The sequence below is a fragment of the Myripristis murdjan genome, chromosome 19 (genome assembly GCF_902150065.1).
Source record: "Myripristis murdjan chromosome 19, fMyrMur1.1, whole genome shotgun sequence".
Taxonomy (NCBI): Eukaryota; Metazoa; Chordata; class Actinopteri; order Holocentriformes; family Holocentridae; genus Myripristis; species Myripristis murdjan.
The window spans coordinates 7,521,355-7,665,533 of NC_043998.1; the positions used below are offsets into that span (position 1 = coordinate 7,521,355).

The 144,179-nt window shown below is 41.2% G+C and overlaps 5 protein-coding genes across 5 annotated transcripts; 4 read left to right on the forward strand and 1 right to left on the reverse strand.

The window, feature by feature from the left end:
- Positions 1-11,517: 11,517 nt before the first annotated feature.
- med1 (mediator complex subunit 1) lies at positions 11,518-27,186 on the forward strand. Its single transcript, XM_030077821.1, has 16 exons — positions 11,518-11,638; positions 13,081-13,187; positions 14,706-14,784; positions 15,234-15,288; positions 16,943-17,075; positions 17,627-17,655; positions 17,812-17,883; positions 18,293-18,367; positions 18,580-18,743; positions 18,918-19,029; positions 19,403-19,527; positions 20,787-20,914; positions 21,457-21,658; positions 21,884-21,979; positions 22,199-22,304; positions 22,433-27,186. The coding sequence occupies exons 1-16, from the start codon at positions 11,518-11,520 to the stop codon at positions 26,352-26,354; spliced, it is 5,526 nt and encodes a 1,841-aa protein (XP_029933681.1). The 3' UTR covers positions 26,355-27,186.
- Positions 27,187-49,482: 22,296 nt separating this feature from the next.
- On the forward strand, positions 49,483-78,048 carry LOC115377410 (SH3 and cysteine-rich domain-containing protein 2-like). Its single transcript, XM_030077114.1, has 11 exons — positions 49,483-49,953; positions 60,569-60,941; positions 62,181-62,275; positions 68,991-69,075; positions 69,278-69,390; positions 69,544-69,607; positions 72,316-72,371; positions 72,639-72,727; positions 74,101-74,152; positions 75,408-75,545; positions 75,815-78,048. The coding sequence occupies exons 1-11, from the start codon at positions 49,867-49,869 to the stop codon at positions 75,911-75,913; spliced, it is 1,251 nt and encodes a 416-aa protein (XP_029932974.1). The 5' UTR covers positions 49,483-49,866; the 3' UTR covers positions 75,914-78,048.
- A 25,766-nt stretch (positions 78,049-103,814) lies between these two features.
- Positions 103,815-107,262, reverse strand: LOC115378399 (60S ribosomal protein L19-like). Its single transcript, XM_030078651.1, has 6 exons — positions 107,116-107,262; positions 105,685-105,791; positions 105,461-105,583; positions 104,863-104,983; positions 104,618-104,728; positions 103,815-104,005 (listed from the first exon to the last, which is right to left on the reverse strand). Exons 1-6 carry the CDS (start codon positions 107,118-107,120, stop codon positions 103,879-103,881), a joined length of 594 nt encoding a protein of 197 aa, XP_029934511.1. The 5' UTR covers positions 107,121-107,262; the 3' UTR covers positions 103,815-103,878.
- A 1,114-nt stretch (positions 107,263-108,376) lies between these two features.
- gpam (glycerol-3-phosphate acyltransferase, mitochondrial) lies at positions 108,377-135,941 on the forward strand. The gene is made up of 21 exons (XM_030077799.1): positions 108,377-108,560; positions 113,419-113,546; positions 113,661-113,780; positions 114,309-114,382; positions 115,979-116,092; positions 116,397-116,546; positions 117,018-117,117; positions 117,768-117,904; positions 120,652-120,751; positions 122,765-122,977; positions 123,244-123,357; positions 123,594-123,679; positions 125,334-125,446; positions 127,066-127,136; positions 127,963-128,230; positions 128,470-128,627; positions 130,014-130,091; positions 130,360-130,497; positions 130,721-130,910; positions 131,434-131,492; positions 131,601-135,941. Exons 2-21 carry the CDS (start codon positions 113,463-113,465, stop codon positions 131,715-131,717), a joined length of 2,484 nt encoding a protein of 827 aa, XP_029933659.1. The 5' UTR covers positions 108,377-108,560; positions 113,419-113,462; the 3' UTR covers positions 131,718-135,941.
- A 287-nt stretch (positions 135,942-136,228) lies between these two features.
- LOC115378182 (FERM domain-containing protein 6-like) lies at positions 136,229-142,755 on the forward strand. The gene is made up of 12 exons (XM_030078366.1): positions 136,229-136,300; positions 136,990-137,080; positions 137,357-137,436; positions 137,843-137,901; positions 138,404-138,620; positions 139,069-139,224; positions 139,973-140,038; positions 140,202-140,270; positions 140,412-140,586; positions 141,640-141,807; positions 142,334-142,465; positions 142,682-142,755. Exons 1-12 carry the CDS (start codon positions 136,229-136,231, stop codon positions 142,753-142,755), a joined length of 1,359 nt encoding a protein of 452 aa, XP_029934226.1.
- The last annotated feature ends 1,424 nt before the right edge of the window (positions 142,756-144,179 follow it).

The window sequence follows — 144,179 nt, forward strand, 5'->3', positions numbered from 1 at the left end:
GTTTGAGTCTGGCTGTTTTCTTGGTCTTTCCAGTTGGCGGCGGCCAGACGCGGCAGAGTTGGCACAGCCAGAGTCGGAGTGCCAGGGGGAATGGAGCGCCACATGGCACGTTCATGGCAGGGCCAGCTGGGGGGGAGGGAGACGGCGAGGGCTTGGGTGAGGAGTGAGGGAGGGGGAGAGGGGGGAGGGCGGGGGGAGCTTTCGCATCTTAAATTCCACAACATCTGTTCAATAGGCAGCACCATATATACCACCGAAGCTGGTGTGTTTACAGGCAGGCACTTTAATTGGGGGGTTGGTGTGTGTATGTGTGTGCGCGTCTGTGTGTGCATAGGTATTGAAGAGGAGGAGTCGGGGGGTTGATGAGGAGGGGTGTAGCTGCAGGATATTGAGGGTAAGTTTCAATTTTGCTACCCTTGGCTCAGCAGCTTTCAGTGCATGAAATACAGCCTTGGTCAAAAAAGCACAAAATCAAACGAGTGCTATTAAATTCCCTCCACATATGGCCATTTTGCTCCAGGCTGATTTATGGCATCTGACATGAACATCACAATTGATAGTTCGACACAACAACTGGGTTATGAGTAATTTCAGTGTTATCTGCATATAGTCTTTATGGTTTTAAGCTAGCTGCATACTGGTGCATGCGGATCCATTACTCTTCTCTCCACTGTTGTTGAGGAAATGTTAGCAAGTCACAGACACAGAAACATGAAGCGCTGGAGCAAAGGATTCTCACCTCAGCCTGTGCAAAACTGAGGTCCGAGTACAGCTTTTCCATTACACATGCAAGTATACAATAAATACAGACACACACACATGCACACACACATGAAAACACACCTAGTCCCCCTCCTCGTCATGCCTGCTGGCGCTATGGGGAAAAGCACCCCCCCCCTCTCCCCCCATTTATCTGCTCCCACTCCACTCTCCCACCCCCCCAACTCCACCCTCCCACCCCACACCCCTCCATGGCAGCCGACGTCCCTCGCAGCGTGGCGTACCATCTGTTGCCCCCCCACACACCCCCACATCCTCCTCCCTCTCCCCCAAAACCTCCTCCGCCTTTCTGCACCATCCTACCCATAAGCCACCACTCTAGGCCGGCTCTGGGCGACACCAAACAGGAGGCTTTAGCGCAGATCACTTCACCACCAATACCCCCGCCAGCACAGGGACACACACATGCACACACAGGCACACACAGGCACACACACACACACACGCACGCACACACACAGCATTTATGAAATTATACACACTCAAAAGTAACACCTCAATGTGTTATCCTTCACAAACACATCACAATTCACTATTGTGCATGTGCATTTTAGATTCGTGTGAAAGTAAGATCAAGACAGTGACAGCATGAGAACATAATGCACACAAGCACACAAGCAGCCACACAACTGATATCTTGTGCTTTCACTTAGCCAGAGCCAAACCATTGCAGTGTTTGATATAAGCAAAGATCAATAAATTCAACCGCTCAATATATGACGGACAAAAATTAGACTGCGCCCCATAATATAAACCCTGGGAGAAGTCATACAGCAGGAGAGGATGCACAGGGTCTGCTGATCACTCTCATGAATGTTTAATCTGTGAGGCTCTAATAGGGATGAAGTCTGTAAAAGCCCCTCCAACACCTTGGGGCTAAAAGTGAAGCCATGCCAAAAGCCTAATTAAATGTTTTTTAAACCTTTCCCCTTGGAGAGGACACAGAGTGGTGCAGTCCAAAGTGTGCCTGAGCCTCTGTAAGGTGGGTTTATGTGTACCTGACCAACTCCATAAAGACACTATCATGTGCTCTGATGCCTGGAAAAAAGAGGATTCCACAACCCGTCTGTGATTTATTTAATGCAACCAAATGCGTTCTTCATCAGGAATATGCATCTTTTGCCATTGCATTTCATTTAGGCTAAAATTCCCCTTTCAAACCAGCAGAATAAAAATGGACATTGGTTGATTCTGCATGTGTTTTTTTTTTTTTCATTTCTTATATCACGTAATCCTTAACTGATAATAAAACTTGATAAAAAGAAACTTTGGTACAAAATAAAGAGCTTAATAAATAACTGGCATATGATTTGTAACACCTGAAACTCTCAAGAATAAAATAACATGGAATTTTAAATCAAGGAAAATGTTCAACTTTTACAGCATTTTAGCTATAAAGCCATCACAGTTGACTCTATATTAATATCTGACACTGTGTCGGGGTTTTATATAGTCAAGTCCTGAGATGCATGTGCCAGAAAACCTCAAGTACCCCGAAAGAAGGCTGGCAGACAGGATTGGGGTCATTCCAGCTGAACTCAGCTGATTACACTAACAAATTAAAATGTATACGCTGCATTGACCAAATTAAAAAAAATGGACTGACTCCTGACCTAACTCACACTTGTAAAATACATCGGGGGCAAAGGAGTGTTTGTCAGGGTTACACTGATATGTTGGATTGCCAGTATAACAGGGCAGTTTTAATCTTTTATTATTCATTGGTCGGTCAGTGTCTGATACAGCACCTCTGATTTAGTTTATTACCTGTCCACTGCTACATAAAAAGTCCATAATACCTGCAATGAAATTTTATTTTATTTCCCCCCCACTTAATTTATTTAAATCTTCAGTGTGTTTAATGTTTTTAACACTTCATTTCAAGGCCTAACATATCCTGGAATTTAACCTGCGATTGAATAGGTGCGGGATATCGCCCTGCCTTGAACGACTGCCAGCCCGTCTGAAAGAATTTCATTAGAATGGGTTTCACTGGAGAGTTTTAGTGTCCCCGTGTGTGTGTGTGAGTGTGTGTGAGTGTGTGTGGGTGTGGGTGTGTGTGGTGCAGGAAGCAGGGAGACAACTGGACAGTGTGCACCTAAACAGAGGAAGATGGATAGACAGGGAAAGGGCCACTGCTGTTTGTCCATTCATCTCAGGTGCACGTGGAAGAGCTCAACAATGACAGCTCATCCATCAGCCACAGGGGGTACTACTGAGCCTCCTGGAACGGGACCAAAAAACCAGCTCTATCCATCATTCATCACTCCTTCTCTTCTTTTCTCTTCTCTTCTCTTCTCTTCTCTTCTCTTCTCTTCTCTTCTCTTCTCTTCTCTTCTCTTCGTTGTCATTTCTATTTATTTGCACAGTGCTACTTTATAAGAATTTTTTTCGTTGGTCTTACTATATTTGGTGTGTGTGTGTGTGTGTGTGGTGCAATTAAGTGGCCAAAACTTAGGTCTGGCACATGAGAAAAAGTAAAACAGAGAAGTGAGGGAGACAGAGGGATAAAGAAATATGGCAAAAAATGGAGATAAGCAAATATACACAAAAATCAGCCGTACAAAGGCATGAGAACAGGAGTGTGACTAAAATGAAAACAGTTTGGTGGGTGGAGGACAGAATGAGAGAAAAAGGAGAATGACAATGAGAATGCGTGGAGAATATGTGTGTGCATGGGAGAGAGAGAGCAAGAGAGAGAGAGAGAAAGAGAGAGAGAGAGAGCAAGGTAAGTAGCGACACAGCAGCTGTCGACCTAATTCCTTCCTAACACAGTGCTTGTGCTCTGATTAAGAAAGCGATCTGGCCTTTAATTTCCTCCTGACACCGGCTAATGCTCTGTATCTCAATCGCCTTCCCTAGCTCTTCCTCTCAGCTCCGCCACATGACACTCTGCTCTCAGCCAATCAGCAAGGCCCAGGCTGACCTGCCCGGGGCCGAGCCTAGCGCTCCTGGGAAGAGTTAAAGAGACACATCACTCAGAAAAATAGAGGGATTTTATTACCTCAAACATATTTCCAAAGCCTTCTCTGGATAAAAAACAAATGAATAGAAATGTTGTTTGGTTACAGAGATATTGGCAGCTGCTCTGTATGAAATAATACTGTCAGCTGGACAATGCTGAACTGTTATGTTAATTCAAGTCTAGGGAAATAATGCAGATAATAGATAGGCATGGTCTTATGCCTTAGTGATGTTGGGAAGTCAGTGCAATTATAGGAGAATGAGTTACACTTCAAGAAAAAGACATTATACACAGTATATCCTGATGAAGCGCTTACAGGACCAAAAGTCTGGCAATTTATTTTTTCCTCCATAAAGTGTACATTATAACAAAATGATAAAGACCAAAAGAAAAAAAAATGGTTAACAACCAAGCAGGTAGAGTCACCACTTGCAGTGCATGATACCAACTGAAAAACTAGCAAAGCAGAAGCTGACTGCGCAGTTTGAGAGCAAAGAACCACAAAGAATATCATTAATAGGCCAAAATATTGACCCGCATACACAGAGGCACACTGAAAGAGAGGAAACAAAGGAAAGGAAGACAGTGCAAGAAATTCAAGAAATAAAACTGCCTTGCTAAAGCATGTATATCATGGAATAGGACCCACAGCACCATATATGATACACCAGAGGATTTGTCAAAGTGGCTGAACTCTTGTAGATCTGAGGATGGGAAGAAGTTAAGTCAAGTGCTCAGAAAATACCTTGAGCCAAAGCAACAGTTTGGCTCACCCAGTGCTGGCCCTGGATCAGTACTTCTTCAAGAAGCTGGATTTATGCTTATGCTTCTGTAGATTATGCTTCTAAATCTCTGAAAAAAACATTACAAAGCAACACAGTATGCTGGATACTAGCTCATATTCCAGTTAATGTCTTATCCAGGATAAAGAGCATGCATCTTTAATATCCTATTTGTGTATTTCCATGGGTCCTTCAAAAACATAATTTCATTGGCTAACAATTTATTTCAACCACAGCCTTACATAAACTGATATTGCAATTTCATTTCTGAATCAACCAAAATATTAACATTTGTCATCATGGAAACACCCTCTTCTGTTTCTTGGTGGGTCACTGGGGGTCAAGAGCTGTCATCAGTGAATTTATGGTCATTATGTAGCAGTAGCATCACACAACATCCAGGATCACACAACATCCAGGTGAAGAAATCTCAGTAGCTGACACACTGTACACAAAACTCACACCTTACCATGCCAACACTCATAGACCAAAGACCAAACATTATCAGTCTTTAATGTGTCCAAAAACATTTAGTGTGTGCAAAAGTGCATATCTGATTGCTAAAGAAGTTTGTCTCCTGTCAATGACAAATCTCAATGCTGATTTTGAGCACTGAAAACTTTGCGGTGCCCACTGATGGTTTTAGTAAATCTGGGCCTGAGAAAAACCAGGAAACCCAAGTAAACACTCCGATGAGCTTCCTCCCAGTAACTGACAGGAAACTCAAATAGATTTGAGAAGCCACAGCCAAAGACGAACATCTCCCTACATGAAGGCAAGTTGTGTTGTTCAATATTGGAACCACTCTGGCTCACAGAAATAGACTGTTTGAAGGTGAGAAAATCCTTGCACCACACAAGCTCAAAATGTTCAAAATGAGGCGAGATGCTTAAATGCATCTACCCAGGCAGCATGGGTATTGAAAAAAAGCAAACAGAGGGATGGAAATATACTATTTCGACCCAGTATGGGGAAACAGATTGAGACAATAGTAAACAAATGTGTCACAGCTCAAACACTAAAAAAATGAATGAGCTCACACCCTACTTTGGAGAGATTATGTAGTCATAAGTATGGACCTGTTTACATTTAATGGGGATCATTACACTGTAGCATAGGGACCATGACAATGCTGCACATGGGAGACCCGGTTTGCCTTTAGCTGTACAGCGGAGGTTTGAAACAGGCCACAGTAATCCAGGCAGCTGAGACAGAGAGGTCTTATGCATTTCAGACAGAGGAGGTATAATTCCAAAATAAAAGCATGCTCAGGGGAGCTCCTGGAAGGTGACTTGACTGACGTAAACAAATGGAAAGCCCCGAGATTAACTGCAAGAACACAGTGGTTTAAAGTGTATTATCGTCTATACAGTAGTACATCTGGGTGGAAAATTTGGGAACTGTATAATTCATGGCATCACCTAAAGTGCACAGCCCATCTGAAATTATAAAGACGATTTTTCTGCGCTTGCGGTCTTGAGGAGTTTGTTCTCTGTAAGGCCACTTGGGAAGAATGTTCTCCACAAGGACACGAGGATCAAGAAGGCATTCATAAATTTCATAATCAGTAAGAACCTGAATTAAATATACCTTACCATCAAGTGGGAATGTGCCTCACCTCACCTGCAGGTCAGGAATGAAGGTTAAAGCAAGGCAAGTCCTTTAACTGTGAGGCAACCATGTGCCACTGACAGAGGAGAGCATGTAGGTTTTCATTCCAATCAATCAATCAATCAATCAATCAATCAAACACCACACCAGAAGATTTCACACAGTAGTTTGTCTTCTTTTACTGATGATGTGCTAATTCTAGTGAAATGAACTGCCGTAGTTTTTTTTGTGGGAATGAAACTTATTATTTGCTTGTAGTATCAGAAGATAGCTATTATAAGCAACACTGAAGCATTTTACACAGAGCTGCTTTTGTGAAAATGCAAAGTAAAAGAAAGAACAAAAGAAATGATGGCAAATATGGAAACAATGGCAAAGAATATCTGACGATGAGTAATGTAAACTAAGAATATAAATGGCGTTGAAAATTTCATTCATTTGTAATCTGTTTGTAGTTCTGTGTTCTGAATAATTGCTAGCTCAGTCAACAAATGTTGACTACAAATGTCTGTGCTGTTACTATTACGCAGCATTTCAAAATTCAGAGAGGTAAAACATATGAGAAATGATGAGTCATCTAACAGTCTCAGTTTATTTAGGGAAAATAATAATGTGCCGTATTAGCTGGCATTTAATATCCAGGAATGTTAAAACTAAAAGTTGAATTATTGGATGGAGATTCAACCAAAGGGGAGACATTCCAAACTGGGAAGTCAATTAGATTTATGTAGTTAACATAATGAGGTCATTGAATCTGACATTTTTTCATTAGAGATTTGTCATGGCAGAGTAATAGATCAGCCAGTCTGATGTAAGTAACCCATTGTAATCCAAGAGAACAGTATATTGGACTTTGGACGCAGATAAAAGAGTAAGAGTGACAATAGTAAACATAACATGCATATGTCCATGCGTGTGTATCTGAAGGTGTGTGTGTGTGTATGTGTGTGCGTGCGTTCAGCTGAGGTGGTGGAGTGTGTGTGAAGAGAGGTGTCGTTGCTAGGAGCACCAGGTTGCGTGCAGACAGCAGTAACAGAGTAGAGGCGGCAGCAGCAGCCTGGCAATGGAGAAGAAAGGAGTGGAGCAATGCCAAGAAGATTCCCCTGAGAGATGGTAGGAAGGAGAAAAAGACAGACAGACAGTCAGACAGACAGTGAGAGGGAACACTGACATGATCAGGTGCTCTCCATTAATTTACCAATACACTGCATCCCATCTAACTGTCTCCTTTGCTTTACACCACATCGAGGAACCCTGACTTGGATTTAAGGCTCGGAAGATCCTTAAAAAGCAAAACTCCACACATTTGAACTCATTTGAGGAAAGAGAATATTATGGGATAGATGGACGGTAATGGTGATGATGACACAGCAGGAGGCAGAAGGTGCTTGTGAGGCTGAGAGAGAAAAAGAGAGAGAGAGCTGCTCGTGTCAGTCTGTTGGGGCTCATATGCCCCTACCCTCCTAACGTCCCATCATCCATCCCTCCGATAAGCTATTTCCAACTGGTTGGCGTCACTTCCTCACCTCCGCACCTTATCCCGCCATGCTTTTCTCCTGCTCTGCATTTGTTGTTTCTTTTATTTACTATTTCTCTCTCTTCCTTCCTCCTCCTGTGCTTTTTCTTTCCTTATTTTGTCTTTAAACGGGGAGCCGTGTGAACGGGGTATGCAAATGAGATGGTTATTACCCCACTGCTCATCAAGCCGCGCAGAGGAGACATTAATAGGCTGATGAATATGCATGCGAATTTGTTAATTAAGTTAATTATTCTGCTGAAAATGCATTCGTCTTCCAAGGACATCTTCCCCAGGATTTCAACCTGCTCCACTCATTAGTCATGCGATATTTCATACAGAGAGAGAGGGAGGGAGTAAGAGAGAGAGAAAGTGAGAGAGAGAGAGAGGCAGAGAAAGAGAGAGAGTGTGAGAGAGAGAGTGAGACAGAGAGAGAAAGAGAGAGAGAGTGAAGGCAGGTGGGAGAGGGAGACAGACAGTGGGAGGGAGACTGAAGGAGAGAAGAGACAATGCTGTTTTTTGGAGGGTGGTTGGGGGGGGTCATGAACAGTTGGGGCTGTAAAAGTATGGGGTAAAAATAATGTATTTTAATGTCATCAGTAGTCACAATGGGATGCACAGTAACTACTCATAACAGCAAACCACATCCTGGTTTCCAAATATGGCACATTATTTGCAAAAAGTCATAGCTGGAGCTCATACTTCCAGAGTTCTCGTGCATCTTTTTTGTGGTTGCTTCTACCTCGCTGGTTACTTCTCCCTAATTGCTTATTAAAACCCTTTTAAATGAACTTTTTGTGCCAACTTTCCAACACATTAATTAATTGTTGTAGCCAATTAAGTGCCGTTGTGCAAATGAGCCTCATCACAAATGGTCCTATAGGGCCGACCCCTCCTTTCTCTCTCCCTCTCCCTCTGTCTCTTGCTCTTCCCTCCCTCTGCCACCCTCCCAGCTAGTCTTCCCAGCTGCCCTTGCACTTCAAGGCACTTGGTGCCAGGGAAGCAGAAACTGTGTCCTGATAATGCTGCACTGTTTTCTGGACCGTTTCCAGCCTTCAGGCCCACTGATCTCAAACTTGTGTGATAGGTGAAAGCAAAGAGCTTCGTCCATCCTTTTGTTTGGAGCGCCTGCACGACAGCCGGCTTAATAAAAGTGCTTGTAAACCAACCATCAGACCATAGTAAATTAGTTGCTTTTCATTGTCTAGGTGTTATGTCTGAAAGCCATGAATTGTGAAAGAGGCATGCATGCATCAAATGTCTTTATTAACAGCTATCAGGTAAAATGAGAGTTTACCAGGAGAGATGATGAAAAAAATGAGGGTAGACTACTTCAAAGCACTCAATGAGGTTGCCAAGCTGTTCGCACATCCCTGTCTCCTGTGGTCAAACTGAAAATACAGAGGAAATCAGATACATCTGTTTATACAGCTACTACATAGTAATCTCCATCACTTCATCATAAAATTTGACAAATCTAATAAATATGTGCTACTTTACAATGCAACTTAAAACAGAGGCGAGACATTTAGTGCTTTATGCACAAAAATGTCACCTTGTTTGGCAGTGTTAGCCTACATATGTATTATAAGACAAAAATCAGTAACATAAAACAAAATATTTCAAAATGTACTGTGGCTTGTTAAGAATTTTGTATGAGAAATTCAATATTATACAAATTTTAACATGACAATCCCCCTCTAAGTCTTATGGACATTAAAAAGCCTTTAGATATCTAATGAAGGCAGTAGATTGTTGACAATGTTGAGTATTTTTATGGTTAGGTGTGACATTTTTCAGTCAATAACTGGTACAACAATAATGGCAGGCATATTTGTATCCATATAAATGAATAGTTCCTCTGTTAATGTTGCAGCTTCATGTTTTGCATAATTTTTTATCTTGTATCTGGCTGTTTCTATGTCTTTTATAGGATACAGTGTTTTTGCATGCATTAGATGCTTGTACCATAAGCAGAATTTCCCCATGGGGATAATTAAGTACATCAATCAATCATCAATGAATCAATCTTGATAATATCAAGTGGAGCAGAGCCTTAATTTTCTGGTTTTGGAAAAGAGCTACACGTTCACAAACACAGAATGAGCTCTCCAGGATGATGAGTGGATTCTGTTTTAGGTGGACTGCATGAAATCATAGTGGAAATATGAATAACATCTCATGCCATTTTTCATGAGTCTGTACCAAACGGACTAAACAGATGCTACGACACTCCTTTCAAAACAGTGGCTTAACGCCCTTTTCTTTACCTCACTCCTGGCCCTGCCCACTGTACAGTATGCCATTCGGACATGGCAATGATACACGCACTAGGAGGATTAGGGAAGGTTTAGCAACTGTGCCAGCCTTACTCCCTGTGCCACCCCTTCCCTCGGCACAGAGGGGGGTCCCGCTTGGCATGGCAAGGTGAACTAGCCCCTGATTGATGGGCATGGTTTCAGCCCACTACTGTGCTCCCCAAGGCCCGGGCCTCCCTTCCCTTTCTCCTACTGCTGTCTTGGCAGCGGTGCCCACCTCCTCTTCCATGCCAGGCAGCCAGCTAAAGCTCCTGGTGGGCACATCAATTACATAGCGGCACCTCCCCTCTTTTCTCATGTCTATCTGTGGGTCTGTCTACTGTCTCAGACGATGCCAATCTGGTCCCTCTCCATTTCCATTGCTGTCTAGCCATCTCCTGTGTGTGTGTGTGTGTGTGTGAATGTGTTTGTGTGAGTGTGTGTGCGCATTTGTGTATGTGTATGGTTGTATACTCGTGTTCACAAATATATTTTTGCATATGCACAGATGCACATGTATTCATGCACACACTTCTGCTCCCTCTCTTACGCAGGTCATAATGGTTGGTGGGAAAATCCTCCCCAGAGAGCACTCATCGCTGCAGGCTCAGCTGTCCAAAAGGCTCAGGTGTGTGTGTGTGTGTGTGTGTGTGTGTGTGTGTGTGTGTATGTGTGTGTGTGTGCTCGCGCGCACACACACATGGCTGTAGTATTTTCATACAGCCATTGTTTATTTATGTAATGATAACTATAATTGTTTTATCAGTAATGTACAAAATACAAATTGTAGGAAAAACCACCACCCTGTTAAGATGCATTGTTCAGCTTTTCAAATGCATTAACATTAGGTGAGGTGTATGAGCATGTAAATTATTTCAACCTTCCTTTGGATTTTGGCGCCCAGTTGCTCTTGGCAAAACATGAATCATTTACTTTTGCGGCGATCGCACGCCATCTGGAGTATTCATCTGTCCATTGTCTCTTTTTAATGGGCAAGAGATTCCAGAGAGTTTGATCTCGAAGAGATGTGGGAACGGACATGATACCCCTATTGCATTGCATTTTGGTATTGTGAGCAGTGTGGCAATTAAATAACACTTTATCCTTATTTATAATTGTCTTTGTAAATGAATGTCAGGCCAGATAAAGCCGTTACATGCAAGGGCTACAGTTACAAACGCAAAGTCAAACACGGAAATCTGACCCTGGGTGCGACATGACACTTTCTACTGTCACTCGGACTTTGGCGTCTAAAACGCAAGTAAAGCGAGAGGAGCGTCAGGCTCAAAACACGTCCGGTGCGCTATTTTTTTTTTCCTAGGATGGCGAAGTTATTTTGTTTTACAATTTGAGTGGTCATTTTTGCTTATTCTTTCATGTTATGGGTATGTGTGGATTAAGGTTAGGGTTGGGCATAACTCGATTATGACTAATAATTAGGGGACGGTTGAAGAGAATGAACGTAAGTCAATTCGATCATGATTTCGCCGTACTAGGGAAAAAATATTGTGTCCGGTGCACAGTGTACGGAAGCCCGGAGAGGAGGGGGTGGAGAGAGAAGCAAAAATGGCGGCGACGGCAGGGGTTTCTATGCAGAGCAGTAGTCCAGCCAGAGAACTTACTCTCTCAGTCCAGCAAGGAGGGAGCCAACCTCATGGAGATCGGACTAAAACCGAAGAGGTAACAGGTAAGAATGCCAACAGTGTGACTTTGTCTCTTTGTAGAGTTTTTTTTTGTACCGTAACGGCCAGGATTATCAAAGCAAGCTAGGCTAACCTAAGCTAACACTTAGCTACCCTGCTATGTAGCTCCGCTAACGCTCGTTAAGTCTCGCAAACCATTGTATAAGTAAATATATCTTCTAGATTGAAATTGTAAGAGAGCTGCCACTGTAAATACACATCTCGGTTAACACACCCAGCTTAACTTAATTTACTTTAGCTCGCACAACACAAGTTGTTGGCACTTGGCACTTTGTTGTTGTGGTTAGTTGGCTAGCTTCGGTGATCAAAGAGCGCAGCTAAAGCTTAGCTAGCCTTAGTTGTACTGCACAGTTAATTATGTCTGTCAACGCCTTTCCATGTTACTACACATTTTAAGTTTTGAACATAGCCTAAGATAGTGTTGTCCTAATAAACAACCTGCATAAGCTACTGTCCCTGCCTTCTCGAGCCTGTAGGGATAACCAATGTGTTGTGTGGGACTAACCTAGTGAATAACTCAGGCAAGAGAGTACTATTGACCTGCCAGATAGTTGTAATTACACAGATGCAGCCTTTAAAGTTAGTTTTGGGATATGGCAGTGCGTTTTTCTTCTTTTTATCTTCTTTCTTTCTTTTTTTTTTTTTTTTGACTCATGCAAATAATTGTCATTGCTATTCAGGGTGTAGACTGCTTATATTAAGAATTATCAAAGCAAGTTAAGTAAATGTCGCACGGCACGTCGTTAACATAGATTATAAAAAAAATCCTGAATTTATAAATGTAAATCTGTTCACCACAATAGTGTAGTGCCAAGATTGGCACTATTAACCAGTTGAATACCAGTGAACACACTGATCTTATGGTAGGTCAAGACAAGTAATTGATCCTAATGAAACCACCAAAAAAATCATAAGTAAACTGTCAACTTCTTTGAAACACTGTATTTACATTACGTACATTTTAGCCATTTGGCTAACACTTTTGTTCAGAGTGTTTTCTGTGTGCAGAAGGAGGATAACATGTAATTGTTAACACACCATCATTACATGTAACCAAAGATGTGGGCTGCAGCATTTGCAGGTCCCATTCAGCAGCTAAATACAAATTCAGTGCAACAAATCATGGTTGTTAATTTCAGTTAGGAGTACAGAAAAGCTCTTATTCAGGCTGCCTCTGAGTTGAATGTGCAAGGAAAAGTGAATGCTACACCACTCATCCAAGCTCATTCCACACTCCTGTAAATATATGGAATGAGCATTGTGACCCCCCACACTTCTATAAGAATTTTCAAGGGAACATTGGTGCTAAATTAGCTCACATAAATCTTGTTGTATATCTTCCTAAAATAAGACGTTCCCGAAAGCAAATGTATGGAAAGTGTATTGTATTTTTATTTTGTCTGATGTAAAGTGTCTATATTTTCAGAAGCAGAGAAACAGAGCCGCATGGCTGCTCTACTGGAGAGGCTCCACGCCAAGCATAATGCTTCACGGCCTTGGCAGGAGACCTGCAAGGTGGTGCGTCAGGCCATGGTAAGAGACCTGTTTTTCTCTGACAGAGAAAGTGTGTTTGAATCCACCAAGCAGAGCTGTATGCTTGTAGCACTGACTTGGGCCAGGTAATCTGGCCCACCCTCCTCTGTTGTAGTTTTTTTCATCCATCAGATTGGTTGCTCCTTCACAGTTGGTCAAAGAGTTGTGTTTCTATGTAATGTCGATCAACCTGGCAGATTTAAAAAACACTTAAATGTATCAAAAACACTAGGTCTGTCCCAGATTCCTTTTTTGGTCTTTGAAACTTCAGCAGCAATTATTCAATGTTATTCAAAGCTTTGCTACAAACAGGGGGTGGACATATTGAAGGGTAACTGTCATGGCATAAGGGAACTGCATCGCTGGCAATATCCAGCCTTCCTGTTACAGGGGGTGAGCGGTGACCACTGTCCTATCCTGGAAGGTAGTCACTACAGATGCGAGTTTATCAGGCTATTGTGGAATATATGAGGAATGGTCAGTGGGGCGTCTCTGAAGCAGGAGTCTCCAGCGGTCCCACATAAATTATCTGGAGCTCTTAGCAGTGTTTCTCGCCCTGATGCGCTTTCCTCCATTTCTCAGTGGGCATCACATTCAGGTGAAAATGGACAGTATGACAACAGTAGCTTCTAACTGCCAAAGGGGTGTGTGTTCCCATCAGTTACACACTCTGGCACACAGGTTGATATTATGGAGCAGCAAGTGTCTCCTGTCCTGTCTGTGAGGGTGAGACATTTCCCGGGGGTTCTGAATCTGGGGGTGTATCTGCTGTCACCGCTTTATGGAGAATGGACTGTGGTTCCAGCTTTTGTGAAGCATGTGTGGATGGACTGTGGCAGAGCTGTGGTGGGTCTGTTGCATCAAGAGAAAATGCACAGTGTCCCCTGTTAAAAAGAAAAAAAACAACAACTATTTGAATACTGATTTTTTTATTTTTATTTATTTTTTGGCCGTCAATTGCCATAGTAACGATCAAAGCTTCGAAGCATTCTGGTCAGCCCGAAGAAACACACTTGATGCTCATGATGAACCAGTAGCCATGAGCCTGCTTGGTGGCAAAGCCTGCTTGACACAGGTCCCAGTAATGTATTGTTAAGATGTATGCATTGAGAGACTTGCCAGCCTTAGGAATTTGCACTTGTTTCTCCTTTCACACTTGGTGACATTTACAGAAAAGCTTATGGATTCTACTGGCTCCATGAGCATAATAATTAGGGTTTTGTGATATGGGCAAAATCTTCTATCACAATATGGATCCTTTCATATGTTGACAATGATATGTATCACAGTACAGTATATTCACTATTAGAAATTTGAAACAGTACATTTCTTTAGGTATCAACGTGATTATTTTAATTATTGTCTGCTGGGATAGTCACAATATACAAGGGCCACTCAGACCTGATGGCCCAATGGAGCAAGTGGAATAAATTTTTAACATTGAACCCCGCTGTATATGCACTTTTATCTTTCCTTGACTCTCCTCTTACTTCTTACTTTTCTGACAATGTGTCCCAGGAGAAACGCGGTGTAATGAATGCAGCAGGCCACCAGCTCCTGCTCACCTGTCTGGAAACCCTGCAGAGAGCGCTGAAAGGTGAGACTGCCAACTCAAAAGACAGAGGCACAAGGGAGGGCATACTGCAGATGGAGTGTCCCACACTAACTGTATTAACGGGACACCATCATATTTTCCATCACTAGGCACTTCAGGGGAAAAGAAACTTTATTGCAACTTAAATTATCAGCTCAGCATTGTTCTTCGCAAATGATAACATCAAGGTATCCAAAAGGCCAGTGGTTCTGATAGTGTTTTTTTTTTTTCCCAACACATTTATTTTGACCAACTAAAGATCTCAGATTGACCGCAACACATATCACTTGAATTTTGCCTTTGATTTCAAATGGAAGGTACATTATTTTAATGGACTGTGGGAGCACTGGTCCACAGATTACTCACTGTTAAAGCCAACTACATTATCATTGTCATTATTGTTAGATATATGTTTTTTTAAGTACCCCCTCTTGTCTGCCTCCCCTCTTCAGTGTCATCTTTGCCCTCCATGACAGATCGGCTTGAATCCATCGCTCGCCAAAACATGTAAGTTCTCTCCCCTTTGCTCCCATTATACGTAACTGGGTTGAGAGAATGATTTGTCTGTCTGGTGGAAGATGAAACCTGTTCAGCTGGATGACAGATTTTCTCCAAATTCATGGAAGACTGGGGCCAAGTGGCTTGTTTTCTGGAGTGCTGAGCAAGCCAATGTAAAGCAGAATGCCCAGCTGTCCTGTTGGCCATTGTTTTCAAATTGAGGTTGAGGTCAAAAATTTGGCTGAGTGCAAGTCTAAGTGTAGTCTAATACCTTTGTCACACACATGGCCAAGGAATGTTCTGGTATACGGATAACAACATGAAAAGCAGATGTGTTTACAGTCTCGTTGAACATGATGCCAGTCACAGTATCATGCTGCTTTGCCAGTTTACCCGTGTTGACCCTATTACACAGAGGACCTCAACATCCAGACTCTTACTCTTGTTAATTATGTCTCTCAACGCCTTTCCATGCTACTACACATTTTAAGTTTTGAACATAGCCTAAGATAGTGTTGTCCTAATAAACAACCTGCATAAGCTACTGCCCCTGCCTTCTCGAGCCTGTAGGGATAACCAGTGTGTTGTGTGGGACTAACCTAGTGAATAACTCAGGCAAGAGAGTACTATTGACCTGCCAGATAGTTGTAATTACACAGATGCAGCCTGTAAAGTTAGTTTTGGGATGTTGACCCTATTACACGGAGGACCTCAACATCCAGACTCTTACTCTTGTTAAATAACACAAGATTAAATAGCATACCATTGTAATCAGTCCCATTACTAAAACCACTTTAATGCCAACACAGTCCTCCCAGTAAGTTGAAGAGCTGGTGCAAGGTTTTACAGGCTATGAATACTTAAGATTTCTACCCTTATACTCTTATTCTTATCAATAATAAGTATACTCTTATACTTATCAATAATAGCCTACTTGTTCAAAAATATATTTTAAACATTTTTAACTAGACATTGCAACCAAAGCCTGAAGCATGGGTTAATTATTGCAATTCAAAGTACATCCAGTGAGTGGAGACTTCACATCAATGATGTTAAATGTGCAGATGGCCCACATGAATGAATATGCTGCCACACTACTCATTTACCCTGTATATTAATGTTGATTGAAAGGCTGAAATGACAACACAGATCAGTTTTCAGACAATGTTTTATTGACCAAAGTGTGATTTCTTTCACTAGATGGACTTGTTGACAGTGTCTGGGCATGCACCTGTGATAACAGACACATTACTAGCCCATTATTTGTTGAAGTTTTTTAGTCTGATATTAGTTGTCTGGGCGTGCTGTGTACAGATTGTGTCAGATGATTGACCAAACTTGTCCTGTCCCCATGGTATACCAGTTTCTAGTTGCCAAACCAAACTCTAGCCTAACCCTAAGGAGGGGGACTCTAATTAACCACTTTAGGTTTGAATGTTAGCTTAAAGGACACATTTTCATAACTGAAAATAGTTGGGCCTGGCCCTAAAAACGTGGAAAGCTGTTTAGCATCTCGCCATCTTCAGCATACTGATGCATGTAGGAATATTTTGAATTCACTCTGCTGAAACAGGATATGTGCTGGAAGGATTATATTCACAGCATTTAACGAGTATTGGGGGAATAACTGATTTCTCTGTTTGTCTGTCTGTCTATGTGTCAGGCTGGGCTCCCACCTCAGCCCATCTGGGACAGAGTGCTACATCACATCAGACATGTTCTATGTGGAGGTGCAGCTGGACACCAGTGGACAGCTAGTAGACGTCAAGGTGGCTCATCACGGGGAAAACCCTGCGGTCAGTGTAACTTCTTTATGACTCCACCACTGTGGTACAGTCACCACAATTACAGGTGCTTACATGTGACTCAGGTAGGGTTCAGAAAAAAGATACCTGAACAAGGAAGAATTATTTTATTTACAATAATTGTGAAATGACACACATTTTCTTTTACTAACATTTAATAAAATGCTGGCATGAAGCTGATGCGGTTAGGAACAAAGTCATCAGTCCTAAGACCGACAAAACTGATGAAGTTGTAATGTGTTGGTTTTAAAGTTTATATTTAATAGTAATCCTTTAAATTGTCACCAAGAGTGGCTTCATTTTCTTCATTCTTTTGGACGTTTTTGATGCATGCACCTTTGTGCAGCTGCAAGGTTGTGACAGGTGTTTTACACACTGTTGATTTCCACTCCTGGGTCTGCTGAGACTTCTCTGTTGCACATTTGCATATTTTGTTAAACATGATGAAACCCTTTGTTGCCCTTGAATTTTGATGTTCATTTTACAGCCATGTTTGTTGCCACCTAAGTATTTTGTTTCATTCTATTCTTTGTTGTTTTCAGAGCTGTCCTGAGCTGATTCAACACCTAAGGTGAGAAAGATCTGCACGGACCATTCTACAGTCCCTTATAGTATATAAAAAATAGAGTGCTGGATATCTTGTTTTTGTTTTGTGGAGTGATTCATACACCTGTGGGAAATCAGTCTCTCAACCATCTAAACCGCCCCTCTTGCTGCCTCTCTGTAGGGAGAAGAACTTTGAAGAGTTTTCCAAACATCTGAAGGGCCTGGTCAATCTATACAAGCTCCCTGGAGACAAGTGAGTACCAGCTTAAAATTGGATGTCAGTGTAAGACTATTTCCTGCACAATAAATTATGTCAAAGATCCATGTGTCCAAAGTTAAAGCTAAAGCTTAGAGATTTCACACACAGGATGATGGTAGGTCTCTCTGAGTGGAGAAGAATGGATTATATCTTAATTATGTTTGTGTCACGATCCCAAATCAACTTATTTTATTGATGTAGACTCTGAATATAGTGTGTTTCTGAAAAAGTAACAGATCCAATTTTTACTTGGGTGTAAGGCTACTGATAAAGGTCAGTGTTTGAAATCTGAATTTGCAGTGAAACACTGATACATGTGCATCCCCAGAAGGCCTCTCAGTGTACTAATGTCTCGTTTTTGGCCAGTTGTAACTAATAATCTCACAACATTTCTGTCTTCCAGTAAGCTGAAAACCAAGATGTATCTGGCACTGCAGTCTCTGGAGCTTGATCTAACCAAGATGATGCACATGTTTAGGTCTGTTTGCATTTTTTTCAATATTCCTTTCCCTCAAGATTCAGCATAGCACAGTTTGTTGTTATATGCCAGCATATGGAATGGATGAGGCATATACTACCTCCACTACCTCCAACTTATCATATGCCAAATAGGCAAGTCATCCATTATTATTATTTTTTGGGGGATTGCTATATTTTTTTTTTTGTTTTTTGTTTTTTTGTTTTTTTTAGGTTAGCCACCAATGCTAATACAGTGGAGACGATACTTCATGGCAGTGTGGGCCTGCTGACAGCCAGAAGTGGTGGCCATCTTGTTTCTCTTCAGTGTTATGTGTCCCCATATGACATATTTGAGGAGGGAACGGGCACACAGCTCAACTTGACAGACACTAATGGTAAGTGCATCAAGGTAATGGAAATGGAATTATACTGTACCATAAGAAATATCAGAATGCAAACTGAAAACAGGCACCAACCACATTATTTTCTACAAAGTCTGATCACTGACAATGCCTGTATGTGCTCTCCTCTGTTTTTTCTCTCTGGATACGCTGGCACGGTCTTTGCAGTGCCTCGCTCACTGGGTGTCAGTGTGTCTGTGACAGTTGAGGGCACCTCTTCAGTCTACAAGCTCCCTATTGCTCCCCTCATCACTGGATCCCACCCAGTGGACAACAAGGGGTAAGATGGTCTGCCTCACACCATACCTGCTCAGAAAAGTGAAAATATATTTACATTTTCAGTGTTGAGCTGACAGTCTTAACAACAGTGACTAATTGTGATTGTAAAAGGAGATTATTCTTGAATTCACACAAAAATTACTAGCAATTATGGTAAGGAGTGCAAGGGTCAGAGATATCCTAACCATAATTCTGTGACTTCTATGATGTTGTAAGAGAGAAATTCCTGGGGAAGAATAAAATAACATAGAGGGATCTTTTCACAAAATCATACTGTTGCTGTGTAAAAAGATACTGATTATTTTATCAGGGTAATTTTCTGAAGTTTTACCTAAAGATGCGCAACTGATGTCTTTATGCTGTATGTGTTTCAGAACACCCTCCTTTTCTTCAGTGACCAACTCCAACTGTGTGGACCTACCGGCCTGTTTTTTCCTCAAGATGAATCGCCCCATGCCCTTCTCGCTGTCTTTTATTCAGAGGATGGGCAGTGCTACTGGTGGGTTTCAATGACTGATTGAATCAGTCAGACAAAGAGCCATAAGATTTATTTGTTTTTTTCCGATGGCTGATGCTTTATAATCTCACAAGAAGGCTGTATTTTATTTTACATTTTAAAGATAACACAGGCCATTTATTGTAACAATCACACTCATTGATATGGCTTTACTACGAACCTGCAAGTCCGGTGGCGGCTCAGGAAAGATCTCAAACTCAAGTTTGTTTGTATAGCCTAATTAGTCTATGAGGGCCTGTTCCCACCTCGTATTAACAACTGGCCTGAGAAATCTGTACACAAGTGGACAGCTGTCCGTCTATCCATACACACTTTGTATTAACATGCGTCTCCAAATATGTCTCTGTCCACTTGTATGCGGATCTCACATTCCCGTTTTATATGCAAATAAACATGTATCATTTCAGAGAGAGAGTGAAGGGTTGTCCTGATCACGTTCAGGCTGAGATTATTTAATTATTCCTGTGGGTCTGAGAGGGTTCTCTGTTTAGGTGGATAAATCAACCTGTAATATTTCTGTGGTATTCCTGTAGTACCTGCAACGCCACGTACACACGGCCACGGCTGCTATACTATTTTGTAGTATGTCTATAGTAACTCTATTGTGCCTAGGGTTAGAAAGAATGTGTTTAATTGCGCTGGTGCACAAAATTTAAGTGATGCCGCTGCCTCCAAATTTCATATGGAAGAAAAAACCTGCATGTTGTGAATACATGTTTTAAGGGGAGTTTTAATTCATAAACCAGCTGCTTTATAGCCAACTTGCACTTCAGTTTGCATTTGATCCATCAGCTGACAGTGCAGCTGCTGGGCAGAGTCAGGTAAGATATTTTCTCTGTTGGAAAAATGACGGTCTGGCTGGTGTCAGCTGTTTGGCAGGACAAGACAGAGGATGTCAGGTTAGTAGGCAGTCCTTTAGTGCGTCCTGGCACACATGTCTTTTTACACCTCTAATGTGATGCAGACACAAGCATCCCAGACCACCTCTGAATGTGTCCTGAGATCTGATCACTCAGGACGTATTGAGGACGTATTTCTGCTGTTTATACCTGTACTTAGAGCTTTCAGCTTGTATCTGGAATTCTCAGGATGGTTCTTAATACCAGGTACGAACAGGCCCTGATGGCTTCACAACACCCACACCATGGCAACAGCAAAATGAAATCATGTGTTTCCATGGTCTTTTTGAGTTTTTGTTGTATGTGTTACTTGGACTCCAACCTCTTTCCTTTTCCCCCCAGGGATTCCAGTGTTTGAAAACTCCCCTAGCCTTTCTCCTCTCTACCAGCTCATTGTCCAAAGCCAGCTCCAGCTCCTTGAAGAGGGGAACTCCCCTCCACCGCCTTCACACAACATGCACTTCTACTCTGTGAGTGGACATACATACATACATACTGTATAGGGGTGTAGCGATTCTCCAAATCCATGGTTTGGTTCAGACCTTGATTTTTGAGCCACACTTCAGTTCGTTCCTCTTATTCATTCATTCACTCATTTTATTTATTTATTTATTCCTTTTTTTGAGGGGGGCTGCCTCTCCCCCTTGCTCCATATTGCTGCCAAGGTTGCAAACTATGGCAACAAGATGTTTACGTCACAGCAATTATCACTCCATGTGCTCCACAGTTTGCTGTGGAGCTCTGTACAGCAGACTTCTAATCTTCTGTCTCAGGGTTCACAAGATGGAAAACAGAACTACGACTTGAGACTGTTACACTCAGAAATGTTACACCCCTAATATTGTAAAACAATTATGTGTATGCATAAATATATATTTAATTTAATAGATTATGTATTAATACTATGAATATACTTTAAATCCTTAAGATAGTATCGTTTTTAGCATGTATTAGATAATACATTTATACAGAAAACTTGACTGAACACACCCTCTCCTTGCTCCCCTCTCAGTTGTTGCCAGATCAGCAGCACTGTTACTTCCTGAACGGTGATGCCCCGGTACAGGATGGTCGCTCCCTCCAAGGGGCACTGGTATCAAAAATCCCATTCCGCCATCCAGCCCAGGTTCCAGCCTTGCTTGATATCATCCGGCACCAGGCAGCCTACAACACCCTGATTGCCAGCTGTGTGAAACGCACTTCCATCAAAGAGGGTGAGCAGCAGACAACTTATTAATAAATCAGTGATCTGAATGAGTCAGTTGTTATTGATCTATTTCCAGTCAAATAACATCTGTCTGTTGATTTTTGTTAATTCAGAACCTACTGAGAACCAAGGTGTCACAGATGGATGAACACTGAATTCAAATTTAGCTTAGACTGTTATTAAATATACAGTAAAAATGACCACTGTAATGTCTTTGCTTTTGTTGCTTCAGACAGTGCAGGCCTACTGCAGTTTGAGGTGTGCCCTCTTACTGACTCTAGCTTCAGTGTCTCCTTCCAACACCCTGTCAACGAGTCCTTAGTCTGTGGTGAGCACATACTTTTGCAAGCTCTCATTACTGCAGCTGTCATCCAGTACTTGATTTCAATTGCAAATACTGCTACGTTTTTACTTTTTGCTGATATTGCAAAGAGAAACACACAGAAGGTTTCATAGACACCATTTATATATATATATTTTTAAATCAGTTTTCATGTCAGTCTGACACTAACCTGAACCCTCTATCCTGTCTAACCTCCTCCTCCAGTGGTAATGGAGGTGATTGACTCTAGACAGGTGGCTTGCAAGCTATATAAGGGACTGTCAGATGCTCTGATCTGTACTGATGATTTCATCACCAAAGTGGTCCAGAGGTAAGTTCATTCATTTCCTCTTGAAAGGTAATTCTGGGGATATATTCCACATTGAGATTTCCTGTAGCTATCAGTGTTATATATTTTTTTTAATAACATTTCAGGGTATTATTTTCCTCTGTCCTCAGATGCATGTCCATCCCTGTGACCATGCGGGCCATCCGAAGGAAGGCCGAGACCATCCAGGCAGACACACCAGCCCTCTCGCTCATTGCAGAAACAGTGGAGATCATGGTAAAAAATAACCTGCCACCTTCCGGTAGTCCCAGCTACAACATGGCTACAGGTGATGGATCCAATCCTATGGGCCTGCCTGGGCTCACAGGGGGCAACACACCTACAGGGGGAGGGCCCCCTGGGGGACCAAATTTTACAGGTCCCATCACCTCTTTGTTTGGAATGAGCCGTGGGCAAGCCCAAGGAGGAGGAGAATGCCTAGGTCAAGGTGGGGTGACAGGGCAGCAACAGTTACAACAACAACATCAGCAGCAACAACAAGGTCAGGGCCACTCAGACGATTACAGCAAAGTCACCCAGAATCCCATCCTGACCAGTTTGTTACAGATAACTGGAAGTGTAGGTTCTAGTCCAAGCTCCCAGAACACACCCTCACAACCCCACCAGACCCCACCTCCAACTTCCTCCCCTGCCAGCAACACCAAGAATCACCCAATGTTGATGAACTTGTTGAAAGACAATCCCACTCAAGATTTTGCCACACTGTATGGTTCCAGTCCATTAGAGAGGCAGAATTCATCTGGCTCACCACGTACAGAGGGTATGAGTGGGGCCTGCCCTGGAAGTGGTACAAAAGGGAAGAAAAAACGCCCACGGGGGACAGAAAAGGGTGGTGTTATGCCTGGGGCTGGTGGTGGTGGTGGAGGAAGTGGGATGGGCATGAAAACACAGCAGACATCGTCAATGCAACAGCACCACCATCAGCACCAAGCCACTCACGAGGATGATTTCCACCGTGAACTCTTCTCTATGGATGTTGATGCCTCCCAGAATCCTATTTTTGATGTCAATCTGCCCGGAGATGGCTTAGACACTCCCCATAGCATCACCCCAGCCCCTAGCCAATGTGGGACTCCGCCCTCAGGCCCTGGTGGGCCCTATCATTCACAGTCTCATGTCCAGTCTCAGCAACAACAGCAGGCTCCTCTACCCCCTCGGATGGTACGCCTCTCTAGCTCTGATAGCATCGGAGCTGATATTACCGAAATCTTGTCAGACTTGCCTGAGCAGACAGGTAAAGGTAGTAGTGGGGGCCACGGTCAGCACCATATGGGCAGTGGTGGGGAGGATGGAGGCCCCCTAGGCACCCCTATTCGTGATTCGTCCAGCTCAGGCCAGGGCAGTGCGGTGTTTGACTCAGCGGACATTTTTAATACCAACAGCAACGAGAATCCTTTCACAGATGCTGCTGACCTGATTGCTGAGGCTGCTGCTACTGCCGCGACACCCACCAGCGATTCTTCTTCCACCAACTTTTTTCCTGATGCTGCTGACTTCAACCCTGACCTGCTGACTTCAGGCCATGGCTTCCCCCAGGGCTACTTTGATGACAGCTCACCGAGTGCTGATGGAGACATGGACCTGGTCAAGGGTTTTGGTGGGAGCAGCCAGCAGAATACCCCATCAGGAACACCTCAGAATCCCACACCACATGGGCAGAGCACCCCTGAACCCTCACTGAAAGACCCTTTTGATATAGGGATGGTTTTTGGAGGCAACAGTGGTGGGGGTAAACCACTTTTAGGGCAAGCTCCAGATTTAGGGGATTCACACTCATCCCATGGAGGAGGTGGACAGAGCCCCCTCATGATGGGCCTGGGAGGGACGAGCAGTGATTTTAAAAGTTCAGAGGCCAAAGTGAAACAGCAACAACCGGGCCTCATGAGGCCAAAGGATGAGAATGGAGGCAGTGGAGGGAGCAGTTCTGGGATTGGGATGAGTGGCAGCAGCTCGACAGAGGGGAAACAGGTCAAACGTAGCAGGACCCCATCTAGTGAGGGGAAGTCAAAAGAGAAGCCCCCCAAACGCAAGAAGGTGGACCCTGATGGAAAGTCCCCCTCCCACAGCTCAGGGGGACGCCCGTACACCCCTCCTAGTGGTGGCTCAGGCTCTGGAGGAAGCATGAGTGGGGGAGGCTCCAAGTCTCCTGGTAGTTCTGGGCGATCACAGACTCCTCCTGGTGGTGCCACCCCTCCCATTCCCAAAATTACAATTCAAATCCCCAAAGGGACTTTATCTGGGGGGAAAACCTCATCCCATGGGGGGTACACCTCCAGCAGTTCAGCCACTAGCAGCACAGGTGGGACAGGGGGGACCAGTAGCAGCAAAAGCCACCATTCTCATTCCTCCTCCTCTTCTGGGAAGATCAAGAGCAAGGAAGGCTCCATGACACAGGGTAACAGCTCCAAGCCAGGGAATGTGGGAGTAGGTGTTGGAGGTGTGCCGTCCCAGTCAAAAGGATCCTCTCAGGGAATGGGTGTTGGCAAACCAGGGTCCTCTCCCATCACCAAACATGGAATGTCTGGGCCAGGCAGCAGTGGGAGTGGAATTGGGAGTGGTAACAAGATCAAGCCTCAAGGGGGCAAGCCTCCTGGGTCACTCATGAATCCCAGTATCAAGCCTAACATCTCTCCATCTCACTCTCGCTCTGGTAGCTCTAGTGACAAGTTGTCCTCCCCTATGAAAATGCAGCAGTCCCAAGTTCCAGGAACCCCTCCATCCTCCAAGGCGAAATCCCCCATGGGCTCAGGAAGTGGCAGTTCCGGAGGATCTAAGTCCTCTTCCAGTGGTGGGATGGGTTCCCAGAAGCCAATGGGTAGCAGTTCTTCCTCTGGTTCTGCATCATCCTCATCATCCTCCAGCTCTTCATCATCGTCTGGTTCCATGTCCTTTTCAGGAGGCTCACAGTCTCAGTATGGGGGTGGTGGAGGAGGAAGTGGAGGGGGAGGAGGTTCAGGAGGAGGAGGTGGTGGTGGTGGAGGAGGAAGTGGCAGTGGAGGGGGCAGTGGTAGTGGCGGAGGAGCTGCTCAGAACAATGCAAACAACCCAAATGCCAAAGGCAAGTCTCCTAGCCGCAACAAGAAACCCTCTCTTACGGCAGTTATAGATAAGCTAAAGAGTGTAGGAGGAGGAGGAGTCGGGGAAGATGGTTGTGAAGTCGGTCCACCGGTAGGGGGAAGTGGTGGTGGGTCTGGTCCTGGTTCTGGTCCTGGAAATGTACCTAGCAGTGGAGCCCCTAACATGGGTCCCTCCAAGCATGCCATGTCCTCCCAAAGTGGGGAGTACAAGCGGGAAAAGTCAGATAAAGAGGCAAAAGCCAAAGTGTCTGTGTCAGGGGGCAACAGTGGGGATAAGAAACTGATGGACCCAAAATCAGGAGGGGTCAGTGGGACTGGTCTGGCCAAAATTATCATCAGTAAACCAGATGGCGGTTCACCCAGCATCAAGGCCAAAGTGACCCTACAGAAAGCTGGCGAAGGGTCTAGTGACTCCATGCGCCCCCAGCTTTCTAGCCTCAAAGCTTCTCCCCTCTTCAGTGGTTCAACCCCAAAACATGACCGCTCCTCCCCTAGTCACAGCCGCTCACCTGGATATACACCGCTCAACCACGACAGTGAGAGTGAGTCGGGCAGCAGCTCGGTAGCTGAGAAGTCCCACCAGAACAGTCCCAGCTCAGATGATGATCAGACCATGCGCCCTTTGCCCCCGCAGGACTACATGAGCTCCATTCCGCTCAGCTCAGGGGAGAAGCACAAGAAACATAAGAAGGAGAAAAAGAAGCAGAAAGAGAGGGAGCGGGAGAGGGACAGAGAGAGGGAGCGGGACAGGGAAAAAGAAAAAAAGAAGTCGTCCATGTCCATGGGTCCATCCTCGCATCCCATGAAAGCGGACAGTTGGTCACGGTCACCCATCTCAGCCTCAGATTCATCGCTGTCCATGTTGGGTTCAGAGCGGCCATCCCGGCCTAGTCCAGTGTGCATGCGAAATGAAGACGATGACCTCATGGACTCAGCTCTCACTGGCAACCTTTAATTAATGTTGGGTTTTTTGTTTGTTTGTTTGTTTGTTTGTTTTGTAAAGAGAGACAGCATTTGCATTTTATTGAATTTCACCCATTTTTGACCTTTTTTTTTTTTTTTTTTTTTTTAATAATGCATGGCATTTAACAGAAATGGGACTTTTAATATTTATTCAACTCAAGCCAAGAATTGGAACTGGATTAAAAAAAAAATAGGATACTGTGGCTGTCTGAATGATTGACCTGTTAAAGTTATATTTTAAAATGTCATATTTTATAGTTCATCAGTATCAGTGCATATTACTATCGGGGTCTTAAGTTGGATGCTAGTTACATATATAATTCATACACTTACGTTTCCAATTTCCTTAAGTTTCATTGAGGAAATGGCATCAGACAGTATATTTTCAGAGATAAAGGCATTTATTTTTGTCTTGCTGTGATATCAGAATGTCATTATTGTCAAATACTGTTGCAAATTTTGTGTTCATTTCACATTTAATTCATCTACTTTTTGCTGTTATTGATCTGTCATTGTCTGCAGCCGATGTCTAATCAAAAAACCTACAAAAATGCCACTATGTTTTAAAACTAAACTATGGAAACTTAAAAAAGTATTGCAAAACAAGAAGTGTACAGTGTTTAATCGCCTTGTTTTTCAGATAACTGGGAATTTTTAGATTTTGATACGTTTTAAATTGTTGATGTGCAGATTAGTGTAGGTGAAGACTGCTACAGATGATGAAGCTAACTGAGGAAAACAGACATGTACTGGTAATTTTTTTAACTGTAGAGGTCTTGGAAGCTTGAAATAAAACTTTCACTGCCAGAAAATTGTAATCTTCACATTTCTGTATTAAGGTGGAATTTTAAAGGCAAGGCAAGGCAACTTTATTTATAGAGCATGTTTCATTCAGCACGGCAATTCAATGTGCTTTACAGAGAAGCAAAAATACAGCAAAGGTTCAAAATTTACAAAGCAAAGTGCAAAGGTACAGGCATGAAATACATGAAATAAAGGATTTAAAGATTAACTTAACTACTTAACTAACTTAAGTGACTTAAGTACAATTGTAATCCATACATTTTATAAAGATTAACAAAAGTAAGGGTTTTCACTTGAGAATCTCTATAATGTAAATACATTTATTTTTTTCAGGAAGGACATTTCAGCTTGCCTCATGGGTAAGATAATGAGTTTTTGGAAGTATACATTTGAGCAGGCAGTATGACAACATTGGTGGCTCATCTGCTTGTTTAAGTTGAAAGAGTAGCTGGAAACCACTTGGAGGAGTCTGTTCACTCATCCTTTTTCTGTAGTTCATAAAGAGTCATGTTAAACATAAATCAGCCAACTTTTGAGAGCTCCTGGGCAGGTGAAAAAAGTAGGACAGTACTAAGGTCATAGCAATAATGGCTAAACAACTTAGGCTCTATAACTGTTTGTAACAGCTGCTGCCAGAGATTAGCATAAATACATTAAAATACATCATGTTGCAAATTAGAAGTTCGGTAAGAGGCACGTGCCACTGCCCTGAACCTGACCAGGATAAGCAGTGACAAAATGGATGGTGACAGAGAGCCATAATGTGTGTTTGTCCTGGCAGGTTTTTAAGAAAAGAAGTGTTATTCCACAGGAGGCCACAGATCTCTACGTCTTGTCTCTCCAACTTGCTGCCTGGTTTCTTGTTGTCCATTGGGCACTTTTTCTTACTATCTGATATGCAGTACACCATATACAGTGCTACTTCATTAACCGGAGGGTACATCTCTATTATGGATGTCTGCTAGAACCAAAGCTGTTCATTACTTTTTGTTTTATAAGTAAAACCAGACACGGATGTAATAAATTACTGTAAATAAATAGTGAATTACACTCCAGGAAACTGTTTTACCATTGGCTAATGAAAAGGGGGTGAGTGTGCTGCCATGAAAATTGCCATCAATATGTGGTGCACTTAAATATTTGTATCAGTTGATCAACCATACAGGCACTGATAGAGTAGACTAGACAATAATACAGTTATCAAACACAGGGCAAATAGTCTTTAAAGGGAAATATTTATTCATTTGAGGCAGACAGGACTTTACCGTATTTTGCCATATTTAGATAATATGGTTTTCCTCACACGTTTATATATATCTGTTAGTTATTTTCCTCACCTCTGTGATGCAGTGGTATACAGTATGAGGCAATTAAATATCCATTCAGTAGGTGGTTATTGTCCTTAAGTAAAATTACCATGCACATCAATATTCAGTAAACATTAAAATGTAACACTAAGTAAGTAATAAATAAATAAGAAAAAACTGTAGAGACAAAATGAGCAAGGGAATTACATACAAAGTGATGCATAATAGACTGAGGAATACTGTTATTACTACCACCCCCACCCCCACTTCAGTGCAGATACTATTAAAAAAAAAAAAAAAAATATATATATATATATATATATATATATATATATATATATTACATACATCAGTAACACTTCTTTTCTTTTGTACAGAAACTGTTTTAAGCAAAAGTGAAGTCTAGGATTTTGAGAACAGCAGAGGTGATGTCAAGTGTTTGTATGCAGTTAGTGTCTCATTAATTGAGCTACATAGCTTCAACCACAGATGGCAGCAGTGTACCAGGCTGCCCTCGACCATGCATAGCAGAATAACATGGTGCCTCAAGAGGGGTTACACATTCCCAGATGTAATACTTGGAGGTTAAAAGAATTTTCACGCCTTTATTCACAGTTATTATACATGAAGAAATGTGAAACAAGGTGGCAATTAAGAGTGAAGGAAAAGCCAAGCAAGCAGACAGAAATATGCTAAACTGATCAGTTTGGATGGCCACAAGGAATATCAATATGATGAATGAAACAATTAAAAATGATCTCAAATGCAGTGATGCAGTAAAAGGGACATTTTTGAACAATATTTAACCACCAGGAATTTTGTGCCCATTAAGGACCAACACATATCTTTTTCTTTGGCCACATGGGAAGATGCAAGGTCAGGAGGGGAGTCCAAACTGAGCAATTATATATTCTCAGGTACACAGAGAAGGAAGATCGAATGACATTTTAACCTTTGTCTCCTTTCATCTCTCAAGTGGCAACATTCGAAAAATATGTGGCTCCGAGGAATACAGTCAGTTGATCTTTTAACCCGTGGCCACAATGTTCTCCAGCTGTGCTGAGTGGGCTGTTTTTTCCCCTGAAGGACTGCTTAAACTGCTTAGTCTGCACAAATGAATGGAGTCCCTTTACACTAAAATAATCTCTATTATGGATTCAATCAATTCATAGAAACACAGCTCTTGACACAAGCTGAAATGGCAGGTTATTCTCAGTCATGTGCACTTTTATAGGCTGCAGGTCTCAAAGAGGTCACCGTAGTACCAACCAGCAGTGAGAAAGGTCACCTAATCCTTTGTGTACCAATTTGCTCCAAGCATGTGTGCTGAAAAGTGGCAGTATCAGCTAAATACTATAATAAATCGCTAAAAAAGGTTGCTTGAAAATAGGCATTGTCATTGTGGTTGTATCCGTCCTTGTAAAAAATACATCATGCATGCATTGAATGTACAAAGTATTAGAAACAGCTTCCTGATGTTGAGTTGCAGCTGCTTTTGCACAGTTATTAATTCTTCTCTAACTTGTTCATAACTCTCCAATTGGTATTGATTTCAAAAAGGCTTGAACCTGGATTACCCTCATCAGTGTACGTCCCTAATGTTTTGCACATTCAGGTTATACAACTGTCACCACATTCTCAGTCTCCCACATCCTCAATCACTTTTTCACAGAGGTTGCAATAAATAGCATGTATGCTACAAGGCTGTGATTTTATGTGCATGCTCATTTTCTGCCAGTGTAGAAGGAGGTGTGCTATCCTATACTTGTGCGAATGCAGACCATGACCAGGTGAGATTTGCCTCAGGGCCCCTCTGGCGCAGCCCGATCGCAAAATTATTTATAGAAGGGAGAAAACAGCAACTCTTCAGTTAAATTCCCAATTTAGTCAATAATTTACGCGTGGTTTTGAATTTGTCAGGTTGAGTCAGCCCTATCAGTAGAATGCCGTTACATAAAAAGAGCTTGGAAAAAAGTGCATGCAGCAGATGCTCTCCACATCTGAGTCTTGTATCCTGGCATTTCTAAATGCAGTTGATCTCATGGACTGTTGTGAGCTCTGCCATAGGGACTGGAGAGACATGAAGCTCCACATAGTCCCCTCAGAAAAAAAAAAAAAAAAAAAAAACATTTTCATTCATTTTTTCATTTTGTAGAGCAAAGTCACATCCATATTCTGTATATGCTGGTTAAATGCTTCATTGAAGCTACATGACGTTTACAAAGAGTGGAATATTGGAACTCAAGATGCTGCACAACTACATCATATATCATCATATTTGGTATCTTTGGAAAACTTGGAGTCGCCATCACATTTTAAAATAAAGTTCTGTGGGTTTTAACAAAGTTCAGCCACACAGCAATGACAAACCAACCTGAGGCGCAGCAGAGTTAAGGTCAGGGATCACCAGGTGGAAAATCAGCTGTCAAATCAGAGGCGATCACTTCATCTGCCTGGACAGATAGAGGTTACTCTCTCTGACTTTTAACCCATTGCAGAGATCTCTAATGAATTATACGACAGCTCTTTTCAATGTAGTGTTGCAACTAATTGTTTCTATGTGTTAATTTGTTTTTACGTAAATATCCTCTGTGTATTCCCTAATGCGCTGATCTCCCCTTTTCTGTCTCCTTTTCCTTCTTACTGTCATCTGTTCTCAGCTGTCACCATTCAGTTACAATCAAGGTATTAATTTCTGCCATCATTGCTAACCAATCCATCAAATGTCAAGGAGATAAAGCAAAGCCTGTGATAGCATCCTCTCTTCCTCCCCTCTTTCTTTTCTTCAACCTTTCCAAACTGCTGATCTTCTCTTTTCTTCAGTGCAGCTAATTTTTCTATTGTCAACTCCTGCCCTGTCACTCTAAATTTCTCCCAGGCTTGACACTCAGTCCTACTCCTTTGGAATCCATCCATGTTATTCACTTTTTTATTATTATTATTTTATTCATACATTGTAGTTTCTTAAGTCTGAGGCCCACTGCAGGTCCTGGCAATACTACTGAGCAGTCTCTGATCTGGTTGGCTGACACAGATACTGTATATTTTCTACTTCTGAATAATTTCCCCTATTTAAAGTATGGACAAACATAAAGTCCTATTATTTTCAGTGTGGGCCGTCACTCAATCAGCTCCCTTGCATATTCCCAAGGCAAAAATTACTTCATACGCTGCCAATTTCGAACCTTGTTTTCTTTACAGAACCCCCTGTGTCCAAATTTCTCCTTTTCCAGTGTTTGTTCTGCTGCTTCATCCAAGTTTAGCAGCTTCTCTTTTCCGCCCTCCCTATCTCATTCTTTCAGCTCGCACACAGCTTGACATTAACATGAGCCACCACCTGCCAAATGCTGGGGAATCATTGCAGAAGCTGGTCTGTCCATTTTAATTTGGCATGTATCAAGTTGTTCTTCAGTCACTCTTCTGCTCAAAAATCTACTTTGGCAGCAAAGTAATTATGTAGGCAAAAACTCAGGACCGGTTGATATCTCTTATTCCCATCTAGTAGTACTTACAGCCTCCATTTAAATTGTCTTCCCACAATCAATGTAAATCTTCCCCTCATTGCCATCAGGTCATCCCTTTCCAATAGTCTCTCCCACTTTCCCTAATTGCCAATCCTTCCACTCCTACTCACACTTCTCTCTCTCTCTCTTCTCTGGTTGTGCTGTCTCTTCTTCCACGGACAACTCAGCTGTACCCTTGCTTCTCTCACTCTCCATCGTCAGCTCCAGCGTTGCCCCAGGGAGTTTGTGTTGCTCTCTTTGTCTGTCTGCCAGAGCTTGTATAAACCTCTGTGTGTTTATCTGTTTCTATCTCCTGCTTCTCTTTCTCTGTATTTTCTTTCTCTTTCTATCTGTACCTGTCACCCCTCCCTCTCTCCCTCTCTTTGTTTCTTTCTATCTTTTCATTCTGCTCTATCTGCATTGTATTTATGGTTGCTATCATGTCTGCAGATGCTCCAGAGTGGAAGGGGAGGCTGATTGCCTGTCAGCTAGCAAACTAACCTTAACACCAGATTAAGGTAAAATGGAAGACATGATATATGACGGAGGCTGGAGAGATTGCTACTTTGGTATTGGTGGTATAGGGATTAAATTTCACATCACCTATACAGTGCAAGGCAAGAGCTGGCAAGCTAGAGACAGAAAGTGTGAAGGCAAAAAATGTAGCGTTTCGCAAAATATCAAGTTGTCCAAGGCAATAATCAATGCAGAGAATTGTACAAATCACTGGGACTGAGAAGTTCATGTTCAAATTTGGATGGGAAACGAGGAGGGAGCAATGAGAGGATGGTGGGTGGATCTCATTAGCGCCTTCCCCATTTTCCATAACAACTGGAGATCCTCTTCCAGGCTACTCTGGGAGAAGGAGAAAGCTCGGCAACAGGGTTTATTAAGGGCTGCTGAAGTGGCACAGTGGCTTGAACAGTATGACAGCATCATGGTTTAGACAAAGGACATTCATGTCGTCGGGGCTAAAGGTAAAAGTCAGAGGCATATGCAGGAAGCAGACGCTACAATAATCTCACTTTTGTATGCAGAGCTGTATCTGATCTCCATTCTGTCTCATTCTGATTGGAATCACTCAAGTGCTTTTGAGTACAGCTGTACGACCTTTCAGGCATACACGTGAGAAATGAGAGCTGCATGGCGGTGCATCTTTGTAGACAGTGAGTTGAGATCAGCATGCAGTTCCCCCCCTCAGCATATAAGGAAGAGCTGATAGTTCATGGCTGTTGATGAGCTGGATGGCATGGAAATAACCTCGCAGCTTATCCTGTAGATAAGGAGGCATGGAGAGACAGTCATTTGCCAGTTAGTTAAGCTTTCTAGCTGCACACAGTCGGCTTTAGCAGGCGGAGAAGGATGGGGGAGGGGAGCGGGGTGAAAAGAGGAGGAAGCAAGAAGAAAGGAAGGAGGAAGGAGTAGAGAGTCTAGATGTATTTTCAGCCTGAGAGTGCTGCATTCTTAACTAAGGATATTATTACAGCTAGAGCGAGCCACAGGCAAAATTCCAGCTTATACACTCTGGGGTATGACAGCGGCTTACAGCACACAGGCAGCTGAGCATTTTATTGTTCCTCGCTGTGAAATTGATCTCTGAGTTTCAAAGTTGATAACATTTTGTTGTTGTTTTACTGAAACTGGTAATTTAAGGGATGTAGTGGTGTTACTGTGGCACTAGGCAGTGTTTTTCTGTGTTTGGTAAATTAGATCAGAGCATTAACCAATTAAGATGAATTGTTCAAAGATGAATCCCTGGCTGAAGTAGGACTGAATAGGAACTGAATTAAGACTGGAACGCTCTGTCAACATTCAACACAGATGAAAAAATGTGGTTCCGATTCTAAATGTTAATTACATCGCAGTGAATATATTTCCATTCCTCAGAGGGATAGGCATCACATCTCTCCTGTGAGCTCATCTTTTTTATTCAAAATAACAGTGGTATGTTGTTAGAATAATTTTAGTTTCACTGGAGCTGGTTCAGGCATTGTGTTTGTACCATGTTACATAGTAGAAAAGGTTTATTATCTTGTGGTTATGCACATTTTTCAAAGTGCTGTGCTGAGGCAAAATCCCTAATTGTATTAAACTGCAGAGTTACGCTGACGCAAACTGAAGTGACTGACTGTAAAACTCTAATGCTTGCGAAACATCAGCAAAACTAAAGGAAGGCGCACCTCAGTTCATGGTTATGTTGTGTCAACACTAAACACTCCACCACAGTTTTGTCCTTTGTGTAAATTTTGGAACAAAACGGTGTCATATTTATCAATATTTCATACTTTTAGAGCATCGAAACCACAGAGGCAGATGTTCAGAATATATCCAAACTATACAGTATAGCATGAATGCAAAAGACTGTACTGTCTGTGCACATTTGTATGCACAGTATGTGTGTGTGTGTGTGAATGATATACGCACTGGAGATGGGTGTATTTTCTTTTCAGCACCACGGAGAGCTCCATACAACACCATTCATTGTTCTGGTCAGAGAAGTAACACTTCAAACTTATGTAAAAATAATGTTTATGGGTTGTATTTACATCTAAATATGAGTATTTAGGCCAAGGTGGACTATTTCATTAAAAGCACAAGATTGTTGTTTCCTTTTATTTTATTTTATTTATCTTATTTTTATAGGCATTTATGGGAATTGCTTTCTTTGATGTTGACTACATTTCCTTGTGCTGCTGCGTCAAAAGGTTACGGTTGAATTTTCCCTACAGGGGATCAGTAAAGGCTCATCTTATCTTATCTCATCTTAGGCTCCAGTGCTCCTGTATTACATCAGACCAGTAGAGGTTCTCGACTCATAAGATGTAGCTTATCACCGTTGTGCAATGTGACTGCTAAAGTGAAAATGCTGCACTGGATCCCTTAATGAATCTGCTGTACACCAGTCCACCAAGACACCACAAAGTCCATTTTTCATTCAATGAGCATCTGATAATATGGCTTATTTTAACAAATTGAATAAACTGATGTGCAAACATCACCCTTAAGTGTCAAACTTAAAAATATACATGTATAAATTAGAATGGCAGCAAAAAATACACAACATATTTTAGAAATGTTCAAAGTTGTGGAGGTGACTGTCGGTGAGCATTCATTAGAGAGCTGCTGGGCTGTCAAACTGTGTGCAACAGATAACAGCTCACAGCAGGAACTCTGGCCAGTAATAGGTTCCTCTGTCCCACAGAGATGAGACACTGGCAAACAAGATGAATTCTTATATTTAACCTATTTTTATGAGTTTATTGTAATGTGGGACGCTCTTTTCAGTTGCTGGACGCAGGACAAAGGATCAAAATGCACAACAGTCCTGCCCAAATTGGGACATTTGGTCACTGCAGTTACAGTATGTAGGCAAGTACTACAGTGATACTCAACGTCTGGCCGACAAGCACACAAAGACATTTCTGGTCACCCTCCCAAAATTCAACAAACTCACACAGACACACGATGAAATATGTTTAAATGTATTAATATAATAATAGACTCACTCATAAACTTTTTTAAATTCATGAATATACCTTTGTTTTTAAGACATCATCTTTGCCTGTTCATGCTAATATCCATCATTAGATTAAACATATGAGGCTATAATTCTTTATTTATTCTATATATATGTATTCTATATTTATTCTCACAGAAAGAGAAAAAAACTGCAGCTTTGAGACAAAGCTTTTGTATTCATTCTGACAGTGGCTTTATTCATGATTATTGTGATCAAGGAGACAATGAAAAACATATCAGCGCTGTATGATGCTGGTGGCAATAAAATTTAAAAACAAAACAAAATGTGTCATTAGTGCCCCGGGTCATTTTATCTATTGGCTGCTTGCCTTTCTCATTTTCCATAAGTGGCCTGCCGGGCTCAGCTTATTGAGAATCTCTGGCACGGATTCCTCTCCTGAAAGGCTGTACCACGACAAAATACATCATTTCGTCTTTTGGTTGTTCCTGTGGTACTCCTCTGGTATGAGGCTGGTGGGGATTCAGTGTCTTGTATCAAGGAAAATGTCCATTCAGACACTTGAGGAGTCTGAGTGTGATTGAGGGTCTCTGTAACTACACAGATGATGTTTGTAGTGTTCAGATGGATTGAGATGCATTGAATGAGACAGCCACGGCACATGGTTGACATCATTTTCATGCTCATCAAACTATTTATTTATGACGGCACACTGTGGAGAAACTGGAGCAATATACCATCCTTGAAGAAACTGCTCACATCAGGACAAACTGCCTCACCAGAGGAAGGGAATCGTTCATCCTGGATTTGTGTTTATTTGAGATCAGCTTCCCTTCTGAGGGGTTACATGAAGTCGAAACAAATGTGATGTGTGAAAAAACATGATTTGACTTTAAATATATATATGACAGTAGGTTTAAAATGTGTGATGAACAAAGTTTAAGCTCCAAAATGACAGTGTTCATTTGATGCTTGACATTTAAGAGCATCCTGAAATTACACATACGTCATGTCCAGAGCAGAATGTAATCAAAAGATGCATGTCCGCAGCTGTAGAAATGAGTTGTTTTCCTCCAGCAGATTCACCCTCCAACTCCAAAAGTAACTGTGAAAAATAGTTCAAAATTGACGGTCTATCTTTAGGTCGGTGGGGGAACAGGTATCTGTGCTAGAGTGGGTCATTTGGCCCACATCCTCCACTCGCTTCTCCTCTCAGCAGCTGTCGGCATGATGGTGTGTCTGTGAGCCTATCTCTAGTGCTCATTAAAAATAAATGGAAGTCTATTGTCCCTATAATCCCTATGGGGCTGGGGTGTGAGTCAGCGAATGGTAGTGCCAACCCCTTTTGGCATGTCGAACACAAACCTCAATGTCATTTTGGCCAGCCGCCCATCCTCTCTGCATCTCTCTCGCTCTCTCTTTCTATCGCTCCCTCTCTCTTGTAGAATCACTGTCACTGACAACTCAATCCCAATCTCTCTCCATTTTACCTAAATTTCCCAGACTTTGTGTCTTTCTCTCCTCTCTAGAAACCATAATGAACAAGGCCAAGTAAAGCCTAATTGAAGCTGGACCACCGCACTGCATCTTTAATCGCAGAAAATGAATAATTTCTACTCTGCTGTTTTGCATTGCCAGCGTGTGTGCTCACATGTACGCACACCAGCATGAGATTCCACCAGTTCGAGCGTGGGGCAGAGGCGAAATTGCATACCGTCTGTTGGTCCGATCACCTTAGCCACTAAACAGCCTGTCTGTAGTTCGGGCACCTCCCAGCAGGACAGTAGAGCTCATCAGCAGTCGTTGTGTGTGGTCCAGTCCTTGTACACAGAGGAATGAGGCTCCCAGCTCCCAGAGATGCAGCCATTCTCTCTTCTCCCAGGACCAGAGTTTTACAGGAGCGTTTCAATGTGGATTGTAGTAATGCTGTTTCCAATGAGTGTTTGTTTGGCTTGGCTCTGCCCTCAACCCCCCAGCTGATTAGCTAAGTAGCCAGCCAAAGTACAAATAAGCAACAGCATTCAAAGATAGTGAACTGTAATACGATTATGGTAAATTTCTAGGGACAATGTATGTCAACATGCAAAAGATGTTTTGCTAGATGTTGTTAGGCATCCCAAACCATGCAGAGTTGGTTCGCCAGGCAGCAAGCAAAGGACATGAGACAAGTTAGCAGCAGGTAAGCCCATAATAACAACAGTAATAATAAAATGGGCAAGATACTATGTAGATTAGAAATGTTCACAATTCTGAGTTTCCAAAAGCCAGGCCTTGAGACTTTTGCGTGAATGTGTGATAGGTGGTCCAGTTTCTTATTTAAATACCACCGCTGAATAACTTCTGTCACACAGAACCGAATACACCCCTTGATGAAATTACAGCTCACCTCTTGTGTGTCCAGTTAGCCAGCCAGTATTTACATAGGACTTTTCAAGCTGAAGCACCAAGTGTTTTCCAGGTTAAAGGATTTTCAGAATAAAAATTACAACCCCTCGTGCGCTGCGCTGCGAATATAATAGGTGATTTCATATAAGGCAAGTATATAATGATCCTGTTTAAAGTACACAGAATGCCAATATAAGATCGAACTTCCAGTATTCATGGATGATTCTGCTCTGGTAGTCCAGCAAATTCTCTTAATACTCCAACTGGGACATGCAGACCTGCTCAATCAAGAGATCACAGTTACTTTACTGTTCTCAGCGGGATGGCAGCTCCCATCATTTGTGTAATATTCCTGTGGGGACTGAGAGTTATGGTGAGGTATTTGTATAATGCTCTAAAATATGATAGGCCTATATGCTAAATTTATCCTAGCATGTCACATATGGTGCCCTCAACAGCAGCTGTCAGGATCTTTAATGACAGGAATACATGAATGACTTTACATTAATTGGTAGGATGACATGACCTTATCTTGTCTTTCCGTTTTATTGCTTCTCATTCCATCTGGTCCTGTTTTTTTTTTTTTTTTTTTTTCACTTGCCAACAAATGCACACAATGTCACAACCATTCACACCTATGGGAGTTTTACTTATAAGATTTAACATACATGCACATGCAACTACCTGCTAAAAAAGTCCACAAATATGAAGACGGCTGCATGGCTGAGCAGGAGCAGTGTGTGAATATGCCGCTGTGACCGCTAAAGTAACTTCATTATTGTCTCTCCAGCAGAATGTCGCAGGATGCCTCTCGCTGCTGAAATCTCTGCAGGTGCAAATGGAGTTTGCTAATATTACACCCAACATGAGAGGGAGAGGTTGTAATGGAAACCACCTGACTAAAGATAGCAAGATATATTTGGAGGAGGCAAATATATACTGTATATATACACACTCTCATTCAATTGCCATTCTCAGTAAATTGATGTTATTTTGCACTTATGCCTGCTCACAGCTTTGAAAACACATGCCATTTGTCACACTCTCATGCACACACACACACACATAAACACCTATGCTATCTTCCTATCTTATGAGACCCCTCCACTGGCAACCCAAACCTAAACTTAATTCCTACCTTTACCCAAAACCAAAGTCCTGATCAGAAATCACTGAAGAAAGGAAGAACAGCCAAATGTCATCACTTCATGAGTCTCAAACTGATATTGGCTCTCCACAAAGAGCACAAATTGGCAACTAAAAGCACACACTCATAGTTTTTACAAGACTATGACAAACACAGCCATATGTTCAGGCACCCACACACACACTCACACCCCTCCACACACATACAAACTGTTGTAAGACACCGGCAATCTGTGAGCAGCCGCCGCTGGGCACAACAGATCTGCCTCTGGAGCTAAATATAGCAGACTGTCACATTTGTTGAGCAAACATGTTTCTGCTGTGGCTCTGTAACCCATGCTGGCTCCCCTGTCTTTTCTCTTTGAATGACCGTCTCTTTCTAGCTCTCTCCCTCCATCCTCCTGTCTCCCTGCCTCTGTCTTTCTTTCTGCATGTCTGTTTCTCCTTCTGTGTCTCTGTCAGCCTCTCTCCAACTTTCTGCATCTCTGTAATTTTGGACAAACTAAACATTTAACACTCTCAATCTCTGGCTCATATTACACAATTCCACCTTAACCCCGTTCATGAGAGCTTTTACACTTATGACATTTTGTTTGGAATGAACAGAAAAAGAAAGGAAATAACCAACTCCGCATTGTAACTGGGTAAAATAATGATTAGTGATAGAAAAAAAACTTTTCATATTAGCTTAAAATAGTTTTATCAGTTCCTGTCTCTCGGGCTCTGGCATGCTGAATCATACTGAAGATCTCCCCATGAGGATTTGGATCATTTCCCCCTTTCTTAGCCGTGAGTTTTCAGATGACGTAACACACCCTCTGGCAGTCCATGAGTGGAAGTCAGCATTGTGTCATTTTCTATGCCGTAGATCAGCATCTCTGCTGATCAACAGCACAGAAAGCATATCTGTGACACTGATGATCTATGACTTGGTGCAGAGTCCAAAACTTTGTAAAAAATGAATAGGCTTTTCAAAAAAATGACCCAAGTTAGGGCTGTGCTGTGCGAATACATACTAAGTTTTGTTCCAGCCTTGAAAATCAGCATCAGCCTTGAGAGTTTTGATCTCTACTTACTTTTAATGTTGATTTTTGTTTACAAAATGCTTACAAAGTGTTGTGGAAGTGGACTACTGACTTTCCTCCACTTTTTTCACAGCTTGATTTGATCATTGAATTCCTAATTTCCTACTGATGCATATGATTGATGTTTTGTGTGACTGTTTTGTTTTGAACACATCTGATTCCAGGGCACTGCAGATAGCTGAAGCAGTAGTGGTCCCTCTCACATCTTGTCATTAACAGTTGTTGCTTTGCAAAATTAGCTCACTGGGGCTGACTATAATTATCTTACTAATAATCCCAAAACACAGCTGTTTGTTCAGGTGAACTGAGCTGACTCCAGCTTGTTGTGTTATAGAGTCCAGACTGGACAAAAGACTAGAGAGTTTTCTTGCATCACTATAATCTCAGTGTGAAGAAGTGAAAGTTATCACACTGTTTACATTTTCGTACACAGCCAATTCTTCAGTAGACCTTCATGATGGCACCAGAGGAGGCTGCTGGGAGATTTGTGATGTAACTGCAAACTGCAGCATGAAATTGTTTTGTTGTTTGTTGATTGTTAGGATCTTGCTTTAAGGCCAAAACATCCTTGCAGCTCACTTTTTATTTTGGTTTCATTGTGCACCAGTGTTTCAGACATGATACTTTCAACTACAACTACTATGATCTAACTGAGAGCTAACAAAGTGTGTGATGCTGTTTGGTTAAATCCTGCTTCACCTTTCAGCACCTCTTTGGCTATTAAGGTTTCTAATTTAAGTGATCACAGGAGGGTAGTAATATCCCCGACTGCTGTTGTGAGTCGTGGCACTGACCAGGATAAGATGAATATGTTTATTTGAATCTTTTCAAAATTGCTGTGACATTCACAGCCCCTTGAGGAAGAACCTCGCTGATTTTGGTGACCCCATGATAGTGGTGCCACAGGAAATGTGGCACCACTATCAAGCCAAATTCAGGTCAATTAAATACAAGAAATCGTTATTTTATGAATACCAACCCAGTTCTGCCTCACATGCATTTTCTGATGCTTTCCTTTTAATGAAAATAATTCTAGCTTTGCCCCATGTAGTGTAGATGTGTTGACTGAGCAGAATCCCAGCTATAACACATGATCAGGTGGAGGAAGGTGTAAAACAAGGTGTATTGTTGTGTAAGACAGGTGTCTTGGTGTTTGATAAGTTTCCTGTAAGGCCCCAGTGCCGGCAGTTTTCCTCTGGAGACCTCGGCCTGCGTCTGACAGCAGCAACACGTCTCTGTCTCTGTCTTTTTATTCCCTCACTATCTCTCTCTCTTTTCTTACAATATTTCAGTTTAGTCCAAAAGCATCAACTAGGTCTTTTCTCTGATTTGTCTGATCTCTGCCGAACTGTGCAGTGGGAACCCACAAAAACGTAAACGGTCTGGCCTCAAAATACGATAAATTTGAATTCATTCAAAAATGAATAGGCTTTTCAAAAAAATGACCCAAGTTAGGGCTGTGCTGTGCGAATACATACTAAGTTTTGTTCCAGCCTTGAAAATCAGCATCAGCCTTGAGAGTTTTGATCTCTACTTACTTTTAATGTTGATTTTTGTTTACAAAATGCTTACAAAGTGTTGTGGAAGTGGACTACTGACTTTCCTCCACTTTTTTCACAGCTTGATTTGATCATTGAATTCCTAATTTCCTACTGATGCATATGATTGATGTTTTGTGTGACTGTTTTGTTTTGAACACATCTGATGCCACGGCACTGCAGATAGCTGAAGCAGTAGTGGTCCCTCTCACATCTTGTCATTAACAGTTGTTGCTTTGCAAAATTAGCTCACTGGGGCTGGCTATAATTATCTTACTAATAATCCCAAAACACAGCTGTTTGTTCAGGTGAACTGAGCTGACTCCAGCTTGTTGTGTTATAGAGTCCAGACTGGACAAAAGACTAGAGAGTTTTCTTGCATCACTATAATCTCAGTGTGAAGAAGTGAAAGTTATCACACTGTTTACATTTTCGTACACAGCCAATTCTTCAGTAGACCTTCATGATGGCACCAGAGGAGGCTGCTGGGAGATTTGTGATGTAACTGCAAACTGCAGCATGAAATTGTTTTGTTGTTTGTTGATTGTTAGGATCTTGCTTTAAGGCCAAAACATCCTTGCAGCTCACTTTTTTATTTTGGTTTCATTGTGCACCAGTGTTTCAGACATGATACTTTCAACTACAACTACTATGATCTAACTGAGAGCTAACAAAGTGTGTGATGCTGTTTGGTTAAATCCTGCTTCACCTTTCAGCACCTCTTTGGCTATTAAGGTTTCTAATTTAAGTGATCACAGGAGGGTAGTAATATCCCCGACTGCTGTTGTGAGTCGTGGCACTGACCAGGATAAGATGAATATGTTTATTTGAATCTTTTCAAAATTGCTGTGACATTCACAGCCCCTTGAGGAAGAACCTCGCTGATTTTGGTGACCCCATGATAGTGGTGCCACAGGAAATGTGGCACCACTATCAAGCCAAATTCAGGTCAATTAAATACAAGAAATCGTTATTTTATGAATACCAACCCAGTTCTGCCTCACATGCATTTTCTGATGCTTTCCTTTTAATGAAAATAATTCTAGCTTTGCCCCATGTAGTGTAGATGTGTTGACTGAGCAGAATCCCAGCTATAACACATGATCAGGTGGAGGAAGGTGTAAAACAAGGTGTATTGTTGTGTAAGACAGGTGTCTTGGTGTTTGATAAGTTTCCTGTAAGGCCCCAGTGCCGGCAGTTTTCCTCTGGAGACCTCGGCCTGCGTCTGACAGCAGCAACCATCGTCTCTGTCTCTGTCTTTTTATTCCCTCACTATCTCTCTCTCTTTTCTTACAATATTTCAGTTTAGTCCAAAAGCATCAACTAGGTCTTTTCTCTGATTTGTCTGATCTCTGCCGAACTGTGCAGTGGGAACCCACAAAAACGTAAACGGTCTGGCCTCAAAATACGATAAATTTGAATCATATCAGGGTTTTACAAGCTGATCCCTTCTAAGCGTTTGCTTCCTTGATCTATTTCCTGCTGTATCATTCTCTGTTTTCACTCCTTTTTCTTTTGACTTTAGCTGTCCTCACTTCTTTTCTTTCTCTATCATCCTAGACCCTTCTTCTAGCACAATGCTTTTGCAGCAGCTCACACCTTTTTATGTTTCATATTTCATGGCTAAACAGGCAGAAGGGTTTGAAATTATGTACTGTACAGTGGGGAGTTGGATTTCACCTTGTCATTGGATTCTGATACATTTCTCAGCATTGTAAGATCTCACATTTCTCTCTGCCTCTTTTTCTCGCTCTTGTCATGTAAAACACACGCAAATAAACACCTTAATAAAAAAAAAACTACAACATTAATCCACCACGCTACACACACATACACACACACACACACACAAACACATCCAATGTGCGTGCACACAATACTGCATCCCAAATCCACACAGAAAGGAAGTGGGCCATGTATTCCACATGGAGCAGGCTTATGGTGAAAAACACTTCAAAGTGATAAATAAAAAACAAGGCTGTTTCGCACATGAACAAACGTCTGCGTGTTACATCATGAAAGAGATTTGTCTCCTATCAGGAATTAGTAGGTTAATGTTTGACCCAGATTCAGCCGGGATCTGTGTATGTTCGTTACATCAAAGAGTTTAAATTAAGCTTTCTCATTCAAATAGAAAATGGTTTTAAAAATAATACACTTTTCCACCTGGTGGGCGTGTAGCTTCAAACAATGGATGCTGAAGCTTTTGTGCTCTTGAGAAAGAAAGAATTATGTAGTAGTTTTCTCTCTCTTTTCCGAGGCCTGTACACTAATCTTTGAGGATATGATTCACCGGGCATCCTACTGAACAACATTCTGGAGCTTTTTTTTTTTTTTTTTTTTTTTTTTAATCTTTATCCAAGAAAAGTGCTGCAGCATGCACGCACTTTTTCAGCATTATCCCAAATTCACACCTGGGAGCGGGGCGGCCACAGTCTTCTGTCATTGGACACTGAGCCGCTCCACTTGAATGGCTGTGGTTAGCCGACTTCCTCAAGGTCTCATCATCAGCAGTTGTCGAGAGGGAGAAGTGTATCACTCATTTTCTTTCCCCCGTCAGAGTTTCAGTCCGTCTAAGAATCTGTTGGCCACAAGCCTGCATCTCTAACCTTTAGGCTGCTGGCCTATTAGCATCATGCACTGATTACATGCACGGCAACTTAAAAGGATGGAAACCCAGCCAAAAAATGAGGATTTTCATATTTCATTCAGCAGGATTTGAGAGTTCCTAAAAGACAGTAATAAAATGGGGTTTTAGGGGCTGCATTTTCCACATTAACAGGCTGCAAGGCTGGGTGGCTTTAGTTCCCCTTGTAGGATAAGGATTTTGTCTGGACCCTGGTAAGACCAACCATCTGTCCAGAAAAGTGGAAAATACCCTGCTTGTTCAAACTGAAGTGGCTATGGGTCTTAGTAGCACTGCAACAAAATGTTGGTAAATGTTTCTAGCCAACATTTTGGAGGCTTGAGGTGACGTGAGGAAGTCCATGTCTGAGGTCATCGCTGGCTAAAGCTCCATGTTAGACTGGAGAGTTTTGCTGGCCCTCGCCTCTTCTGATATGACGTTAGATTGGTAAAATATTCCTCGGTGTGCCGTGGTAATGAGCTAACAGTTAATGTCACTCTTATTACCGCGTGCTGAAGTTAGCAGAGAGTAACAAGCCTGCTAGCCCCTGCTGCAAGAGGAAAACTGAGGTGATGATCTGATTAGATCACGCTAATCTCACGTGTCAAAGTAAGCAAAACTGCATGTCTGACTCTCTGAAGGCTCTCTCTGCATGGAAATGACTTCAGATTTTTCGCAGTTTCATGTTGTTCTCTACAACAATTTTAAAAAAAATTGTCAATGAAAAATATGTATGCCATACTATCCCTTTAATGCTGGCCTTCTCTTTACACCTTGCAAAAAAATCCTGAGCAAACAGAGCCTTTTTCTTGTCATGCTCCTGATTTGCAGATTTCTCCTCGTGCTAAAATTAGAAGAGCAAACTAAACACAATTTGTTTTCTTCACAATATCCTCTCCTTTGATATACCTTTATGTATTTGATTGTATTGAATGCATTTTTATGTAGTTTATAATGCATTTTATCTTGGATTGCTGTGCTTTGCTACACTGTGTAGTAAGTGTATTATGCCTTTTGCTTATATGCAAGCATACTCACCCATAAGTGTGTGTGAATTTTGTTCAGGTTTCTATTTTTATGATCCTACTTTACCTCTCTGTGTTGTGAAGCCCTTTGTAACATTGTGAAAGGGGCAACACAAATAACATCTGACTTTACTCGACATATTTTGCTCTCTGTGTCACATCAGCTTCTGTTGGCAGCAAGCCTAGATTACCAGCATTGAACAGTGAAGCTATCTGTACATACACAGCCACAAATATTGAGGCAGACAGAGACAGAGAGGCACAAATGCAATCAAGCATCAGTTCACGTGCGATTAGAGGAGTGGATCTCTCTATAAATCACCGTTCTTGGACAGTCAATTTTTCATGCTTCCTCTGTTATCACAGTTCAAAAGGATTTGCAGTGATTTGCGGCCCTGCGGCATCACATGATAAACCACCAGGATACAGATGAACCAAAAAACCAAACAGAGTCCAACCAAAACATCCCAAGGACAAAACAACAGTCTCTGGCTGCCCTGCACCAAGAAAAGGCTGACATTAGCTGTCTTACTAGACTGCCTGCTGCGCCATGGCTTCTTTTATTTAACTGGAAATAGATGAGAAGCAAAGTTGGCATCGCTGACGAGAGATAAAGTGCGAGCAAGAGGGAATGAGTCGAGCGACGGATTCAAGATTGAGGGAGGAGAAGAGAGGAGAGGAGAGGATATGAGGATAGAGAGAAACAGACACACAGAGAGAAAGAGAATAGGGTTATGCTAATTTGAGCGGATGGGGAGGATAGACTGAGGCATATCAGGTTGCTTGCATTCCTGAGCCGGGATCCTAATCCCGCGTCTCTTGCTCTCTGCAGCTCCACTTTACGCACACAAACACAAACACGGTCACATGTTTCTACAAATGCTCAGTAGTGAATGACGCAATCTATATGTTGAACAACAGTTGTGGCACCTAGTGCAGAAAGAGACGGGGGAAAAGATTATACAAACAAGAGCTTTACAACACACCCATATGTCTGTCATATGTTAGTGCAGATATACTGTCAAGCATCTGTGTTTTGCTTTTGTGTTCTCACTCTCTGCAGGTCTTAGGTGTTCCACGCTAAATGCAAAGATGCACTGAAAGTTAAATATATATTTAGACACGTTGCAAATCATGTAATGACGTAATCACAGCTTTTGTAGAAATGAATGTAGGTCATGATGCGTGTATGTGTATGAGTGTGTTTGTGTGTGTGAATGGGGATGTAGTTCCCACATGCAATTAATAAAAGATGCTCTTCTAATGTACAAACATACCCAGTGCTTTCATCATTTAGGACCTTCACAAACACAACTCACCTAAACTCAGTTTGCATGTGTCATGAAATGTGGGGTTTATTCCCTCAATGTCAATTTGAAGGAAACCAAACTTTAACTGGGAGGGATGGGATATGGACACTGCAAATGTGCATCAGCTGGAGCTTTAATATCACACATACACACACACACACACACACACACACACACACACACAAGATATCACTGCTTTCTTTTGGCATTATTTTTCTTCCATGTGTTGTGAAATTATGTACCATATTTTTATTTTTTTTTTTCAGAGGCCCAGTGCTTATGAAACTCACTGAAAACTTTAATGGCCAGTGACAAATTTCAGTCCAAATAAGAAAAAAACAGAGAAACACAAAGATTTCACATGGTGTGTACCCAACTACTGAGATGTGTTTTAAGACAGTCATGACATTTTAATACCATATTTATTAAACAATAAATAAATAAGTAAAATTCTGCAAGCAAAGCAAAATGAGCACTTTATATAGATTTGTGGCAGCCAAAACTTACTGAATGTAAGGTGAGAAAATACATTTTTCATATATTTCTCAATGCATTACCTATAACTGTCGATCAGGTCTTAGAGCTACTTTATATGACCAAAGTGATTCTTGGTTTTGATTTATGGAAAAATCCTGCACCTCAGTCTTGGGTATACTGTAGAAATAATTAACAGTATTTACTACATAAAAATAATTGATGCATGTAAGGATAATTCTTTGAAGATCTATCTTTTACTAACAACTAACTAACTAGTAGCCTATTGTAATGGTTTATATCTTTATGCCAGAGATAATTAGTTTCTTTGACTGTATTTATCGAGGGAGGGGAAGACATTGCTCACTTTTTTAGGCAAGTTCAGATATTCTCTTAATCTTTAGGTCACACTTCATACTTCACACAGTACATCAAAAATGTTAAACCTTTTCACACACCTCTTTCACACACACACACACACGCACACACACACACACACACACACACACACACACACACACACACACACACACACACAAATACTGATAATCTCATCTTTTTCATGCATTTATGCTACAATAGAGAGGTCTTTCATTTCCATAATTACCTGCTGCACTACAACAGAATATTGCTTCAATGATGGAGAATGGCAGTGGCTTTTAGCGCACTGTCAAAGTATTCAAAGTCAGTCACGATTGTTTCAAAAAAAAAAAGAAAAAAAAAGAAAAAAGAAAAAAAACTGCCACTGAAAACTGGGACATGGTGTACACTCCGCCTGTGGGAAAATAATCTTGCTCAACAAAAAAAGAAACCTGTGTTCACATATTACTTTTGACATTCCCACCACAATGCATTTCAAGAATAAAAACAACACTGTGACTTTTCAGATTACAGGCATTGCTGCTTCTGTGGGCAGAGCACCGCAACGAAACAGAGCAGGAAAGAGGGATAGATAGATTGATTGATAGATAGATAGAGTCTCTGCCGCCCCTGAGCACAAAGGTTAAGTAGCTTGTTTAATAAAATTAGCTAAATATTCATGAAATCCTGCGCCAGGGGGAGATTTTTAGAGGACACTCGGTTATCAGACCTGTGGTTGGTTGTGTGTAGTTGTAATTATCATGCCAAGCTTGTCCCGCTAAACTTCAAATGTGCTGTTTGGGTGGGAAGGAGAGATCATTAGTAGTCAGTGCCATTCCCTTGTTTTTTTAGTCACTTCTATACTTAGCTCGGCGTCGTGCAAAGCATACTGTAGTCTATTTGTACAACGAGTCAACGTCTCTCAGGACATTAAAGGAAAAGTCTGTCAAGGTCTACAAAAGGAGTGATAATAGCTGTAAAAGATCAGATAGTTGCACACGCAGGGACTAATAAAAGCAGGGGGGGGGAGGGAGAGGGAGACGCTGTCCACGCTCGTGGTGCTGAATTCCTGTGGACAGCTACCCATGCTGCAGGCCACAGACTGTCTGTTGTGTCAGTTTGGTTGTCTGTAGCTCTGAGACGGCGTTACATCCCCATCAGCAGTGTTAGGCCTTTCCCTCACTCATGCTTAAGCTTCATTAAGTGTATTGTAACTCCTTGCTTTTGACAGGCCTGTGGCTTGCACTCAGGTTGAAAAAGTGTGTGCTCTCCCTTCTTGGACATCAACACATTTAATTCACAAGAGAGGTGAATGACATGAACAAATGATGCACCAGGGAGTAATGGAGGTAAGGTGATTACATAACTTTTGATTCCTGAGAAGTAGGACATTTATTGTTGTTGTTGTTGTTGTTGTTGTTGTTGTTGTTGTATTAGTAGTAGCCTAGTAGTAGTAGTAATAGTAGTAGTAAATGCTCCATAGTTTACAAAAGAAACAGTTGTAATCCTAAAACTTGATTGGTGGAAATATGCCTGGGATCTAAGTGTTTGTTAGTAAAACACCCAGTAGAGCGCTATCTATCACCTGATATCCATTTTGTTATGCTACTGCTCGCGAACTATATTGCTCAGCGGAGGAATAACATTTTATTATTAATTATTTCATTGTTATAAATTTAAATTAAATGATGTTTCCTGATCATCTGCATCCATTATTATTATTATTATTATTATTATTATTATTAGTAGTAGTAGTAGTAGTAGTAGTAGTAGTAGTAGTAGTAGTAGTAGTATTAGTATTAGTATTATTATGTTAGTACAACACCGTGATGCGCGCTCCGCCTGGCGCCGCGCCCCACCTCAGCTCCGGCTGATCTTCGCCGGGGTCCACCTGAGACGCGTCCCGCCCCCCCGCTCTGTGCGTCATCACCTGTGAGCTAATCCTGACGCGCACCTACACACTCGGTGCCGCATCCTCCGGCATTTGGACCAATCAGGACGAGCCGAGCGCTTGTCACGGCTAAATCAAAGTTGTTGTAAAAGCGCGAGTAGCAGAGAGGGGAGGAAGTTGGCCGGTGGGTGAGAAAAGAGCCGCCGCACCGGAGAGAAGTGGATAAACCAGCTGCCTGCCTGTTTTTTGGCGGTGGCTGCCGGATATTTTGCTCTGAATCTTGAATTGGCTTGACGAGCCGACTTTTATGCACCAATGTGAAGGCGAAAACGGAGCACCTCCGCGACGGAATTGCGTTGCTTCAAAGCAAATTCCCAAACTGGATGCTGCTGGTGAGATGTGACTGGACAGTGACAACTACCCCTACCTCTATGGATGACACATTGTAGCGTGATTTAAACCTCTATGCGCATTTTTTGTTTGTTTATTTGTTTTTACTCCGGCCCCCTGTCGCTGTGGAAATACCAAATTTGCTTGAGTTTTGTTGTTTAACGAGTATTTTCTGACCCGAAATGACGGAAATCAGCGAGAAGGAGAATGAACCGGGACAAGACCTTCAGCGACCACAGGCTACAGTACCGAGTCAGCCGGAATCTAAGGTAAATAAAATAAATAAATAAATAACAATGAACATACAATAGATTAATTAAAATCAGTTTGGCATTTAGAGTGGTAAGCTTGTGCTCAGTTGTTTACTTTATGAAAAAAATGTGTGTTATTTCACTTTTTTCCAATTTCTAGCACCTTTAACTTTTTATTCATTACACCGTCTGATATTCACCAAAGAGCTTCAGTGAAAATGTCCCTCCGAGGTGCACAATTTATTCATTTCGGGTAAATTCTGACAGGAGTTTCCAGCTTTACCTGTGAAATGTTTCTTACACGACTAATTCCGTGTTTATGTCAGCAGGAAAAACACAGGGACACATTACATAACAGCTCCTAAGCCTTTGTAATTCTTCTGACTGCTCACTACGACCTAAAGTGAGAGGGCAGAGGTTACAGTGTGTGTGTGTGTGTGTGTGTGTGTGTGTGTGTGTGTGTGTGTGTTTGCCTTTGAGCCTGTGTCTGCATAAATATTGCATGTTATGGCATGTTTACAGTGAATGTACACTATGGACACTCAATGAAGCACAGTGCTGAGGTGAATCCAGGTTAAGAGCCATTATTGATTCCTGTAATTAAAACTATACCAATCACAATGATTGAGATGTACTGCAGATAAAGACAAACTGTTAAGTTAGAGAAGGATTTTTAAGCTTTGAGACAATCGAGATGTGCACTGTGCAGAATCAGCTGCATCTCCGTATTGGCAAATTATCTGTAGTATATTTCACATTGAGTAGGCAGGAGTGACAGGGCCCAGCAGAGGAGTTATGAGGCCCCTGGCTGCCATGCTCCTCCACTCTCTCATTGCAAAGCCATCAGAGATTGGTTAACATTGACGATGAGGACATCACTTCATCAAAGACAACCTCAATCCGTCAATGAAGTTTTCCAAAAGGATGGACATTGTTCATTGATCTTTCCAGGCATTTCCAGTTTGTGGCCTGCCTGACTCTCATTAACCAAAAGTGGAGAAGCTGGCATTTACATTGTTGTCAGTAAATCTTCTAGCCTGCTTATTGCTTTATGAGGTCGCCTGCATCACATTTAGCCTTCAGCGTTTTCAAATGAGCATTTGAACATATCCAGTGGCTGGTTACTATTAGTACTCAAATAACATCTTAACACACAATAAACAGTCACATATGACCAAACAGGTAGAGGCAAATAACATAACAGCTAAAACTGTCTAATAAGCTCAGAAAATTGCATCCCTTTATTGTAATGCATCCTTTAAAACCAAGAAAAGAGCACTTGTGCCATATCATGAAAAACTGCCAGATGATTCCTGCTGTACTATCACATTATCAATACAGTATCAATATATTACCCAGCCCCAATGTGCACTCAGCAGCAATGATGTCAGTTAAAGACAAATGAACTTTTTGCTGCTTCCCTGTTGGTCATCGCCACAGAGACGTCAAACGAGCCTGGCAGCGCAGGCCGCTGTTTGTGTTTGACTACTGACAGCACAATGGACGGCGGGTGTCGGGATGCTGCGTGAATTTATGAGCCAATCAACCAGCAGATGTTTGCTGTGTCTAGCTCAGGGCTGGGTCATAATTCACACAAATGGCCGTCCAGACAAAACAGACAAGGGAGAAAACAAACCTCAAAGCTGCGTCAGCCGTGTAGCTGTGTTTGCCAAGCCCCTGGCAGCCGTGGCCACTCCTCATCCCACAGAAGAATGGGCGAGGAAGGGGGTGGGGGGTGGGGAAGAGTGAATGTGTGTTACAACCGGGTCTCAGTGAAATATTCCCTGTCTTATAGACTGGCCTGCTCTACGGTATCTATGGCCTACAGCCTCACTTGTTTCGTTCTGTCACTCTCAATCTCCTCACCTCTGCGCATTGCTCTATTCATTTGGTAACTCTTTCCGCCTCTTTTGCTTCCCTTATCCCCTCTCTGTCGCTCTTGCTCTCCCTCTCCCTCTCCCTCTCCCTCTCTCAGTTCCTCTCACTGCCTCTCTGCTGCCTCTCTCATCCTTCCACTAGCTCTGCTTTATCTCTCACTCTCTCTCCACGCTGTCCCTTGGCTCTCAGAGTATTTGTTACAGTGCTAAGTGGGCCTACAAGCTTTCTAGAGTGCTTTAAGAGAGGCTGTGACAGTGGAATGAATACTCCTCCGCCTCCTCCACCTACGGGCAAGGTGATAGCTTTAAACAAATGCCCCCCTCCCCTCCTAATCATTTGGACCACATGTCATTCCACTGAGTCACATTTGGTGAAGTAGGGCATTGTGAATGATGAGAAAAGTTCACATGCCAGGAGATGTTGTTGTGTTTAGCATGAAATGATTGGACAGACTCTGAGAGGAGACAGTTCTCAGGACATTAAGTGTAGTATTTACAAATGCCTTTGATTGGAAATGCTGATTGCGCAGGAGGAAGCCATGTTTCAGTCCGCAGGCCCTTCACATGACCCATCATGTCCTCAGTCAACACAAAGACACTTTTTGTACAGGAAATGATCAAAGCATTCTCTCTATCTCTGCCCGTTGCACTCACTTCCCCTTAGCTCTCCTCTTTTTGCTGTCTCTCTCTCCACCTTACTTTTCACCAGTGTTTCTACATTTACTCTTGGACGTCCTTTCCTCTTATAAATGTCTCCTTTTCATCCAGAACAGTGGTTCATCATCCTGTAACGATATTCTGAAATCTGAACCCCTGGTCTTACGTGTGGTCTCTCCTCCATGTGCTGCTCGCCTCTTGTCTTTGTTGTTTTCAGAGCTCTGCTTTAACTTTCTCTGAAGAGAGAGACCTGCTGAAGAGAGAAGCTTGGAAGGGTAGGGGTGATTAAGGATAGCATGGTTATGCAGCCTGAGGTCCTGCCAGGAATGAGAGTGAGAAGGAGAGAGAGAGAGAAGGAGAGAGAGAGAGGAGGAGGAGGAGATGAGTGAATGTAAACAGGCAGACTGAGCATGATCCAAGACTATAGTTCTTGCTCTTGTCACCGAAACTATTCTGCAGTGGGTGTTCATAATATGATTGATTATTAATAAAGACTCAGTTTCTCTTTCTACAGCAGAACCTTTCCAATCTGGACTGTAATCCCTCAATCTGACTTTTGTCAAGTGTGTCCAGTGAGCATACTGAGCCAAACACACAGTGTTACAAAGATATTACTGCCTGAAAACCCAATTCCAATTTAAAATTTCTTCTCTTTTTTATCTCAATGTCCTGAGGACCCATAAATGTTGATATATACAAATACATTTTTGCAAATTAGAAAATAATACTCTTTTTCTTAATTGCTGAAAAACTGGAAGGTTTTGGTTTTACAGTAGAAACATCTTTCATGTCTTGTTAGTTATCGTTTGAAACTGATCATTTGAAACTGCACGTAAGGCTACAGAAAGCTTTGCAAGGCGCGTGTGTTGACGTGTGTGTATCATTCATATATAATTAGTGTACAATTCCAATACATTTCAGTATTCCAAACGTTTTATTGCTTAATTTATATATGCATTACATTTTCAAACAAACTCTTCCCCACTCCTTGTGTTTGCTCCTTCTGCAAACACTTTGAGCAGGAAAGGTTACATCAGTCACTTCACCACTGGAAGATCACTGTGCATGTGTGTGTGTGTGTGTGTGTGTGTGTGTGTGTGTGTTAGTGTGTGTGTGCTTCACTTGCCAGACTGATTGACTTGGACTGCTGACCTTTTAATCAAACTCTAATCTGCACAGAGAACCGATGCGGGATGAGAGAGAAACAGAAAGTGGAGAAACAGAAGCTGGAAGATAGACAGAGTGCATCATTCAGATTAGAAAAAGAGAGGAAGAATATCAGCGTTGTCTTATTTCCACCAATGACAGAAAGCAAACCGATGAACTCACTCTTCGTTCTTTACAGTTCTTTACTGTTGTGCGCGTTCATCCACTGTTGACCCGGCATTACTTTGATTAATGATAAAGCCATATAGTGTCCTTGATTGAGTTGCAAAATTGTGCTGACCCAGCAGAGTCCTGAATGCAGTGTCAGGGCGTGGGAAGAGTCTGTAGGGAGTAGGTGAGGACGTTGTTGTCGTATCACTGCTGACCCGAGTGCTCCTGTAGTGACAGTGAACTTTGAAAAAGAAAAAAACAATGCATTATAAAACAGATAGTTCTGGTCCTCAGTTCTGATTGGCTGTGCCAGTTTAGAAGAAATAGTCGAATAATTGCCAAACACACAGTTCTGAACACAGGACTTATGCAATAATTAAGTCATAACTAAAAGTCATCACTAATACAAATGTGGGTGTGGGTTGTAGGGGTGTGAATCCACCATCCTCTAGTTGGTGATTCAATTTAATTTCACTAATAGTGATTCAATTTTTTTTCTTTTTTTTAAGTTTGTAAACCACAATTCATGTCAACAATTCAATTCTATACTTTTAGCTAAACTTTTATTTCTATTAATAAACACATACAACAGCCTAATGTGAGATCATTCTTTTTCCTCTGTATGAAATGTGAAAAAAAAATTCTTTGTTTTTTTAAGACTCATGAATGAATCCATTCAGTCCGTTCCATACTGATTCAGGCCGAAATCACAGTGATTCATTCACATTTTATTTCTCTTATCAGAGCGGTTGCATTGAATCTGAAAACATAATCAGAAAAACAGAAAATATAACCGATACATCGATACACAAGATGCTTAGCAACCACATTGTTAAGGTCGTGTTCAAGAGCAGACTTGTAGTATGGCAGAGTTTTCCTGGCAATAAAATAACAATTAATTATTATTGATCAAACACTAAAAGATTTTGAAAACACTGGCATTCTTTCCCACTTTATTATACACTGGTGTGTTACTGCCCTTTTGTAGAGAATTTCTCAAGCAAACTATATGCAGGTGAGCAGATTTTCACTGTCACATGAAAATCCAACAAATCCAAATTTCAGTTTTCACTTTTTCAAACCCATGAAGATCTATGAAGCTGTTGCTTGTTGTTCTGCTGTTGTCTGTCATACGGAGGAAGACTGGACCTGCTCAGACGAACTACATTTCAACACACAGACAAATAATCATGACTGACTTGCGCTGGTGACAAGGATTCCCTTTTCCCAAGATGGTAATACAGAACTAGAAATAGACAATAGTTTGCACATTAGCCTCTAATCATATTGTCCTAATGGGATTGTCAGGAACACCCTAACATGTCGCGGATGACCCCTTTTGTCCCCTGTCCAGCCCCACACGTTCAAAGTACAGCTATTTCAAACCTGTTATGATGCTGAACTAGTGATGTTTTGTTGACTGAAATGCATCAAAACGAGAGTGCAGCTCACACTCCATACACAAATGTGCACATTTTTCAAAATACAGCATGCTTTGGAATTCCCAAGTATTGCGTCTGTATTTTGTCAGTGTGCATGTGTGTGTGTGTGTGAGTGAGTGAGATAACCCCACTGTGTGACAATGTCATCAAAAGGCAATCAACTTGTTATGAGCACATCGATGAGTGTTGTGCTTTCAGCGCTGTGAGTCACCTCATGCTAATTGCAGAAGCTCCTTATGCAGATAAGCCTTTTAAACGGCTGGATTTGCAAATGCGAGCTTCTTTTGGCGCTCACACTCGGGCAGGCAGCGTGCAAGCTGATGGAGTCTTTGCTAGCAAGAGGCTGTGCATCACGCAGCCTGTCAAACAACAGCCAGGCATCTCACAGCCACACACAGAGCTGTGAATGCCACAAGGAAAGGAGGGCATTGATTCACACTGTATCTTTCACCTCAGTTAAGATCTAATATACTGGATCAGAGAGACACCTCTGGTTCTCTGGAGCCTGTCTGATTTATTTTGAACTATAAACTTGTTTTGGTGTTTGATAGCAGTAGCTGATTGGATGTTGTTGCTGTTGGTTGGAAATGTAAAAAACAATTTCCAAAATGTCAGCTTTTCAGAGACTAAGAAAAAGAGTGGGGAAAGCTGCCTTCTTTTTATCCAGTGAGATTTTGAAAAGGTATCTTAAAGCCCAAGGCTCATACAAATAGTAAGGCTGAAAATGCACATAACAGAGTCCACTGAAATGATACTTGTATCCATCAAGGTTTGTTTTCACACTGCCATAATTACAAATGAACCTTCTGATACTCACATTATGAGTGATAGGTGGCAGCAGTCCTTCTAGGCTTCTGGAAATAATAGCCAGTAAGTAAGGAAGTGTGAAATGTAATTGGACAAGCTATTGCATGTCCCTGTTTTTACATTTTGATCACACTGGAAAACCAGGCTCTGTTGTTACTGATTCTGCTACGGTGGGCTCTACAGAGCAATCAAAAGGAATAGAAATTTAAGCCTCTACCGTTCTGTGTGTTTACATGTGTTATATGGAAAATAAATATTAAATGCCAAATGTTTTCACACCATAACTGCTCCAAGGCAGTCCAAGTTTTGGCAAACCAAGTGTGAATACTCTACTTGGAGGTTCAATTAAGCCACAGTTTGGTTTGTATTGCGGTTTTTGCGTCATGATTTTGGTTTTGGTTCAGTTTGTATTGTACAGCAGGAAGGAAAACAAGCAGTTTTCTGCATTTTGTCTTATTCGCAAAAAGAACAAACATAACAAACATACAAATACTTTCAGTATATGCATTAATTCATCAGTATGTGGTTGTATGGCTCTCATACAACCACATGGGATGTGTTTGCAAGACGGCACTTTTATTCTCCTATTTCAGCATTAGTAAATGATTTGCCCTGGAGGTCCAGCCGTCACTGTTGAGAACTTTGTAGGGTGTATTTAGTGTTGAGCTGCTCTTCTTTTATGGTTTGGTTTTGCACCTTATTGAGCGGTTCAATTATTTACAATTTGGTTTTACACCCCTATTATACACAATATTGGAAATGGATGGATGGATTGATGGATGGATGGAAACAAGCTTAAAATTCATATCTGTTAAAAAAAAAAAAAAAAACACCACACGAAACAGCACCCAGATGGTTTCACGGCATTTATATTAATTCAGTATGATTTTTCATAGAACTGGCTTTCAAGAGAATTGACTTAAGCGAACTATCAGTGCTGCCAGGAGACACAAGTGCTTTTTGGATGCAGTGAGGGGACTCTCAGTTCATGACATGATTCTTAAAACCTCGAAATACCCCTTAATATAGATTATTTGATTGACTGTGATACGATACATGGAGACTGATCTATACATTGATTCCTGACTGATTGTGAGAAGGAGGATATTGTGTTCTGGGCTGGAATGAACAAAAGTTATTGAGTTGTTTTCTTAGGACTGAAAGACTTACTTATTTTAAATTTGAATTGGTTATCTCATTGACAGTAGCGATATAAGCCTTAAGATTTTTCTAGCTATATGAGAGATTTTTCTTTGTCAGCGACAGTAGCCACACCTGAATCTCTTTCCTCTGTACCATCTCGGTCTTGTGAAAAAAGGATGTATTTGGTGACAAAACCATGGAAGATGAAGCTTCATTGTAGTGGCTGCAGGTTGACTTTTCGCCTTTCACAGGCATCTTGTGTGAACACCCCCCCACACACACACACCACCACCACCCCCCTTAATCATTAATTTATCCAGGCATTCCTCACAACAGCCTATTTATAGAAACCTCCACCAAACATCTCTTCGCTCTGTACTCATCTTCAAACAGCCAAAGAACAATGCCAGGACGTCTGCTCTGTCTCTCCACTGTACTGTCTGTCTGTCAGAGGGGAGAGAAAGAAAGGCCCCGCTGCATTGTTGGGCTTTCAAAGGCGAGAGGAGGAAAAGGGAAAGGTATTTTCAGTCCATCTGTCTTGCTCACTTTCTCTCTCTCTGTTTTTCCCTTGCTCTCACTCTCTTTTTCTCTTTCTTTCCTCGCTGTTTCTCAATCATTATTGTTTCCTCTCTCTTCCTCGCTCTCTTTTCAGCTGTCCTGGCACTTCCCTTTTATTCCTTCCCCCCGATCCTCTGCCTCCATGTCTCAGAAAACAACCTAATACCGATCTGTACTCTGTGCTGAGCTAATTGGTGTCAGTAGTTCAGAGTGACAGGTTAGCTTCTGGTTTTGTGAGCCATAAATAGGCTCTTCAAAACTTGATGGGGAGCGCTGTGGAGATTTATAGAGGATTTTATTCCTTACAACTGTGCTTTTGGTCCTGATCTCTTTTCAGGGCAGGATGTTAAGGGAACACCATAAAGGCAGAGTTTCTCTTATGAATAGTTAAACATGCACATTGTTTCGCACCAACACTTGCACTTGCAGAAATCACGCAATGCACCGATAACTCTCACAAAGAATTGTGCACGCATACTAGGCCTGGCCAGTAATTGAGCATTATTTATCATCTTGAACATCAGGGAAGCATTAAGGTGAAGTTGAACCAAATGGTAAGGTTAGATGTGATGTCAAACAAAACCCTTAAACTTTTCAAATGACGTTTTCCTTAAAATGTTTCATGCATAACTTAAATAAAATGTGCCTGTTATCATCCATTTAGACAGCAGAACTGTGTCATGATATCTCAAAATCACTATACCATGATATGATTCTACTGAAAGATGAAAAACGATAATATTGACTTATCACCAAACAGCCAAAGATATTAAACACTTGGCCCTGAGTGCTAAACATTGCTGAGTCAGATACCTCAGCCACAGCTAGCCTCTGCTAGCTTTGCTGTACATTTTTAGAAATGCCTTGGCATGTTTTGTCAGGAGTGTTGTGTTTTAGCCAAGCCAATTAGCCATTGGATCAAGCAGAGAGCTCCCCTGTAATCGGCCCACTGATTAGTTCTGTACAGTATATATTACATCTTCTTCATGTGACTTTCATTTATTCCATCCGTTCATGCAGGTCAGCTGACTGGACAGATTTTAATAGGAGCTCAACTGAGGAAAAATTGGCTCAAGTGAATAGTGATTTGGGCAGAGTGCCCAAAATTTGTGAAAGCTATTGCTTTGACCCTGTTTAAACTTGGCTTTAAACTCGTTATTACACTTTTTGAATCTAACCGAGCGCCGATGAATTATTTTGAAACATTTTGTTTCTTTTCTTTCATGTGTAAAAAATGACGGAGATGTGTATTAACTTGACGACATTCACACTTGAAAGTTGTTTGTCCCTTTTTCTTTTCAGCATATGCCGGCCTTCACCAAAGCAAAGATAAACAAGGTCGGAGAAGTTAAGAAATCTGTTAGAGAGGAACATCCATTACTGAATGGGCCACCAGTCAAGCCACAAAGGGCCATTAAAGAGAGCATGGACTCAGCTCCCAGTAGAAAAACATTTATGAGAGCCACTCACTAATGGGTCAACAGACAGGGCCCTTTTCATCACTCACACTAATTGGCATCTGTGAATCCATGGCTTAACAGAGAAAAAGAAGAACGTGCTCAACATTATTGATTGAGTTTTCTGCGCAGAGTGCAGATGTTCATTTCTGTGAGCACTCAAAGGTGCAGACTGCAGATGTGGATACTACCTCCACACAAATAAGCAGTGATATAAAAACTATTGTCGCAAGCTGGTGTGTTAAGTCACTGCCTTTTTGTAGCACAGACACAAATCTCTACAAATCTTTGCCACAAACTAAGCAAAAGGAGTTCTGCATTTCTGTGGACAAAAGAAAAGCAGCGATGAATCCACCAACAACGAAAGAAGGCACCATCATAACTTTATTCCAAATACAAAGCAAAAGCAGGTACGACTGTATGTTGTATCTGCATATAAGGAAAATTCCCAAAACAAAGTTCACAATCCAAGCAGTAATGGAGGCAGCTAATGTGCTCTCTGGGTAAATAGCAGAGTTATTCTTCAATCTCAGGGACCCATTACTCCGCTGTCCTCATTCTGCAGGCCACTCCGTTGATGTATGAGTCCACAGCAGTTATTATTTCCATATATTGGAGCTCATTGGCCCTAACACCCCCTAATCTTTTGTCATTAGCAGTTTGCCTTTATTGCGACCAAGAGCGCAGGATGGCAAGCATCCTCGAAATGGAGGCTGGCGGAGTGAAAGATAAACACAATGTTTGCTGTGCATGACTGCATCAAATGCAAAGGTGCAGGCCGCTCAATAAAACTAATCAAATGTGAATTTTAAGGGATATTGACTAGCCTGGATTCGCTAGGGATGGCAAATTTGTGATCTAGGGAAGGGGAAAAAAAGCTGAAGATGGAGGATTGTAAGCCAGCTTGGCAGGGCAAGGTCGGTCAGAGGGTAGGGCCGAGAATCAAACAGGCTGCTATTGTAAAAACATTGCTCACTTGGGGTCGAACACATTTTTTTTTTTTTCCATTTCAAAGGTCCATCCATTTGTGACTGAAATGTAAAAGCTTCTCACTCCTCTTTCATCTTTTCTTTTTTCCCTTTCTTTGACTCAGAAAGTTTATAACAGAACTTACAAAATGAGTACAAGTCTTTCAGGTGCTCATGTCGTTCTTAATGGTTACTGAAGTAAAGCTTGTTGCATACTCAGTGCTGCATGCACCAGCACCCCGGAGTGGGTGTGTTTCTCTCATATATTCCACTCTTCTTAGTAATTACATCCTCATTTCCATCCAAAAAAGCTTTGTAATTTCAGCTCTCCTGGAACCTTTTATAATTAGACATCACTCTTTAGAGCACAAGGTCGACTAAAAATCTTCTCCACTTTTGTGTTTCAGCTGCAGCGGCTGAAACGCTCCCTGTCCTTCAAGTCTGTCATGCGCAGCAAGAGTGTGGACAACTTCTTCCAACGCAGCAACGGTGAATCTCGCCTTCCCACGGCTCTCATCACCGCGCCCCCACCCCCGCCATCTCCACCCCCTCTCTCCGAGTCGCCCCTGGCCTACGAGCGCTCTCCCTCCCTTTCCCCCTCTCTCAGTCCCAACCCCTCGCTGTCATCACACTCACCTTCCATCAGTCCCTCACTGTCCCTGACCTCCAAAACCCAGCCAAAGCCTCAGGCCCAGCAGCAGCCTGTGAAGACCCACTGTTTCCAAGAGCACGTCTTCCGCAGGCCTACCTGCTGCCAGCGATGCAAACACATGATCCAAGGTTGGTCACATGGTCCAGTCCAACTCTCAGTCAAGGCAGGAGTAGGTCCTCTTTAATTAGGGATGCAATGGTCAATTGACTGACCAGAACTAGACAGTATTTGCAAAAAAGAAAGTGACCAGCTAGTGATCCGGTCACCAGTTACACATGCATGGGAAATACATGTGATACACATGGCCAAACACATACAACTGGTGAATCCCTGCTTTTAATGCCAGTGTCATGAAACAGCATGTAGTGCATATCAATCCAAACCCAGGTAGGGGACATTAGAGATTTTGACCAGCTTGCTGTTAGGTTGCCCTTCCCAAAGATATACTGTATTTCCTAACAACTTTTTGTAATTGTTGAAGTTTCTGTGTAAGCACAGTGGATTCTTTGGGTATGATCTGTTCAAGAAATATGCAAACTAGTCAACAAATGTTCTTCTGTGTTGTGAAATTCAATATAAAACAAGTGATCCCAAAGAAGTGACATAACAACGTATGACAGAAACAGGAAGTCATGATTTGATCTCAGTGTCCAATTCAAGAAATCAGCTGATTGCCATGTTAGTCAGTTAAGCACCTCCAACATGAGCTCAGGGATTTGTTCTATCAAACATCACTGATGCTTGAAAAATGAACTTGTTTGAGCAAGTTGAAAATATTGTCGGTCTGTTAGCATGTCAGTCTCTTAGTCTGACGTTCTCATGATGCCGAATGAAGTTCCTGCAGTGGTTAGCTTGGTGCATCACTGCACTATAAACACTAGTGTTATGCCAGTGCCAAATTGTATTTACTGCTGTGGCTACTTAATCTGGGTGAACTATTTCTGACATGATGATGATTTCAGCATTTTATAGACTAACAAGTTGAAATCTGAGGACTTTCAAGGAACAGGAACTGCTCTTCTCTATATTCAGGATAGTGTTCAGCATCCAGATGTGTTTAGGTTTAGATAGAACATTAGATTTTTCATGTTTGATTTGTTTTTGCAATACAATACATGTCATGGATTGATTCAGCACTAATGGAAGATTTTTACATTGCTGTTTTTATAAATAACAGTTATCCAGAATACTTAAAATTGCATACCTGGCTCTAGCTGCATCATATTACTGCTGATGCTTTGTCACTGGTTTTTGTTTGGCCAGGTTTTTTTTTTTTTTTTTTTGCCTCATTTGAGTTATTTGATGACACCTGCCTTTGGCCTACCGAGATAGCTGTGTGATGATGTGAAATGTCTGTATCAATGCAGGGAACTCCAAGCAGGCGCTGCGCTGTAAAGCCTGTAAGCTGGGCGCCCACCTCTGGTGCTCGTCTGAGCTCTCCCAGCAGCCCTGCAATGGAAAGGTAAGACCTAACATTGACCCTCATTAACTCAAACCTATATGGAGCTACATATTAAAGCTAACTGCTCCAATGGAGGAAGCAGCAGCGTGAAGTTTGTGTCTCTACAAGTGTCTGTTGCTCTGTAAGGAGCCTGCTTTCAGGACATATTCAGTCATCTGGTGTTGTGCTAATGGTGGAGGTGTGAAACTGTCTCACTTGCAGCTCCAAACTCTTCAAAGTAAGTTGTTTACTTTGAAGTGCATTCAAGTGACTGTGTGATAGCATATAATTGACATAATTTTAAATTTCATCAAATCATTGGATGACCGTCCTGTAGATGGGAACAGTGCCATCCTTGAATAGACTCCCATAGGATAAAATGCATCAGCACAGACTGAGGGTGATTATTCAAGATGATGTTGCATTAACTTCCATTTATCCTGCCCTCTCAAATGGTAAGAAAGCCTAAACCATGTAAGGAAAAATGCACAAAACTGTTCTCAATCTACAGTTGTTTGCCAAAATATTTCCTTCATGGTAGCCCAGCTGACCTTGGTCCAAATGTTAAATTTATCATCGACACCAATAAGTTTAAGCTCGTTTTACATTGTTAATGGTATTCTCTTCTCCTCTAATCTATTGTGTGCGAAGGGGTTTACTGGAAATGCATGAGTTCTCTGGAGGGAAGCGAATGACACAAAATGCATTGTGTCAGCAGAACAAAACAGCGTGGGGATGCTGTAATTGTCTCTGCCAATTGGTTGGCATTGTCAGTGAGCCTGGTAATATGCTTAGCCCTAAAGCCCCCATGTTGTTAAAAGAGGATAAGCCCTTTTTCAAAACAGCAGAGATATACCAGAAAAGGTAAGGGTTATACACGGAAAGTGGATTGAACAGGATTTTGCAAAACAGCCTGAGATAAGTGTGAAAAAAGAGAGAGAAAAGGTGGAAGTGTGATAAAATTATCTTTAGTCTGTGCTATAAGAGGAACAAAAGCGAGAGGGCTGAGCCTGGTGAAGTTTTAAAGGCCAGGTCCCAACATTTTTTTTTATTTATTTATTTTTTTTTTATTCAGGCTTTCTGTCCTTCCTTCTTCATGCGCTGTTCCGTCTTCTCCCATAACTCCACCCCACCCAGCCCACCCCACTCCTCCCCACTTTCTCTTGTCTGGATGCTTCATTTCCTTCCTCCCCTCTCAAGTCTGTTGGAAAATCAATATCTCCCTGTACCAGCTGGTCTGGCTAATTCAGTGTGAAATTTGGTGTGTTTGAGGCGCACACGGTCCCTTGAGGATATGACATGGCAGGCTCTAGCCAAGCCTTCAGCAGTGTCCTTTCCTGTGCATTGCACACTCATCAAAGCAAGGATTAGCCATTTCTCAGAAACTGGATGGAGTTGGGAGCTAGTTCTTACACATCCAGCCTACGGCCTGAGAATCATTCACTCTTCAACCACAGTCAGATTACAGTGTCACTTAAGCTTTTGTATGCAAATAGACCCCTTGTGGAATTTTACTTGGACTGCTTTTAATGTGCTGTAATTGTTCAGTTGATAAATTTTAATTTTATGGCATACTGATCACACTGTATGTTTAGTGATATTCATCAGACAATTGGCATGTAGAGGAATTGTAGAAAGGATTGTAATGTAGAACAGATTTTGAAACTGATGACCTGCTGGTGATAAGGAATTGTCAAAACAAGATGAACAACATGAGGGTCGGTATAGAATTAATAAACATAGGCAATGTGTGTTGTGCTGATCACAAATGCTGATCTGGTTTCAAACGGTTGAATCGTCCCTGGCACCTCTATGTGAAAGTCAGTGATCTCATTAGGATGAGAAGTAGTATCAGCAGTGTGAAAAGTAGTATTCAGTTGTCTCCTTTAATCAGATTTACTGTAAGAAATGTGAAGTCCATACCCAAATTAGATTTAGACAGCTGACTCTAACAGCTGAATACTAACCTTTACCAAAGCAGCATAAAAAACAAAGCTTAACATGTTCAAATTTTACATACATGCAGTGTACTGCATGTCTGAAGCCCTGCACCAGCATACGTGTCTGTCAACTTTCACAAACAAAATGTTGTTTTCTGTCTGTCACGTTAAATGCACGCAGTTGAAACTGGGTTGTGTTTTGATGCCTTTCCCCATCCAAGGACTAAGTGATAATGCACCTCCCTGCTCTGAGCTGTGCAAGGTAGTGGAACATATTTGCTTAGATGTCCAACGTCAGGCTGCTAGTGCAGACTTTCAAAGCAGGTATCAAACAAGCAACTGTCAAGCCATTCAGCAAATTGATTATCAGCATTTACAGCGAGGATAGTGTAGGTCAGCAGTGTGTGCAGGACATTTTCACACTCTTTATCTGAATTTCTCTCCCTGTCTGTTTATCCACCCTGGTGTCTCTGTCTTTCCACCAGTCAGTCTGTCTCTGTGTCTATCTATATTCCTCTCACCACTTACCTCATTTAGATTCACATTTATGCATTTCAGTGGTGCCCTTCAAGTGATTTATCATGAGTGCAATAGTAGAATAAGCTTTGATTCCTGGATTACCGACATTATAAGCAACTAGTACTAAGGAATGCAAGCGTCCAAGCCATAGCACCCAGACAACAGATGTAATAAATTTTCCTGTTTCTTAAGAACATTTATGTATAAAAGAAATGTGCTTGGAAAAGAAATGAGTCAAGCAGAAAAAAGGAGCAACATCAGGGGGGAGTAGAAGAGGAAAGTAGGAGAGTGGTGAGCGTGACATGCTTCTTGAAGAGACGGGAATTCAGTCATGCATGAAGTGACTCGACTCGTGGTCAATCCACTATTTGGAGCCAGGAGGGAGATGACTCAAGGCTGAATGGAGCAACGGCCCGGATGCTGCAGGGAGGAGAGCAAAGTGGCCGGTAGCAGCAGAGCACAGTCTGGAGCTGTACCAGGGCCTGGCAGCCTTTCTCAGCAGGAGATCTACTTTTCGCTTGAGCATGCTGAGGTGATCTGTGAGCACCAGCCATGCAGACTCAGGGAAAAGCATTTTTACTCATAATGGAGGATAAAAACTGCTGAATTGGAGAGGGAGAAATTACACAAATTAATATTTGTGATACATAAAAGAAATAAATACTGATGACTGTGTTGCCTCTGGGCCGCTTACCAGCCAATTTGCTGAGTGCAACCACATATGACTGACTGCTTTAAAATGTTCTAAAAATAAGGCAATCAGTTTTTAAAATGACTTTGGAGGCATGCCAGTCTTTTACAAACCAATGTGTTTATTTATTAAACTTAAAAATGTGTTACACTATTACACAAAATATCAGCCTGCTGAGGATTGCACAAAATAATTGCTTTCACGGAAACACAGTGCACACGCCCACCCTCGCTGTAACCCCAGTTTGTGTCAGAGAGCGAGTCTGCTCTCGTATGTTCCAGCAGAGTCTCAGTCCAATCGTGCTTTCTGCGGGTCCTGACAGAGCAGAGTGTGAAATTTCAGTTTGTCTGATCGCTTAAATGTCAGCAGTCCAAGATTGCCTAGTCATGCTTCACGGTCACCATTGCTAACACTGTTGAAATGTAATTAAATTATTACTGGGAGGAATGTTTTTTGCAGGGGTAGAGTTTTGCTCAGTGACGTCAAATAGAGGATTCAAGCTTTTTGATGTGTAGGAAATTATTTTCATGCTACCAGTAGTAGCTCATTAGTCTGTTTTAAGTTGTGACCTGAACAGAGAAGAGGAGGCTGATTTTCACTCATTACTTCATGTAATCAGATGGGGAGTGAAGAATTTGCCAAGTTTATGCACATTTTTTTGTTACTTTGTAGCTGTGCAAGAAACAAAGGAAAGAGATATGGAAAAAATCCATCACAGTAATATGGAACGTATTTTGAACAGATGATGATAATAATAATAATAACAACAACAACAACAATAATAATAATAATAATAATGATACATGACATTTATATAGTGCTTTTCAGCATACCCAAAGTCGCTTACAGAGCAGAAAAAAAGAAAACAACTTTAATAGGATGATGCAATAATAATAATGTTGTTTGATAATATAACAATTTAAATTATTGCATTTTTTAAATTCTTTGCCGTTAACATATTATCTGTCAGTGTTATCGTATTATCAATAGCAAATATGATTCACTCCTTATGAAGTTATAATGGCCTGTTAATATAATAATATGTTGTCACTGAAGTATCTGGGAAATTATTACTTCAACATGTTTTACTACATTTCTGACTCACAGTTTTATTATATTTTGAGAACTTGTTAAACATCCATCACTACATTATCAGTTGCTACATAGCTTGAAGCCTGGGCAGTTATGATCTAGTAAGTCATTATTATGTGTGAAACATTGAGTTGAAAAGAAGCTGTACATTTACATGTTTAAAAAACAAAACAAAACAAAACAAAAAAAACAGGAAAAGCAGTGATATCATATATGTGTTTTTAGAGATCAGAAAGGCTGAGGTGATTTGTGGTTGTTTTTTTGTTGTTGTTCTGCAGAGGAACTGAGTTGAGAGCAGGCAATATGCAGTCTCATATCAGGGCAGCTCATTTCACTGAAGAGGTGAAGCCGAGATAAGAAAAGTCCCCAAGAGCTTCTGCACTGATTCTTGTCTGTCAGAGCTGAATGTAGCCCTGATATTACTGCGGTGCCTGAAAGCAATATTTCACTTTGGAGTGACTTTAGCAATTTTTGGAAGGTGTTTTCTGACAAGATCACAACTGTCAGCCACTCTATTAGTTTCTCACTTTAGTGCCAATCATTTTGTTATTTTATTTAATTTCCCTCATTTCCATTTACTCCCTTATTTCTGTGTTTTCTTCCACGCTGTTATCATCTTACACAAGGAGGAGTTTTGCCTGTTGGATTTATCAGTGAAGAGGCTCAGTGAAAAGCCTGAATGTCAGAGATAAATACACGTTTCAGGGGCAGCTGCTGTAGTATCAGACTTTGACATTAATGGTGAGCATGCGGGGGAATTTCAAAAGTGAAATATTGCCTTAAGACAGAGCTGACAGCAAATGGGGCTGTCGTTTATCAATCATTTATAAAATCCATTATGATACAGATGTCATGGTACGCCTGTGGAATACTTTTTACTATGAAGCTCATACATAAAGCATTTCACATGGTCTGACTGAGTGACAAAGGGACAAATCAAACAAAGAATGTCTGACCTCCAAAATAATATTTGGATAAAATTAAATATCGATCAACAGTCATTAGTAATGTGGATATGATGACCAAGAAGGTAAAGGCAAAAGATGTAACAGCTACAACAGTCTAATAAACTTTGAAAAGGTCGTCTCTTTACTATGTTGCAGCCTTTAAAACCAGGACAACACTTAACCTACGATATTACGATCCAGAATCCCAGATGATATTTAGTCTCATATCATGATATCGATATAATGCTGATGTATCGCCCAGCCCTACTGGGCAGGCTTGATAACTCTTTGACCTTTACGTGAACTTTGTCGACTGGATGTAAGCCTCTTTGATTCTGCCACAGAATGGCAGTTCAAAGATATCTCTTCTTTTTTTTCTCTTCTGTTATGCCACATTATTTACAGCCTACAGCAGTTAGAATTACTGAAAGAAGAACTACTGCAATCAAATAAATCTAGGATACTATCTTTATAAGCTCTTTCTATTTGGAGAGCAAGACACATTTACTCACAGCCCCTCTGTCAAAAACAGCACTTTGTGCCCGTATCTGTTAGACTGATGTGTCACATAGCTTAACAGTTCTCTCTGGCTAAATAAAGAAACCAAGTCAGAAATCTAAGGTTCTGCGACATTCGATCTGCATTGGTTGATCATCTACTGTATAGTATGACTGCAGTCTGACAGACCTTTGATGTGTTCGACTGCTCAGACTAGATGAAAAAGGCAAATGCGAAGGAAGTGCAGCTGTTGTTCAGCGTGCATAAAGCAGCAGTGTTGGGGAAAAGTACTTTACAAACTCAGTCAGTAAAAACTAATGATGGGCACAGCTCATCTAACCAGCACCACTGTGAGAGTGCAGTTCCTAGTCTTTGGCTTTGCTGCTGTAGCACCACTATAGTATGTGTACAGATGTGGGGTGATCTAGTGGTTAGAGTTCGTCTCAGTACCAACAGGTCTGAACCTCACTGTAACAAATGCATCTGTCCACAGCGTCACAGTGTGATGTGAAAGTGTAAAATAGCTGAACAGTCTTCAGTGCAGCAAGTGTAGATTGCTCTGAATAAGCTCATCAGGGAGCCTAACATGCAAAATTTGTGTAGAAAAAGATCAACCAAGAACCTCAAGCTGACCCTTCCCCTCCTTTTCCTACAGTCCAAATACAACTCAGAGAAATTACAAAAAAAAAAAAAAAAAAAAAAAAAAAAAATGACTTAAAACTGAGCAAAATGTTGCTTAAAATCTGCCTGCTGGTAATGTTGCTGAAGTCACTCGAAAAGAAAAAGCACTCCTTTTTAGGACAAAGACACCCCTTTGTCCAACATTGAGATTTCTTTTGAAAACATCCTCAGCACAGAGATATGTTTTCAGCTGGGCAGATTACATCACACAGAGGCTCATCTTTCCTCAATAAAGCCAAGGTTATTGTCTTACAGCAACAAAATAAATCTGCCCTTTTGTCTTTCTTCAGTGTCAAGTAACATTTATACTTCCCCTCTCCTCCTGTTCCCCTCCCTCTTGGCTCTCCGTCTCCCTGTCGACCTGTCAGACAGGAGCTTTTAAGCGGAACTTCAGCTCTCCTCTGCTCACCGTCGATCCGCTGGGTGTGGTCCAAGAGGCCCCCGCCGCCCAGGGTGAGTGACAGGACCGCTGGCTGATTCATCACAACTCCCAACAAGTGGATTCTCTGGATGACTCAATACTGTGGCCTCTGAGCTTTGCTGTCTGACAACAACCTTTGTGTGTATGTGTGTGTGTGCATGCATGTGTGTGCAGTGTGTCACCCGAAACTCTGTGCATGTGTTGCTCAATGATATCTTATTTGGGTGTGTGCAGAGGCAGGAAATGGCATTGTTGACCCCGTGTACGAGGCATTGCGATACGGGACGTCGCTAGCTCAGATGAGCCGCTCCAGCTTCGGCAGTATATCAGAGTCCCCCTCTCATGAGGTAGATAAGTACACACACACACACACACACACACACACACACACACACAGAGCCCCTCATAGAAATTCATGTTAACATCAGTCACAGCAAAAATATTGTTGACTATGTCTCTCTGCTGTTTTTCTGCTCACTCTGTTTTTTGTTTTAACACAGACAGAAAGACTGGATGAGAGACTAGAAAGCCAGCCAATAGCTGAAGAGGAAACCATCCCAGGAAGTGAGTCAAATAATTTTCCATTGAACCTCTGACTTTGTAATCTAATTTCTCCTTAGAATTTTTTTTAGAAGCTGGCACAGCCATACTCTGATTTTGTTTCCTTTGTTCACTTCACAAAACAAAGTCTGGGCACAAACCATTTAGAAAATAGTTTGAGCAGCAAATGGCGTTTACAAAAAGCACATAGCAAGTGACTGACTCAACCATCTGTCAGTCATTAGTTAATTTGTCCAATCAAATAATGCTTTAGCGTTCCGCTGTCGGGCCTGACTTACAGTTTTTCAGAGGCTGTAGAGTACTCAGTTGTAAATCTAGAGTGAAGATGGTATCAAATGAAACTAGACAACCTAAGGAATTGCAGACATGCCCACCTTATGCTAATCCCATGCAGCCTGGGGCTCAAACCATGCAGTAGTACAAATGCGTTATATTTGCCTATTCTAAGATGGTGTATTTGTGCAGACTGGGGTCTAAATTTTTGTTTTTTGGTTTGACTGGAAAGCTGAGACTCTTGTTCTTTATTCATGTTCGATGATGTTTGCCCCCATGGCAGCCATTTCTTTGTAGTGAGACCATTTTTTGAAAGTTGACATCACCGTATAAAATGATCCATTGTGACCTCTAGGATAATCACAACCTCATGAAACTTCACAACCACAAACTAGAAACTAACAAGGAGTTTCTAAGCAATTTCCAGGAAGAATGCTCACCATCAAACTAGATCTTGGCACACTAATGTGGTATTTTGGAGGGATTTTTTGACCTTTTTTATTTATTCTTGAGTGGTCAAAAATGATTCAGTTTTACACCAAATCTACGTAACAAATGGCATCCAACCAAGAATTGTTTTAATGAAATGGCTACCATATGCTCTCATCATAATGCTCTAATCTTTATACACCCTAAATTAAAAAGGGGCCTAAACAAAACACAATGTTTATTGCAGATTTATGACTATAATAACTTGACACAGAGTGCTGAGCCTCTACTGTTGACCCTTTATTTCCCCCTGAAGACCCCTAAGATGAGTCTAAAGAAAGAGCCGGAACAGTAAGGGGATAAACAAACCATGTAGCATGAGAGCGCCGAAGCTAAACAAACAGCAACTGTGATGGTGAAAGGATCAAGTACAGTATATTGGTAAGAGAGTGATAGCCTTGTAGGTTTTTCAGCTTGAGAGAAGTGAGAGTGAAGAGAGAACAATGTCGTGACATGCTGTGCCCGGTTGTCCAAATTACAAAAAAGAGGGTGTCAAAGAGGGTGCTGATCTATAAAGATACAAGCTGTGGCTGTGTTGTACTACAGTTATTACACTGCTATTTCTGCCTCTCCTGTGATGGATTTTTTCCCTGTACGATTGCTAAACATTTTTGGAAAACAGTGAATATAGAGAGAATGAACTGACACCAAAACCTATGTGCTGTTAATTTTATTGTTGAAATAATATTGAAACTTGTCTGATTTTAAAATCAATCATTGCTGTGCTGGAAGTATCTCAACATGATGTTAGATCATTTGTTTTTGTCCAGTTCATCAGTGGGATTAAGAGAGATACACCACCAAACATCAACATGGGCCCAGAAATGCAAAAAAACAAACAAAAAAAAAAACAAAAACAAAAAAAACACATGTAGCATTGCAAGTCCAACATGTAATTTTTTATACAGCTGTGCAAAAAAAAATAATAAAACATCGCAATATTTTTTTCTTAATGCTGTTTTGATTCTCTAGCCTCCTCTATTGAGATGTATCATTTCTCAACTCTTCAAGTTCTTCATTTTCATATGACGCGAAAACATCCATATTTTAGTGCGCTATGTTAAGTATGTGAGTTGTGCCAATTCTGTTTTAGTAAATAGGAGTGAGAATTTTGACTTAAATTGCTTTCAGCCAGCTTTGCCACTGATTTATCACATATGTATGTATATTTTGCCTACCCAGGGGTTATGTAGTAGGTTGTAATTTAAGCTGTATTTATGCATTTTCAGTCAATGCTGGTGAGCATTTCAGCGTATCTTAATAAAAAAAAATTTACATTGTGAGGTATGCATCATGGTTTGTACTGTATAATAAGATCCTTGACAGCAACCAGCTGTAGGTTTTTAACAACACTAACAGTTATAAAGTGGATTTTTCCTTTAAGGCCATGATGTGTTCAATGCTGAGAAAAAAGATCTGAGTGTCATAAAAAGAAACATAAAATAACATGTTCCATTAGCACCAGAGAGAGTGCGACCGAGGTGGTATGTGTGTGTGTGTGTGTGTGTGTGTGTGTGTGTGTGTGTGTGTGTGTGTGTGTGTGTGTGTGTGTGTGTGTGTGTGTGTGTGTGTGTGTGCGTGTGTGTGTGTGTGCGTGTGTGTGGTGCTTAGCTCTCTCCCCCCAGTACTTTTCCCTCTCCGTCTGCAGTCCCAGGAGATGGGATCATCTCTGTTTGTACTGCTGCCACTTTAAATGACCTTGGCTTTGACCTTCCTTCTGTTTGCCGCAAAGTGACAAGACCTCTCTCTCTTTCTATCCCTCCCTTCTTTTTTCCTCTACCTCTCTCTCGCACACCTCTGCTGTTTCTCTCTCTCTCTTCCTCTGTCATACACACAACCTTTCCTCCTCTCACAAATACACTTTGACTTTATCTCTCTATCCTTGTCTCGTTTCACTTTTTTCCTCCCTCTGTCTGTGTCTCTCTCTCTTTATGTTTCTGTCTCTCCAGCGCTCACCCCTCCTGAAAGTGAGAAGGCTGATTCAGAAGACAGGGTCAGCCTGAAGGTGTGTAGTCAGCATTCCTGTCTTGCCTTCACGTCTCCTCTCTCTCTCTCTCTCCTCCTTTCCTTCTGCTTGTTTGTCTCCGCTTTCATTCACCCCTCTTCGAATTCTTGCTTCATATTCACTCACTTTCAGACATTTACACTTCATTTAACACTCATGAAACTTTCAAAAGCCCATCAGGAGCGCACAGATCACCACCTTCAACTCTGTTTTTCTTCTCCTCTCCCTCTCTCTGCCCCCTCTGTCCTCACTCCTCTTTGTCATCAGACCCCCAAGCGAATGGAGGTCCACTCCATCCACACCTACGTGGCTCTCTACAAGTTTCTGCCTCAGGAGAAGAATGACTTGGAGCTGAGGTCAGTCCTTAATGCTTGCCTATTAATTGTGTGTGTATGCGAGAGAGAGTGAGACAATTGCCCTGCAGTAATCAGTTAAGAAGAGAGGACGGGCACATCAGGCCAAACTTGCACAGACACTCACACACCATCTGCCTCCTCAGCGGGATGATAGTAGGGGGTTGCAGGATCTGGGGTTTGGGGAGTAGGCGGGGTGGTGGGGCAGGCTGGGAGGCCAGGAAGGACAAACAGCTGCGACCAGTGTGTGACAGAGTGAGAAAGAGAAAGAGAGAGAGTGAACTGAGTGTGTGTACGGGTGGTGATACTGCTGAGCTTGGGTATGACACCCACCACTAATCAGAGTGATGCATATCAGCAAGCATGTAGCACAGTGAGGCGTGTCTTCACACAGAGATTTCCACATACATCAACTTGTACCATCTGTCCCACATCAGCATCATGGAATTAAATCAAAGCTGTAAATGTGTTTCATTATCATGTTTATAACACATAAAACAGCGAGAAAATTGGCACATAGTGACAACAGCTGGGATTAGAGCCCATGTAGTGGTGAGTTGAGTGTGACCAGGCTTTATTCATCCCATCTGACTGGTTAGCAGACTTTATGTAATGTTTTTTTTTTTTTTTTTCTGTCATTATGTCCTGCACATGTTTTGATTTCTTCTTTTTGCCCGTTTTCTGTGAGCAAAGTTTTGTTTTTTTAACTAAAGCCTTTCCAATCTTAGCCAAACTGTTTAGATGTCTAAACTTAAAGTTGCACTATGCAAAATTACCAAGGCTTGACTGAAGTGAGGGCCGTTTAGATTTGACTTACAAAAAATGTGTAAGAAACATTTAGACTCAACCATCAAATCTCATGCGTAATGTTATTTTAGTAGACTAGACTTATTAGACATGCGATAATCTTCTCATGTGATGAACAGGTGAAAATGGTGTGTCCTCACAATCCATGCTATTTTCACAGAATGTGTTTGTGGCAGAGAAACATAATCTGCACATCCCCGTAGAGTTTTCTTTTTATGCACAAAATTAAAAAACTTTTAATTTTTTAGGGAATTTACTCAGGACATAATGAACTTAAACTACTTATATTCTGCACATGATTTACTTTATGTTGCAGACTTAGTCAGAATCAGAATCAGAATCAGAAATACTTTATTGGCCCCCAAGGGGAAACTGGGTCAGTTGAAGTTGCTCAATTTCCAAGAGAAAAATTTAATCATAAGACAATAGAAATACGAAATATCTAATACATGTCTTACAAATTTTGAAAGGTATGTGTATCAGGTATAAATTGCATTAAAATATGTGCATGTGCATGTGTCTGTCCTCTCCTCTGAAGCACTGTATTTGACCAGCTTTTTCTCCTCCAGGCCTGGTGACAGAATTCAAGTCACAGATGACTCCAATGAGGACTGGTGGAAGGTGAGCTATGGAAAATTCTCTCTTCCTGGAAGAGATTGGAAATCTGAAAAATGATTGAATCATGAATGTTAATTCTTATTTGTAGCGTTCTATGAATGCCTAAGCTCAAGGCCAGGTGAATAAAATGCTATTGCTACCAGTCAGTGGAAGGCTCTATTATGAGCACCACCACACACATGTGGCCTTCAATAAGACGAGAATCAATTGAAGCTCTCACATTCAGAGTAGAGCTATTCAGAGAAAATGAGATGGCAGAGAAGGTGGATGAGCTTTGAGGATAGCAGGCGTGGGTGTTAGCAGAGCTAGTTAGCATGAAAATGCAAGAGGAACAGACCAGACTGCAATCGGTGTTTAATGAGCCACCTGAAGGTCTTAACCTTCACCAGCTAATGGAGGACAGGCAGACCTGCATGTGTGTAAACAACCCACCAGGGGTGCAAAAAGCACCAAAATGTCCCATTCAAGTAGACCTAACCCCTCAAGTGAATTGTACTCTGAATGAAAGTTACACATTCCTTTTCACAAAAGAGACCACTGTTAAAAGTATTTTTTTCCATGCAGTTCAAAAACTCTGGAGGGCAAAGTTCAGTGTAGACTTTCTTTTAAATAGAAAAAAATTCTTGCTTCCTCAGCTGGCCCATTTGGCCAGTTTTGTGACGATTATGCTATATATACATTTACTATATTTACTACACAGCCGACACCCCAATAGGGCTGTCGGCTGTGTAGTAACCTGACTTCTGCACAACACGACTGATGGTCCCAACCCCATTGATAAAGCAAGAAATTCCACTAATTAACCCTGATAAGGCACACCTGTGAAGTGAAAACCATTTCAGGTGACTATGTCTTGAAGCTCATCGAGAGAATGCCAAGAGTGTGCAAAGCAGTAATCAGAGCAAAGGGTGGCTATTTTGAAGAAACTAGAATATAAAACATGTTTTCAGTTATTTCACCTTTTTTTGATAAGTACATAACTCCACATGTGTTCATTCATAGTTTTGATGCCTTCAGTTAGAATCTACAATGTAAATAGTCATGAAAATAAAGAAAACGCATTGAATGAGAAGGTGTGTCCAAACTTTTGGCCTGTACTGTGTATATATATATATATATATATATATATATATATATATATATATATATATGTATATATATACACACACACACACACACACACACATATATACCAGCATATGTGTAAAGGACAAAAATTGTGTGTGTGGTCTGTGTTGTGTGTTTGCGTGTTTACCAGGGGAAAAGCAGAGAGAAGGTGGGATTTTTCCCAGCCAACTTTGTGCAGCGGGTCCGCCCCGGTGAGCGCGTGTGGAAGGTCACTGCCGGTTTCCATGGCAACCGAGACAAAGGCCAGATGACTGTGAAAGAGGCCCAGGTGAGTACACACACTGTATCTCTTTTTCTCTGACTCTTTTTCACACATACACACACACACACGCACTGAATGTAATTATTAATGTATGCAAATGCATGCAGAAACTGCTCAGAGTACAGAGGACATGTTATAGCTTCAACTGCAGCTCACTTTCAGCCTAAAAAAAAAAATCATCTTAACACTGCTGAATGTCACTCCCTGTTCTCCTCCTCCTCCTCCTCCTCCTCCTCCTCTTCCCGTCTTCCATCCCAACCTGCCCTCCTGTGCAGATCTGTGTGGGGAAGAACGACGAGACTGACGGCTTCCTCCGTTTGAGCAGCGGGAAGAAGCGAGGTTTAGTCCCTGTGAAGTATCTAGTGGAAATATGACAGCAGCGCACCTCCGCCAGAGCCTCGCTTTGATCTGAATTTCACTATGATGGAGGAATACTCAGGAGTGTTTACCCAAGACCTCACTGACCACCAACCACCCGGCTCCCTCCCCCCTAAAAAACGGCAGCAAATTTAGCAAACTGTGGTGGACTTTGGCGCACAATGGGTCAGCGTGGTTCTGCTGCCCACCACTTGCTTTCCAATGCAGACGGTAAAGGTTAAGGTTAAAAAGAGGAGGTTGGCTTCCTTTGAGTTCTTTAGAGCTACTTTTACTGTAGCACAACCTTACTTTGTGTGGTTTTAAGCACGCACACACACACACACACACACATTCAACAGAAATGTAGCATAACGTCGAAGAGGATAGTGTGAAAGAAGTCTGGCTACCTCACTAGCCATTTCTCTTGGCCGACGGTCTGTTTCAGCCGTGAGAGGAAAGGGGTGCGAATTACTTTGCTATGAAGTCATGGCACGTCCAAGCGATTTGGAGGACTTTGTGAGAGAATGACTTGATTTTTTTGTGTTTTGCGAAAACAAGATGGAGTGGAATTTGTCAAAGGCTGTAGCTGTCAACCGTAGTAGCTTGTGCAAAACACACTTTTTCGCTGATCCTTTTCCTGAACCCTCTAAATCAGTTTTTGGTATAGCTGAGGAGGTGAACCACAAAGCGTTGATGAAGGGAGAGAACGGGTTCAGTGTTGCACTGGTAGACTATAGTTCAGAATTTGCATGTGTGCTATTTGTAATATGACTTGATGATTTTGTGTCGCTCATACTCTGACTGTAAAAGGATTCAGGTCTTGCATTGTGTGTATGTTATAAAAAAAATATCTGTTTTTGCATTACATTTTGGTTAAAAGAGTCATTCCACGCGCACAGCCAGAGGGTTAATCATATTCTGGAGTGCTCTCCTGTGATTAGATTACATTTGAGCTCTTCACAGCTGCAATGTGTGCGATGATTGGAGAGTTTCCCCAAGTGTGCTCTTCAATCTCACTCTCTTTACACACACACACACACACACACACACAAATGTTATAGCTGTTGTCATTAAGTTCCACGTAACTCTGAGGTAAGCTGCTGGAATCGTGTCACCGCTGCTGTATCCTCAGCATCGTCCAACTGTATGTGAAGTCCTGTAACGTCCACATATCTCATTTATGGCTCTGTGATACTGTGCGTGAGGTCGCTCTGCTGTCTTGACTTTTTGATGTGCTTTCTTTTTTTATTTTCTTTCCAATTAGAGAGCAGAGTAATCATCCTGGATGATTTAATTTGTCGAAACACCAAACTCAGCGTCGCCGTCTGTCAACAGAGTGTGTTAGCTGTCAAAATGTCACTCCCCCCAAAAGGTCATGCAACTGACTCTAGAAATTGCTCCAGTTTTTTTTTTTTGTTTTTTTTTTTTAGTGAAAGGCTAATGTTTCTCCTAGCACACTTAACAGATAAGTAACTTTGAGGGACTTTTATTTATATTATAATGAAAGGTAATTTATCATAATAATTAGTGCTATATCATTAGGAACTATAAGGCAGTGACAAACTGCCTTTGATGCAGCAATAACTGTACATAAATATGACTGTATGTGTAAATATCCTTTTAAAAATACTGTATTTACCAGGCTCTAATTGCATTCTGACCGAGAGATTTGCAGCTATCAAGGAGCCAACTAAGGGCATTAACCGCGCAACCATAAATTACAGTATTGTTGCTTGTCCCACTTCTCTGTGTATCTCTTTGCTCAATTAACATCTAGGCCTATCAGCACAAATCTATTGGAATACTATGCACAACAGTTCTAGTCACTCTCTTCATTTTGTACTCATGCACTTTTTTTTTGTCCAGTGTAGCCACCAATGTGTCAGTGTATACCTGTGCATTCTCAGTATGGATAAACAAGGGTTTGGAGTGCATTCCAGCTTTGGGAGGACAGTAGCTTTTTATGAAGTGGCCATCTTGGATCAAACTGTACCATGCTAATCCTCAATGTTACCTTTGATGACTAGAACCAAGATTGGCTCAGGATCAATACTACCCAGGTGAATTTCCTCCACACTACCAGGCTAGTTCTCTGCATGGCTAGCTACCCTGTGACCCTGACAACTTTCAATAAAGTCAGATGAATTGTCAAGCAGTGTGATTTTGTTCTTTGAGAAATGTTCTGCATTTGGTTCTGTAACTGATTGTATTGATTTTTTTTAATCTTTTTTATTTATTTATTTATTTATTTTTGCTTCAATATAATAATTGTCAGTACAACATTTGGTGGCGGTAGAGTTTCATTTCACTCTTCTTCAAATGCTGTTTGGAATATTGTAATGAATTTTCATTTGGTGGTGAACTATTCCTTTAGTTCCTTTAGAAAGCCTCTTGGAACCTGAATTCAAAAGTCGCCAGGCATTATTAGCCATAGTAAAGTTCATACCTCTGTCCAGTCCAAGTGTATGATTGCACATATCCATGTGCAGGATATATAAATGCATAAATTATGCTTCAACTTTCTTTCATTAATTTCATAACGTAACTCTTCATAACATTGTGTAGCTTGGAAGTTGTAATTATCTTGTAAGTTCACTTGCAAGTGACACTTAACATCTGTGCTACATAAAACTGACTGAGTCATGAAAGCCTGTTTTCTGCTCAAGTCACTGGCAGGGCTTTTACTTACACCAATCACTCACTGACCCAGTACCAGATCAATTATACAATCAGCACACCAAAACAATCAATAAACAATCAATAAACAGGAAGTAACAGTGTTGACCAGTTCCTCACATGAGGAAGACTAAGACTGTTTAATTTGTTCAGTCGATCTGCTGAAGCGCTAAACTTAGCAGTAGCTTACCAATCTGTCAAAGCAAAAACAAGCCAGTAATCACTAAGACTAGATTGTGTGCGAGATAAAAATCTAACCACCATTGTTTGGTTTTCCTGCCAAAACTTCCAAATTGTGTCTTGCCTGAACTGCTATTTTTTTCTTAAGTTTGGTCGATAGAAACTTTGATCCCATTTGGCCCCTTTAGTATGAAGGAGAAAGCTCCTTATTCAGTTCCCTGATAATAAATCCCAAATTACCAACAGTCACCAGCCTTTGTGATAGCTTTGGGTGACAGGGGAGGAGTCGCAGGGGCATGTGTACGATGCAGACCCCTCACCACAGGCCCCATACTCCCAACAGCCTCATAATAATAACCAATATTACATGCAGCCTATCTGACAGGACAAAGAGCCCCAATTTGTTGCAGCACATAAATACTAATGGGAGGAGGTGATTTCATAAGTCTGGAGCAAGTCTGACAGCTCCTGCCACCCAATACCGCACATGAGGGGCTGCCGCATGGTTTCACGTCAACGCTGAACCGCAGTCGGGATGTGCTGCTCTTCAGGATTGTGGCAGCTTAGTCACAGATGTGAGCCAGTGGCTTTTCTCTCAAAGGCAGAAATTGGAGCTGGGGTAGGTGTGAGATATCGAGTGCATCTTTTCCTTACACCTAACCCACAAATATCATCTATCCATCTATCCACCAGCTATCCAGAAGTGGCCTGGGACTTTGGTGTGAAGTTGGCAAATGCTCTGTCAACCTCAGATAACCTGACTGCTCACAAAACTTTTAAACTTTGTCTCATTTGATGCAATAATAGCGAGTGCAAGTCAGACAGACAAAACACCCATAATACATCAATGCAAATATATAAGAAAAGACTGGAACAAAAACCTGATGTATGAAACAGAGTCACAGTCAAGGCTTCTTGCCTTTTGAATGAGTTTATTTCTTACATTTCTGGACAGAGCATTTTCAGCCTTCACCTTTCATCCGTGTCCACACAACAATTTGGAGCAATCTCATTTCAAATCTAGCACAAGCAGCTTTTAACTCAGGCGTTTCCCATAATGGCAAATGACTCAACATCATTTCTTCCCTCCCCTTCAATTAGCAGTGCAATGCACTCGCTGGGCCATTTACTGTTGAGAAGCATAAATATCCCATTTCGGAGTTTAAGTTACCTTTGTATAGTCTATCCGTATCTTTAAAAACTGTGAACACCAGCCATTCATAAATCAGTTCATAACAGTACGAATCAGTAAGTAATAGTTTCCAATGCAGTTTCACTTGTTTCAGGAATTTCTCAGGGGACAAAAATAAATTTAAACTAAAACTAAGTAGAATAAGGGAATATCAGTCCACTAGTATCAGTTGTGGTAAAAAAAAAAAAAAAAAAAAAAAAATTATATTCGATTCAAGAAAATTCTGGAAACATGTTTAATACCATTGGAAGCAAGTGGGATTTTCTGATCTCACTGGCAGTTTTTTTGCACTTGTTTTAAGAAAAACAAGATTATAAGGCTCAGTGTGAGACAAAATGACTTGTTAAGACAGAGACTTTTGCACTACACTAATGGAACAAGAGCTTGACAGACTTCAAAATTATTACTAATTAAGACAGTTAAAGCTGTAGGAAAAGGGGCTTTTTGAAATAACCTTATCTACTCCAAATACTTGTTGCCTTGCCATGTAGCAAAATGAGCTGTGGGACAGTCAATACGGCTGAAAGTGTTTTCAAAATGAAAGCTGGCAGTTTGCAGTTTGACCTCATTTCACATCCAAAAAAGCCAATGGAGCCAAAATGTCAGACAATACATCACTGTCCACATACTTACAGATTTCACTGAATCCTTACAGCCAAACCAACCACCCAAATATGTCACTTCATGGCCACCATACAAAAGCACTCGAGGATCTTTCATGGAGTTGACAGTGCGGAGCTTGAGAAGATTGCTTGTTCCTAATGACCATAAATAACATGATTAGCTCCCAATGAAATTAATTGGCAACGGAGAAGCTGCTGGCAGACCATATAAACTGGCAGAGTGGGTGCTGTGCGAGTGTGTGTGTGTGTGTGTGTGTGTGTGTGTGTGTGCCTGCTGGGGTGTGAGGAACATTTCTCAAATCATGACCCAGTTCTGTTATCGAATTGAATCAAATGTGATTTTCGTCTCTGAAGAGGGAGACAGAAATGTGTCCAGCTGGCAGTACATCAAGCTACTTGTACATGCCTCAATTTGATGAAATTGCTGACTTTGGTGCGTGAGGTGGTATGGTGCACTTCATGTAATATGGTACCACTGTACCGACGCCCATCCCCCTCTGCGTGTGTATGAAATATTGCATGAGTGATGAGTGGAGCAGGTTGAAGTCTTCCTCTACTGGATGAGAAAGAAAAGGTTATTGCCTCCCCCTTACCAAAATACTTTTACTGTCTATAACTCATTAATCAACCTCGCTGGAAGAAACTGTTCTTATTCATGCAGAGAATAGCTGACACACACAGTTATACACACTCCGTTGTAGTGGGAAAACTATCAAGAAAAGCACCTCTGTATTAGTTTGACAGTGTTACAGCTTGTTTGTTGGGTCCCACATTTTGGGTGAGCTGCTCCTTTAAGACTGACTGGTAACTAGAAAGACTTGCATGTCATGAGGCTGTTAACACGCTAGGAATACAGCAATGATGCAAAAGGTGAAAAAAAAAATGGAAGAAAATCCATGCTCAAAATAGCATTTGATTATATAGGCAGTCGGAAGGAGAGGAAAAGGCTGTCAGAGGAAAATAAAGCTTTCTGGTGCTTGCCTGACAACATGGAGAAAACCGTACAGACTCATTCAACACAGAAATGAAAATAATCTCCCTCTCTCATTCAGTCTCTCTCTCTCTCTGAATATGCGGCTTGTAATCGTTCCTGCTTTAAATTTACGTAACAAACCAAAATAAAATAGAAATTTCACACAATGTCGTTGTCCCCAGAAACCCTTGTACTGTAAATGCAATTTCTGTCCCCGAGGGTTTATAAAACCTCTTTTCAAAAAATGCATGGTCATCAAACTGAAAACTGTTTTTTTTTTTTTTTTACTCCCCAACTTGCTGAAATATTGGACTTTTCTGACAATATGTTCTCATCTGTCAGCAGCAATAAGAACAGTCAAAGGCCTCTGAACATTACGGCTGAATTAAACCGCCGCTCGGTGAAATGAAAAAGGAAGTGACCCCAAACTGTATGTGTGTACATGCCACTGCTATCCACAGCTATCTCTTCCAGCCAATGAGCTATTCTTATCCAAAGGCAAATATTAGCAGAGAGGGCAGTGGAGGGAGGAAATTACACATTTGGTTAGATATTCTGCCGCTGTGTGCCGTCGCTTCAGGGTTAAGCAGCAAGCAACCCTTTATTTTTTGTTTTTTGGGGTTATTTTTGTTGTTGTTGTTTTTTTTGGTGTCCTTCCAATAGGCTACTCTTTTCTCTGCTAATAATTTGGTCGGGTTAAATTGTTTGAGGCGTCATGAGGCTCTGTGGGCTTGGCTGAGGTGTGGCTGGTTGATTAGTTAGTGAGTTTATTTTCCATTCCCAGTGCCATTTTGAGAAAGAATAGGCCCATCTAGGTCACTTATTTGTTACTGCACTTCTAAATTAAAACATTAGACGTTTTTTTTGGTTCATTTCTTGTGATGCGTTGAGTCATAACTCCAAAGTTCGGTTTTAAGAAGAGTTTTATTGTGTTTATGTGGGTTGTTGTATGCTCTATGTAGTGTAGCACTTCACAACACAGGAGGACAGTTTCACCAAACCAGTGATTTCTTCAGTAGTTACACACTGAAAATTGATTCATATTGGCTTAAAATCACTGTGCCAAATTAAAATCACAAAATATTGCACTGGCTTTTTTTTTTTTTTTTTTTTTTTTCTCCCTCTGGTAGCACTGCTAAACAGAGTCTTTGGTAGGTCCATTTTATTCTTTAGCCTAGTTTTCTCTTGAATTCTACTCCATGTAAGACATACGCAACATTAAGAATAACTTCAGGATTGTAAAAATAACTGGAAGTGACATTCTCCTCTGAAAACCACATCTTGACCTGCATTGAACTGGTTTTGTTCAACATACTGAATATATAAATATAATGGAGCCATATAAATATAATGGAGATATGGTAAAATTTCTGAACACGGTGACACATCAGTCTACAGTACAATATATAGTTTAGTACGGCTAACATACATACAATACATCCATAAATACCACAAATTTACTTAGTCCATCTCACAAACATATTAAAATTCAAAATAATCATAGGCAAAATATAGGCCTAAATAAGCAAAGTGACATGGTTGTGTGAATGTATTTTTAAGCCCGAAGTACATAGAATAATTATTCTAATGAGACTCATGTTAGGTTAATAATAACTTTCGGTTTCTCCTCTGTACACCAGCCACATTAAACAGACTCAAAACCTGCACTGACACATTAAACCTCAAGGTAATGTTGATGTTAATGTACACAATATGAGCAAGTGTGGACGGTGGGTTGGTGTGAAAATAACCTGAATCACACTGGCCCATGAGTAGGACAGAGGCAGACAGAGAGACTTGATTTAATTATTAGGCTTTTATTTATTTATGTATTCAATCATTTATTCATTCATTTAATAAATTATACTTTCAAAACTGTACAACAGTGTTAGGCAATAAGTGTAGGTGTGTATAATAAATATAAACATCAAAGAAAGATTTTTTAAAAAAGTAAGTAAGTCAGAAAGAAAGTATCTGAAAATGAAAGCTTCTGTTATTATTATATTTTGTCATAAAAATAAATCCACTCAGGTCAAATTCAAGTGTGAGAAAAGTAAATCTGATATCCAAGTTTCTACTTCATGCCTACATGCTGTTATTGGCAGGCGATGAACGATTTAGACAGTTATTTCATACACTCTTTGCAAAGATTACAAGATATTAATCATATATTGCACATACCATACCGAATGGTGCACACATTAGTCTTCAGTATTATACTTTATGTCTGTTGGCTCTATGCGTAACACAGACTCTGCATTCACAAAGGGAGCAGCTTAGATGATGGATCGCTCTATTCTAACTGCAGGAGCTCAGATTGCATTTACAGTATGCAGCAACAAAGTATTAAATCATGCAGATTTTGCTGCTTCGGTATTACCCCTCACAACATTATATCATTTTATTGAGTTAACATCACTTACTTCCAAGCACTAATTAAACAACATGAATCAAAGCCTCTACCTTTACCAACGCTTTGCAGCTGTCAAGATAGGCCAGTTTCATGTGTCAAAAGTTAAACATTTTTTACGTGCCCCTTTTGATTCATGTCAGAAAATGCAATTTCATAAGAGTGCCTCAAATAGGACATGGGACGTACATGATCAAATTCTTGCCATTTTTAAGCATTTTAGCTGATGAATCAAACGCTGTGTGACCAATCAGCACTGTATTTTCAGTTCAGTGGTCGTTGCAGCTGCCTTTCTAGCACTGTAAAAAGTCTTGGAGGAGTTGGCACAGGAACAGAAATGAGCCCATTTATGCCTCCATTTGCCTCTCTTTATGTCTGCTCACTGGGACACCCACACCCACTGCCATGCTGCTCTCTGGCCAGTCAGCATGAAATGTTAATCATTTATGTCTTGTCGCATGAGCAAAGTGTCGAAAACCGCCCACTGAGATGTGTCCTCACAGGCAAATAGACAAATACATGGAAGGAACAGGTCGGAAACATAAGCCCCACTGCATTGTCAGGGGTAAAAATAGCTTACCATCAACTTCACTGGTGCAATTGTCTCATTTTCTATCTCTTGCTGTGTAGCGCTGGCAGAATTTGTGAATGTTGCAGTGATGTGTAGGAAATTAGTTTTAAAGTGACTTCCTGTTTAAAAGGGCAATTAATTAAATGAACTCTGCTTGCTCACAGTTGCAAGATGCCAAGCCAGAGATAGTTTTAATCAAATTGCACTTGGTGGATTGTCACAGAGGCTGTCACAGTCTCATACTCAAGTGAACCTCTGATGTCCCCATCTAAATTCTGGGTCTTGAAAAAAAAAAAGAAAAAAAAAAAAACTTGGAGGTGTGGCTCTTTTCCTGCCCACCTGCCTGATGTTGTCTCCCATCTTCAGGTTCCAGTCATGTTTACAATCCTCTAGACCCCTTGGCCAACTGGACCATTAAAAATGAAATAGGTACACAGAGACAGCATGTTTAATGCATGGTCTCATCTCTCACCACTGATGCTACCTCCGCTTTCTCGGGCAGCCACTTGCACAAACACACTTTCAGTGACGGGGATGAGTGGCGCATAGCACAGTCCCCCTTCAAAGGTGGAGATAAAGCTGGCACACTGGGTCCCGAGGCTAAGCCTTAGCCAGAGAAAATCAGCTCACATCCTTTGACTTGATCTTAGAAGTTGAACAGTTGACATATGAAAGATTTCTTTGAAACATGCTTCCGTGGATATGATAGATTTGAAGAATAAAAGAAAACATAGATAATAATAATACTTTAAAGTATTTGGGGGGGGGACTTGGTATTTTAGTGTTTACACTCACACTCAAAGGAGTTATTTATGTGGAATGTATTAACTTCAAACAGTCCTTCTCTGAGCTGTTTGAAGTTGCAAATAGATATGTGTGTTTATGCTTGCTCTGTCTGTCATACTAAATATAGTTATAGTCTACATATATCAGTATGGCCGGACTTTGTTGTAAATCTATAGAATAAAACAGACAGAATAGACAGACAGGCTTCTTCAGGATGAAATATCTTATTCTTTTGGCACCAGTTTCAATTGTAAAATTGATTGATTTGATTTATTGGTCCCCGAAGGGAGATTTGTCTTCACCGACTGTACATGACAAGAGAATTTCACGTCACAAACGTACAACAACAATAACAATACCACATAGCGATATCAACATAACAGTACATTCCTGACATTGCATATATAGCAGTTCAGCAATAGCAACACACAGCAGTGGTAGACAGACATATCAGCGTGGCTTGCCGTTCAGGGCAGCTATGGCTGCGGGGATTAAGCTTCTCCCAAGGCGAGCCCTCCTGAACTTGATTGTCCTGTACCTGCGCCCTGAGGGTAGTGGGGTGATGAATTGGTGCAGTGGGTGGGAAATGTCCTGTGCTATAGTGTTTGCTAGGCGGGAGATGGACTTATTGTTTAGTTCTGTGAGGTTGGGTGTGGGGAGACCAATGATTTTAGCAGCTGTGTTTGTGATGCGTGTGAGTTTGGCCCGGTTGGTGACAGAAAGCATGGTGAAGAAACATGTGGAACAGTACAGGAGGATGGGTTGAATGATGCTCTGGTAAAGTAACAACAGGAGGTGGGGTGCGACATATAGTCCTTTGAGTTTGCGGATGGCTGATAGTCTTTGTTGGCTTCTTTTTTGAATATCCGTGGTGTGCTGATCAAAGGTGAGTTTATTGTCCAGAGTTATTGCCAGATATTTGAAAGTGTCCACTATCTCTACTGTTTGGGTGTTTATGATGGTGGGGTGCTGGGGTGAGGTGGGGCTGAACAGTAGTTCCTTTTTTTATTTACGTTGATTTGGAGATGGTTGTCCGTGCACCACTTGGTGAAATGGGCGACTGTGTTGTGATAGTCCAGGATGGATTGGTTATCTGAGAGGAGTGCGAGAATGGCCGTGTCGTCTGAGTATTTGAGATATGATGTGGTGGGTGAGGTGCTGATGCAGTCATTGGTGTAGAGAGTGTACAGGAAAGGGCTCAACACACATCCCTGTGGCACCCCGGTGTTGATGGTGAGTACAGGGGATGTGGTTGAGCCCACCCTTACTGCTTGCAGTCTGTCGGTGAGGAAGTTGTGGGTGAGGTGGATCAGATGGGGGGGGATGTTGAGATGGTGTAACTTCTGGATCAGCAGGTGTTTCTGTAGAGAGTTGAAGGCGGAGCTAAAATCCAAAATGAACTCCAAAACTGCTGCCAGAACTATCTTATTACTTTTAATTAATTAATTAATTTATTTATATTTATTGCAGATCTGTTTTAATTGTATGCACACAAAGCACTTTTTATGGTTGATGATTTTTTTTTTTCAATTGTTTCCAAGAGTCAAATGCAACGAAATTTCGTTCCAGTGCACTGTTTTTTATGCATGTGTGCTTGAATGACAATAAAGTTGTCTATCTATCTATCTATCTATCTATCTATCTATCTATCTATCTATCTAGCTTGTATCAAGGTAATACCTGAGAGAGGGAGGAGAGGGAATGGATTGACAGGGGGATTACCAATCTTTGCAAAGCACTTGGCATAGGGAAGAGTGGACAATGCTATGGTGTCAATAAACCAAGCCAAAATCATCTCATCCACTCTGATATGTTAAATAGTACCTGCTGCCAAATCCTGCAGCTCTACCAAGAAAGAGAATACCTCCATGTAAATGTAACTAATCAAAGCCATGTTATGCAGTACAGTATCCAACACGTTAGGCCCTCAACTCGCTAGAAAAACCTCAGGAAGAAAACCAAAGGAAGAAACACTGGGTGGGTCCATTCAAAGAGGGATCCCCAGCAGGTTGTGTGCAATCAGTGCAGGGACCAAAACACGGACAATGACAATGAGGTAAGACTAACGGAGAGTAGTTTTGCCCTTCAAAGAGTCCCGCAGCCAGCCAGCAGTTAGAGGAACAGCCAAGTGGTTCAAGACAGTGAATTCAGCCTCAATAGCAGCAACACTGCTGCCAGGTTTGTTCCTTTGCCAGGACAATTTCCACAGAATGGACTTGCTCCTGCATTGGATTCAGCATTATGGTAATTTGTAGGGAAATTATAGGATATGCAGTGCCCCCTTGTTTTATGTGGCCTCATAACACACTCCATAAATCACGTTTTTTCCTTACATACATTCACCCATTTGTTTAATGGGTGGATATGAATGATGGGATGGGTCCAGCAGTTGATGGGGTTGCTTTCCTGAATTCTCGGCTGGTTCAGTGTCTTTTCAGTCCTGAGGATCAGATCAAGACTGACCAATCAAGGCTGACTTGACTCACACTAGCACAGGTCAGCACAGGTCAACAACATTTATCCCACAAATTAGTGAGTCCAATCAGCGCTCAGTGCCCATAATCTTGAATTAGCCCTTTTCCACCTCTTCAAAGGGAACCACTGCCACTCCTGTGAATCATGAAATTACAACAGGCACATGCTTAACAAGTCTTTACAAAAAATGAACAGTGTGTGTGTACAGACACATTATTGTTTCTGTAAGCCTTTGACCGAAACAGAAAATGATTGCTGAGAAACAACACCCCCATATCTAAGTGTCTTAGCTTAAGCCCCATGAGTACAGTTGAGTAGACCTTTCAAATTCTGTTTTATAGGTGAGCCTTTTTTAGTACACAGATCTAATGTATCTTCAGTCACTATGCATAATCCTATTAAAAAGAAGAAAAGGGTGCGGAGTAGATAAACTGTTGGTGTTTTACCAAATTATACCTGCAACACCTCAACAAGGTTCAAAAGTAATCCCACTGAGGCTTAAATTTAGGCTTAAACGGGGATTGTCCATCAACAGTCTCCTTTCTCTTGATAAAACTCTGTACAAGCTGAAAACTTCAGGCCAGAGCTGGTCATCATCAAATATTTGCAAGGACTACTGAAATAAAAAGGCAGCTTAGCTTCTGTCTGTGGCAAGTGTGGTGAGGCATGACTTTAGAGATTTAGAGGCGTTGAAGATGAAATTCACTTGGATCACACTTAGCTATTCTGGTCTATTTGGATTCATCATGCTGCTGTTTGATATTCACAGAAAATGGAAATCATTAAACTTCAATCAATAGTCTCCCTGTATATCCTTTATCCCTTGTTCATCTTTAATCTTTGGCCACTGTGCAGCTTTGATATTCGAGTTAGCCCTCTGAATCAGCTGCAACAGAGAAAGCACCTCAGTTAAGAGACAAGGTCATGAAGACACGCCTCATGGCTGGGCACAGGGGAGTTTTTTTTTTTTTTTTTCTTCAATTCACATCAGGCCCCACTCTTGCTGTTACCGTTCACTTGAATCAAGGTCTTCACGCGCATGTGCACACACAGTCCTGGTGTGCTCATGTGCTCAAGTGTTCATGCTTGTTTAATTACTGCAGGGCCTCTGGTGATTCGTCTCCACCCAAGGCAGCACTACTCTGCAAGGGTAACACAGGCAGACAGAAGACAGAGTTTCTGCCTCCCTAATGGTTGGGCAAACACACTCTCTCTCAGACAGTGGAGCGTCCCGCTTTCCTTCTTCTTATTGCTTCCTCATTGCATATTTAGGCTATCGAGTCAAAGATGTTCCCAGACGTCCGCATGCGGAAGCTTAGCTTACGTGGCATACAGCTAAGATGATCACAATGCTGTAGATTTTTTACGGCAGCGATGAAGCCTTGAAGTTTTATCATTAGGCTTTAGAAGCTGTACCTACATACAATAATGTTGAATGCTGAAATTGGTAAAGTAATACTGTAGACGGTTTGGGCAAAATACCCTTTTTACGACTGACCCAGACTGAGACAAGATGTCCGATACCATTTTTACTTCTGTGCATCCAATTTCGTGTTAGCTTAGCATAAAGACTTAAAGTCTATAGGAGTCGTTAGCCTGACTCCATGGAAGTGAAAAAATAAACCTTACAGCAGCTCCGAAGCTGTCATATTTGAAAAGCACATCTTAGAATTTAAAAAAGCAAACGTTAATATGTGTCAGATCTTCCTCTACCTTCAGCAATGAGTGGATCACTGCAATAGACCGAAGGATAAATGTGTTCAGCGGTTACAGTTGCACCATCTAACATTTTTTGTTTAAATCCCAAGACCTGTGCTTCAAATCCACATGATACACTGTGTAATAATGCGTAAATAAGACAGCTTCAGAGTTGCAGTAACTTTTATTTTATTTTATTTTATTTATTTATTTATTTATTTTTTCATTTTGACGGAGCTAGGCTAATGACTCCCATAGACTTCAAGTCTTTATACTAAGGTAACATGTAATTCTTCCTATTGGAACAGAATCACTGGATGCACAGAGGTGAAAATAGATGGTATTGAACATCTTGCCTCAGTCTGGGTAAGTCAGAAAAAGGGTATTTTGCCCAAATGTTGGAATATTCCTTTAAGATGCTGAGATCAGCACTTGGTGTCTGGTGACGCCGGCTGGGAGCAGAACGGCAGCTCTTTGCTCTCAGACCGTCCCTGCAGTATCTGTATCTCCAGTCTCAGATGGCTGTGTGTTCCCTCTTAGACGTACATGGCCTGGAGAGTGACGTGCCACAGGTACTCCGGCAGCCTCACCTCCCCAACCCCGATCCCTCCTGCCCTTAAAAGCTTTCCAAATCCAACATGCTCTGAAATCTTGAAAGCGTAGTTCAAAAGCCATTAAGTCGCTAAGAAAAGGATTTGAAATCCGTGAGACAGGTTTCCTTTGCTCTCCCTCTCTGGCTCATGTCACGCTGCATTTGTGGATGTGAAGATATTAATTTTTCAGCTATACCGCCTCAGCTTTTTGCCCTGGCTCTTTCTCTATATATATACACACACTTTATGTTCCCCTCGTCCATTGTTTTCTGTAGGATCAGGTTAGGCTACTCGATTAATCAGCCTCCTCAATTTAGTCAAATTCCTACAATAGACCCTAAAAATGCCCTCTCCTGGTCTGGAGAGGAGAGCCATGACTAATCTATTCAATTTGAAGTGCGTCAGAGCCTTTGGGGTCTCTGCTTTCAAGGCATAGGGATTACAGGATAATTGGGGCAGCTCTGTCAGAGTAAAGATACTTTACTTGCCATCAACTGCGGCTACTTCTTTTCTGCCGCTGCCTGTGTCAACAAATCTATTATGACAAAAAAGAAAGATAACAAAGGCAGAATATTCATCATGTGGAAGAATGGGCGCAAGGGGGAGCGATTCGGTTAGTATGTCTTGTCTTGCCTGGTCCGTATTACAAAGAAAAGTGCAAGCTTGTGAGAAATAGAGTACGAGAGGGGGGAGGAGGGAGAGAGAGAAACAACAGAGATGTGAAGGAGAAGAAACATAAAGATAGTCACACAGAGAAGAAAGAGGAATACTGGATGAAAAATTACCCCGATTCCCTTAGTTGTGATATTTAAATGGGACACAGCAAATGAATCTTTGTCTGCACAGCATAAAGTGGCAGCGAATTACAAAACACTCAGATAATAGACAAGTGACTAGATTTCCGCCTTAAAGAGACATGTCTCTCCACCTTAAATGGTGTGTCAGTCTTGTCCTAAATGTAAACCCAACAATTTTGCACACAAATGAGCCTTCAATTTGCTGTATAATCCTGTTAAAACCCATGTTTGTCACTGATTGTATAATCAGCCTCACCTTCAGATTAAAAGAAAAATATCACTGTCATAGTGCAAATTTTTCCCGTTTAAGTGTGTCATTGCCATGTCTTCAAGATACTTTTATTCACTGTAATTAAAATATAACTCCCTCTGGTATCTGAACATGTTCGGTGGTGATCAAAATTATTTTCTGCCATCAATGGGGCATAAGAAATTACTAATGTCAGCCAGATGGCCTGCTCCGAATTAGGCTGTTAATTTGTTTATGTTTGTTTGTTTTCCTGTTTTTTTGGCTTTTCATGTGAGAATCCATCTGGCCTGCGAGCTCATCAACATTTTGTGATGCACCTGTGACTGACACAATTATGACTAACGTTACTGTAGAGGGTCTAGATGCAGTGAAAACATGCACATCCAGCCATTTGCTCAAAAAAATTATTTTGATGTACCAACATGTCTCTGGTCCAGGGACTGATTGAAACAAGCCAAAAAGACAAGGGATGACATGAAAAGTATTTTTTGAAGCTCAGCCTTGACAGGACTATGCTGTGTGTTCACAAGTAACACTGACAGTGGCTGTAGTGAGGAATGTTACTTCAGCCCTCTTTCAGGACAATACAATTCTGGAGACAAGGTAACCCAAAGAATTCAGAATATATAGGTTGCATATTTGAGTAATACCTGCAAATTACAGGTATTCTGTGAGCTGCGAAGGACCTCCTGCACTCGTCATGGTAGCCCGGTGTACTCACCAGACCTCCCCGCCTCAGCCATCTGGCACTGAGAATGTGGCATTTTCACAAACTCTCCCCCTCTTCTAGCAGTGTTTTTCCTTTTCTTTCACATTTTCCTCCTTTATATGCTCATCAATTCAAACCTCTCAGTGAGGTGGGACACTGACGAACACAATGGACACCAGCTCTAAAAATGTAGCAGTTGATTGTGGGTCATTAATGGAAAAACAAGCTCTGAAGAGCTTTGAAGTAAAATAGGTTTGCTCTGTTCCCCACTGAAAAGTCCAAAAAGTCTAATTAAAATTCACCTCTTGACCAAGTGCAAAGATCACCTGATTTAAAGGACCAATCAGGGACTGATTTTGCTCTCGGAGCACAGTGGTTGTACGGAGTATTGCAACAACACAAGTGACAGTTTGTTCACATCTGCAGGTTTATAGACTGGAGGGTGTTGTCAGGATGGGGACAATAAAGCCTTGGGACAGGGGGGGAGGGCACAAAATCTACCTAATCTAACTATAAAGGAGTAGTCTCTGTATGTCTGCCTCTCTGTCTGTCTTTGATTTTCTCCCCAACTGTTTATCGGGTCAGCTTCAAACGTAGCGAGTGTATTGTTAAGGAGCCAACTAAGTGCAATGCCAACTTTGAAGTTGATAGGGTGGATGGTTGTACAGAAAATGGAAGGACAAACATACACATACAGTTTAAGAGAGGATAGTTCAATGGAGGCGAGTGTAGGGCTGTGCAGAGACAGGACATAATGAAGGGGTCTAGCAGACACAGCAGGACACACACACACACACACACACTTTTTCTCTCTCTCTCTCCCACTCTCTCTCTCCCCACTTCCAACTTGGCAGGTGTATTACCGAGGACCCGAGGGAGCGCAGTGTCAGCTTTAAGGTCAATCGGATGAATGGTTGTCCAGAAAATCAAAGGACACACATACACATTTAGCTCTGTGCAGGCCAGTCCAGTGGAGGAGGGGGAGGGGTGACATCACCTGGTGACTGTGATGTCACCACTCATCGTGACATCTTCACCAGCCACCATAGACTACGCCGTAAAATGTTCAGGAGAGCTTTTGCGCCCAGGTGACGTCATACTCAGCATTTTCATGTGTTTTAAGGAACACTGTGCTAGTCTAATTGAAAATGGAAGGAATCTCTGTCTGTAACCTTATATCCCCCCCAACACCACCACACACACACACACACCTTCTGTGAGCATGTGTGTCTAATTTGCTTGAGTATGAGTGCCTTGTGTGAGAGTGGCTGTCTCTTCCCGGGTGTGCCCACTCCCTCCATCGGCCAAGCCCCCCATATCCTCTTCATCCCTCTCTATTATCATCACCGTCATCCCCTTTGTCCTGGCTGTTGCAGTGGCTCTATGGCTGATCATCGTCCTGTGCTGCTGTGGCTTGCCACCTGCTTTTTGACTTTTGATGACTTAGGGCCACTTAAGGGACCTAACATTAGATTGAGGGCCACCCAAGAAAAAACAGAACACAGATTAATTCCAAACCAAATATTTTCTTTAATGGCCTATCGTGGTTAAAAGTCAAATCAATGGGGAAATGTATGTTATGTTTTCTGAAGGTGAAAAAAATCATATTTGTCCATTTGTGGATGTTTTAATGACAAAGGTGCATGTCTGTCATTTTATGCTTTGAAATTGGTTTGCAGCCAGTAATGTAAATAATAAACACAACATGTAGATAATGAGGCTAAAACGGATTTGTGATAACTGTTCAGCGTCTTTGAAACTGTTCAATCTTAGTTGTGCACTCCTCACCCATGAACCTGTCATACATTTTATGATTGGTATCATAATGGCATTTTATCGTTAAACTCCTTGTGCATTGCATTTGCCTGCTTGCAGATTAGACACATCACTTTATCCGCCCTGTGAGGTACAACAAAGCAAGCGCTGCTCCATTTCTCCTGAAACTTTCTTTTCCCCTCACTGACGTGTTTTTGCACGTTGTCTCCTGCTCCTCCATCTCACTAACCGGCCAACGTACCTGCAACATGACATAATCTATCTCATGAGTAGGCATGTCATGAGTCATACACGACTCGCCAGATGTCCAGCTGCCACGCAAACCATTCCTAACTGGACAGCTTAACCCACAGGACACAGTTTTACAGTTCTTAAAAACAAAGTACTATGTGATGTATGAGGGTTTAAAACCGTATTGGAATTGGAGCAGTTATGCTGCATGCATTTCTTCAAGTCACCTTAACTCATCGGCCACCAGAAACGTTTCCCAGCCCGCTACTGGCCCACTGGCTGCACTTTGAGGGTGCCTGATAGAAACAGAAAATCAGAGTCAGATCTCTTGTGATGAGGATCGAGTTCAGTTATGAGGTAGTTATTCCAAGTAGCCATTGTTCTTTTTATGTGTTATTGGCCATTAACATCACGTTTTCTCATTTGTTATGATAAAGAAGGAGGCAGTTTATGCTCTGGGAGATGAACAACCACACTTTTCACTCCATGCACATCTATTTTCTGTATGAGCCTCTACCTTACAGGTAGTAAGAATTTTTCAATGTGCCATGTACAATAAACTATCAAAAATAAATCTGGGTGAGCTGCTCTCTAATTTCAGAGCACTCAAACGCACATGTGGACCCAACTTCTGAGAACTACAGATTTGTCATCACTTACGGTGTTAAACCTTGTTTCCCTTTTAAGTTTCTAAAAATATACAGATTACCAGTACGAAGGACAGATTTAGAGACAATGCATTGTGGTCTCTTACAGTAACCACTGTGCTTCAAGGTCTTAATCCATTTTCAATGACTAAGCCCAGCCAGCTCATTTATTCATTAATGAAGCATTTAATTTACTACTGTAGCTGCCACAAGGTAAAGCTATATTGATTTATTTTGCCCTGTTTGCTGTGGGATCCCTCTGTACCTGCATTGCAGCTTTGTTTCTTAAACTAAAACCAATAAGTTTATTGGTCACACCTCTCCGAGATTCAACTGCAGGTGATGAAGGCAGAACAAATCTATATTTTCATCACATTACCCCTAAGTGGAGATAGAGGGTGGACTGCACTCATTTTGGAAACTGGAAGGGCACAAGGATACTGGATGAAGAGATATCACATCTTATCATTCTGAGGCTGCATCACAACAAATAGACCTCGTGAACAGCAGAGGGTCACAGGGCAAAGCAAAATATTACATCACACTTTAACACCTGTGCTCCCTGCACTGGTAACCTTATCCAGGAAATTAATGTCAGATACTTTCAGTTGTAAATTGCATTGCATTGTATTGTACAGCACTGTATCAAACTTTTGACTGGTAGGCTACTGTATATAGACAGCTTAGAGCAATTATAAGAGTTTAATATAATTTAATATAATAACTGAGATCATATCATGCAAATAAAGGCGATTTCTTGTATGGACTGGCACTCAAAAATACCTCCTGAGCACCAGAAACTTCAATCATACACAGCATTAATGTGCATATCAGTCAAACCCCTGATGTGAATGTGCAGAGCCCCTAGATCAAAAGAACAACTGGGAAATGTCTAAATGTTATGAATGTAATCTACTCTATTGTGGAGTTTTCTAATGTACAGCCTAAGAGTTGCTGTAGAACATGTATTTTTATTGCCTGTAACGTCATCATTTTTGCTGACTAATCATCTTTCTGTATGCCCTTTTTAGTCGGTGAGTAATGGAAAACAATGAATACAGACTCCGAGTTAATTTAAAGGTAAGTGCAGACTAGTCGGCTGTTTTGTGTCCGACCACAAGTCATTTTGTCTCCCCAGCCTGTTATTTGTTAAAAAGGCAAACTTCAGAGTGAGTGTACTCACTGGAGAAATATACAGTGACAGAAAGGGGCGGCAAATGAGGACCAAAAAGGACAGGTCGTCCTACACCAACACTGACACAGCAACATTAGCAATGAGCTCATGTTTTGTCTGAATCACTGGAGCGAACCTAACACGTGTATTTTACAGGGTGTTCTGTGGCACCGAGGACTGAAGTACACATCATGTACTCATGTGTTTTCAGCTCTTAGTTGCATTTTGTCATTTGTATAATTCTTATTGCAGGGGGGAAACAGATTTAATTGATGTTTTCTCAGCATATTAATAAATCCCGAATGAAAAGCGTGTTGAGTCCTTTCTTTACTCTCTTCCACAGGTAATAGCTGACAATCTATTCTCTGATCAAACAGCGACTACAAGTAATGTGATATATTATTGAACTACTAACATTATGATGCTATTATCAATAGTAAACATTAGGATTGGGAGCAGTGTATGTTCTGTTTCAGGGTCCCCTTTAATGCTCACCAATGAGGCAAAAGAGGCACAAGAGAACAAGAGGCAGGGCAACAGTAGCCAGAGGCTGAAAGCGATGTGTTGCGACCAGAAAGTTGTCACTTTGAACCCCGGGGCTTGCTTGGAAAGTCGAGGGGATGTGAATGGTCAACTCGCCCTTTTCAAGCAGCTGAGGTACTAAATTCACAGCCATTGCACTGTAGCGGCTCATCTGCCAACAGGAGGAAAAAGACATAGGGCTGTAATACTGCTACTGCAAACCTGAATACTGTTTTCCTCCATTTGAGCCTGCACACTCAAAAGCCACATTCTTTGTAGGTGATGTGTGTTTAGCCAAAATGAACTGCTGAGCTGGGAAATTAACTAAATTGTCTTCAGCACAGACTGGAACAAACTGCCGTCAGATACAAAGTTGATTACTTGCAACATTAAAATAATAGTGGGGCTCTGTGACCAGCCTTCATTGGTATCATGCAAATTCTTACCCGATTTTTTTTTTTTTTTTAATCTTATAATCATATGGTTGCTATTGCTGAATTCACTTATATGCTTTGCCATCTTAATGACATGTGGAAACAAATTGCAATATTGTAAGTTTCCATCCTCACTAATTTTACTTGTGCTATATATGTTTTTAGATGTTGTTTGGGTGTGGACTGTGAAGCAAAGTGCTGATAATGAATACGTGTGTCCAGTCAAGACCGGGTGAAAGAAGGCTTTTAGGGGAACTGAATCTAGAGCTCTGATCTGACAGCAGCGTCTATCTGATTGATCCCTGATCTGTGCCGCTGAGCGCAATCAATCCCTCCAGTCTCCTTGAGAGAATGACACACATGAGAGGGAGAAATAAAACCTTTCAGTCCTTTCCACGCATTTAGATGATATGATCAACCTATTTTCGCAAAGAATTAAAGTCAAGCAGTTAGATAATAGAGGTGAGGGAGAGGAGCATGTCAGCAGAGAGAGGGAGGTATAAAATGAAGGGATGTGTGTAGCTGATGGATAAGAAGGATTGATGGAGCAGGCTGAGATTAATATTGTCACTTTGTACTTTAAAGACGGTGTTAGATGTTATATTGCGATGAGAGGCGGATCTTATTTATATATTTCTGCATCCATTTTCCAAAACTCCATATTCAAAAAGGTCATATGATGCCAAATAATATCCATGTTTTCATTTTTTCAGGATTAAGAGAGATTCTCTCAGATAAAGTGCCCCACAATAGGCAGAGTGACCAAATATTACTTTATCAGAGTTTTCTACTCAGAGCAAGACTGGAAAAGGTATACTCATAAAGGGGGTCATTCTTGGCAAGTCATTTTTTTTAAACAGCAGATAAATTGTTTTGATATAAAAAATCTTCCAGTGATCTTCCTCATTCCGTTATTTCCATCTTCTCAACTCAGTCATCAATAAAGATCTCCTGAGGTGCTGAATATGCCCCATTTGTTTTCATCTGTGTTGAAAAGCTAACGGTAATAAAGAGTGCTGCTCTGTTTCAGCCCTTCGCTCATCTTCCCCTCCTTATCTAATCCCATTAAGGCTCACGCTTCAGGAAATAAGAGTGCCTGCTGGTAATGAAGAAATACATTAACCAAGCTAAGAAATGGGCTCTTCACACAATGCCTCTGTTCTCCCTCAGTAATCCCTATGACATCTCTCAGCAGATCTCACATTAATTTATCTAGACACTTTCAATGCTATAAATATCCCACTGCAGAGGAATTTGGTAATGATTATATGTATATAAATAGCATAAAATCTACTATGTGTTATACTGAAATCATACTGTAGACGTAAGCAGCTGGGTCATGATGTGTAGAGCCGTCGCTACAACTCCTGGAGTCCTTTGAGAGACAAGCTGCAGGCATGAGGTTACTGCACCGCTCCGCTCTGAGGCTTGTTTGTCTTATTGTGCATGCATGGTGTTACATGATCCATTAACACCACCCTGTCATCACCAAGCCAAAGACTTCATACTGGAAGACAATGTCTGTCACAGAAAAGGGAAATTAATCTCAATGTAGCACAATCCTGTATCAGTTCTGTAGCACATTGTATCATATGAATCATTTATACACCTCATTATCATATAATGCTTGCTATCACATCTACATTTTAGTTTGTCACCCAATTTATCATGTAAGTTGTGTATTTTATTAGTCTACCCAGCAGTTATGCAGTAGGCTGTATTTTAAGTTTTACTTACACATTTTCAGTCCGTGCTGTAGAGCGCTGCAAGGTATCATGATACAAAGTGTGTTATGACCCATGTATCATGATACATATTGCATTGCGAGGTCTTTGACAATACCAAGCTGTAATTTGCATTGCTATGCCATCAGCTGTCATGTAAGCAATTGAATGCCCAGTGATTCACGGTGTCAAGGCACTCCAGACATCAATGGGGCTCACACATGGTTTGATGACTGCTCTGAATAGACCTGTGCAGAATCTGCCTCCTCTCTGTCTCTCTCACGTATACCCACACACACACACACTCACACCAACGTTCCTCTCCTGGTTAGCAACAGATGCGTCTGCAAACGCTTCAATCACACCGTCTCCAGGGAGCATCAAGGAAGGCATCCTTCAAGGCCCAGGCAAAAAGTGAAAATGACTAGATGACTGGCGCCTCAGTGGCCTGAGGCCTAATTTGGCTGACAGTGGTTGCAAGCTGGTGCATGGCAGCCCCCCTCCCACTGCTCCCAGTGCCCATTTGTATGGAGCTGTGATTCAGCTGTTAGGTCTCTGTGGCTTTATCACTCGCCCTCAGGAAGAGAAAATCATAGCAGACAAACAAAATCAGAGTTAAGCATACTGTAAAAACGACATGTGAGAACATTTGGCTGATTATTCTTGGTGAAGGTGATGTGGTTCAGTGGAAGGTGGGAGCTGAGCACAGCTTGCCAAATACTTATGTGAATGATTCTGAATGTGATAAGCAGGTGACATAATTAATATAAGGCTGTTTCATGCCTCTCAAGGACAGACTTCCTTCTTCCTGCAGGGCGATAGTTTCTCTTAGGCCACATTGTGTTCTGTTCAGCTTGCTGAGTCAGGTAAGGTGTCTCAATCAATATTTTAGGAATTCATACAGCATTTTGAGAATTTTTAAATGAACAACATGATCAAGTGGCTGGTAAGATTGTCCTCCAACCTGAGGGCCAGGGCTTGATTGTGAAGTGTGATATGTGAGGATTGATCCCTTTACCTTTGGGAGTCAGTATAGTTCATCAGACAAAAAAAGTATAAATAATTATACAGTTGAGGCAAGTAATTTGACAGACAAAAACGATATTGCTTGGAAAAAAAAAACTAGTAATTAGTTTGGTGCAAATATTCCTGAATCCGACCAAAAGGATGTAGCATTAGAAGAGCACCATGATCTTTACTCTTACTTTTTGTTCTTTCTCATGGCAGTGGTTCTAACCAAATTATCTGGAGGTGGGGGGAATTTAGCCTCCATGGTAATTGTTTCAATTTACGCACAGGACAATCACCAAGGGACAACATGCAATCAACTGTCCATACTGAACTGTCAAAGTCTGTAGCTGCTCTTTACCTCACTCTGGGGTTATGCACCAATGTCAAACACAGTCACAACACACAACGAATTCAAACTGACAGATACCAGGCCAAGTGACTACTCGCCCATCTGGGTGGATAAATTGATAAGTCATGGATGAAATACAGCATGGACACACATATAGAGACTAACAAGCGGACACGCAAACGGGCACACGAGCAAACACACACAGAGTCATAGGCGGTGCTGGGATGGCTGCTGAAGCATATGTGCAGCATAATGGCATTTCAAGAAAACATTGGGGCAAATCCTGGTACACATGCAGTTATGCAACAGGTCATAGCGGCATAGGCTTAAAGGTTGGAGGTCACATGGTGAAAGTACAGGAATCTGTGTGTGATCCAGCAAGTAGTAAAGGGCAGACGCGACTGTGACCTTCATAGTGCAAATACGTGAACTGACAACCTCATAAATATACCCAGTGAGTACTTTAGGTTTGCAAAGTAATTATTTCAACGTGCTACTTTCTAAGACACTGCAGTTGAAGACAGTACATTTAATAAAATAGTGAATTTCAATAGTAATTCCCTTAACACAGTAAACATTGACACTTTGAGACACTTTTGAAACGTATCTCTTGCACTGGACTCATGCATCACTAGACCTGAGCTGCACTCGGTCTAAATAAATAGTTTTTTCAATCAAAGTCTTCATGACCCGCGCAATATACCCCTGGCAGGACGCACTCAAGGATTTTTAAAAGTGGAAAGTGCGGGGCCAAAATAAAATCTGTATCAGTAAACAGCATGTTCTCTAAACTTCAATACTCGTGGTCTCAGCAGGTCAGTAACTCTTATATATACACAAGTTTTAAAAGGGCTTTATAAAAGATGCATTTGGACACTGAGTGGCAATGTTCCTGCTATTACTAGTAATACACGTGCAAGCTTAAAATAAAGTAAGGATAACGTACACAGACACTTTGGGGGTTTTTTTGTGAGGCTAACAACTGGTTAATGGTCAGAGTGATAAATAATTCAAGACTAAATCTCACAGTATAAATTACTCCTCTCAAATGTTAATGTTAAATGGTACATGCAAAAAGAGGACAATTATTATTTATTTAAGTTAATGGCAGTAGCCTTCTGCAAAACTTTGTATAGTAACAACTAGAAAACCAAACGTTTCTCTCCATATTTAGTTGTTCCTCAGATTGCCTTCATACAAAAGAGCCTTCCAAAGATTATATGAGGGGAAAAGGAATTATAATCCCCACATTGTTCTCTATAAGAGCTTTTCTCATTGGGACAGTAATGAAGCATGGCATCATGGTTGGGAAAGAGCACCAATCAGCTGCGACCACCATGTGTGAGCAAGAGTGTGCAAGCCTGCTCTGCTGGCATGTAGTTAATATAATAATAACTCTTTAAACAAGTGAACACACACACATTCATGTATTTGTACAAACTGTTCTTCCCTCCCTTTTTTTTTTTTTTTTTTTGGACAGGGCGTTGTAAGGTGGCAGGGCGGCTTAGTGGTTACAGAAATCACCCTGTACCCACAAGGTCCCGTGTTTTATTCCCCATGACCTCAAGATCGGTACCATCTGTGCCCTGTCTTGCGTCTCCTGTTCCTGTCCTGCGCTGTTACGTGGTGTCCTGTAATTACACAGGACAAGAAGTGAAATGACTGGACCTCTGCCGGAGGGTTATCCATAAAAAGGTAACAAGCAAAATTCTGCACCCTGGCCTAGCTTATATCAATTATGAATAAACTGCCAAATTACAATAGAAGCAAAAAGAGAGCATCCCTGGAGCATTTTAACATGAAAACTTAAAGAGATTCAAAGCGAAGTTTTCTATGTGGCACCACCACTTCACTGTCTTGACTTTATCATGTGACTTAGTGGATGAGTGTACAGTGAGTTCTCATTATTAATTCCTGCATGTGACATTTTCAGCGCCTACTATTGAATTACTCAATTACTTTATGGATCTTCTATATTATACAACATATGTAATTAAAGGGTATTACATTGTTCTCTGGAACTGCACACAATTTGAAACAAGTAGCTGTGGGAAACTAGGCCACATTGAAACTGTGATATGAGACTAGATATTGTCAGGGATTTTGGATATTGTAATATCCAAATATCACATATACCATGACATGGTATAAGTGTTGTCTTTTCCTGTTTTTGAGGTCTACATTACAGTGAAGGGAATGCAATTTTCCAAAATTATTAGAATGGTTCTAGTTATACTATTTGCCTCTTCCTGCTTGGTCATCATATCCGCATTACTCATGATTGTTCATCAAAAATCTGTTGTGTAAATGTCTTATAAAATCACCAAGAGTCATTGATTTTGTTTATATTGTCCAGCCTTACTGTGTGGTTGCTGATATTATTTAATCCATTTTATTATTGTTGTTGTTGTTATTTTAAAAAGTCAAATTGGAGAAAACTCATGCCAAACTCTGCCACCATTATCCTCCCAGTTTTTTTTTTTTTTTTTTTTTTTTTTGAGGTAGAACTGTAAATTACCTCTGTGACGATGAAAGGAGCAGCGCATGTTTCTACAGCAATGACTTTCACAAGATGATTTCTGCCCAAGGAGAGGTGCAGAGGGAGGCCTCATGAATCTGTTATCTCAACGTGATAAGTGTCTGACCTCCACAGATGGACCTCGAGGGCTCTCTGAGAAGCTTGTTCGCTCTGTCTTTCAGATTACGTGTTTTATCCAGAATTTTGTTCAAAGACAATAAAATGTTCCCAGAACGTTTAAGTACAAGAGTCTGTCTGGAGTAGCTGCAATATAAAATTACAGCAAAGCTTTAGCGCTGAAGTAGGAGGATGCACTCTTATAATCTATGAAAGCAGGAAAATATAAGACCATGAATAAAAGAGACTACCATGATCATATTTTGAAGAATTAAAATAATGCCACACAAGGTCTTTATAGCTGGGTGAATCTCAGAAAAGTCACTGAATAAAGAAATAAAGACTTTTTTCAGCATGGAAAACAAACTTACACACTATACCCAAAATGGTAACAACAAAGTATAGGCTGGTAATAAAGGAGTGGCTGCATTTCATGACAGCCATCATCTCTGATCAGCACAAAATGCTTTGGGATGTGCAGGGGACCGATCCTCCTCATTGGCAGCTTCCTCTGTGTTCTGCCAGCTGATGGTATGACGTGACACTTGTTCTCTGCTGCCACCATGTGGACTGTCAGCAACATGACACCAAAAAAAAAAAAAAAAACAGGACTCATCTGTGTAACAGACTAAAGACTAAGGGGCAGTTTCCCAGACAGCATTTAAATTTGGACAGGACAAGACATTAATCCAGAATAGTTGATCACAGCTTAAAAAGTGGATTTCTGAAAGATTAGTTACTTCCACACTGTGGGGTCCTTCATTAAATTTTAAGTGTTATTCCAACAGATCCATGTTTTCCTTGTTTTTGGTACAACTTGATTGGTAAATATTGTTCATAGTGTATGTGCAGGTGTTAACCCTGCACCAAAATAAGAGTAGACTGTTGTTTCTCAAATTCCTTCTACTATCTCACATTTATTATAAACAAACCACTGCTGTTGCTTCCATAAACATAAAACACACTGACTATGTACCTAGGCCTCATAGTTTACAAGAGAAAATAGGAAAACTTTCATAAACTGGCAGTGTAGGTTGAATCATTGTTGTATGCCAACTGGTGATAGAGTGGCAAAAATCACTTCACTTTATAATGTAGGGGAGCCATGTTTGTTTTGAAGCAAGACAGTGTTATAATTCTTACTTTCACTCAAGTGTTTAGATTTTGTAATACAAATCATCAGCCTCATGTCACTGCATGTGAAAATGAAGGTGATTTTTGATGCTGAAATCACATATTAAGATATTCTCCATATGCAAGTCAGGGCATGGACTTTCCCTATTTCTTAACAAGAAGTCACAACCACAAACGCTCAAGTTGTCTTGCACCCTAACATAGCACTTAATGGACTGATAATATGGGTGACATTACAACTTCTGCTCCCTCACAACCTCAACATTTCCAGTTTCCAAAACTAGTACTGACAAGAGGCCTTCAATGACAATGTGATAATGACAACATAAAACACAAAACAGAGACAACTCTCTTTCGTCCAAATTTATTAACATTAGAAAAGGGAATCTGAGGAGATAATATAGGTCCGGATTTACTTCTTTGCAGTTTCCTCCTCCTTTGACAAGGTCTTGATGATCTCTTCTTTCTTGGCCAGAAGACGCTCTTCTCTGCGCTTGCGGGCCTCCTTTGTCTTGGAACGGCGAGCTTCAGCCTGGTCACTGCAAAGAAAATATAAAATGTTCCTAATGTTCAGACCTTGAAGAATCTCTCCATCTATTCTACGTTTTAAGTGTTGTTAAGTGTTTAAGTGTTGAAACCCTTAAGTCTGCTTCAGGACAGATGCAAAATGGATGCATAGTGGGATTTAAACATGCCAAGTGGCAGCAGACCTGTGCAGACCACAAGTGTACTTATATAGCAGGCTTCCCCAAGTGAAAATCACTCTACTAATGTCCCATGAAAATAACCTGCACATATACTGTGCTTCAACAGCTCAGGAAATAGCATCACAGGCTAAATTTGTTCATGCTTTCTTTGTAGAAATAACATGGAAAGTCATCTAGCTCCCTATATTTTTCCACTTGATTAACTTTATACCATCTTTCCTTTTCACAACACAAAATTATAAATGAAGCAGTACGCCAAATATCTAAAATGTAGAAATTAAAGAATAGGTCTCTTTCATCTGGTACATGAAAATGGAATAGCCACAGATAAAGTAAAAATGAATGGACCGGCCTAACATAAAAGACCAAAGTGTTTCAGTGTCAAAAATAAAATTAAATTAAAAATGAATAAATAAATAAATGACTGACTGAGTAAGAACTTACGCTAGAAGCTTCTTGCGAGCCTTGTCTGCCTTCAGTTTGTGGATGTGCTCCATAAGGATGCGCTTGTTTTTGAAGACGTTACCCTTGGCCTTAAGGTAGAGACTGTGGTACCTGCAGAGAAGAAGGTGCAAGAAATTACCTCACAGGTGCTCAAGACAAGATGCCTTTTGCTAAAATTGATTTGCAATGATTTTAAAGTAAACTAGTGAACCACCATACAAAAGAGGAGTGAAAGCCTCACTTACATGTGCCTGTCAATTTTCTTGGACTCCCTGTAACGACGAAGAAGACGACGCAGGATTCGCATGCGGCGCATCCACGACAGCTTCTGTGGCATACGAGCGTTGGCCGTACCCTTCCTCTTACCTGGAGTGGCAGAAGAGAGCAAAATGGCACCGTCACCTCAGTTCATGTCAAACTCCATTTGTTAGATTCAGTTTCCACTTCACAAGTCTGCAGATAATGACTTCTTCGTAATATTTGTCTATGTTCTTTGAGACATAAGCCTTCCAAAGATTATATGAGTAATTATCCTCAAAGTAATTATTCTCAATTTTTTCACACCGGAGGCAAGGAGAACTACTGGCCTGACTGGGAAAATAGAACAAAATCTTAATATTACATCGTGCAAACCAGAGAAATTCATTCTACATATGCTTGACAATGAAGCAAAAGGCAGAAATTTGCAAATAAAGGTTAAGCTCCTGCACACCATCTGCACTCCAACATCTTATTTATACAACATTTTGGTGCATTGTCTTTCCTCAGGTATTCTTAATATATATACTTCGAAAGCATTACACTAACTCATGCAGGGGGCTTAAGGTTGTGTCAGTCACCCACCAACACCCATGTGACGTCCTTTGCGGCGTGCCAGCGTGTTCTTGCGGCAGCGAGCGCGGGAATGGACCGTTACAGGTTTCCTGATGATCAATCCATCCTTCACCAGTTTTCGAATCTGCTGGCCTGTAAAATACAGCGCAGTTATAACCTGTGCTGGCGTAAGAGGCCCAAACAACACAAATCTGAGGAGAAACAACAGAATGTGACAAAGGAAAAGAACTCACGTGAGTTTGCATTGGCAATCTCATTGGTCTCGTTGGGGTCCAGCCACACCTTTTTCTTGCCACAGCGCAGGACGCTGGACGCCAAGCGCTTCTGGAGCCTGAGCATGCTGAGAAAATACAGGGGAATACGGCTTTAGTTTGCATTTTGGAGCAATGTTAAATCATGTTCGCTGTGTTACCATCAACTACCACAAGAAAGAACACGATAAAATTTACACCTCAAAACCCTGTAAGAGTCTAGCATTCTCTTAATTCACTGTATTTATCTACTTATTCTATCTATTTATTCTACCGTATTTATTTCTAATTGATTTTATTAGCATTATTGATTTGAGATTTAATCCACTTTAATCCTGATGTGCTTCCCTGGTTTCCATTCTAGTATGTCTCTTATTTCTTATTTTATCATTACTTATGCATGATTGCAGCTTCACTGTACTATTGTATTTTCATTGTACTGTTAAGCATCTTGTATTGCAATTTTGCACAAAACGTGCAATATAAATAAAGTGTGATTTTATTAGATTTTAATATTCCATGTGAGACTAATTTGAAGTAAATATGAATATTTATTGTTCTTACAGCATTTTCAGATCCATACAGAACACACAGGCCTTTCAGCATTGGGATGTACAAAGGAATATACTAAAGGTGTCAGTTCACATAGAAATGCTTTAAGATCTGTCTATATGTGCTATGCTTTAACAATGCTTACCACATGTATACATGTATTTGCTGAACTTAAAAACGAACAAACTACATTTACATGTAAACAAAACGTCCCAAAGTCTGAATTCACAGCATCCTATTAACAATAAGCTAGCTTAATGACTGTACTATTCTTCTCGGCAATAAACTGCTTACAATCACCTGTTATGTCAAATGAACCACTTCATACTGTTGTAATGCTGAAGGACAATGCATTTAGCGTTTTATTACCGTATTTACCACCAGGATAACAGGGCAAAAATTTGTATTTTGGCAAAAAGATAACGCTGACAGAAAAACAGACACCACTGATCAAATTTCCAACTAGCTCCATAACAGTGGCTGTTGACTTGAAAATATCCTAAATGACTATCTGGCGAGTCCGCAGAACGGAAGAAAGGTTAAAGTTCGCAACCTGTGCCTCTAGGTTTGGAAAATGTTGATTTAATTCGCCTAATTTGACAAACATGACAAGTAAGTGATAAGGCAACATGTTGTGACATGTCTCAGCTTTCCGACCTGTTGTGTCATTACGTACAGCTGGGCTAGACGGGCCTCAAGGGGTTGTGGTTAAAATAGGTTACTACTTATCAGACGGAGTCGCACTGTCCAGGCTTTTCGATACTCAGAGGGACACAAATTAAATATCGTTCAACTATGAATGTGTGCTCTTCTAAAATATCAAATATGCAATTAAACGTCGTATGTTGACTGCTAGCTTACCTCATGGCTGCAGCTTCGAAGAGAGACTTCCTGAGACCCAGACCGCACCACAATATCAAATAGGTGGCCGAATTATCTTGAGTTTGTATGGGCAAAAATTAAAAATATATGTCAACTAAGTAGTCACAAAAACGTTAGAAACAAAATAGTAGCCTTCGCTGTCAGCATAGAAATTCATTATGCTTTTAAATTCTTGTTTGGTTGGTGGTTTTGATTTCTATGTGTCCCCCCTGACAGGGCACAGTGGTATGTTCCATGAAAACGTGTGGTAATTTTTCTTAACACTAGAGGGCGCACTTTAACCCTCTTATTCTAATGGACATCAGTTCATTTCACACACTTTGCCTGATATAAACCACTCACATAACCTCATGGTGTAAATTGGTGTCAAACTGAAACAATTCGAAAAAGATTATGGTCTTTAAAATGGAAAATATCGGAATTTAATTTATACTTTTCAGAAATTAAAATTGGTTTGTGTTACACCCATTGGTGGTACTTTATCTTACTGAAGGCCTATGCCTTGTCTCATCAAAGCTCTTGTGGGAATCATGTTTTTTCCCCTAAATGTCATATGAACTGGACTAGTTCTCGCACTACTACGGGCATGGTTATGTTGAGGGCCCTCGATTATAAATAGCATGTTATAGTTCCTCAGTGTCATCCGACAACTAAACTTTAGAAAAAAAAAAAAAAAAAAGAAAAAAAAAAAAAAAAACGGAAACTAACTGAAATGATATTGTGGACTTTCAAAAGCAACCCAAATAAATATATATGCATATACAGAAAATGTCTGTAGGCTAGTTTGAGTCAGTTGTCATTTGGTCAAATTTGTCTCAACAGGCATGAGGAGGCATTGGTGCTGATGTTTATGGAGACTGGGATGTCTACATGACTGAGTCAGCTGCCTTCACAAACGGTCGTGTTTGTGTTGTAATATTTATTGTGAACTTGTTTAATCTCGCCCCTGAAACCTCCCATAACATAATTAAGAAAAAAAAACTAACTAAATTAATACTGAAACTAATACAAACTAAACTAAAACTAGACTGAAACAATAAAAAAAAAAAAACTCTGGAAACGAGCTGAAACTAAACTGAAATGAAAACAAAATAAAATAATAATAAACGAATGGAAAATACACAACTACAGTATGTCTGGTGTGTTGGTGAGCAGCAGCGCCCTCTGCTGGTCCTTTGTGGAACACCCGGCAGCTCACTATACGTCTGTGAGCTGCTCACCGCCCGCTGCCGTGCCGCTGCCTGTCACTGAGCTCTGCCCGCTGTCAGCGCTCACCGGCCAGCAGCCCACCGGAGTCAGACCCGCCGGAGCTCTTCTACCGAGCCACACGGCTCTCAAGGACTAAAACACACCCACACAGCCGGCTACAGTTTCGTTGACGAGTGTATTCTTGAGAAATGATTCAAACCGGGATTGCATTCAAGGTAGGTGAGGACCAATACGGTGCTATAAGGCACATTCACGTTAACAGTTAGCTAGCCAGTTAGCTAGCAGATAGCTAATGTCCTAAACTCCCCGTTGATATTGACAATGTCAGTGTTCAGAGGTAGTTAGCCGGTACTGGCACGAGTAGTGTTTTAATTAAGAACAAGTAAAACCCCAAATGTAAGACAGAGGGTTAGTGATGTGACCTAGGTTAGCTCTTGACATTGACAGTTGGAGAAGATCCATGTCAGGATCAGAGAGGAGGCTTTTTGCTGCTAATTTGACCCGAGGAGATACAGTGGAGCTCGTTTAGCCTAGATCAGCTTCATTCAAGGCGGTTAGCGTCACGTTGCCTGCGGCTTGGCTTGGCTTGGCTGGACTGTATGCCATGCAATGTGTTTCTGTACAGAGGCAAGGATAGAAACTACCAAACCGGCAACCAGCCCTTCTTTGATAACTTCACTCGAAATCTCTTAACCTGAGACTTAAATATAAACCCGACCTATTTGCTAAAGATATCATGAAGACACGAGGTGGTCACTGAGCAGAAAGTGCACATCTTTGTCCCCACAGACCAAGCGTCATTCAGCTTGGCTGCTGCTATTGTCTGCATTAACGATATTTGCTATGTCCACACACACATTGTCCGCCCCCATCTGCTATGCCGACTTCTCCTGTTTGACCTGCTTAAGGCAGACAGTTGGGGCTTATTGTGAGACGGATTAACCCACTAGTCATGTATGCATAAATACTCGTGTTTTTGGCATATAGCTAGACGGACCGTCGTGCCAGGATTTAACATTCAGCGTGTATAAAATTGACATGTTCCGCTCCTTTCTTTAGGGTTTCAGTATCTGCAAATGTGGCATATTAATGTAATCTGTTTAGAGCATTCCACATTACAGCTCCTACCACCCCATTAGGACTGCTGTTAATGAAACATGTGATAACAAAAACCTTATCTGAATTCTTAGCCTTTTAGCATGCCCTCTTATAATCTGGGAATTAAAGGCAAGATGAAAGCTACAGTGATGCACCCAAAAACAAGGAATATTGAAAAGCTACTAAACAGAGAGCAGCAGGCCTCTTATGCACAAAGGGCTGCATTGGCATGTTTATTTCATTTTTTGTGTGTTTGTTTCTACTTGAAGGTTAAGTAAGGTACAATATACTAAAGATTCTGAAAGGATGACTTGTGTGGAAATGTGCATGCCATGTTATGGCTCCACACACCTGTTCCCTAATCCACACAGCTTGTCATCCTTAAGCTTGTGTTTTGCTTCCAGCAAAGTCACCCCATCCATTGGAGTACTCTCGGTCATTGACCCCTTTGAAAACCCAGTTCCTCCCATCAATGAGCTTGTCACCTACCAGCCCACAAAACTACAATGGGACAATGGCACAAAGCACATTCATCTGTTCCTGGTTACCTTTTAGCCAAAAGCAGGAACATTTCAGCCAAAAGCTCTGCATGTCACCCACTGTCTGCCTCCAACTTATTCACGGGGCAGGACATTGGGGCTGCGCCGCCCTGCGATCTGACACAGCCTCACACACTCTTTGGTGTGAGAGCGCTCATTCATAAAGTGTCTCGCTATGCGTTTGACCCATTTCCAAACTAATGAGAGGTACTGGCCACGGTGTTTTCTGTTAATTACATCTGTACTCTCTTTGGAGTTTGCCTCTGCCTCCCCAGGCCATCAGAGCCTGGATTTGCTGGATTCGTATTTCTGACGGGCTCTTGAGTTGTTTGTGGTGGGGACTAGGTAGTTCAAATATATGATTGAAATATAATGATATGCCTTCAAGTTAGACTTGCTTCCCTTTCTCAACAACCTTCTTCGTTTCATATCTTATATATTCTCAACAATCACCATCGACCTTACTAAAAATATAGAGCTTGTTCCTTCATCCACACACAGGCATATCTGAATTATAACTGGTAGGCCTAATGGTAGCTGTTTATCTGTGTACCGCACGGTAGCTACAGGCATAGCTCGGAAAATATGCAAGTACGCATTTGCTCATGCACATTTAATCACAAATTACATATTGACCAAGCAGTCATGGAATTGCCTTTCTGTAGTCTATAAGATTGTATGTACATATGGCTTTTGCAATTCAAGTGACCTGATCAAATTTACATGAAAGGAGGGGATGGGAGAGAGGAGCGTTGGAGAAATATGATATAAGAGAAATGCAGGCATATGTATACCGTTAGATAATGCACTAGTCAAAAAGCTCTAGATCCACTTGATCAATATACTATCACATTTTGAAGGAAAAAACATGTCAAGCAACGCTGAGATAATGCAGTGAGATTTTTTGACTGTACCATCTTTGTATAATTAGCCCTGTGTGCTGTGTTGTAGTCACGTCTGTGCACTGCAAGGAGAGTACAGCCAATTGTGAGCACAAGGCCTTGTTCTGCCGGCTGTGCTTGAGGCTAAAACTCCTGACGAGGAGCTTTTACGAGACTGTCAAGTCAATGCTGGCAGCTATGCTACAGTGAGTGCACCAGAGCCCTGCATGAACACCAAGCACCGCTCTGTCACAGCTGTCTTTGATATCTGTACTCATTTGGTATCACAGACCAGTGGCTGTCAAAGTGGGGTCTGGGCTAGGGCTGCAGCTAATGGTTATTTTCATTGTCAATAGTCTACAAACAGAGATGTGGGCATAAGTGTGTATAGTGAGGGAGACTCTGCTGCACTGATGGAACTTGGCTAATCTTCCAGGACAAATCGAGCCCATGTGTGTCCCTCTTGTGGCCCCACACCCTGTCAGCTCCACCTGCCAGTCATCCTGAAATAAACAGAATCAGCATGCAGATCAGGAGGGTTGTCATGGTACACGTGTGTGTGTTTGTGGGTATTTTGGGTCCAGAGACTGCAGACCTCTGTTATAACCTGACACCAGAGGGAAAAGCCTGTTGCCCACACATTAACAAATCTAACAATAGTGTAACTGATAATGTCAGGGCACATTAAGTGACAGGTCTGACAAAAATAGGATTTCTGTAATTTTACATTCAGTTTTCTGAAAGATGATGAATGAGTTCAGGCTCATGGTTTGTCTCACAAAGGCTTGGAATGCATGGAGGTGAATTTAATTAAATTTAAAAAAGAAAAAAATCTATAGCCAGAGTGTACATAATAATAATTTTAAGGAAGAAAGAGTAACAAAAACTGTGGTGGACACAAATACAAATACATACAGCCAGTGAAGTTGCATAACAGTCTCAGGGGTTCTCTGCCACCTGCTTGTGAAAGGTGAACCTGTTTCTATAGAGGTGTTGGAAGCATAGAGATCTATTAGTGTACAATGAGGCAATTGATGTGTATTCTTGCTTTTTTTTTTTTTTTTTTTTTTTTTTTTTTTTTTGCCTCAGTACACCAGCCCATCAGTTGGAATCCAAAGTGACTAGTAATGAGAGGAAAGAATGTAACCCTCATGAATCACAGCTCTGATTATCTGGCCTAACTGGACCAAGAAAGTAGGATGCATCATGTACAGGGCTGGGCCGGTATTATTTTGTCACTGGTATAACCTGTGTTGATTTGGCTTTCAGAGTAAAGTGAGACCGTGAAGGACGTCATGGCTGATTAATGCTTCATACAGAAATGAACATGATAGTGTCTACGGTCAAAATTATGCAATTGTGGCCAAAATGACTGGGTACATTGGAGTCATGCACAAGGTCATGCGCCATCTGAAATTTGCCACAGAGAGGCTGTCCAAGATTGGCTGAACAAAGAGGACTAAATTACAGTCTGTTTAATGTGAGTTTTTTTTTTTTTTTCCCCTTGTCGGAGTATATGGAGAGCTAAATTTTTCTACAGCACCACTGCAGTGCAGGAGTTTTCAGTCATGTGGCTGTCACAAGAAGCATTAACAGCAAGGGGCACGGATGGTATGTAGAGTGTCTCTCAGGCATCCAGCCCTGCAGAGTGCTTGAATAGAGCTGTAGCACTGTATGCCTTTATCCAGGCATATAGTTTTAGAGGTGTATAGTCAGACTTTTTAAGCCTTTTCCCTTTTTGCTGGCACATTTTCTTGTACTTGTTCACAGTGACATACATCAAAGGCTACAAAGCACATTAAAAGGAAGTTGGTAACACAAAGTAACATTCACCATGCACTCTTACACTGCAGTGGAGCCCAAATGATATATATATACTCCACCAGAAAAGTTTTTCATAAATTCAGCATTGTATTTCAGAAGGGGATTTGTTTGTTTGGATTTGTGACATACCTTCTAATTAACGATAAGCTGAACCGCAAAAAGAAGTGTTTTAATGACAGAATACAGCAACCAGATGCAGCAAGCTAAAACTACTTCTGAGTGAAGTAGCTGATATGTTCACAACTGCCTTAATAGAGGCTTAATTTCTACCTATTCCTCTGGTGAATGTAGGACACTAGAGCAATCATTTTGTCTTGGAGTCTCCACTTAGAGTTCTCCTGCTGTAGCACACTCACAAAGGAACAAGCACACTGAACGTACTGTTAGCTCAATGAATGAGAGAATAATTGGTTTGTGTTATAGTAGGAGTCCATTTGGATGGAAATGAATGTCTCTATTGATTATGGATTTTAATCTGCAGTTAGTCATCTCTCCTTCTGTCAAAAGTTCCTTGTTCAGACTCAAATTCTCATTGAGGCTATTTCATTTTTCGCATATGATCTGATCAAGTCTGGGTGGTTTTGATTTAATCTGCCAACCAACCACACAAAAACCTGAGAAATTCAAGCTATGTCAGTTGAAAAGACTATGAAAAAGATTAATGGTTTCTGTATTGGTGGATGCATTACAATGATCTTCTATATTCTTACAATTTCCCTTTGTCTTAACAGCTTGCCAGCTAGTGGTGTGTTGACCTAGAGGGAGAGGAGAGGATATGGAGTTATCAGACGGCTTGCTGCTGCAGGTCAACAATGGAGAGCAGGGAGCAAACCGCTGGAAACAGCCTAGCGATGACTCGGTGAGCACCAGACTCTCTCAAACTGGTATTACAGGTAGAGCCATTTGTAGGAACATGATTGTATGCTTTTCTTTACCCTTATTTTTTCCTCCATGTGTATGGATGTGTGACCAGGACCGTAGCTGCAGCCCGTCAGTGCTGCGCTGTGTTGCCAGCACCTGGAAAGAGGGCCTGCTGAACAGGAAGAGGCCCTTTGTAGGCCGCTGCTGTCACTCCTGTACACCACAAAGCCAGGTAAAGTGACACCATGTAACCAAAAGAGGTACACCTACTAGACTCTCGTGAGAGTCTAGTAGTAAAACACGCTAATGTTTGTAAAACACCCTAAAACACCCTAATGTTTTGTTTTCAAGATGTTTTTAATGAGTAATCGTAAGTAATCATGTAAAAAGTAACTATATTTTTTAATCATTTCCACAACAACACATCTGTGGTTTTTATCAGCTATCAGATATTGATCATTAGGATATCAATAATGTTGAAGAGCTGTATTAAATTTGCACCAACCACACACAGGTGCATTTCAGGATCGTCATATTGGTATGGCTGTCTAAGTTCAGAACAGCTAGTTTAGTTTTGGTGTTCATTGCTCGCTGCAGCCTCTCTTGGCTAGCCATTAAAGGATCTCTTTGTTTACAGTGTGAGATGTTAAAAAAGTGTGTCTGGAATTAACAGACTTGAATTTCTGCTTTCTGCCAATGATTCAAGTATCCTCTTTCTCTCTGGCTGGTGTGGCTGTTATATTCTTCTTTTGTGTTCTAGGAGAGACTGTTCAACCCCAGCATTCCTTCTCTGGGACTGCGTAATGTCATATACATCAATGAGACCCACACCAGGTAAACCATACAAAATCAACTCTGTGATATTGTGTTGTTTCCCTTCACGGTTTGTTGAGCTCGGAGCAGCCTGGAGGCTAAACTAGAGGAGCACATCCAACCAGTGAAACTATTACATTTAGCTGACTGGCGGTCTCATGTTGGCCGGACAGTGACCCTTGACCCTTGTTATACGTGGCCAGTACAGGCATGCAGGAGAGCCGCATTGATTGTTCTGTCTTGTTGTTCACATGCAGTATTGATCGTTGCAATTGTGTGTGTGTGTGTGTGTGTGTGTGTGTGTGTGTGTGTGTGTGTGTGTGTGTGTGTGTGTGTGTGTGTCTTTGTTTTCACTGTGCAGTGTTTGTAGGACTGAGGGCTAACTCAGTTCAAATCTCATTTATCCTTCTGTGAGCAATTCAGTTTGCAGCCAGGTAAAAATGGAAACATGCCAAACACCACTACAATAAAAGCAACCCAGCAACAAAATAACACCCAGTTTGGAACCAGGGTAGCATACGAACACATCAAAGAAGTATCCACCAACACAGAAAGGACAGCACAACAGCAAAACAAGATCACATCTGAATGGTATGGATAAGTCCAAAAAGAGCAAAGATCAAGTGCCAAATCATCAAGAATCATCAGCTGGTGAAAAGCCAGTTTGTAATATTCAACCTGCTACCAAAACAAGACTCCTTATGTCTTGTGATATTTGTAGGAGGAAGCCTGAAGCGGCAGCTGCAGCCTTAGGGCAGGAGCTCAGACTCCTGTAGAGGATGTAAAATGGTGTTGGCCTTCCTATGTTTATAACACATATGTTAAGTTAGGAGAGCACTGATCAGTGTGAAGCAGTGGAAAGGTAAGCAGATGAATAATTGACGGTGTTTGTCAGTAGACACCGTCCACATGGATCCAGTGACTGATCTACCTTTGGCAGGAAAAACTGTTTCAGTAGATACGTCAACTAATTCAAATATAGTCTATAAATCTAAACAGCATCAAAATCCAAAAAAATCCTGGTGGTAAGGATACCTTATCATGTGCTATTTTTTATGCTCAAACTTGCATGGCAGAAAGAAAAAATTATTTTATATTCTGTACCAAATGTCAGTAGCAATGTATAGTCATCAGCATTCCCTGGGCTTGGATGGGCCGCAGTCAACATGAGTCAGTCTTGTCTGTTTCCTGCCTTTGGATAAAAGCAACAAAGAAAGAAAACTTGTTTTATTACAAAATGAAAAAAGTATTAATAATTTAATACAAAGTAATACTGACTTATGTACATCTTCAACTAGGTAAAAACTGACCTTAGCTCAGGTCTAATCATAGCCTTTGTTGCTTAATGTCCTTCAAAGTGCTATGTCTAATTGATATGGCATCCTGAGCTGCTCTCTGGCTTCTCAAAGTGTCAAGTTGCCAGGAAACCACTGTACTCAATCAAGACTAAATTTCATCTTATTAGTACTGCAGTAGTCAGTTGGTCTGACTGCCATATGCTGTACACATATGTTCATGAATTTATTAGGGTATGCATACATACAGTACTCTGAGAATGTGCTCTTTTCCCTGTGTGTGTGCGTGTGTGTGTGTGTGTGTGTGTGTGTGTGAGTGCAGACAGCGGGGCTGGCTGGCACGCAGGCTGAGTTATGTGCTGTTTGTCCTGGAGAGAGAAGTTCACAAGGACATGTTCGCCAGGAACGTGGTTGACAATGTGCTCAACAACAGCAGGTAGGGGTTGACATAACACACCTCTGTTGTCAAGTTGAAGCCTGAGTCCACAATGTCAACTTCTCAGTGACTAAGAAGAGCAGCCTTGTTTTCGTCTTTGAAAATGTTTAATTTCTCAAATCATAGAGGAGCATGTAATCGTTCTAAAACACTGAATCTTAATTTCGAGGTGATAACTGTCCTGAAGAAAATTAACCAGCTAGAATTTAAAGTGTTAAATTTATACTTAACCCTGACAAAATATAGGCTGCAAATTCATATTGCAGCCATTGTGTATTATAGTGCTGTGGTTTTTCTCTACCAGAGTGGAAAATGCTATTGTGGCAGTGGCCGCAGAGTCGGAGCCTGCTGTCAGCCAGCCTGGTCAGGAGAACAAAGCCGTCAGTAAAGTTAGGCGGAAAGCCCGAGGCTTCCTCCAGGAGATGGTCGCCAACATTTCACCCGCCTTCATCAGGTACATACGCCACAAAATTGTCTCAGTGGCTTTTCAGTTATTTAGAGATATTGTCTGGCATATTGGAACTAATTGAAATGCAGTGCTCTCCCAAAAATCTGACATTTCTTGTGAGATTTTAAACCGGTACTGGATAATCTCAGCATTTTATCTATTACTGTTGACAGTCCCACATCACCTTCTTATCACAACCTCCTGAAGAGAGCCCTGAATTACGATCACTATCATGGTACATTATAGTCTCAGTTATCGCTGCAGAATACAATGCAGTGGCTGCATACACGCATTGTTCCTTCACTAAGTTCAAAGGTGTGTCAGCATCACACCTTATGTAAGACAGGTGGTATGTTTGTACATATCATATGTCTGTGCATAGATTGCATTAAAGTCTGCTGAACTGGATTTCGCTATTCCAGCTTAAGTTTTAGATTTAGTTTTTCTTTTCTGCTTCTCTTCTTTTCTGTTGTTCAGGTTGACAGGGTGGGTGCTCCTCAAGCTTTTCAATGGATTCTTCTGGAGCATCCAGATCCACAAGGGCCAGCTGGAAATGGTCAAGAGAGCAGCTACAGAGGTCAGTAACAACTACACACAATGTGGAAATGTATGACACTGTCACATGATGACCTGCTTATTAATATAGGCATGGTGATGTATTTCAGACATACTGTACATTTATTAATGAGAGCCAAACAGCATACAGGCACAGCACAAATAGATTTCACAAAGTTGTCACAATAACAACAAAGCTCCTTGTGTTGAGTCTTTAATGGTGTTGGCTATGTGTATTAGTCATGTTAGCCTGTCACCAACACAAATAACCTAAAACCTGTAGAAAACACCGCAGGGCATTTCACCAAAAATTGACTGCTCGACAAGCCATCATTTAGTGACAGTAATAATGCATGTGTAAATATATAATGCAATTGGCATTTAAGTGGCAGCACAGCATCAGCCGCAAGGGAGGTGCCATTTGGCAAGTAGCAGGGAAAAATGCAATATCTTCACTTCACTGTGCAATGATAACAAAAAGAAGATAAAAAGAAGAAAAAGACGGAAACTCCAGTACTCGATTTTGCAGTTGTTAGAGCCCCTTTTAGTATCTGGAGACTGATTGAGACTGAGTTTTAAATGTATATGCTCACTGTTAATCTGTTGAAATCTGAGACATGACCTGCATTTATTCAATGTTTTGTGTTTTTTTGTTTTTTTGTGTCTTTGCAGCAAAATGCCCCCCTGGTCTTCCTGCCTGTTCACAAGTCCCATATTGACTACCTGCTAATCACCTTTATCCTCTTCTGCCACAACATCAAAGCCCCGCACATTGCAGCTGGGAACAACCTAAACATCCCTATCTTCAGGTAAGAGGCTCATAAAGCCTGATGTTGAGTCCAGTGTGGCAGTAAGACAAACTGTATTTCTGTGGGAGGGAAGTAACAGCTCATCTAAGATCACAGTCCAAGATGTCTGGTCTTTTTACTCACTAGAACTGAAATAACCTTTAGTCACATCAGAATGCAATCTGAGATCAGCAAAAGGAGGACATTTCTGTGGAAATAGATTAGAGAGGGATGAAAGCTTAACCAATGGGTGAGACTAAGCTCTATTTTTACACTGAGGGAATGTAAAAAGCCAGGCAAATGAGCTGGCAGCAGGTTGTGAACCTGCATTATCCAGACGTTGTTCAGACAGGATTTGAGATTCCTTATGCTTGATAGATCCTGTCTGGAAGTTGAGACAGACCCAGGAAGTACAAACCTCACTCACCCAACACCTAGGACAGTCGGAACAAAGACATTGTGCTTTGCAGTATAATGATCCCTATTAGGAATTTTGACTGCACCAAATTGTGCGAGGGGTCACCAAAAAATAAATAAACAAATGGAAAACATTCGTTATCTACTAGGGCTGGGCGATATGGACCAAAAGTCATATCCCGATATATTTTGGCTGAATATCGATATACGATATATAGCCCGATATTTTTTCCGCAATGTGAGAGCAAATGTTCAGTTAAGTCAAAGCCCAATATGACATGACATGGCTGGAGCTTTTTCGGGTTGTGGATGGCTTGTGGCTGGGGCTTCTGCAGTGTTCCTGGTAGTATCTGGGGGGCAGGAGCTGCTACAGGAGTGTCCTCTGGCTCACCTGCCGTGTCTCCACTGAGAGGCCGAGTGAGAGGACGTTCCTGTAAAGTCACCGGGCGGCTGAGCGACCATGACCGGGGCGTCAAAATGCGTGTTGTTAAAAAAGCCTGTTGTTAGCGTTAGCTAACGTCCGCTAAAGCTAACGTTAGCGCCCCTAAAAATGCCGGCTAAAAAGTGTGTTGTTAACGTTAGCTAACGTTAGCTAGCACGTTAGCGTTAGCTTGGTAGTGTTGGCCGTGTTGCTACGGACGCCTAGCGCCCGGCTGTTTGCTTTCTGTTGACACCACATCGCACCGAGAGTAAATCCAGTCAGCACCAAGTAAACCCCAAGCCCCACCCGGGAGTTTTTCGGGGCCGCTCAGAGTCCCTACCCCGAGGCAGGGCCGTTTTTAGCCCCTGTAAAAGTTAAGGAACTCTCTCCATCGGGGTAGTTCGGCCCCAGCCCCATAAAATTACTCCAAGAGTGCCGGAGTGTTTGTTCCTACCCCGCCCCTCCTCTGTGCACGACAGAGGAGGGGCGGGGGCGCGCGGAGCAGTGCAGAGAGCTCCGGGTCAGCAGTGCAGCAGAGCAAGGATCACAGCGCAAATTTGAACTATATCGATATATGCGATATAGTCTGATTCCATATCACATTTAAAAATATATCGATATGATTTTTATATCGATATATCGCCCAGCCCTATTATCTACTTATAAGTAAATGAATAAATTAAAAAATAGCTAACTTGGGTCTCGTAGACATAAACAACTGACAATTTCAACACCAGAGCATGAAAAAGAAGAAAAGTATACATGAAAAGGAATGGTTTATAGAGCTGTTTTCACCCGAGACCTTATTTTTTTAACCTCTGGAGTATTTTCATTGTTGTTTTTGGTGAAATAGTAGTTTTCAGCAATCCTGACCCAATACAAGGACCTCTTTTCAGTGCTCAATGCTCTGGGCCCCTCATGTGCTTTCACAGTTGAAAATGAATTCAGGTTTGAATGAAGTGCACAGTGAGTCAGTGTCGCTGTTACCAACCAATCAGGTTAAAGAGTAGGCAGGATCACATCAGATGCAGACAAGCTACCAATAAAAAACAGCAAAGATGGTGAAATGCAGTATGCTAGTTTTGGGATACTCAGGTTTGTATTATATAGAAACGACAACTATCACAGTATTTATAAAAAAGTTCTGCAACAAAAATGAACTGTGGACAATAATTCAGGTAGGGTAGATATATGATATCGTGTATAATAGCAGCATCAGAAGTGGGTCTCTTCTCAGCACTCACCACCTGTCTCAGCACCTGGTATCACTCAAGCTCTCATCACCACAGCTAGTGACAGCGCAGGAGGTCGCTGGTGGATGGACAGCCCCAGGCAGGGTGTGCAAAATGGCAGCAGTAGGATTTACTCAAATGAAGAAAAGCCGAGTATAAAATATGTTTATGACAATATACTGTAAAATATGAAATTCTGCAGTATGAACTAGTCAAAAAATACCGTTTAACTTAGTAAAGTAAGTGATTGTTGTGTTGTACTACCCTTTTTTCCTGCTGATCCCATCTGCTCTGATAATAGTTGCAGTAACACGCTTCATTTAGTTTTAAGTTGGCCGGGGCCAAAACAATGGGGCTTATTTCAAACTAAAGGGAATCATTAATCTTCAACTGCCACTACCACATATTTATTCAAATCACATTATGCTTCAAATCACATTATGCCTTTTAAATGCAATTTATGAATTACACAGAGCAACAGCCACACCTATGACCTACAAATTCCCAATAAAATCAATACAAGACAAAGATACCTTCTAAAAAAAAAAAAAAAAAAATTAGCAAAATGATTAACCTAGTTGAGATATTAATTACTGCCAGCCAACAGTTTTATTGACATAATCAGATTACTGATACCACTGCTGTGTGATCCAAAAGGTAGTGTGGAAATCACTGGCTAAAGCTTTGTGTGTTTTCAGCACCCTGATCCGTAAACTGGGAGGGTTCTTCATACGACGAAAACTGGATGAGACGGGCGACGGGAAGAAAGACATTTTGTACAGATCACTGTTACATGCAGTAAGTCCTGATGGTCAAAATTTCATCCACATTAAAATAAAGGTTTTCATTCAGCAATGTGTATGTGTGTGTGTGTGTATATGGAGAGAGAGTATACAGTATATGTGTGTTTGTATGTGTTTGTCAGTGTCTGTTATAGTACATTATATAAATGCAGTTTGTCGTGATGGTTTGTTGAGTCTGTTCTCTCTATATCTATAAGCTCTCCTCTTTCCCCTCCCTGCATGATGGACAGGGAGACTGGCTCACCTCTCTCACTTCTCTGCTTCAAGAGCCTGTGTTATGTAATAACCTTAAACAAGCTATAGAAACCTGTTCAGTCGGCTCTGCATTTTATGGATTTTTTTTTTCAGTAAGGAATTAGCACTTGATTTTTTCCAGCAGAGCTTGCCGAGCCAAGTTATGCTGCACTGATGTTTGATCTGACTCATGTCCAAAACTAAACTCTGTTAGGAGCTAAAGTAAGACCGCACATCTTCTGATACAGCTGGAAAATTTTCAGTAATCTGTCTCTACAGCATATTAAGCAGATTCATAAATTGTCAATATTCATATACAGTATATCATGCGAGATAAGTAGAGGGGTAGCCTGGTAGTTGGATTATCATGTAACTAAATCGTCAGGGCTTTGACTCCAGGCCAAGTTTGTATAATATTTTAAACGGACTATTATCACCAGTTGAGATATTGGAAACATGTTGGAAACAGCACTGTTAGTGCAAGAAGCCAGTAGGACAATGAAAACCGTGTCTGTAAAAATCATATTTAAGTCAGTCAGCTGTTCTGACACTGTTCAGAGTACAATCAAGCAAATTATAATGTGTGAGTTTAGCCTCTCAAGAAAACGAGTGGTATGGGTTTTTTGGATGGAGTAAATGGCTTGTGTGTTAAATCAGAGAGGCTTATTAAAACTAGAATCTGAACCTTGTGCTCAGCTTCTGGGATAATGTGCCCCAACAAGCCCATTACTAAAGTAGAACTAATGGGAATGACTACTCATAATATTAACGCTTTGCCATCATAAGCTACTTGTATAATGCCTTACAATGGGTAGCCTTTACACATGCTTTGTGCAAAATGGATAGACTTCTTAGTGGATTTAGTCAATTGTATGATGTTATTTTGTGTGTGTGTGTGTGTGTGTGTGTGTGTGTATGTGGGAGAAGCAGAGAATAATGAAAGCAACAAAATATATTTAAATAAGTCCACAGACTAGAGGATCTGCATAAGACAAGAGCAACTATTGGAAATGATAACCAACACTTTATGCCACTCTACCTCCAACATCCAGAGTGCACAAATATTATGTACAAATATTCAAACTAAACTGACTATGTTTGGTGGACATTATAGCTGCTGTGGGAGCTGTGGCCAGTATTGCTTTAATTTAGTAGAAAATAGAATATTTTTGAAAGGTCAAAGGTCCTTCACCTAAGGTATTTACCTAACACATATAATTTCTGCATCCCTCTGTTGATCACAGAATTCATTAATTGTGGCAATGCAACATGGGTTGCTCTTGGAGAATGAAAACTAAATTGGACGTCTGTCTCCTTCAAGCTTACTCCAAATAGCACAGCTTGAGGTCTATTTCGAGCTAAAATTTCTCTTCCCCAAAGTCTCTACACAGCAGGAGACAGCTGTGTACACACTGTACTCAGGATGCTGGTCTAACAATGTGGTCACTTTGGCAGTGCTCCGTTCTCTGTAGTGTGTAATGGATGAAACTGTGGTTCAGTACTGTGGGTGACCAACTATTATGATCAACTTACACTCAGGCTTCAAATACAATTCCACAGCCTTTACATGCTTAACTTTCACACCTAAATTGTGGTCATATTGTAAGATGTACACTCAGAAGCACTGTCACTGCCCAGTATGTACACATTTATCCGACTTTTGACATCCTCTGCTACCTCTTATATTTTCATTCACTCCTACTTCTAATCTCCTTCCTTCACCTGTCTCTTTCTGCTCCAACACATTTCCCTCCCCATGCTCTTCCCTTCCCAGTACACAGAGGAGCTGTTGCGCCAGCACCAGTTCTTGGAGGTCTACCTGGAAGGCACACGGTCCCGCAGTGGCAAGCCGTCTACGGCACGTGCCGGTATACTGTCCATTGTTGTAGACACACTGTGCACCGGAGCCATCTCGGACGTGTTGGTGGTGCCAGTTGGCATATCCTACGACCGCATTATCGAGGGCAACTACAATAGTGAGCAGCTGGTGAGAGCTGAAACGACGTGGGTGTCTGTGTGCTTGTTTTGGCAGCAGTGTAGGAGAAGGAGGGGACTTAAATGATGTGACAGTGTAAGAGGTCTTTATGTGACACAGGAAGCAGTAGTGTGGGTGAGATAAGGAAACTTTAACTGTGTAGCCATATGAATTTAGTCAAGCCTAGTCATGGTTGCTTATGTTGGCAACTTACGTCTTGAATGTTCCTCCTGACCTCATCTACACACTCAAACTTCTCATTCCTCAAATCCCACCAGGGGAAGCCCAAGAAGAATGAGAGTCTGTGGGGTGTGGCGTGTGGAGTGTTCAGGATGCTGAGGAAGAACTATGGCTGTGTCCGGGTCGACTTCACCCAGCCCTTCTCCCTAAAGGTTTCTAATCACACATCCCTACTAGCTCAAACACACCCAGAACTGCAGCTTTTGCATCTGCATATGGAGCTGAGTATCGAAAAGTTTTTAAAGTATAGTTTTACCAGCCATGTCCAGTACCTAGTCAGGGTTCATTTCACACTTACTGGCAGCGTCGAAAAAGTCCATTTACTATTCAGCTTTATTTATACAGTCTGCCATTGGTTTTACAGTGGATGTTTGTGTGTCAAATGTAGGAGTACCTGGACACCCAGAGAAGCCGTCATATTCCTCCACCTCTGTCCCTGGAACACACCCTGGTGCCCACCATTATTTCTGCTCAGTAGGTGCACACACACACACACACACACACACACTCACAATACAATACTAATTTGTAGTCCATTTCAGTTCTCATTAATACACATTATTGCCAGTGAATATCAAAACAAAATACCTAAGTAAGGCTCACAAGTACATCAAAGTAGATTAAAATAGATCCATATCGAGAATTAAAGTCTAGACATTAGTATGTATACACACACACATACAGACACCAGCAGCCCCCGTGGTCGCACATGAAACATGAATCCTCATGTCCTCAGCTGAGGTCTTCCTCCTGTCATGTCACAGCAGAGGACAGAGCGCTTTAGCTTTAACAGACAGGGGCCACTCCGGGCCAGCGCTGTTCCTTCACAATAAAACACACACAGCTTTACTCTCATTAGGACAGCAGTGTCCCGTTACAGTTTGTTTGAAGCCACTCCAAGTAACACATTGTAGATGAGACCCCACGCCAGCACAGCTGATTAAACACATGAAGGATGTTTAGTAAGATATTGACAACATCTAGTTTTACATAGAGGAACACTTACTCACTTTTTTTTTTTTTTTTATCTCTTCACCCAATTCAAATGACTGAAACAACCCTGATTGAGGCTTTAGAGCTAATTTTTGGAATGACATTACAAATGAAGCTGACAGATAATTGAACAGTCACAAAAGAAACAAATGATAGACAGAGTCATAATCTTCAGAGGTACAGTATGTATCCACAAGTAATTTTTGGATTGTGTCTTTTTTATGTGATTTTCATACCATATGAAATTGGTAGACTAATGAATTCTCAGTGTTCACATTTTCTTTGTTGCCTTGTCACTTTGATCAACCTTATTACAATAAATTTATTTGAAATGCACCACGAGCAACATGCTCAGTTTTGACTGGATCATGTTTGACTTTTTGGGCTATGTTTGCCATCTCAATGGGAAAGGTGTCAGTTCCCTTTGTTGTGCTTTTGGGAGGCGGGGGCCTGTACGTCACCGGGTTAGATGTTCAGCTGGTCGTCAGTTAGGTCCAGAGGGGCATTCCTCCAAAAAGAAGTCTGGCAAAAATAGAGCACAAGCCAACAAAACTGACAGGCACAAAATGCCATGCAGCTCCCATCAGGCTCTGGAACGTCTGAGCACCAGGTTTCTCTTACTGTCTCACACACTCACACACACCTACGTTTGTGTGTGTGTGTGTGTGTGTGTGTGTGTGTGTGTGTGTGTTGTATTTGGATGTGCCAAATACCTGAAAAACACATCTGGTGGATAGTTGCCATAAGTTAAAATGAATACTTAATACCTGTCAGTATTGAGTAAAGATGTGAGAGATGAATGTGCCAAATTTTATAGGAGTTCCAAATCTCATTAAGATCAGCATCAGAGCCTACATTGTGTGTCCATTAATCTTTGGTTTTAAATTACAGCTGCCAATCTGTTCTAATGACTATTAATGTCACGCAGATGTTTAAGTAACACTTTGAAAAAGGAGTTGAGGGGAAAATATCTAATATTTGCATCCCAAGCTTGATGATTATGGCACAGGTTAAAGTTGGTCTTCATTGTTCAAGCCACACACTAAAATTGTTTTCCTCTCGGAGCCGACATCTTCCTCAGCGTAGTGTTTGGCAGGCTGAATGTGCACATGTTGAGTTATTGTTTTTCTTCCAGACCTGACGCTGTGCTGTTTGAGGGCCAGGGGGAGGATCAGCTGAACCGAGAGCTGCCTGATGAGATCTATAGGCGACAACTTATTGCCAACCTGGCCAAGCATGTCATCTTCAGTAAGGAGTTTACAACCACACAGCCAATTGCATTTCATTGAACCATAGAATAGAAATAGAAATTTCCTTTGTAGCCTGTGACACTGATAATGCGAGGTCATTGTAAAGCTGACAAAACAACTCTGGTTTATTGACAGGAGCCTTTCACAGCACAGTCTCCGCAAAGTTCAGCTATTTATGTTGTTAGAATTTCACTGTTAAAGATCGGACACCACGACATTCAGAATGGTCCTCAGGGGGAACCTGAGCACACATTCAGCCAAATGTGTTGCCGCTACGTATGCAATCACATTTAATTTGCATCTGAAATCCTGACCACTGTTCAGCATACAGTGTATTCACAGGAGAACAGCTATGATTCAGAGTGGTTAGTTCAGTTTAATGAGAAGATTACAGCTAAGTGAATCTTTACCCTCTGGGCAGCCACAAAATGTTTTTCACCTTACACTCATTTTGTTTCCATGGGCTGCCGCTGTAAAGTACAGCTTTACTTGTTTCATCAAAGCACAAATATCTCCTGCTCATGCTGCATCAGTGACGCACCTGCACACACACTGCAGTAAAGGAAGCACACATGAAATACTATCTATCACGCTACCTCCTTCAATTGAAATCCAACACAGCAGAGCATCAGTCCATCCCCTTAACATCACTCGGGGCTTTTTGTCCTGTGGTAGCACAGCAAAAACCGGTTCTCCCCGGCTCATTCAGCTGCATTCTCCTACACTAGCCCTACTCCTACACTATTTTACCTTCAGCCAATCACAAGCCCTCCAACTGGATGGCATGTTGTTTTCAGCCAATAGCGTAGAGGGGAGGATAGAGAGGCAGAAGAAGAGTGGAATTGCAGTATCAGTGGTGCCGTTCGTAAATGTTTTACACTCCTGGACTTGCTCTATACACAAAATGACCACTTCTAAAGACATGTGCACGCACACACACACATGCGCGCGCGCACACACACACACACACTATCCTCTTTCTGCCTCTTTTTTGCATTTAAATTCAAATTCATTCCAAACACACTCTCAGTGTATTGTGCTATCATTTCAGGGGGATTTAAGCCAATGACCTGTAGTTACCTTTTGGCCAAGGTGGTAACATTGTTGTTAATTGTGAACCAATTAAAACATATCTATATGGCATATATCCAGGCACAAGTTACCAACCAGTCCCTTCTGCCACATTGCTATTTATATTATAGCATATTGTCCATTTGGTTTTGTCATTCCTTTTGCCAGTGAAATTGGAGGGGGGTAATTCAAAGCATTGAACTTATATTATGGATTAAATTTAGTGGACAGATGGCCCTTGGCCAGAGGATCCTTGTATTAGGTTTTGGTGATCATCTGGGGTCTCCAATATTAAGTGATGTGCTAGTGGGAAAGTCTAGGATTCAGGACTTCCAAATCAGCTGCCATTCCAAATAGATTTTTTTTCTTGGAAATACAAAAACACAAATTGTTACATATGCTGAATCTGTCTGAGGATTTTTCAGCATTGGTAGTTTGCTCTCTGCCTTGCACAGTGGATTAATTGTGTTGTGCAGTATCATACTCAGACTGGTTAGGACCCACTCGTCAGTTTGTAAGGATTCCTCTTTGTATCTCCATCCACAGCGGCAAATAAGTCATCAGCGATCATGTCTACCCACATCGTCGCCTGTCTGCTGCTGTACAGACACAGACAGGTAAGTCTGTCTCACATTTCTCCTGTTCTCTTCTCCTGCTGATCTCCTGCCACGGCACACCACCTCTGTCCTCATCCTTTTACTTCCTTTATTCCGTATTTGCTCCACCCTCTGTTCCTCAGATTTCTGCTTCATCCTTTCCTCTTGTGCCTCTCCTCATTTCCTGTTTCTTGCCCATCATGTTCTCTCCCTTTCTGAAGCCAAGGTGATCCAAATGTCACAGACTGCTGCATCGTAGTAATGGATGCCTTGCTATTAGAGATCATGCTCTTCCTGCACCCTCCTGCTACACATCTATAGATTAGTGGTGAGCCTCTGCCCCCTACAGGCACAGTTAAATTGTTAAACTGGCAGGTTAAACACTAAAGGCCAGTCCAGTACTTCTGTCAGTATAAGTTGTGCTCTCTGGCTGGATCCAGCATCACGTCCGAATGTATTTACCTGCTGATTAATTGGCTGTGCTGGTACATTTCCTTTGAAAATAGTTTGAAAATGTATTGCTCACACCCTTAAAATGAAAATAATGGGACATTTCTAGATTTGATTATATCAACTTTGAAAAAGTAGATAGTAAAAATAAAACCTCATAATGCACAGCTACATGAGTGATTGTTAATTGAAGGATCATGGAAATTAGCAAGATGCCACATATTCCCAACCAATAAGCAGTTATCAACGATTGCACATATGCTGTGGTGGGGATGCAGTCAGTGCTTTTTGAACATGACATAAGTGTTTGTTTGGTTTTTGTTTGTTTGTGTGTTTTTTTTTTTTCTTCAAATTGAAAATATGGACTGTTCCTTGTGTTTCTCCAACTCTGCTCCAGGGCGTTGTGCTGTCCAAGCTCGTCGAGGACTTCTTCAACATGAAGGAGGAAATCCTGTCGCGTGACTTTGACCTGGGCTTCTCGGGCAACTCAGAGGATGTGGTCATGCACGCCCTCCACCTGCTGGGCAACTGTGTGAACGTCACCAGCAGTGCAAATCGCAATGGCGAGTTCACCATCGCCCCCAACAACACTGTGCAGGCGCTTTTCGAGCTCAACTTCTACAGCAATGGCCTTTTCCATGTCTTCATTTCTGATGCAATTATTGGTAAGTTGAATGGCTTTTTTGTGTTCTATTTTGGTTGCATCACTGATTTTTGTCATAAATCCCCCAAGTTAAAATCTAGAAATAAAAGCCTGTAAAATATCTTTGTTAGCCATACTTAATTTTACACACTAGGTCATCAGGTGGCTGGCATGCAGGCTGTGCTTAGATTTGAAGACTGTTATGTTTAGAGTTGTATTATTTCTTGTATCCATTAAGTCTCTTCTTGACTTGGTCCTTAGCCTGCAGTATTCTGGCTCTGCAGCGAGAGCTGGTGGTGGAATCAGAGTCTGATCACCAGTCTGGCAGTCCCAGCAGCTTCCTGCTCAGTCAAGAGAGACTAATCCGCAAGGCAGCTGGGCTCTCCTATTTCCTTATCAACGAAGTGGCTGTTGCACCAGTAAGTCCTGTGCATAGTCTTTGTAATTGTTGGGTCTTCATGCTACAGACCTAAGCTGTAATGGGTCCATGAAGTAGTGAAGAATTATTGCTAATGCTTGAGTAAATTGTTATTTTAAAATGCTGCTTACCTTGCACATACTGCACAACCCATATCCTTGCTATGTGATAAATTACTTTAAAAGCTGCATGAAAAACTTTTTCTCACTTCAACAAGTTTTGGTGTGCGAGGGACTTATATTCTGGTGGGTTATAATAGGATCCAGACAAAAGCAAATTAATCTGGGGAGATTAAAGATTTTCTAAACAATCAGCAGTTGCTGGTAGATCACCAATTTGCTGAAATGGCAAAAGCTTAAGGAGTCATGTGAGGCAAAGATTTGAACTTCCATTTAAGCAGAAGTTTAGAATTTGTATTTGTACGTAAGGTGGTTGGACAACATCTGTGGGGATTTTAACCAAAGGAGATGTAAAAATCAAAATGAGTAGCATATTGTCATCCAGTATTTTATAGTGAAAAAAGACAGTTAAATCCTGGTCCTTCCTCTGCATGGTACCATTTTCCTGGGAGGGTGCACCATGTGCGGAGACGCCATTTTTGCTCTGCAGAAGTTGTAATAAAACAAATATTTTAGAAAATCTTGTCGTCGAACAAAAATATCTCCCAATGCATAGCTCAATAAATATGCATTCTTTATCACTTAATCATATTTATGTTTGAGTATATAATGGGAAATTGCTCAAATGTGTATGTTACCTGAACATAACAGTGTACCACAATTGAATCTAAATATATGGTCGCCCACATTTTCATATCACCTACTTGTGGGTATGAATCATGCAGGAACAATCTATACTATAATGACACAGATTTTTGTTTAGCATAGAAAAACGTGTTTGTATTAATTTGAACCAATTCAGTGTGTGTGTGAGACAGAGAGAGAGTTCATTTAGAGCATGAATACCACAATATTCAGTGGAAGGAGGAACACAGAGGTGGCCCTCAGAGAGGATGACTAAAGCAGCCATACTTCAGACCCAAAACTGTAAAAGACCACACTTGGCCACGACTGCCACCACCAGGCCAACCTTGGAAATGCAACTACTTCTTTTATCTATCCTACAATGATGCATGTATCTCCACCAAATCTTAGACATATTTGAGCTGTCTATCTCGCCACTGAATCACAGAATTTCCGTATTTGCGATCATTTGGCAAAGAACAAGAAAGGGGGGTTTGGAGAAACTCGAACTCGAAACTAGAACCCTCATCTTTGACTAAATGTTGGTCGTAGTTGTTGATGTCGCAGGTGTAAACACTTTTTATGAAACAATACCTAATAGTGTGTTCCACATTTCAAAGTGCCCATCTCCTCCTGTCCCACAGCCCTGTCAGACAATCTATCAGGTCTTCCATGATGCTGTGACCCGGCTGATCCAGTATGGAGTTCTCTACGTTGCAGAGGTCAGTCTACATAACCTTTTCTGGACAGGTTTCATGCACAGGACGGAAAAAGTTTTTTTTTGTGATATCAATTCCATTAGGTTGTCTGTTACAGCCAAGTAAAATAAGTCAGTTTCAGTCTGAGCCTCTTTTACTGGCAATAGAAGCCTGAATGCGGGTGGTGAGAGTGGGTAACTCCAGTGGATACTGATTTTTATGGTCCTTTGACCTCGATGGTCTGATTTATGTGTGTGTGTGTCTGTGTGTGTTTGTATCTTGTGTGTGTCAGGAGGACCAAGAGGAGCTGAGCCCGAGTCCCACTGAGGAGCCTTGGCCCAAAAAGTTCCCAGAGCCCCTCTCCTGGAGAAGCGACGAAGAAGATGAGGACAGTGACTTTGGAGAGGAGCAGAGGGACCGCTACCTAAAGGTCCAGCTCAGTCACTTTTTCCACAGTTATTGATCTGTTAAAGACTCTCTAAAGTCTCCATGATATACAGTTATTGCAGTGAAGGTTTTCAAGTTAAGTTTGCGCAGTCATAGGTTTCCTCAAATTTAATGTGACCAAACACTCAGCTCTCATTGAAAATCTTGCAGTCTAAACCTGGTTCAGCCAATCCCTTTTTCCTCCCTCTTTTGGTTTTGGTCATCAGGTGAGCGTTTCCGCTGAGCACCAGGAGTTCTTCGTCTTCCTCCAGCACCTGCTCAGCCCCGTGCTGGAGGCCTACAGTGGGGCTGCAATCTTCGTCCACAGCCTGAGCCAGCCCATGGCCGAGTCCGACTACACCCAACGTCTCTTCAAATTCCTGCTCACTCGCACAGAGAGGGGTGTGGCTGCATACGGTAAGACCAGTAACACTGCAGTCACTCTGCTGAAGGAGCGCCAGACCTCTAGAGAAAATGCAAAGTCCATGAAAATGTATCATCCAGCCCCATTTCTCAAATAAATATAGGGCAGGGTACAGTTTTTCTATTTATCATCCTATTAGTACCCAAAGATGAGTCATGTTTAAACCACAGCAGTTACTGGAACTAATACATTATTATAAAATGAACAGGATGTGGACAGAACCCAGACTAAATGAACATGAATTAATGAACAGGTAAGGAGAAAAGCATGGAAAAGATCACAACAACTGCCCCTTCAAAAGCCTGAAAAAGGACTCAAAAAGTTTTTAAATGTCTTAAATACAGCTGAGGGTCTTAGTTTTTCATCATGCAATTCATATAAAATACAAAGTCTGCCACAATAATTGTTTTGGGATGTATAATTGTGATTAGTAATCATCACATCTAACAAAATATTGAGGATTAATTAATAGGATACCTGTGTCTTTCATAATCCCTATTTTCTCCGTATTCCCAGGTGAAAGTGCAACACATTACCTGGTTAAGAACACAGTGAAGACATTCAAAGAGCTTGGGGTAAGAGAGTGTTTTCTTTAAATTGTGCAGTTGTTTGGATGACGGTCAGGGGCCTCCAGTTGACTTTAGCTGAAGCTGAGATGTGCCTCCTGTCATTTGCGCCTGCAGGTCCTAAAGGAGAGACGGGAGAACCTGGTGACGACCCTGGAGCTGAGCAGTACCTTCCTACCTCAGACTAATCGGAACAAACTCCTGCAGTACATCTTAGGTTTCGCTCTGCTGTGACCTGGACACCTTTAACCCAACTCAGACCCCAGGCTCTTTCCAGTCAAGGGCTTCTACTGGCTACATCTAACCAATCCCAGGTGCTACTCTGTGGAAAGCTTTACCAGGAAGTGCCTTCATGCAAACACCGCTAACCGGTAGCTGTTAGCCAGGATAGATCTGAAGCCAGTTTTCTCTTTCTGTTCCAGTCACATACTTCCTGTCGTAGAACTGTGCAGCTAGTAAAACATATAAACCATTTTTTGAAGATGTACCACAAGGAATCATCCCGTTTATGTACTTTACCAGTGAAGTCAAGACGTCTTAACGTGAACGGACTTTTAGGAAAGTATACTGTAGCAGGATAGTAAATAAATACCACATTTATAGTGTTTGGAACAAAGAAAGCTGCCTTTGGTCTAGACAAGTTAACAAGCAAAACAATACATCTCAGTGATGGCAAGCATAAATAACCACCATCAAAGGCATTTAATGTTAACTCTTTGTGCACGCTTGTAAAATTATAGAAGTGCGCTCATAGCAAGTCACTTTTGAAGAGAAGCTCATTTTAAAACTAAATCCATAGTCATTTCTCTCACAGGGCAGCAATCTATTTGAAATGTATAATTTTTAAACACAATTTGGTATCATCAAATGTAATAATGTGTCAACAATATCAGAAAAAAGTGCTGAATTCTGAGAGACATAACGTCCCTGCAAAATGTGTACATTTCCACTTTTCATGTACAAAATTGTATGTTGTAATGTGAAGATATAATCCTCCGCACAGATAGGTACGATCCATTATACAGTTAGCACTGTTTATAGATATCGAAACATTTCGCAACAAATCATTTCAGCCTCGCAAAACCCTGCAGAATACTAACAGGATACACCCATCGAAAGCCCAGTGTGGTTCCAGCCTGAACCAATAGCATCTAAGTGCATTTAGAAATGCATTTTTTTTTTGTTTATATTTTGTCAGGGGTTTCGAAAGGAGAGTGAGTTTGACGTGTGTTCGCCTTTCAACACCTTTCAGTCTTTAAATGTTACACAGCAGAGTACATAAAATGCCTATTATCCTCCATCACGACCACTTAAAGTTCAAATGCAATGAGCACAGAAAAGTATTTGGTCATGTCCTTCGGGGAAAGCGAGGATTCAGGATTGTCATCGTGTTTTTCATGTTGCAAGACACCGTAAACATCTTTTGTAGCACAAGTGCTGAATGAATGGTTGGGCATTATTAAGACACAGGAAGTGGATAATATGCTAACAATGAATGGTACATATCTACTGGGTATTCTTTTTTTCCTCTGATGAACATGCAACATCTCTTGGAGTTAGTTACTTTGGGACAGGGAGACAGTTCGACTCTGGGTTATACCTCCTCAAGAAATGTGTTAGTCTTGAAGAAAGGAGAGAGATCTTTCTCCTTTGAGTTGTTTACCTTGTTTGTATACAAACTGCTGTGAAGGGCTGTAAAGGTTTTGCAAATCAAATAGTAGTCCTTAACAGTTAGGTTTGTCTTCTTTTTTCCTATTAAAATAATATTTCACTTTGGTATATAATTTTTGTTTTTCACCACAACTTTCTTACTCAAAATAAATAATTGAATAAATAAATAAGAGTATAAAAATCCCACTTAAAACACGTCTACCATCAAGGACAATTGATCCTGGTAGGGTTTTTTTCATTTTGCATCCTTTAAAATCTATGTCAACAAAAAGTACTTAGCGTTTTTGTAAAAGCTGAACTCTGGCGATGACAGTGGACCGTGTGAGCTTGTGATGTCAGAGGTCGACCATGGCTGAACCTCTACGAAGGTGTGGATCATGAAAAGTGAAAACAATTTACCAAAGTGAAATATGGCTTGTAAACCTCACTGCACAGTACCTGTGCATTTAGCTGCAGAACATGTTGTATCAGTACTATTTTACACTTCATTTTTTATTGTAAAATATCTTTGTTTTACAGCACTCAGTATTTAGCTCTTGTTGTGATACCTCTGAAATTGATCTCTTCTGCCTAATTTCAAACATAACTGAGTTCAAAGATGGCCACCATGCACTTGCTTGCAAACTACATTTTGCATTCAGCCTGAACCTGCTCATACTCCAGTGTTTCTTCTGTGCTGATTTAGTTTTGGTGCACCACCACAGCAAGGAAATGATCACCACTGCAAGAGAAAACGTGAAATTAAAATAAGCATTGTAATTGTGTCCTACTCTTATCTAAAATTTACTATTATCTAAAACTACAAAAAACTAAAAATATACATAGTCCCCTGTTTCAGAAGTAATGATTATATTATGATTAAAAACATTTTTTAGCACTAGAAGCTCAACTTGAATCATCGCCTTGACCCTTAGAGCAAAAGATATGGGAAAAATGTAGAATTGGTGCTTGAAAGCACCAGTGCTGCATAGAAGTTAAAGAGGATGTACTTTAAATCCAAATATCATGTTGGTCAAAAAGCTGAATTACAAGTGCACTCATCAGATTGGAAAGCGAGGAAGGCGTGTGCTTTGGTATGAGATGTAAAGCCAGTGGAAGTATGGAAAATCGTCATCATGACTGGAGAAGTTGCGAACCCAAATTTAAGACTGGTGACAAGGAGGCGGTCTGCAAATTAATTGATGGCATGTATTTATGTAGTTTATGTCCAATGTTTGCTCTTAAATGTGAGACTATGCCACAGAAAGTTGTAATACAGGGCTGAACAGTTCATCAAAATATTATCAGAATCACAATATGGCCAAGTGCGATATCCAAATCGCAGGAGCTGTGACAAAAGCATTATAAATGAAATATTGCAGTGCGGCAGAGACGCTGTGGCCTGCAAATTGTTTTCTCCAAATGTAAGAGAACACACTGATTTTGTACAGACCCCAGGAAAACTCACTTCAAAATTTTGACAATTTTTCAGTTAAAATTAATATGATGCAAAATTTACTGTTCCTTCTAAAACAGTGAATCATAGTGCAATACTTGCAAAATCAAACACAGTATTTTTTTTTTCCACTTCGTTCAGCCCTAATGTAATATATTTCTTTAAAATTCTGACCATGGTCTACAAAATTGCATGTAGCACTTAATTTAACCACTTTGACAAAGCTTAATACTTTATCATATATTGTATATTATATAAAACCACGCAGTTTTCCATTAAATTCCAAAATGGGGTATTTTAGCCATTTCATGATGGTATCAAATTTCACCTGTTGCATATGTGCTCTGAATCTTAATCCAGAGGAGCACAGATTATGAGATAACCCATGAGTGGGAAATGCTGCCAGTCGATCATGTCGCAGATCAAGAGCTGACGCCCATGGCATGTTGAAGAACAGATAAGTATGTTATTTAAATGGCAAAGTGATCAGAGTGCACAATGTTTGGATCAGTTGACAATATCTAGTCGATATTATTATTTTTTTTTCCTACTCTGTGAAGCTCTTGCTGAGCAGCTCGAGTCGCGAAGCAATACTGAACCCACAATCTCAAAGGCACCCAAAGTGAGGGAAGCCTCCGCCAAGACAACCACTATATGTACTGTACTGTATGTATCCGCTGGTCGCCTTTAATCTCATCGACACTTCAATGTGTAGTCTACTTAACCTGACAAGTGTGTTTTACAGTCTAGTGTGTGGATATATTCTTTTGAGAAGGATAGTCATGTGTAGGAATAAAGTTTGTTACCTCCTGAATGTATTTCACCTGTCGCTCGAATTGTCAAATTGATATTTTAGAATATTCAATCTCTGTGCACAAACATTAGGTACTTTTTCTTCTTCTCCAAGGTGGTTGAAACTCATCGCTACTTATCTGATTTAACAGCAGCCCATCACACCCGAATAACAGACTGATGCAAAGTAAACCACCTCAACTTGGTAGCGTAAAAGATGCCTGTTATATGGGGAGCAGGATGCCTTTTTAATGCACTATAGTGTTCTTTATATATGTGGTTCGGTTTTTTTTGTTGGTTTTTTTTTTGTGTGTGTGTGCGTGTGTGTGTGTGCATGTTAACAATGCTCATTTTGTATGGGCTTAAAAAAAAATCATTTAAGACTTTAAAATTAAAAAAAAAAATAAAGGCAGAGAACTTGAGTTTACCATAAGAGGAATCACCAGCTACTGAAAACAAATGTCACTCATTTTTTTTGTTTCTCTTGTTGCTTCTGTAGAGCAAAGCACAGTTGGCATCATTAAGTTTTGTTTTTAAATAAATTAATGACAGATTAACAATGGTCTTGTCTGTGTGTCCTTATTGTGGATGGGATGTTAGAGATGAGTAGGAGTGCATCTGCCTCACAGTGTTCATACATTTCATCCCTTCACACGAGGAATCTTCTTCCTGTGCTGTTCCTCCTGTTTTCCTCCACATATGCAGACACACAGGAGGTTACACAAGTCAATATCTATCTTGTTGAGGAGGGAAGACTGGCCTGTTTTGGCAGGCCCATGGGAGGATGCTACATAAACTGCAGAGTTAGAGAAAACTGCTCTGTGAGATGCCGAAACTTTAATTGACGATGAGGAGGAGAGAGAAACGAGAAGTGCGCGTCCTTCTGCCCGACAAACAGCAGCTGGACTGTGCTGTCGGGGTGAGTGGCTTTCAATTTCTTTTCATCAGAAAGTTACTGATCCTAAAATTAGACTTGAAATGGAAAATGTGTATGTCTGCCATAGATATATTTTTCTGTTGAAAGGCCTTTCTTTTCAGGTATTGTCAGTCAGCCTGCATGGCCACTAGGGTCTGACCAAAATGGGGATTTGAAGGCCAAAACTGATAATGTTCAAAGGTGATATTTGTACGGACATTTTAATTTACCGGTATTTTATCTTTATACTTGACTAGTTTTTATTCCAATAAAATACAAAGTATACAGCATGATGGAAAAACTTTAGACCATACTGGGACACATACAAAACTCTACTGAAATACAAAACAGTGAAATTCTTGGAGATGAGACGACAGCCCTTTGAGGACGGCCAACCCACTCCTCAGTGGTATCCCTGGGATACATTAAGGATTTGAGTGAGAAAATTACTTTATAAAAAGGCTGAATAAATAAAATATGCATGGGAAATACAAATGATGGCAGCTTTTACGTACTGCTCTATTGAGGTATATTCTCTAAATCAGTATCAGCAAATCAATATCTCATTCTAACCCTAATTATGATGAATGATGATGAATGAGCTGTGTCTGATATGTGTGGAGCTCTTGTTCATGCCTTGCAAAACTGTGTGTGTGTGTGTGTGTGTGTTTGTGTGTGTGTGTGTGTGTGAGGTGAAAGCCAGGGGCCGAGACGTGTTGAGACATGTGTCGGAGCAGCTCGGTGTCAGCGAGCTGCATCTGTTTGGCCTGGTCGTCCTCAGAGGTTGGTTTGAACAAGTGTGGGTGTGTGTGTGTGGGCTCTCAGCAGAAATGTTTTGAATTCGTTTACTGTGGAATGCTGCGACTGAGGGAGGCTAGTATTATGGTGATGGAGAGAAGAATAAAAAGAACCACTCAGCCCTTCATGCTGAATGAATGACAAATACAAATTTATTGCCATTGAGAGTGTGAATATATGTTTAATATTATATTTCAACATGTGAATCTGTTTTTTTTTCTGTCCTTTCAGTGTGTGTGTGTGTGTGTTTTCTTTAAACAGATAATGAACATGTCTTTCTCGATTTGGAGCAAAAGCTGAGGAAGTACTTTGGGAAGGAATGGGGCAGAAAGTCATCAGTGGTGAGTTGTTTGCCCTCAGGTTCATGATGTTGAATAATAAAATCTGCGGTCTTCGTTTCAAAGGGTTCACCCATTGTCTGATGCCTTTGCATATTGTCCTTTCTTGCATACTGCCTTGTAACACCTTTCAACATAGCCAAAAAACAATGCTATTCTAATGGCTTTAACAACATATGTAATATGTATATGCAAATATTAACAATTGTCTCCTAAAGCCCCACACAGGAGATCATAAGTCAACATGTGACTGCATGAGCATGTGCAGAGTCTGAACTTGAGGGAACAATTTCAGTGCGAAACTGGGAATGAATCGCAAAATACAACACAAAACTGACTGTTTTAGACAACATAAATTATTTGAGTTTTCTGAATGAGCCGTTGAATTTTTAATTCTGTATATTTACAGGGCCCGTTCATCTTAATTCTGAGAGTGCAGTATTATGTAGAGAGTGGACGGCTGATCAAGTGAGTCTGGCTTCCCTCACACCACATGAGTGAATCGTCCAGGTTAAATGATTTTCTCACCTTTGTTGCAATACACAGGTATAATAACTGTATTTTACTATGGCAAAAATATGAGAAAAGTATACATATTTGTACTGATGGAGGGGAAGGGTAACTGTTTCTAGACTGTCACTTTTTACATTTTTTGTGGTCGTCAACAAGCACAGACTCCGGGAAATTATTCATTTTGTCTGTTTTTGTGTGTGTCCGCCCACAGTAAACACAAGGGGGTGACTCATCTGATCTACACACTCATCTCTTTCTCTGCCGTCATCATGTATTCAAAAACGGCCTCACTTTGCCATCATTTATCAGTGTTGTGAGTGTATGCTGTGTTGTATGCCCTGCTGCATCCAATCTTCCCATTTAGGTGAAAAGTCTTCAGTCTGAGCTCGAGTGCTCTATCAAAGTGAAATAAATCATTTTCGCCTTAGCGCGCTGATCTCCTGTCTGCTTGTTTTAGGAGCAGCAGAGCGCGGCGGCTCTACTACGCCGAGCTGAGACAGAAGGCGCTGCGCTCTCAGTGCCGCCATCAGGAGGCTTTGTTCTTCCAGCTGGCGGCTTCTGCTCTCCAAGCTGAACTTGGAGATCTGGAGCCAAATGGGGAAGGAGGGGAGGAGGGCAGAGAGAAGGGCAAACATAAACATTACTTTCTTCCAGAAGATTACTTCCCCTCTTGGGTAAAAAAAAATCAAGTGTGTTTGTGTGTGAATGAAAAAGAGGGAATGAAGGAGACCTGTACATTTTTAAAATGACTTGTATAATTGTGTTATCAACATTGATATGTAGTATGATTGTCAAAAAATCTTTTTATACACAATCTGCTGTGTCAAAGTGTCACAATTTACTTTTTTTTTTTTTTTACCAGCAATGAAAACTAACAAACAATCTGAAAACGAAGTAAAATTAAATAAATCAAATCTAAATAGACCTAAAACTTCATAATCCCAGTGTATAATTAATGCAGTACATGTAGCTTTATGTTTTTCATTGTATTCTGTATGTTGTGTCTGTTTCTGTGTCTTTATTCGCACTGACCTCTTGGACCTAACTCTGGAAATGATTTGGTGAGGGATGAAGTCATATGAGTTGTGCGTATCTTTGTGCATGTCTTGTGTCCTAATAAAGTTAATAAAGCGTCGTGGGCGAGAGTACCTGCTCCGGCATGGGCCCGTGTTACACGGCGAGCTGAGAGGGATGTCACGCGCCCGAGCCATCCTCCGGTTCATACAGGAGGCCAGCGCCCTGCAGGATGGACCCGTCACCTTCTACAGCGTGAGACAGGTCTGAGACGCTCCGCTTTAAAGGAATACTCCAACATTTTAGGCAAAACACCCTTTTTCCGACTTACCCAGACTTGAGACAAGATGTTCGATACCATTTTCTCCTCTGCGCGTCCCGTGGTTTATCAAAATCAAATGGCCTTATGAGGTTGCTATAATTAAAGGTCATTATTTCTGTGAGCTTTTACAGATTTTAACTATCCAACTTTAACACTGGAGGCACTATAGATAATTGAAAAAATTCTGGAAGGCCATAATGTCCATCTTCCACGAAGCCTGGAGAGATGATGCACCTTGTTACTGACGTGCAAGGTGCTATATTTTACTTGTTCAGCTGCACGTGTCCAAGTAGTTTATGATCTTCCTCGTCCATTTCATGCATATTGATGATCAGCATGTGCTGGTCTGCTGGCTGACATAAGAGAAGAACAGAGCACAGCCTATTTGGAACCACTAATCCACCCCAGATGCTCAATATTTATGAGGGTTTAATACATATTTTCTGAGACATATCAATATTTATGAGAATATAATAGGCCAAATTAAGGAGACATGCCGTTTTGATGCAAAGCATTCTGTGTTTCTTTCACTATACACGACTGTACTGTGTTGTGATGGTTGGCAGTTGGTAATTCATTAAAATCATGAATGTACTCTTCTTCCCTTCCTCAAGTTTAGAGCAAACAATTCTTTACATTAATTTACCCTTTTCTTTACTGTTTTCCTCTTCATGTGTCATTTATGTGTAGGAGAAAATGGACAGGAGAGGTTCGGTTCTTCTTGGTGTGGCATTGAAAGGGGTGCATGTTTATCAGGTGCGTCGTAAACCATGACTGAAATCTTTCAAATTAAAGGTCTAATCTGGAATTTATCTGAGCAACGAAAATTTTGAGGAGAGTTCTTGTAGGTAGAGAGTAAGCTTGTTGGGACACTGTAACATTTACTTAACCAATGTTAAATGTTTTAATTTCTGTTAAGGAGGTGGAAGGAAAGCAATGTCTGTTGTATGACTTTTCTTGGACCAATATAGACCGCCTCACTTTCAAGGTAAATTCTGAAGACCGCACACACATAAACAAACAAATAAATAAGCATACAACACAAATGCAGCACAGAACACACACATGCATTTGTTCAACTCCCTGCCTGTTCGGTTTCCTCTCTCTCCTCCCTCCATTTCCTCTCCAGCGCCGCAGGTTTGAGATCCATGCAGTGGGCTCTCTGTGTCTCCCTAAGCTGGTGTACTACACTCCCTCAGTCTTTCACTCCCAACACATCCTGAGGCACGTCAGTGACAGCCACCGGCTCCACATCAGCATCAGAGCCACAGTCAGCCTCCTCCGACAGCTGGAAGACATGCAGGGTCAGCGAGCTCATCTCATTTCCCCAAGGCCTCAGGGCTTGTTCCAGCGAGCAGCTTTATGACTGGATACAGTTGCACATCTATCACACTGTCCAGCTGCTACATGCTATATGGCATCCACAAGAGTGACACAAATGGCCTCAAGAGGACGCTATCCCTGTGTCCCGAAAGGATACCACAAACTAACACTAAACACTACCTACTGTCTACTCATTTCCATAGTATACTGTTTTGGAAGTTAGTATGGCAGAAATTCAACATACTACACCTTTTTTTTATTAACCAGAAATGATGCATGACCTGCAGTGACCTACACTAGGACATCTTCTGCTGCTTTCGAACTTCAAATGTGAAAATCAGCTTGTGAACAAATACAAAAAAACATGCATCTCAACTAATACTTAAATGTATTTTTGGGCCTATGAACTTCTGTTTCACTGTTGCCCCCTGAGTAGCTCCTCCCTTTCCACAATGCACTGCATTCTGGGACAACAGAGTGCAGTAACCGCACATTCAAAGTGCTGAGCCAAACTGAGTATGTATGTTGACATTCTTCAGTATTCTGCATTTTTATACTTTTACAGTGTGAGCCCACTACACAGACAAAATGGTTACAATGAGTATGCAGTGTGTTTTTGGGACATTGCTGGTTATTCATGCAAACACAAATGTTAAATACAGGTGGAAATGTTGACAGCAGATCAGTATATAGATGATTGGTAAATGATTAGTAGGATAATATTTGTGGCAGATTGCTGATCTTAGTAGATGATAAAGATCCTGCACACTGTAGCTCCCATTCAGAAAATTTTTTATTAAGACAAGTACAACAACGTGACGTTGCACATCAGATGTTGCACTTGTCTTAATAAAAAAAATTTCTGAATGGGAGCTACAGTGTGCAGGATCTTTATCATTTACTATGGACTATTATGTTGACTCCAGCACGTGGCCAAAGTGGTTTTTGGATGTGCGCACCTCATCTTTTCTCTGAGATTGCTGATCTTAGCCAGTTCTTCATGGTCTGTCTCTGTCCTGTCTCTGTTTCTGTAGCCAGCCAATTCTACAAAGAGGCCTATATCTGTGACACAGTGGGCTTAAGAAAAAAGCTCTGCAGCACCAGCAGCAGCCCCACATCCTCTATGTCTGACTGCAGTGTTGCAATAATAGCACCTGCAGCCGGGCCAGCAGAAGAGGAGGAGGAGGCAGATTCTGTCACAGGTCAGCTGAGAGGAGAGGAGGAGGAGTGAATCCCAACAAAGTGCGGCTTTCCCCGCTGCAAACTGTGTGTCACACTCTGTTTACACCTGGTATCAAACTGCAGTCTCTATCTTATAGCTCATCTGGCTGAGGTGAAACGCGTTAATGCAAAGTGTAAATATGCAAATATGTACATAATTCAGTGGTCAATTATTGTACTTGACATAATTGCACAGGCAGTTTTTGCAAGATTTAAAGTTATTTTTAGTTGTTTGAAGATGAAATCTATGGAATTCAAAGAAGGCTGCTTGGACAAACTAAATGAGTAATGGTAAATTAAAAAAGTAACTGGCAAAACAGATTGCAGTATATGACAGTGTGTTATAATCACATTGAACACAAAAAGGAGAAACATTTCGTCAGCTGAACAAGTCCTTGTCTGACGGGGGAAAAAATACTGTTATTTCAGCTTCAAACAATTTTGGCTGGAAGTTAATAAGCTATGTCTAAGAACTCCACCTGTCTGTGTTTATGTTGACTGTGCCAGAGATTGAGCTGTGTGTGGATGAACCAGAGGAGGTTTTTGTTGACGACCCAGCCGAGCTGTCCTGGCTGGCTGAGCTGCTGCACGGTGCGTCCGTCGATGGACCGTCCATGCTGCCCTCATCTTGCTGGGCAGGTTAGTCTAAAACACATTGATGCAGCTAAAATGAACATTTATTGTGCACTTTTTCATTGCTTTATATATTTACGATGTAATTTCATATCCTCTTGCATTATCAGACGTCACATTGGAAATGAAACGGGTGAGCATTCTCCTATTCTCTCAGCTGACTTGACAATTTGCACTCAGTCCTGCTTCAAAATTTCCAATTTTTTTCTCTGATCTTTGCAGGTTTTGAAGAACAGAGCCCATGGTGGTGTTTCTGTGGAATAGTCTGCAGCCAGGAGGAAAAGGGGGCTTTATAGTTGTCTGTTGTTCTTGGGTGCGGTGTTTTATTTTACCCATATAATGCACCTGTATCACAAAGTTAGAAAGCACAGACTATACGTAATATGCTGCCTTTACACTGGGAAGGCCTAGACCTGTAAGCTACTGTTTATTATACATATAACAATGTAATTATACTAACAATCACTGTATGATTCCAGTGCAATATTAGCTTTCATGCAATATATGCTGCCTTCAACATATTTACAACTGGTGACTATTTGGTCGAGTAACATACAAGGATGGAGGAATAAAAAAGTGAGTAAAAAAAAAACAAGTCTCTGATACTGCTGTGACAGAGGGCTATAAGACAGATGCTGCACATTTACATATGTCTGTGTGCACCGGTGCTTTTTTTTTTTCCTCATGATTTGCCATGCTGAACAAAAGCAACCCTCAGACGCTTTGGGCGGCTGCACTGGAGCAGCTGAAAGGTCAGTCAGTGCCTTGCATAAGGGCACTTTGGCACTTGTTGAGCAAGGAGAAGGCATTTGTTGCTCACTTCTCCCACACAGATTCTTCCATCTGGTCTGGGAATTCAGCCCAGTGGTCTGCAAGTCAGACTATTAGTCAGTCATACCTCAAGTATTCCCTTCATTTGTATGTATTTGTTTGTTTGTTTGTATGTTTGTTTGTATGTTTGTTTGTTTGTTTGTTTGTTTGTTTGTTTGTTTTGAGGTGGTCAAGTATTTGTGTGCCATCTGTTTAGATTCCAGATTTATATTAATTTATTTTTACTTTTTTTAATTGAATATCAACATCATGAGACAGGATTCATTTAGAGTATACACAAAAATAAATTCAAGGAGATATTGCTGTAGTATAAAAAAAAAAAAAGAAAGAAAAGAAAAGAAAAGAAACCTCTGACGCCAATCTCAGTTTCAGAGCCGTTGATTGGTTAAGGCTAGGGTTAGGATCAGCCAATCAGAGGCAGGGTAGGGGCGGGACTTCGGAGACTGCAGGCCCAGCAGCTACTGTAGTTACTGTAGGGCAACAAGCTGCAATCTCTGTCATTTCTGTTGATTTCAAGACCATCTGAAGGACAAAGAAAGTCGAGGAAATGTCTAAAATCCAGGAGCTGAAATCGTTGTTTAGCCAGCGACTGCAGCTTCAGCCCAGCGAGGCAGTCGAGGAGATATTTGAGCTGTTTGAGAGGCTGATCGCGGCGTACGAGGAGGAGCTGTGCCATTTAAAAGAGGAGAACGAGCGGCAGAGAAAGCTGCTGGATGCTGTTTTAAAACCCGAAGTGCGACAAGGCAGAGGAGGTTTGTCAGACCCAAAAGTCATTTTCACATCACGAACGCACCTGTTTTTGGTTCATAATAATCCATAATATTCCCGCATTTGTCTACAAGCTAGGCTAACAGCTCATTTTTGCGTCGTACTTTAATTTAGCCCATGC

What these genes read in the sequence shown, in the direction of transcription:
- med1 (XM_030077821.1), top strand. Translation starts at nt 11,518, where the DNA reads ATGGCGGCGACGGCAGGGGTTTCTATGCAGAGCAGTAGTCCAGCCAGA. An exon ending in CCTGCAGAGAGCGCTGAAAG is followed by an intron (nt 14,785 to 15,233) that starts GTGAGACTGCCA and finishes TCCCCTCTTCAG; the next exon opens with TGTCATCTTTGCCCTCCATG. An exon ending in TACAAGCTCCCTGGAGACAA is followed by an intron (nt 17,884 to 18,292) that starts GTGAGTACCAGC and finishes TCTGTCTTCCAG; the next exon opens with TAAGCTGAAAACCAAGATGT.
- LOC115377410 (XM_030077114.1), top strand. Translation starts at nt 49,867, where the DNA reads ATGACGGAAATCAGCGAGAAGGAGAATGAACCGGGACAAGACCTTCAG. An exon ending in AGCAGCCCTGCAATGGAAAG is followed by an intron (nt 62,276 to 68,990) that starts GTAAGACCTAAC and finishes TCGACCTGTCAG; the next exon opens with ACAGGAGCTTTTAAGCGGAA. An exon ending in AGAGGAAACCATCCCAGGAA is followed by an intron (nt 69,608 to 72,315) that starts GTGAGTCAAATA and finishes CTGTCTCTCCAG; the next exon opens with CGCTCACCCCTCCTGAAAGT.
- LOC115378399 (XM_030078651.1), bottom strand. An exon ending in AGGACGTCACATGGGTGTTG is followed by an intron (nt 104,984 to 105,460) that starts GTGGGTGACTGA and finishes CTGCCACTCCAG; the next exon opens with GTAAGAGGAAGGGTACGGCC. An exon ending in GCTCGCAAGAAGCTTCTAGC is followed by an intron (nt 104,006 to 104,617) that starts GTAAGTTCTTAC and finishes TTTTCTTTGCAG; the next exon opens with TGACCAGGCTGAAGCTCGCC.
- gpam (XM_030077799.1), top strand. Translation starts at nt 113,463, where the DNA reads ATGGAGTTATCAGACGGCTTGCTGCTGCAGGTCAACAATGGAGAGCAG. An exon ending in CTAAACATCCCTATCTTCAG is followed by an intron (nt 117,905 to 120,651) that starts GTAAGAGGCTCA and finishes GTGTGTTTTCAG; the next exon opens with CACCCTGATCCGTAAACTGG. An exon ending in GGCCAAGCATGTCATCTTCA is followed by an intron (nt 125,447 to 127,065) that starts GTAAGGAGTTTA and finishes CTCCATCCACAG; the next exon opens with CGGCAAATAAGTCATCAGCG.
- LOC115378182 (XM_030078366.1), top strand. Translation starts at nt 136,229, where the DNA reads ATGAGGAGGAGAGAGAAACGAGAAGTGCGCGTCCTTCTGCCCGACAAA. An exon ending in AGCTGGACTGTGCTGTCGGG is followed by an intron (nt 136,301 to 136,989) that starts GTGAGTGGCTTT and finishes TGTGTGTGTGAG; the next exon opens with GTGAAAGCCAGGGGCCGAGA. An exon ending in CCTTCTACAGCGTGAGACAG is followed by an intron (nt 139,225 to 139,972) that starts GTCTGAGACGCT and finishes ATTTATGTGTAG; the next exon opens with GAGAAAATGGACAGGAGAGG.